The sequence below is a fragment of the Falco rusticolus genome, chromosome 6 (genome assembly GCF_015220075.1).
Source record: "Falco rusticolus isolate bFalRus1 chromosome 6, bFalRus1.pri, whole genome shotgun sequence".
NCBI classification, from domain to species: Eukaryota; Metazoa; Chordata; class Aves; order Falconiformes; family Falconidae; genus Falco; species Falco rusticolus.
The window spans coordinates 83,300,703-83,444,881 of NC_051192.1; the positions used below are offsets into that span (position 1 = coordinate 83,300,703).

Sequence of the window (144,179 nt, forward strand, 5' to 3'; positions counted from 1 at the left end):
TGCAGAGAGGTTGCTGCTCACCTTGAGTTAGCAGCTGGGAACAAACTGGCATAAACACAATCAGAAGACGTTATAGCTCCGTTTGACAATAAAAGCTGAGAAGGAACATTCCTCCCCCAGACGTTCAAACTGCTCCATATGTTCTTTGTGGTAAGCTAAGTGGCTCCAAACCTCCACCTATACACCAGTCAGGGAGTAGCTGAGCAGGGAAAGAGTCATAACGTGCTACAGCTTCCAGCTGCTACCCTACACCCTGACATTTCTGGAGTAGGTGTGCATTTTGTGAAATAATACCCTTAGGCGCTCTGCAGAGAATAAGGTTGTTTTCCAGACCATCAGTCTCTGTACACACCATAAAATCGCTGTAATCCTCATTGTTCTAAATTACTGCCTCAGACTTAGTAAAAACACTTTGGATACATCAAATAAACATGAAGATCTTAAACATACCTGCTGAAAGACTGAAGATGCAAGATACAGGAAGCAGAAAAGCAACAAAGGGAAGTAAGGAAGGACCTTTGAAAATTACAGGGTATTTTGTCTCTAAAAGACAATTTTGAAAACAAAACAAGAGAGAAGTGTTTCATGCTATATGAGATGACAAGAAATTGTAAAAGAAAAGGCATCACAAAGAGAGAAGACAGTAAAAAATACAGTAGGAAGAAAAAGAAGGGAATATGGCAATAACCCAGATCATAAGCAACTGTGAGGTTTCAATTCCAGAGGTAATGATCATGGTCAGGCCAAACCAGAAACAGATGCAAAGTGTATTCAGGCCATGTACATCCACAGGGATCAAAACTAGACTAGCTTTCTTTCCAACACTTTCTAACAGAAGTACACGGAGTCTTACCTCTGCACTTGGCTTGTACAGTTACCCACATCTTAACCACTAGGCTGTCTGGACCTTACCTTTGCTGATTCAGAGGGCACAGCTATGACTTACGCCTGCACCTTTTATCAGCGGTCAGGCACTAACCGCAGTGGTGACTTTTGAGGTGTGTGCATATGTGCGGCGGGGAGGAATCATGAGGGAAAGCGTAAGCAACAAGCTCTTGTTCTGGGCTGGTTTGTCTGAACCAGTTCTATTCCAGTTTCCAGATCAAGCACGCACTGTTTGTGGTCTGCGAGTATCTAACTTGTTAAAGGCCTTCTGGCTTTTGTTTGTATTTCCATTTGCTAAATTGCCATAAAAAGCAGTTATGTTACGGCAGGGATTTTCACCTTTGGCATTTCTGAAATTTCTATCTAGCCTTAAGGCTTCTTGTTTTTCACCCGATTTCCTTGTGTCAGCAAGTGCTGTGGCTTCAAGAAACATGCTGTGTAGTCATGATTAGCAGAAGAAAAGTCCTCCTGTGAACTGGGAGACCAAGGAGCAAGCGTGATCCACTTGCTGGTTTGGAAAATGTCCTTGCTTAATCGTTATGCTTTCAAGGCAGCCTTGCTTGAGAGAAAGGGGCCCCTTAAAAGAAAATTCTGATTTGTCAGTCCTACTGGTGTGTGTCAGTAGTGCTGGCACAGAGAGACTCGGACCCTTCACAGGATTCCTGCTCCAGCCCCAGCCTCAGAATCTTCTTTACCTCTAAATGCACAGCTAAGACTCAGTGGTAGAGGCTCCTGATTCTCTGAATCTGCTAAAATCTACTCACAAGTATAGGAGGCACAAAAGATACGATGAGGCACCATGGGAAACCACATCTTGTAATGGCTCCTCACAAATATCTTTCTCAGATAAATCAGGATATAAATAAATCTTTCCGGAGTTGGAAATAGGTAGAACTATCACAATAAAGGAAAAACAACCCCAGATCTACAAAGTGCAGACAAGGAGATGCTCTTAGTGGGAAGATGCAAGTTCAAAGGTACTGGAGGTAAATGGAGTGAGAGGGCAAGAGGTCTGAAGATACAAAAGGAGGTTTCCTCAAGGTGGAGAGGATGCTTTTACAGTAGCTTTTGCTTCTTATTCAAAACTGGTTTTTTTTGTGCAGATTGTTTAGCTATTCCCGTTACTCAAAACTTGCCTTGTCCATAGACAAACAAAACGTTCCATTGTACTGTAAGAGGTCTAACCATCCTCTCTTTACTGCAACATGAGTATCCCCCCATCCACTTTGAGATGAAGCACAAGCTGATGACATAACACAAGGCTAATACTAATTGTATATATTGTAAAAGCTGAGCCTATAGCAATAAATTCAGGTGCTGCATACTGCCCCTCTCTTGCAATGGTGTCTAGCTCAAGCAATCTCAAATCAAAACATTGCACTTCAATGCCTACACAGCTTTGCTCCTGCTTTGCTCAAGAAATGTCACTTAGGCTTCATTTTTGCACCTCCTTGATGACATCGAAGAGGAAGAAACAAAGAAAAAAGAAAATCAGCCAGGCTACAGTTACTTTGACTGAGCTAACCACAACTACTAACAAGTACAAAAAGCTTTGGGAAACCATTACCACAAGAAATGTAGTTCAACTAAAAATATCGCAATACAGTTTGATTGGGACTCAATCACCGTGTTTGAAACAAAGGGCGTTTTTTATTGTTTGTTTTCATGCAAAGGTCACTAGAAAGTCAACTTTTATGTTCTGTAAGTACAGACTTTGAAAGATCTTGCAATTTCTTACCAAAACAGTCTCATGCCCTCTGTTTTACTTCAGGGAGATTAAATTAACCGGAGACCCACAGTTGCTATGCCAAATTAAGAGGTTTGACACTCCAGAGCAACTCTTCATAGAATGGCTTCATTTCTGTTTCTGAAGATGATTTAACACAAAAGAAGGTGCTAAGAAGGAGTCCACTAATTAATGTTCAGCAGCCGAGGTGGCTGGGGACACCATATGAAGAAGATCAGGGCTAAAGAGATCATGCAGTTACTATAAACTGTGTAAAATAGAGCAGATGCAATTTACGTTAACCGGCTTTACTTTTTCATACACACTTGCACATTCATACTGCTCTTGTACATACTCCCCACTAAAAGCTAGGCACTTACGTGCTATATTTATCCTTCTCATTATCAAGACAAAAGCACGTGGCTCTCTATTACCAGAATTTCCAAATCACAGTCTTCCTTTTTTTTTTTAAGAACATAATGGGTTTTAAAAATGGATGTTTTAAAAAAGTTTACACAGGCATAGTAGTGTTAGTGTGTTATTTTCATTGAGACAGCATCAAGGTCTAGCTGCTTTGAACTGCACTTCAAGCACATGGATGCATATTAGAAGCCGCTTGCTGAAATAAACTGAAATAATTAAAATAATTTCTGATTATGCTTAAAGAAAAGTCATTTCAGAGCAATAAAAACTGATACTCAAATCTTGTTATTCAGCCATGGCACCTGAGATTGATGTTCTGATGTCTATTAGTTCTTTAATTGTTTTCCCTTCAAGCATTGATTTGTTGAGATTTGATAGCTCTCTGGGGTTGTTATCAATTACTCGAAAATAATTTGTCCTGAAAAATTTGTCAGTGCTCTTAATAAGTGGCAAGTCTGAGTGCTTAGCTGCATGACTCATGAATATCAACTGTTAATAAGAACTCCTTCACTAAAAATACTCAAAGTTCATTGCAGTAATAACAGCTTTTAATGCAGAAGCCTTTCTCATAATAACTGTCTTTACACAAAGGTCTCTGTTTCATACAGATGTCAGCAGTGGCAGAAGGTGCTTCCTTTTTAGGAGGATGCTGGTCATGATTTCAGGCGAACTATTAAGTAAGACAGTATCTGCATGAGAAATGGAAGAAATGGCTTGGATTTGTATCTCGTTCACCTCATCCAGAGTTGGGATTAGTTATACCTGCCGTCATCCAGCCTATTCTTAAAGACTTCAGTGATTAAGACTGCCTAGGGACATCATGCCAAGGCTTCACCATATTTGCTATTATACAGATTTTTTGAGTGTTTAAGCTGAGTCTTTCATGGTTCAAGTTTATTTCTTCCTTATGCACCGTAGACATCAACAAGCGGTGATATTCCACCACCCCCACCCCACCCACCCCCGCCCCGTGCAGTATATTCCTATTGCTTTGGAAGATCCATTACTATTCTTTTCTTGAGGCTAAACAACTCAATTTTCCCAGTCATTCCTCAGGGATGACATTTTCTACACCTGCATTGATTCTTAGCGGGAAATGTGTGCACCTCTGCCAGAAACCTGCAGAGGAAGCAAGTCCAGCCAACATCCATAGGTATCATTTTACTGCAGGGACATAACTGGAGGTGCTCCAAAAGCCCACTATGACCTCTGAATGCAACGGGCACCTTGTGTGTAAACAACTAATACATGACTCCATATATTTAAGTAAAATCATACATATAGAGTTAAAAATGAAAGCCGTGTGTCAGTATGAGAGATCACCCAAGAAAACTGACGATGGAAAAAGTAGGGATAATGAGATGAACATAAGCTGTCAGTATGCAACTACGTTGAAGGCTTACCGGGATTTTTGTGCGCATCAACAAGTCAGATGAGAAAAGCAGGGAAACTATATACCTCAGCATTTGGTTCTACTACGACTTCAGTGGAGTGCTGTATCAGATCGTGCCACCCAAGTATTCACATTTTCAAGGAGGACTTTCAGAAGGAAAAAAAATATCTGGGAAAGTTTCAAACAAGAGCTGTTAAAGCCGTTAAATAACTAAAAGATGAGAAGCATCAAAGGAATCCAGCATATTTAATTCAGAAAGTTATTCCGTTATATCCTTTGGGTTTATAAATACACTGAGGTCCTGCACACAAAGCAGTACCAAGAGAAGTTATTGGAAGCTGAAGCTAAGGAATTAAGATTCAAAGTCAATTCAACCCACTAGTGCAGGAAACATGACTGCTCAAAGTATTTCACTGGACCTATAGATCTGTCAGTTGACTTTCAGATGGTAGAATCTGTGCATTAAATGTCAAGGAGCTGCACTTATATCAAGACCTGATTAGGTTAATGTAACAATTTCCAAACTTGCTGAGTTTTGAAATCCTCAGTTCACTGGGCTGTTGTCAGCCTGAAATTTTAATATACAGCATTTTTCTTTGTTCGCAGCAACAGAGGAAGTTAAGAATATGACGTTTGATATTGGAAAAGCCATTGACATTTTCAAATTCAGAGGCTCAATCACAGTCTTTTTCATCACAAGAAAAGTAGGATTTTTCTCATATGCAAAAAATACTGAATAGGTGCAGAACAGTTTGAAAAAAACGGGGCTGTAAGGAAACAAAAGCATTATAGGATTTGACTCCAGCCTCCATCTGTAGCACAAACTAAACTCAAACACAAGCCTTGCTGGCAACCAGTTAAGCTCCATTAGTGCTCCTTTCATCCACCTGCTGCAGTCCTCTGTGCTTCTCTATTTCTTCTGCTGCCATGCCACCCAAAGTAACATTCCTGACCTCCTCTGAAGCATCACATAATATGTGAGAAAGCCTCTTCCAATACCACAGCCTTGTAGTAAAGCCCACAGGGAGACAACTCCGCAGAGACCTTCCCCTGAACTGCCGGTTTCAGCACATGGCACAGCCAGACACCATTCCTGAGATAACAACGTGCTGTTGTGCTTCCCACAGCAAGCTCTACACATGCTCCTCCAGCAACCGCTCACAAAAACATGCATCCCCTTTCTCCAAAATCACATCAGTTTGTACAAGTCACAGTGCAGGAACCACGCTTGGTACTGGTGATTTTCTGCTAGAAGTAGCTTAAAGACTTCTATTTTCCTGGGCTGGCAGAGGTCCTGCACTGATTTATCTTATCTTACTCAGCTCTCATTGATTTCTCTTAATTTGATTTCACAGATACTTAATTAAGCCACTTAAAACACTAGCACTAACTGCTGAAAGCTTATGTATGAGATAGTACATTAAAATGTCTCAGATAAGGGGGGTCCCAGGTGGGTATGAAGTGACTTTGACTGTCCAATGCACCGCCTAACAATCGGCAACATCCGGTGGGAACAGAAAACTGTTTCCAAGGATGTATCTGACATCATTCAAAGATGAAACTGATGTGCAGTTTTACAGGCCCCTGCAGAATGCGCAGAATAGAGAGTCAACTTCAATCCCGTTTCTAAATTGTATTAAAAAAAAAACCTTAATATAAGCTACAAAAGACAACTGCTTGCATCCAGAGCTAATAAAAAAGCTAGAAAAGAACCGAAGGGTGATCCTGGCCTCATGGTGAAGCAAAGGTAAAAATAGGTCTAGATACAACATTGTGGAAACAGGCATGAAATTGGGTATTATTAATATTGCAAAAGCATGTATAAGTAAAATATAACCAATGAGAATATGTTAGTAGATCAGATTCTTGTTTCCAAGCAGATAAACTTTAAAGGAAAGATCTTTAATAATCAACATTTCCCTAGATAATGAGAGACACTATGAAATTACAGTAAGAAGAGAGAAAAAGGGTGGGAGAGAGGAAGCCAAGTGCGGTGGGGCAAGGAGCAGCAATTATAAAATGCTGCTACACAATGCCAGAGCATTTAAATAAAACAGAAGATTGCAGGGGGTGAGGGAGGGAAACCCTGAGAATTCTCCAAAAACAGTTTAAATCCACAAAAAAATGGCATGTGTGAAAGACATTTCTAGTGTTACCAAGAAGTTGAAGGAACCACACAACATTTTGCCAAGCTACAAAAAAACCCCAGCAGACTCGTGTAATTACCCAGCTTCCAGAGATGAACAGATGGCACTAGTAACAGAAATGGAAAAGGCAATAGCTGAAATGAAAGCACAGAAAGTTGATGCAAACTCTACCAAACAGTAGAGACTCACACAAACCTGATAAACAAGCTCATACGCAAATAAAAGTCACAAATCAAACAGGGGCCGAGACAATACACTGAGGAGGAAGGGAAAAGCAAGCACCATGGAAAATAAACCAGCATTCAGTCAACAGCAAATGTACAAGATGCAAAAAGAATATAAGAAAACCAGTAGTGTTATGTAGAAAACTTAATGGAAAAACCTTATACATAGAATCATTGCGCCAAGGATTTCAGAAAAAAATTATTTGTGGTGTCTCACATTAGACATTAATGAAACACACACACAAATAAAGGTTTGTTAGCGCCAATTAAAAAAAAAAATAAACAGCAGAAAATGAACAGGAAATCAGAAGTCAAAGAGATAGAATAAACACTTTTTTTTCCATACTAAAGTCCGTACTAAATAGTGCAAATTAAAACTGTACAATAAGATGAGACCGAGATCCTTATTATAAACAAGTTAGACATGTGAAAAGGTATAAAGATGGAAATTTTACATACAGAGAAGTCACAGCTTCCAACTAAAAAAACAAACGTGCACATATTAACTTGCATTAAAGACATACAACAAGTAAATGTAAAACTGAATAAAATCTAAATGGTTATGAGTCAGTCACAAGTTCATAAGTGACACATTTTTTTATCACTGACCCTGAATAAGTAAAAATGCTACTGCAGACATCCACCCTTAGCATTATCAGTGCAAATTTTCTCAAAGACCTCCAAGCACGTTCGCCACCTGAGACAACAAATGGAGTAAGCTTCTGCAGGACACTGCCTCAGCACACTGTAACTTGAATGTTGACAGGAGCTGGAAGCCAGCTACCACTTCCCAAAAAATAAAGTGGTGGATGAAAAGGCAATCAGCATACAGCATGAGATCAGCCAGGCAGAGCAGAAATACCACTCCAGCAAAAGGCAGTGAGCTGCTGGATTGCACCTTAGCTTCATTATCAAGAAATGGTCAAGAAATACTTGGAAAGAACATCTTAAAACAAATGTCTGCTTGACAAAAGCTTAGCCAGAATATTTAAGGGTAGGTAAAAACTAGTAGCAAAGGATAACAGCCAGTGAAAGGCTTGCTTTGTTTTTTTTCCCCACTTAGTTGATTAGTGGGGTGGGAGTTTGGGGGTGCATTTTTTTGTTTTGTTTTTTTACAAAAAATATCGCAATCAAAACAGGCACTTCACTAAAGTGACTGAGAGGTAGCTAACTAACTGCTGAGGCAGAGTGGCCTTGCTATATGAAAACTCATCAACTGAACAAGAACATTGAACTCACAATCAAATGGAAAGCGCCAGCCATGCCGGGTAGTTGAGAAATTTAAGGCAGGCACTAGCAGGAAACAGGAAAATAAAGCAGAGTTATCCAAACACTCATTCATTAATCTGCGAGGTTGGCCCATGAAGACAAGAATCACAGAGACTAGCTGCACCAGCTTGTAAGTGTTACTTAAAAGGTAGAGTGGAACACTGAGAGCAAAAGTGCTGTCAAAAGTCAGGAGCCACCATCAGAGAGGAGGCTATTTCTGAAAAGCCAGAATTGCCAAAATCAGCCAAGGACACTGGAGTAATTAGTCATGATACTTGCAGAAGTCTAAGTGGAAAAGAGATAATTACAGATCGTAATACTAGCAGCAGATCATGGAAAAAACATGGGATTTTGCTGCAAAATTACATGGATCTACATCTCCCGTCATATGAAATGATATTGAAATTTGAGATTTTAGAGTACGGCTGGTCCCAGAGAAATCTTTACAGAAAGAAAAGAAAGGAAAAAACCCAATAAATAAACAAACAAACAAACCAAACAACAGCATTCCAGCAGAACAATATCACAAGCTGGGTGTTGTTTTGCAGTGAGTTTGCAGTAATGTGTGCATATCACATTACCACCATATCACTGTCACGTAAGGAGCAAAGCCAAATTCTCTATTAAAATCCCAATAATGCAGTTTTAAAATTGAAATAAAAAGTGCACTTCTGGGTTGAGAAACTCCCTCAATAACATTAATGCCAAAGTATTTCAACAGGTGATATCAAGGCAAACATATATTACCTATGGAGCTCACTGGCTCCAGCATGTCTATGGGGAGAAACAACAGTAGGGCTGATCATTCAAAAGAAAAACGATTGCAAAGTGCCCAAGATGTTCAGGCCTGCTAGAAATACAAAGGCTTTGTCAGCATCAATCTTTCTCACCGGGAGAAATTGCTACGTACGTGGAAGAGTTTGTTTCTCATTTCCCTTCAGTGTAGAAGGGCTGAGCACTTCAGCCGAACACCATTAGTTCCGAGAGCGTTGGGTTTCACTCTGGTTAGAAATAAATTTGTATTGACAAGTATATAAAGAAGTCAGTTAATCTACCCTAATGATACTTGGTTCTGAAATTTACGGTCTCAAACGAATGCAGCAGAGGGACAGACAAGTGACGCAGCCTCCCTGCTCGGGGTGCTGTGATCTTACATAATGGAACTGGAAACAACTTTCAGGACTTTTTACTTGGTGGGGACAGTGCATGTACAAGAAGAAACAGGGCCAGGACACTACACTCTTGTGTCTCACTCCCGTCTCACACAGAACAAGGGAACTGAAGGAGTCTATGGGGTAACATATTTGCCTGAAATGCTTTTAGCCACGGGGGACTAAGTCAATTTTGTCTGGAATTTACCCTGCTCCTTTGGAAGCATTTTCTATCGTGGATGTGAGTGTGTGAGTGAAGGTACATGAGAAGGGAATCAGCTCCTGATTTCAGTCTGCTCTCCACCCTTTTCTTTCATGTTTAGCTGTCTATATCTCCACACCATTGTCTAGGAGTTACTGTAACATCCACATCAAGGGACCAAGAGCATAAAATAATTTAATGAGAAAATAATCCTAATTTTTTTCCCCCTTTCTATTTAAGCAAGCTTTTTGGCACTATATAGTTTATACTTAGTATCTAAATATCATCAGACAAACTTAACCCAGTCCTTGGTAATACCGTTATTGCCGCAAGGCAATGTTTCAGTCTATCTTGCATAACACATTAAAATATATGCAACTTAGGTTTTTTCTCCCTCTCAGCCTGATCCAAATTCTGTTAAACTGATAGAAGAGTGTCAGGAATGTGTCAAAGGCTAAAGCTCGACATACTGCACCTACACCACGGCGCAGCTGGACTGTGTCACACCTGCATCACCACAGGAGAGTACCTGAAGAAGCAGCCATAGTTTCTGGAAGTATTCAAGGCACAGATACTTTTGGAAAAATAGGACTGGGAAACTGGTATCTGATTTGAATCTGGGAAGCTGCAAGACAAATACCCTATGTGTATATCTCAACAGGACCTAGGACCCTATGGATTCATTTTCCACCTCTGCCTCACACTTGAACGTCACAAAATTTAACTTTTAGCTTCTCTCCCCATGAACTGCACAACAAGGCTAAAACGAATTTAACATCCAGTAACTGAAAGTATTCATCACTATGCTGTCAGCAGTAGAATCCAAAAAAGATGTTATTAAAAATGTTAGAAATATTTAGGCAAGAGTAAGAGTCAAAAAGCCAGGTCCTGAGTCTCTTGGATGTCAGCATATTGCTTCGGAGTCCAAAGCAGCATTACAAACATCCAACCCTGAGCTTAGCAATGCAACTTTTAATAAGTTAATTATTAATATTAAATTCCTATTCATAAAATCTTCCTTCTTCCAGAACGAACATTGCTTAGTTAGTTCTCAATAAATAAAGTATCATCAGCTTTTATTCCACGATAAATCTTTCAATTGCAACGTGTTTGCACTCTCCTGCGCTACCCACTGCATCTCCTCCAGCTGCTATGAACTATTAGTAATGTTTCTAGAATGAGAACATGTAACTGTTCCTGTTTCGTCCCAAATGCCAGAACTGACAAAAATGAAACAGAGCGCGACATGGCCAACAATTTTTACCTGACCCCATCGTCCTTGCTGAAAACAAGTGTACAATAATAATGCAAGGCATAACTCAATCCTACTCCTACTTGAGTTAACCTAGTTTTTCCTTTGACTGAAGTAGGAGGAGACTCTTCGTATGCCAATACACAATTCCTAACCAGAGAAGATGTCTCAACATACCTCTCATCTGTCACCTGAAATTTCTGGGAAGGGGGGGCGGAGCACAGAACAGAACTGCACAGGCACAGAAACACCCAAGCATTCTGCAAACTGTTCAAGTGTTAGTAACGATGTATCTATGGGAACTTGTAACACGTTGTAAAAAGTATCCGCATGTTGTAAACACATTTGCACCAGGTCAGTAGTTACCTCTGTTTTGCAGCGGACTTAAAATCTTTGTTGCAATATGCCACCACTACTGCACATCACTTGAGACAGATGAAAAGAGAAAAAACACTAGGGTTTTTTTTATAAATATAAAGCTGCGGTAGGGATGGACTCCACTATACTGAAGTCAGGAGCTGCCCGTTGATACACCAGTATGCTTCTCTGTTGATTCTTTTGCCTTAGTCCTGTAAGAAACAGAAAGCACCTCCTGCACTTAAGACTGAAAGCATCATAGCTTCCAGAATAAAACTACTGCAATATTCACAAGTTGACAGAGACAGTTTGAAACACCCAGCACTGCAGCTGCTGTGCCAAGGCTATCAGCACTACGGCCACCAGGAGAAAGGCCAGTTTTTTGCTGCTATGTTTTCATAAAGCCTTTTCAATACTTAGTGTAAATCTTACTCCATGTAGCTCCTTTTTTGGGGTTTTTTTTTGACTCTCATCCCCTTAATAAGTTAAATTTTTATCATCAACGCAGGGGAACTGCTTATGCTCTAAGTTACAAAGAGGCATAAAAGCACAATCCAGGAGAAAATGAACTCTGTTTCAGAACCACGTGAACTTGGACATTACTGAAATTAAAGTGGTAATTTCAGGCTCTGAACAGTGTACACAAATGCACAGCTTGATGACTGCTATGCAAGGAAGACTTATACGAGAACATAAGGAAACTTTCTGTTTATACCAAGTACACTCTTCAATAAAAAACAAAATATCTCATACACATGTTGTCATTGCCACTTACGGTGAAAGCCTTACAATTTCTGCAGTTGCTGCATTGCTAACATATACAATAGTACTTCACAAAATAAGTTTGAACTGCACAGTATTACATAGATCTTCACATCTCCTTGTCCACCAAAGGTTTATCAATACTAAGCCTTGGTTATTGCTGCTCCTGCTGAAGCTGCAAAGGACTGAGTAAGACCTGGGTTTACTGCCTCTAGGTTGAAAGAAAAGGTTGGAAATCCTAAGATGAGAATGAATATACGGCAGCATAAACAATTGCAGCTTGCAAATCACAATGAGTTTTCAGAATTCCAGCCAAAATCTCTTTTATTGATGCCACCAGCCAGAAGACATTGCACCCTGGAAGTGCAGTTTCCACCTCTGTCTGCTTATATTGCTGCCCAGCCCTGATGGGATGCTCTGAGAGCTCACACACATGAAATAATATCGCGTGTTTTGAAAATTAACCATATACCTCTTTTCCCTCTGCAAACAATCAAGCTCATGCTTTTTTATTTCTATTGTACTGTTTTGCTACTTCCCTGTCTCTCTGCCACGATTCACCCCCACCTCCCCCCAGCTTAACTACAGGGAATAATTTTGATTTTATTGCTTCAAATAACAGGAATTTCAAGTCAGAACTTTGCCAGATTTACTAAAGGACATTTGAGAGACTCAAAAGATACTTACTACCTGTTCTTGCAGGTTAGCTAAAAGACTTTGCCTGTTAAATATCTGTAAGGAAATATCTGTGCTGAGGTTAATACAAGCTGTGATTAAAATCTTCACCTTCTCTTTGCTTTTTTTCTTGTCTTGATAGTACTAGGGTAATACAATATATTTAACATAGAACTTGCAAGGCAAAAAAAAAAAAAGAAAAAAAAAAGATGATGCATAGAAATACATAAAAGATTACTGGAAACTACTTCTATGCCATCAACAAGAAACCACAGAGGATGCAAGTTCAATTTTCTTCTCTTTGCAGCTCACCTTTAGACACGTTACAGTCAGCCCATCACTTCTCCAAGAAGGTGGCACATGCTACTCAGCGCAGCTACTGCCTTCCATTAGCGTGCCTTCCCCCAGGGAATTCATCACCACCAGTTCAGCTAGTTCCCTATTTAGAGTGAAATCATCACACTAAAACTTGTAGGTAACAATCATCATAGACTTGCCAATAGCAGATCAAATGCATTTTACAAGAACATTAGTTTACAAGACTAACAACCGCTTATGAACATGAAACAGAACAAAAAGAGAAACATCACCTGACCAGCTTGTGAACAGCCTGCAGCACCTCCAGAACCAGAACAAACAGACGCTACCAAACAACTGGTAGCTCAGAGGAGCGTGTTCTGGAAGCAGAGGTGCTCGCTTCAGAAAGAGGGTCAGAGAAAGAAAGGAGAAAGTCCTGGTTAAAAGGAATTTCTATGTTGCTGATTCCAGAAAAGCTACAGGCTCTACACGGGGCTGGAACGGGCAAGTGGAAGAAAAGGCTTCCAGATTCTCTGGAGCTGGGTTAATTAGCATTGATAACATACAGCTGTGGGCTGGCTTCAGGGGCGGTGGGTTGGCCGAGGTAGATAAGGTGCAGCTGTGGCTGGTTCTGTGAAGTGGTTGAGAGTCAATGAAGAGAGAGCAGCCGAGGAAGAAGCAAGAGAAGAGAGAGTGGGCCCTGGATGGGATGAGGTGAAGGCGGCAGAGGGACTGGCATGAAGAGTGTGTTGGCATGAGATGGTAAAGGACCTTGTTGCAGCTTGATAGTTTGGAGAGTGCTGCGACAGCTTTCCTTCAGGTTACGACCATAAATTTACTGCTTACCCTTAGACTAACCAACTTATTACTTGTGTGTTGATAGCCGGTACCTGGAAGCCGGGTAAGAGTTCAGTTATTGCACCTCACAAGTACAGTGAGGCTTAATTGTTAACATTTACAAAGCACAGAGATGAAAAGGTTTGCTACCGCTCAGTACATACAGATAGAGAGAAACGATAACACGGTAACATTTGCTGAAGTGGTGCAATATAATTCAATTCTACAACCTCAAACAAATCAAATGAAGAGTTGCACGTGCATGCACACACATTCTTCTTCAGCTGTAATGCTGTATTTGTGCAATACAGATACGTGATCCTGAAAACCCTGCTGTGTTCATAGCCTTACAGCTCAGCTCCATCTTCACAGCATGCACGGATGTGGGCAGTGTGTCTTGTAAACCTCTTAAAATACACACAGTGGGGAAAAAAAGACTAAGATTCTGCATATTGTTCCCTTCTATTGCAATAAATGCAGCATAGAAAAGGCAGGATAAACAAAAAATAGCTGTCCATGTGCATAAGGAAAATCAGAAGACCATTTAGACTTAATACGTTCTTTATATTTTTTTTTTTGCTAATGTATCACCTGTTGTTCCAGGCATCGTGACACCAGATGGCACGAGCACAATCCCCACAATGAAGTGCTCTGCTGCCATCTGTGACATTGAGCAGAAGTGGTAAGGTTCCCCCTTCAGAACAAGGCTTTAACATTAGACAAAAAACAGCCCTAGAAGCTCAGCCTCCCTGCAAGGCAGGCACAGCTGATGAATCATGATGACTGGACAGAGCTGAGCAGGAGCAAGCAGCTTGTATTCCCCATGCAGCTCTCATGACCTCTTCCCCTCTTCACAGGGATAATAGCCAAACTCATGCAGCAGATACAGCTGCTGCGCTTAAAGCAAAGGGCACCTGGCATCCTCCCACCTCGCGCTGCACAGCCCGCGAGACAGGCAGCTATTTCCTTGTCGTCAGGGGTCGCTGGATGACAAATGCATGTGACATATTCCTGTAGAATTACAGGACAGTGAAATGACTGGATGAAGACGACTAATCTCCTACTTCAATGGCACTTCAATCTGAAGAGACTGAGATCTATAAATGGTTTACCACCATGAGAAATTAGTTGAGAATCCAGCCTCAGCTGTTGCATTCTCTATATCTTCCCGGAATAAATTTCTAAGGTGGGGGGGGGGGGGGGGGGGGGGGGAAGCAAAAAATCTTAAAGTATTGAGAATAAGAAAAAAAAAAAAAGCTTTTGGGTCAATTTTCCCTGCTTACTTTCTTATTTGAGAATATTTCATGAAAATTATGATTTATTTATTAGGACAGGAAGGAAAGGTGACTCTCAGCTTTCCCCCAGCTGTACATTACGGAGAGCAAATGCAGTGGGCCTGTTTAAGCCTGCTCTTACATAAAATTGCTTTTTGTTTGTTTGCTTGCTTGCTTATCTGTTTTTCATGCATGTGATACCCTTTATGCAAATGAAATAAGAAAAAAACAAAGGAAAACAAACCATACCTAGGCTTTTAACAGTTTTATTCCCTTTGTTATCTGAAAAGTTCATGCAAGATTTGAAAGAATTGACCCCTAACATTAAAACTATGTATTTTAAAGCAACTCTATAGATCAATAAAGAACTCATTTAAACTGAAATCAAGGAGGAGAGCGCGATTATCTGTTCTGAACCCTCACTCCACTCAGACCACATCATCTTCCTGGATCATGTCTCCTCTCAGAAACCTTAGCCACAGTTGAACAAGAACACTGTTGTCCCACTCCGTGAGATTACTAATCCTATAGAGGGGCCTGGTTTTGACTGGTTATTTCCAGTCAAAAGTATCCTCCAAGAAGAGCCACTCAAAGACAACGTACTTGCACAGAACTTAGTCTTTTGACAAACTCAAGGTGTTCTTGTGAAAACACGAACAAACAAGCTCTCCTCCTACTTCATCAAAGTTGAGACATGCAGATTCAGGCACCTTCATGTGCTCTGAACTGAGCTGGAGAAGACCCAGCCAAGGCAGGCACCAGAGCCTGGGGAGAACTCCACTGTTCGGTCCTCAGAAGCCCACACCAGGATCTTCACATTCCCTTCACTCAATTGCCTAACTCTTAACCGTCTAGAACAGCTCTGGCACGTAACACCTGCCCCGAGGACCAATCTCAGGCTGCAGGCTCTGGCTGACATCTACACACATCGCATCAGAACAGAAAACCGTTAGAATATCAGTCATTACAGGAATGCCCTGGTTTCAGCTGGGAAAGAGTTCATTTTCTTCTTAGTAGCTGGTGCAGCGCTGTGTTGTGGATTTGGTGTGACTGCAATGCTGACAGCACACGGATGGGTTTGGCTGTTGCAGGGTCATGTTTATACTAGGTCAAGGGCTTTTCAACTTCTCAGGCCCTGCCAGAGGGAGGGCTGGAGGGGCACGGGAATCTGGGAGGGAACACAGCCAGGACAGGTGACCTGAACTGGCCAGAGGGATGTCCCATACCACAGAACGTCATGCTCAGTATGCAAACTGGGGTGGGTTGGCTGGGGCCAGCCGATTGCTGCTGGAGGACTGGCTGGGCATCGGTCCGTGGGTGGTGAGCAGTTGTATTGTGCATCACTTGGGTGTTTTTCCCTCCTTCTCTTTGGATTTTATTCCTCTCCTGTTCTCACTCCTTTTCATTAGAATTTTTATTATTATTGTTTTTATTTCAACTATTAAGTTGCTCTTATCTCAACCCTTGAGTTTTACCTTGTTCCCTATTCTCCTCCCCATCCCTCAGGGTGGTAGGTGAGTGTCAGGGGGAACGAGTGAGCAGCTGTGTGGTACTTAGTTGCCGGCTGGGGTTAAACCAAACATGCTTTAAGCAACACCTTGATAAACTTGGGTACATTCTTCAAGACTGATGTCCAGAGCAGAGTTGAAACTTGTATATATTAGTATTAGTTCTTCTTAATCCTTACCTGAAGCCCTTGCAAAAGTCTGCTCTCATTTTATTCAAGTGATGAGAAGGGAAAAGGGGGGGGAAAAGACAGGACACGCTAAAGAAAAAGCATCCTATAGTGCTTTTGGGGGAAAAAAAAAAAAAAGTGTTGTTTTTTTTTTTGTAAGAGCAGAATCTTTGCTGGAAGAACAGATAACTCACCTGAGAAGTAGCTTCATCTCCAGGAGACTCTTGTTTCTTCACAGTGAACTCCCTTCCTCCAGGCAAGGCCTTCAAGGCTCCTAGTATTGCAGCACTAGTGCAATGTCAGCCCATGCAGGCATCTCAAACCTGCTACAGAAATGATATTTTTTTGGTGCCATGATATACACCATAGTGCAAAAAACAATTGCTTAAAAAGCAAGAATTTCCTAAGTAGAGTTTATATCAGACACCACTCTTCCATCCAAGAAAAACCTCACACAAGCTGTTAAAGGGACTCTTCAAACTCAGAGAATTCCTTTGCTGCACCATTACCAAAGATGTCTTCATTTTAAACATACATTGTATGCATGTGAATTTGTTTGCCTTCCACAATAATAAGTTTTTTCTCAAGGTTAGACACCTAAAATGATGCTACAAAAATAGTCCTTTCCCCCTCAGCATTTCAGAGGTTTGCCACAGCTAGAACCTCGACAAGAGGGACTCGCCTTTTGGATGCCTCAACATCTCACTTGACCAGGGTCAAGCACATCTGATGTTAGAGAGGGAAGAATCTCCCTTCAGTTTAATTAACAGGCTATTTAGTGAAGTTTTACAGACTTTCCCTAGAGTACAATGGGTGGAATCCATTCTGAGATCATTTGATACCTTCACTAACCAGTTTCCTGCTACTGCAAAGGTCTTCAAAAAGACCTTGCCATTCTCTGATGACATTATGTAAGTCAAAGATTAAGAGTTAAATATACTTTACTCCAATATACATCTTTTACATTTATGTTCAGAATAAGACCTAACGAGCCAGTGTTCTCTTCTGACTTAAGCAGTCATTACATTAGAGCAAGCAATTCCCCAGGCAAAGGAATGAGTTCAGGGGTTGCAGAACGTGACTTCTGTAGAACAATCAATGAAATTCTGAAGCTGAGCACACTCAAAAGAGCTCAGAGTACCTTCCTGTAGTATTTCCCTACAGTAAGCATATTTTTTTAAAAAAAAGGGAGGGGGGGCACAGATGGACGCCAAAATAATTTGAAGTCCAAAAGCATTTTAAAAAGTTCAGCTCTGTAATTTGACTGTAGCAGAATTTTTCAGTAGAGACTTTCTGAATATTTTAATTTTAGAATATGTAACCACGATGTCCTGTTGCCACCTATGGTTTACTAATTCTGAGGGGCTGTGGTGGGGGGCGGGGCAGCGGCAGAATTCAGTTAAGATGCATGTGATAGGAAGGTGTCATCCAGACTTATACCACAATTTAAATGAGTAACGTAGTAATTTTTTGCCAATGCTCTTCTAAGAAAAGTTGCACAATCAGCCCTTATATAGATACTGCATTCAATGACACTCTACAGTCCAACTATCCACTAAACCCAGCCTCTCTTCTTAAGGAACAAAACCAGTTATAGGTTCCATAACTGAAGTGTCCTACTCTACCTGCATTTTCATTCAAATATACAATGCAGAAAAGTTTTACATTCCTCAAATGTCTCGACACAGTGACTATAAAAGGAAGTATTGAAGACATTGCAGTATTATTAAAATGTCAACATATTTTTTGTATCCATTATAATGTGAAAAATTTGCAAGTTTTCCTTATCCCTCCATTTTTAAAAAAGTGACTAGAGATACTAAATGATCTAGAAAAGATAAAATGCTTACTGTTGTTCAAGAAATGTGTTTTAAAGGTTGGTTGGTTTGTCTTTGAGATATATCAAGTATTTCACTAGAAACCTTTTGTTAACAGTATTTCTTAAGCCAACTGGCTATAATACATCCCCCGAAATTATATACCGATATGCTAAACACTGCTTTTACTGCAAACTCTGACGTGTTGATGTATGTTCATTAGGACCTGGGAGATCCACCTTGTTTGGGGGCAAGTTCAAGGAGTTAACAAACCCAGAAATTACAGGGCATTGTTAGAGCTAATCAAGCGAAGATGGAATTTGTGTTTAGCAGTGCAAGAAAGGCTACACACTCAGGCACCCGAGCTAGAAAAAGGCAGATTTTCCATGTTGACACAAAGCTGACATGTACACCAGGTGGCTGAATTTCTGGATGATTGTGTTGGGTCTGGCTGAGCCCCACAGCCGCCCTCACAGTGCGGTGCTTGTGCTGGTGGCTGAAAGGTGGGCATGACACGCCGGTGGTTTGGCCACTGCTGAGCCGCGCTGGCGCGGCACCGGGGCCGTCCCTCCAGCGTGCCCCCTGCTCTCACCTGGGGGCTGGGGCCGGCGTCTTGGGCAGGGACAGAGCTGGGACAGCTGACCCAAAGCGACCAAAGGGATGTTCCACACCACAGGACGTCTGCTCAGATATAAAAGCTCAGGGAAAGGAGGATGAAGGGCAGGCACGCGTGATTTATTCTGTTTGTCTTCCAGAGCGGCCACTACGCGCGCTGAAGCCCTGCTTCCCGGGAAGTGGCCGGACATCGCCTGCCGAGGGGCAGCACAGAATAACAGTCGGTGTTTTCCTTCGCCTCCGCCTGTGCGTGACTTCTGCTAGGGCTCCGTTAAACTGCCTTTCTATTGACCCACAAGGGGGTTTCCCATCTTATTTTCTCCCTCTCCGTTCTGCTGAGGGGGGCAGTGACAGAGCACATCGGTGGGCACCGGGCATCCAGCCACGGTCAACCCACCACATGGTGCCTCAGGGGAAGTGTACTTAAGAAAGGGAAGAAAATATTTAAAAAAATAAAATAAAATAAATGCATGCCCAAGGCCAGAGCAGTAGGAAGTGCTCCATAGTGGAGCTGGTGACACCCCCAGGGAACTGCAGACTGGGAACAATGCTGGAGGAAGGAACAGAGAAAGAAAAGAGCGAGGAGCAGCAGAAAGGAACCGCTGACCTCAACATCCTGCACCACCCGTCACCCCTCCAAAAGCACTGAGCATAACCAGCAGCGATACAGAGGGGAATGAGCGAGCGGCTGTCAGGGTGCTTGGCTGCAGCTGGGGCCGACCCACCAGAAGACGTTATTTACTTTAAAATGCATGATCATTTTTGAAAGCAGTAACTATTTACCACAGATATCAAAGGAAATGTTATGACACATTTTAGCCTTAACTTGAAGCTATCCTAACAACAGCTGCAACAATGTTCTCAGTTTCAGAAGAGTGTTACACTGATCAGTCCTCACCTTTGTTTGTGAATATAACTAGTGATGATGCATAAACAAACTGCGACAATAAACGCAGAACTTAAAAGCAGTCAATCTCCTCAGCATGACGGAAACACGAATCCTCTTATAATGGTAGGAGAATGACATTTTAAACAGCATCTTCTAATCAATTTTTGGAGAAAAAAATAAAAACGCAAATTAGCAACTTTACAGTAATTTTACATTTGAGAACAAACTGCGTTCACACCTGGAAAGGCCCACTGCTTTTATAGCTTTTTCCCACAGCACATCAGCTTTCTTTTAAATCAGAACTATAGTTTCAGCAGGCCCCAAGGCCCTGCGGTGCATCAAGTAAAGCACTTAATGCATGTATTCTCATCAGTATAGTGAACGAATCACCAGTAGAATTGAATATAGAATTAAAAGCTACATCTTCCTTTGTCTGCGTAGCTTCAAAATGCCTACAGTTCTTGTTTCATATGCCGAAGAAATACCTTTAGATTACTCTATAGTTACCTAAAGCATTGATTATATACAGACAGCACATAAAAGTATACTAACTTGTGTAAATCAAGATTTTATGGTTTATTGCATTTGTTTACAGTTTTTGTGGGCGATTTTTTGGTGTAGCTTGACCTGAAACCATTAGGTATATCTACATAGGTTTTTTCAAGATTCTTTTATCACACAGTGATTAACTCTCTACATTCGTTTTCTGTAGCACTCTCAATTCGTTTTCCAGAGTTCGTGAGTACTGACACTACTGAAAAAGTACAGGTTCAAACACACCTATACAAACAACCAAACTAGACAGAATATTGCAGATAAGGCTACTTTTTTTTTTTTTTCCTTTTTTTTTTATATATATATATATAAATTTGTTTAAAACAGGCACAGAGAACTTTGGAACACACAATACTGAAAGCCACCTATGATAATCTTTGAAGGTTAGGTGTTTGCAAATTCCAAGTCAAGCATTCGTCCCTATAGCTTTAACAACAAATACACAGAACTTTTATTTCCCCAGCACTTCAAGTGAATTGTACTTTAAACACAGTGCTTGTAAAACTGTATCATATTTACCAGAATAAGACTACAGATGAGCTAATTAAGTGCCACCATGTTCTATTCAACTGTGTGCTTTACTTCACAACAGAGCTGACTGTTCGAAGGCCAGTCTCACAACACTGAAAAAACATGCACAACTGAACTGAGAGCAGGCAATGGCAGGGCACTTAGCAGCATGGAGCATGGCAGTAAAACGTACCGGCCGCAACAACTGAACCAGTACTTGCACACGTAACTTAGGGCAAACTGCATTACCAAACTGTACTTTTACAGGAAGTTCAAGCAGAAACTTTTTCCAATGTTACCGATTGCCAGAAAGCTCTGAATAACATACCATCTCCCCTAACTTTAAAGTTACGTAATTCTGCACAATCAATCCCACATTAAATCACAAAATAAGCACTCGCTTTTCAGCCACCTGTGAATTTAACAAAAAACATTAGCAAATGCATTTCCAACCTACACCTTCATGTAACATTACTAATAATATGTCTTGTTAAAGAAATTCTCTCAAAACATACATAGTATATATATATTGCAGGTAAAGGACACAGTGAACACATGATTTCCATTCTCTCTAACGAATACCTAGTGATTATGTGCAGAATTTTAATGATAAAAATTACATGATTCCTGTTCTTCCAGTCCCTTTTCACTCGTAACAAGAATCAGAACTTCAGAAGTGCACATACAACGCGGACTGTGAGGAGTATGAATTAGTGCTTGTTCCACATAGGTGCTGCTATAGGTCCCTGCGGAGCCCTTTCAACAGTCACAAATTCATCAGGGTTGTCGAAAGCTTCATAGTGGATTAGTAAATCTTGAATAGCACACTCCTCGATCTGGAAGGGAAAAAAAAAAAAGACATGTATGTCATTGTCACACCTACATTTACATCTGTAGCACAGTCATGACCTGGCTTTACTGGTCCTGAATGCATGTCTGCTACAGAACTCTTAATCAGGAAGAAGCAGTAGATGAGGCCGCCTTCAGACAAGTTGAAGAAACCTCACGTTTGCAGGTCCTGCTCCTCACGGAAAACTTGAGCCACCCTGATTTGGGCCAGAAAGGCAACGTGGCAGGGCACAAGCACTCCAGGAGGTTTGCACTGGTGAAAACTTCTTACAAGGATGACCAAGGAGCTGATGAATGGAGACACTCTGCTGGATCTCATACTTACAAACAAAGAAGGACTGGTCAGGGATGAGAAGGTCAAGGGCAACCTTAGCTGCTATGACCATCAGATGGTGGAGATCAGGATCCCAAGAGATGGGAACAAGACAAACAGCAGAGTAACAGCCTGGGACTTCAGAGGAGAAGACTCTCATCTGTCCAGGGATCTGCTTAGAAAAAATTCATGGGATACGTCCCTGGAAAGAAGAGAGATCCAGGAGAGCCGATTTTAAGGATCACCTCCTCTGAGCTCAAGAAGAGTCCATGCCAATGAGCAGGAAGCCAAGCAAGAGTGGCAGGAGGCTTGCATGGACAAAAAAAAAGAGCTCCTGACAAAACTCAGACAAAAAGGAAGCACAGAAGAGGGGGAAGCAGAGAAAGGTGAGCCAGAAGGAAAACGGAGACACTGTCTGAGCACACAAGAACAGAATTAGGGAAGTCAAAGCCCACCTGGAGTTGAATCTGGCAAGGGACATGAAGGGCAACAAGAAAGGCTTCTACAGCAGCAAACAGGCAACAGGGGCCCACTGCTGAATGACAAAGGACATGGAAAAGGCTGGGGAACTAACAGCTGCCTTCATCTTGGTCTTTAGTGGTAAGATCAGTCTTCAGCAATCCCAGGCCCTTGGGATCAGAGCTGGCCAATATGACTGCAAGCCCACTCTCAAAAAATCTTTGAAAGGCTGTGGCCATAAGGGTCGGTTCCTGGGGACTGAAAGGAAGCAAACATCATTCCTATCTTCAAGAAAGGCAAGGAGGATCAGGATGGCTACTTATCAGTCACCCTCATCTTGATCTATAGGAAAGTGGTAGAGCTTAAGTGCAAACTAAAGAGCTTAACTGGGCAAGCTTAAGTACAGACAACATAAACGGACAGTGAGATGGACTGAAAACTGGCTGAACTGCTGATCTCAAAGGGTTGAGATCAGTGGCACAAAGTCCAGATAGAGGCCAGTCGCTAGCTCCAATACTGAGACTAGTGCCAGTACCATTTATCATCTTCATTAATTACCTGCCTGATGGGACATAGCACACCCTCAGCAAGGTTGCAGACAATACAAAATTGGAAGGAGTGGCTGATACGCTAGATGGCTGTGCTGTCACTGAGAGGGACCCAGATATGCTAGAGAAATGGGCTATGAGGAACCTCATGAAGTTCAACAAAGGGAAATGTGAAATCCAGCTCCTGGGAAGAATAACCCCAAGCACCAGTGCACGCTGGAGGCTGACATGCTAGAAAGCAGCTTAGCATAAAAGGATCCGGGGTCCTGGTGGACAAGTCGACTATTAGACACCAATGTGCTCCTGTGCAAAGAAGAGTGACAGGCCTCCTGCGCTCTGTGAAGGACAGCACTGCCAGCAGATGGTGATAAGTGATCCTTTCCCTCTGCTCAGCATGGGTGAGACACATTGGAAGAGCTGGGTCCACTTCTGGACTCCCCAGTACAAAAGAGACATGGACATACTAAAGACAGTCCAGCGAAGGGGAAAAAATTATTTAAGAGCTTACAGCATCTGACATGGGAGGAGACGCTGAGCACGCTGCAATTGTGTAGCATGCAGAAGAGAAGGCTTAGGGAGACCTCATCAAAATGTGTAAGTATCTGATGGGAGAGAATAAAGATGACTGAATCACGCTCCTCCCAGTGGTGCCCAGTGACAGAAGAAGAGACAATGGGCACAGACCAAAACACAGAATTGCATTTAAATATAAAAATCTTTTTTACTGTGAGAACGGTTAGACACTGGAACAGGTTTCCCAGAGGCCATGAAGTCTCCGTCTTCAGATATTCAAAAGCTGCCGGGACATGGCTTTGAACAACCTGCTCTAACTGACCTTCCTCTGAGCAGAGGGGTGGGTTAGACAATTTCCAGAGGTTCCTTCCAACCTCAACCGTTCTCTGATGCTGTGAATGCACTAATCACGAACCGAGTAGTCAATCTGAGTTTAATATAGGCCTACCTTATCAAGCAATGTGAAGTTATTACTAGATGATATTTAATATCATTATGTAGATGATACTAAGTGTACCAATAAGTAATTAATCCTAAAAACTGATCTCTGAAACAGCCATTGGAAACTCCTTTTATTACTTCACAGCTGCAGTAATAGTACTTTACCTGGATCAAAGCCAAAGGTTTTTCTCTGCTCCTAATAAGAGCAGCTTCTTGCTGGAGCTCTTCCTCTACAATAGCTGAAAACATGACAGGTGCTATCACAGGAGAGCTATTTGGTGATGCTGCTGACCAAGGACTGCAAAAAAAAAAAAAAAAACAAACCAAAAACAAAACCAAAATGACATCATGAGGCAACATCAAAACAAGGTCAGCCCAACATACAGAAAAGAAGCTCCAGAATCTATGCCACTGTCAAACTTACTTATGACTCTCCAGCTGTGGAGAATCCAGAACATGGTCTTCCAGACCTGGGCTACTTCTAGTGGTGCACCTGGAAAAAGGTAGGAAAGTGAAAGTCACTGACAGAGCATTCTCCTACTGTGAAGTACATATTTACAATAGGCAATTACAAATGTGTAGGGTTTTTCCAGAAGAAAGGCATTAGGATGTAATGCTGAATTTACCTTTAAGTGTGATATTGTGACTACAGGAGACACTGAAGCTCATTTCTGACTACTAGAACTTAATGGATTTTCAGCTTGGGCATCAGTTCTGGCATTTCCTAACATCTGAGCATTTGAGCTTTGAATAAATGTTTTTCTACATGTAAAATAGTCAACCAAATTACAGACTAACAGCACTGACTATAAATGTTTGCAATTAATGTAAAAATAGGGCTTCAAGATAAAGAAAAACCCCACAAACTGTCCTGTATTCAAATTAAGCTTTTCACGTAAAAGAACCAGTGCTACAACAGCACTAATAAATTATTTTCTCAAGTGTAAGCCTAGAAATTATGGATTTTCAGTACATATCCTGCAATCAGCTCCCACATTCATAAGAACAGCATAAAACTAGAATTAAGATAATTGAAAAAAAAATAAAAATCCATATGAAATATCAATAGAGTTCCCAACAGGAAGATAATTTTATTCCATTGCAAAATGTTAACCTCTCAACAAAAAGAAGTTAGACTTGGTATACTGTATGCCTTAAGAGACAAGTATATTTGTCAGGAAAATCCTACATCAGTAGGAAGAGAGAGACATATTCTTGTTATTTAATACTTATCTTTGGCAACTTTTTGATTTCCAGAACTCTAAAAAAGTGTTACAGCATACTATGAAATGTTAGCAGACTTTCTTGAATTATCCTATGGTATTGTAAAGAACCTCTAAGGGTGTTGGTATTTCAATAAATCAGTCTCAATTTTCTTTAAGGCTTTAGTAATCCTCTGTAAGTGGCCAAAACCTCAGAGAAAAGAGGAGAAATCTATAGAAAGCTAAAAGAATTCCAGTAACTGCTAAGTTCTCTGCTTGGAATATTTTCTCCAGAACACAATTCCAAGGACAACAAACTATGATCCCTACTGCTAAGCAATGAGGGCAAAATCTTAATAATTCTGAAATTCAGCATCCATCATCAAAAATGTGGTTAAATGAACCATGCCCAGCTTATTGTCACAAAATTAATTTTGCCCACCAAACAGCCAACTACTCTAAGAACAGCATGAACACAAATTTAACTGCTCAGGGAAAAAATAAATAAATATATACATCTGTCTATATCTATATATCTGCAGCAACAGCTGCCAGAGCATAACACTGGTCTTCAAAAGAGGCTTTCTACCGTGTCAGTCCCTTGAATCAAACCCAGCAGATACGCCAGGTCATATTGCTTCTGTGTTTCCATCAGGAAAGCACAGTTCATGTCAGTCAAGGTGATCCTTCCCCTTCAGTGACCACATCATTGGTCATTGCTTCAGTAATGGCAACGATATCAGACACTGACAGGATAAGGAGAGGAAGCCAAAAAGGTGTGGTAGCCTCCAAACCAGATGTTTCTGGATAACTACTATTCCAAAGCTTTGAAAGAACTGACATCTGAAACAACAGCTCCATGACAAGAGTGGTTAAATCTGCTGCACCATTCTCCACACTGAGTATCTATAGCTGCAGTTCCTTTATTTTGACCTCATTAATATGCAATGCTTTTTCCACAGGTGCTGAAGAATAGTTAAAAATTGAAAAAAGGTAGAAAATAAGTATCTTGGGTTTTTTTTCTATATTTGGTAAAAGAAAACCAATGGCAGGTTAGAGAATCCTATCTTATTTAAGATAAGTATCAGGTCATGACAGATAAGTATGATAAACAAATATGGGAATTCTGTAAGACACTGAGTCAAGGGCCACAGAAATTATTTTTTTTTTTTTTTTAAACCAAGTTTCTCATTTGTCTCCTACCTAGCTAATTCCTTATTCACTTTACAGCTGGGTTATACATTACTTTAGAGAATAAATTAACTAAAAGAAATATAACTAAGTTAATGTTGGTGAACACAGTAAGTAGCAAAGCTCAAACCAGCAGACAATATTAAGAGACACTATTAACTGAGCAAAGGATAAAAATGAACAGTATGACTGTGGAACAAAGCAATGAGAAAGGAAATTCAAAAGTACAAAACAAAAGACTCTGTGAAGTGAAGACCGTAGCAGCTATAAGCTGAGATTTTCAGCTTGAAGAGAAGGAGAATCCAGGGTGTACCCATCATGATAACAAATCAGAAGTATATGGTTGGGGGAAAAAACAGTTGTTTCCATTTGAAACAAATACTTTTGCCAACATATACTATGCTGGACAAAGCTTATTTGGACGAGCTTTCATTTTGGGTCTCATAGGTTCAAGGAAGAATACTCTAAAGTATCACAGATGCAGAGAAGAATAACTGATACTGAGTCTTCCAGAGATCATCTTCTGAGAAGATTAAAAAATTATCTCTAACCCTGCAAAGGAAAGAACAAGGCAGAGTAACAGATCTTCATATAGACAGTACCTGTACCAATATACAAGGACAGCCTCCCCCAAACACAAAGCAGATCATTTCAATGTGCCTTAAGGCAAGCAAGCATGGCAGAAGGGTGGCAGGAATGAAGAGCCAACCCTACAAGGACTTCAGATTAAAAAAGGACACATATAAACAGTGGAAGCAGGGACAGTCTACACTAGAGGAAAACAGAAATATTACTTCTGTGCTGTAAGAGCCAATGCTGAACTGGAGCTGAAACAACTGAGGGATGTGCACGACAAAAGGAAGGGCTTCTGTATTAGCAAGAAGAAAAAGCAACCAACCACAGAGGTTTCCTGATGACTAGAAAAAGCTGAATGTTACACCCGTTTTCAAGGAGGATATGGGGAACTACAGACTGACCAGTCTCACCTCAATCCTGGGGAAGGTCGTGGAACAAATTTTTCTGCAAGCAGTTCTGAGCACATGTGGGACAAGAACAGCCAGCACGGATGTATGACACAAGGAAAATTGTGCTAACCAACCTGATTGCCTTCTGTGATAGGATGACAGGCTCTGCAGACAACCAGACAGCAGTGGATGTCCTGCTCTGTGGCTTCAGCAAGGCCTCTGACATGTTCTGTTATCCTATCCTTATACTTAGTCTGAAAAATACAGACTGAGAAATGGACTACAAGATGGGTGGAAAACAGGCTGGCCTGAAGGGCTTCAGGGGTTGTGGGTTAGCGATACAAAGTCCAACTGGAAACCAAGTACTAGTGGTGGTCTGTTGGGGTCTGCAGCGGGTCTGCAGACAAGTTCGTTGACTTCAAAGACTTAGCCGTGTACCTTTAAGACAGCCACACACTGTCAGGTATGTAAACAGGATGTAAAGAACCAGAACTTCGAACCACAGCATACGGGCACCTACAGCAACAGCAAATAGCAATCAAGAAGAAGAACACAAAAACCTATCAGGGTCTGACAAAGGTACTGTCTAAGATACAAAAGTAATTTATATAAACAATAAAGGCCATTTTGCCATTTTGTCCAAACCCAGCCACGCAGACACAGTGTTTTTTCAGTCCGCCTCAACCTGTGTCACCACAGTGGTCCTCAGGGACAGATACTGAGACTAATCCTTTGGTAGAACAAAGCACACTCAGCAAGGCCACAGATGGATGGGGAGAAGGTGGGAAGGGTGCAGCAGTCCACATTCTAGATGCCAGGCTGCCATTCAGAAGGCCCTCAAGAGGCAGGAGAAACGGGCAACTGAGAACTCAAGAATTTCAAAGGCAAGTGCAAAGTCCTGTATTGGGATGAGGACAGCCCCACAGAGCAGTACAGGCCAGGGGCTGCCTGGCTAGAAAGCAGCTCTGCAGAGAAGAAGCTGCAGAGCCCCGGCTGGCAGCAAAGCGAAGGTGAATTGGCACATGCCTGTGCAGGAAAAATCGCCAACTGCATACTGGGCTGTACTAGCAAGAGTAATAGCCAGGCAGTCAAAGGAAGTGGTTCTTCCCCTCTGTGCTGTATTTGTTGGTCTACGTACAGAGTATCATATCCAGTTTTGGACTCCTCAATACAAGAAGGATGCTGTCAGGCTGGAATAAATCCAGTGGAGGGCCATCAAGACTAGGGGCTGAAGCACATGACAGAAGAACTGTGTTAATTCTAAAGGAAGGAGGCAAAGTGCTGATCCCACTACTGTCTTCAGCTACCTAACTACAGGGCAGAGAAAAGAAGCAGGATCTTCTTAGAGAAGGATCTTCTTAGAGATGCAGTGATAGAATGAGATGCAATATACTCAAGCTGCAAAATAGGAAATCCCAGTTAGATATAAGAAAAAAAAAATCAAACACTATGGGGATGATCATACGTTAGAACATGTTGCCCAGAACGTCTGGGGTTATCTTCATACTTGGAAGAAGTCACAACTCAACTGGACCAGGCCCTGGGCAACATGATCTAGTTTGACTTACATTGAGCAGGAGGCTGAACTAGAGAATCTAAATTATTTAATGACTTCAGCAGCAGGGGACTACTTTTTAGCTGGTCTAGATAAAACAAATTCCATTTTTTACTGCACTTAAAGACAGTAATGTAATAAAAAACAAAGAGCCAGAGAAAAGGAAAGAAGAACAATAAGAGATGAAAGCAGTTTTTTGCTTGCTGGTTTGTTTAATTAAAAGCATGTTTGCACAGCTTACTAAATGCCTTTATTCTGCTGTCATCTCTCAAATGTATCAACTGTATCTCTTTTTCCACCTGCTTTAATAATGCTCACCTTCCTGTCCATTTGACAGTAATCAATACCTACCCAGCCCATTTAACAACTATGCTCTTCCTACTCACAATCCAAAGAACTCACAGCACTACTATAAATGAACCCAAGTAGATACTCAACAAACCTATTTCAGTACAGATACAGAAATCTTTCCAGAGTAAGACTTCTAAACAAACCAACCAACCAAAAAACCCAAACAACCACACAAAAAAACCCAGCACAACAGAAATTTCCAAAACCTGGAATTTATAGTTCCAGTGTCACAGCACACTCTAGTGATCAATTAAAAGGTAAGTTTAAATACCTATGTCGTCTCCTAGAATTTTAATGTGGCTTTAAAAGGCATTTTAAAATATCTGAAAAAAAATCAGATGTTTTGAAGCTGTTTACACATACATACATCTCTGTTTCTTGCTAGCAAGACACTCAGTCCAGATATTAAATCAACTGCAGATATTTCAACATGCTAGATTAATTCCTCAGCTGGCATCAAAATAGCTCGGAAAAATGGAACAGATGGGAAACATGAAGCTAGCATATACAGAAAAATGGAGAAAAGCCTCCAAATATATAGAACTTGGAAACCTGAAAGTCTTGAAAATTAAGGACTGATGCAGAGTGGCTCTGCATGGAAACAAACCAGCCAAGTATCATCAGTACTGAACCAACCTGATTAATTCAGTTGGCTGAACTTGCCGTGACTCCTGCACAGCCACCAAAATGTCCCAGAACTTGGCTCCCCAGTGTTTCCTGAGGATTTGTTCACTGGAAGCCAGTTCAGGTCCAGTGCCTCCCTGATCTAATGAATGCTCTCAGAAAAGGAACACAAAGCCTGGTCTCCTGCAGAACCTCTTGGGTTTTGCTGTACCATTTGAGTCATGTACTACTTATTAGCTCAGTATTAGCCATGCCAGAACGAGGCCATTCCCACGCGAAGCCACAAAGACTTGTTTCCACTAAGACTCTTCACCGCTCCCTGGAGTAACGCAGTGAAGACAACCCAGGCTGCCACAACAAAGTTAAGTCATGTCAGCCCTATGTTTTTAGCTTGGACTATGAGCTACACATGCACAGCTGCACAGCGTAACTCCCAAGGCTCAGCTCTCCCTGGAAACAACGCAGCCACATCCACACAGCCCAGCTTTTGGGCTGATCTGCCTCTGGACTGAATCCAGTTCACATGTCCACATTCATGACATGGTTCATCTACACAAAATTTCTGGGTTGGATAAACTGGAGGTGACAGTATATGGAAAAGTGTTTATGCAACCACCAAAAAGCTCGCATCCAGAGACTTAAGAAAATTGTCAATTTAATTACTGCACTAGTTTATCCAAAGAAAAAGGACAAAGCTGGAACAGTAGCTATGCAAGCATCTTCAGTATCCCAACAATGAGTCTGACACCAACAGATGAAGATTACTTATACTCTACACACACACAATTTCCTTTGCTTAAAAAGGAAGAGTTAAGGGTATGGAAAATAATCTTCATAGAAATAGCCTTTGAATGCTGCAGGCAAAAAAATTAGATCCTACTGGACAGGAACTATACAGTCAAAGAATAAAACTACCTCAAACCAGAAACTCAACTCCTAATTTCAGATGGATGAACTACTCACCTAGGCTCTTTATACCTAATAGAGAGAAATCAGCATTTTCAGACACAGTTCCAAACAACCTGAAATAGCTCTGGAAAAGCCATCTTTTCCAACTGATTATAGTCATTCTAGTCATCTAGGCTCCCAGCAGCTTAGCATATCATTTTCAGACAACTAACATATTAGGCCTGGATTCAGCTCAAATAATTCACTTTGAGAGCCTGCAGACTAACCAGACTGCACAGAGCAACGCAAAAGGAAAAGGAATGACTTTATAAAGATCACAGAGCAGGTATGACAAAAATAGCATCCAATGCAAATTCCCTTATCACACGTCCTTGCATCTCCCATGTGACAAAAAGCTTTATTATCTTGCTAGCAACAACATTAATGATACCTGGTTTTCTGCAGCTTTGCGCTTTGTGTCCTACATCTCCAATTACCACAATAATTTCAGCTTTATCCCTCTGTTCCCGAAGAAAACCCACCTGTCACTCTCCAAATCCCTCCTACATTTTTTATACATACATACATATATAAATGTACACACACACATATATTTTGTTTGAAGCCTGAAGTGCTTGTGTCCATATATATGTGTAGATGTGGCACTTAAGGACATGGTGGTGGACTTGGCAGTGTTAGGTTTACAGTTGGACTCAGTGATCTTAAAGGCCTTTTCCAACCTAAATGATTCTATGACCCTATACACACACACACACACACTCTCCTGTGTCCATACACACAGACACACTTTGAACCTCAAACGAAGTATTAGCAGTGGCATTAAATTACTTTAATCTCAAGCTTTCTATTCATAAAATCCTATTAACAGAATCATTAAAAGAATGGTTACAGGATTTTTCTTTAAAAAAAAAAATATGACAATTTCATCCTTTCTTATTTCAGCAGAATTTAAATAGGTTATTGTGATTCTTGTGTAACAGTTGATCAATTAGGAAAAGACCGCTCTCTTACCTTATGGTGTTTTGGACTGATGAATCCTCAGTTCCTTTATAGCCAGCTCTTTTGATACCAGTACCAGGTGAATTATTTGCACTCATACATTTTTCTTCTTCCATTACAAGGTCACGGAATGACTTTGGCAAAGCAGAATGTAAGGAAGATGACCTTTAAAAACAAAACCAAAAAACCTCAAAACAACGTATTTTATACTTGCACTTTCCCATATTGTTCCAATATTCAGATAGCAAAGAGGGCTTTTTCAGTTGCTAAAAATAAAAATACAATATTATTTTGCTTTTGTATCTTACCATTCTGCCCGCTAGACCCCACTCACTAAAATAAGTCACTTTGGGTCAAATAGTTAATCATCAGAAAATAAATACTTATAAGAACAAAGCAGACCAGCAGTACAGAAATTTTGTAAGAAGGGAAAAAAAACCCAGCAAACCCCAAACCCCATACTTCCATCTATTCCACCCCAACCCACCCTCTTAAAAAGCAATTTTACTCTCACAGGCATCTTGTCTTAGACAAGCTGTCCCTTTTCTAACAGTAGTATTCCTTGAAAAGACAAGAGTCTAGGCAAGTGTTTGACCAGAACTTCCCCAAACCTATTATACTGAGTAGGCAAATGGCTCCCTTAGATCTGCTGTCACAGAAGCTTCTGCTACTAACAATTTAGGTAGCCTACGTATTTTCATTAAAATTCTGTACTGCAATCAAATCCACCTGCAACACAGCTCCAAAAAACACACCAACAAAACAACCAAACCCAAAAACCCCAAACAAAACCTCCCAAAACCACCCAAAATAACCCCCCAAACCCCCCCAACCCTCTATCACTCTCAGCTTGTAAACCTATCCGAAACAGTTACCAGTGCCTTAAAATGGTTCCACTTAAACTGGCACAAATTTTCCTAACAGTAACAACTCTAAATTTCAGCTTATCCCACCTGACATTGCCATTTCTATCTAGTCTACAGCACTAGAAAAACTCATCTATACATCTTTTTTAAGAAAGTAGAATATGACTAAGTTTCTCTAAGCTGTAACTACAACACATCAAAGCATGAAACTCCAAAACAGCTGATGTTTCAGTATAAGCTGAAATCCGGAGAAACTGACAACCTAGACATTAAAATACACAATTGTTAATTCTCAAGAGAGACTTCAAACTTCTTTGTGTCTCCACTCCTGAAAAGCCACAGGCTCTCCTGAGTTGAAAAAAAAGAAAACAGAAATAAATACACAACATCCCCCTGCCTCAATCAAAGCACATTTGGAGAACTAACAAAGTCAACACCTAGCTTCTTGCATGACATACTCTCTAAGTATTACTAATGTGATTTTTTTTTCCACCCCCCTTCTGATTTCCATTTTCTTCAAAGGAGGAAACAGGTTCAGTCCCCCAAAAAGTACAAACCATCTTTTGGTGGAAAAGGTAGGACATCATGTATGACAGTCTCTGTCTTTTAGTCAGCCAAAAAAGACCTGCAAGGTCCCACTCCCTTTTGGCAAGCGTGCTCACTACACATCCAAGATGAGTATCTTATTTCATTGTAACACAGGTTCTATGGCTTCGACTATACTGCACTCGTGGAAAGCTCAATCTATTGCCAAACACACTCTGATGGTCCAGTGTGAATTTCCAGAATGTAACTTAGCAAATATAATATTAGAGCAGATGAGTAACACCATCTACCTTACATACAAAAATACTTTGAACAACTAACAGGGACAATCAAATAATTGACGGCTTGCCTAAAGCAGCTTAAAGTTTATTCAACAAGTGCTCTCTTCCAGCAGCTAGGCACAATTTTAAATATTCATATAACTCCCACTGGTTCTTTGCTTGAACTTGAGCTACCGGCATTTTCCACATCAGCAGCCTGCAGAACGCTGCAAAGGAATGTACAGAATCATGCATAGTGACCACACGAGTGTTAGATTGGATTCCATCCTCCTGAAGCATACCCTGGACTTTCCACTTAAGATGGTTTGTGTCACACAGTAAAGCCCAGCTACTTTCAAAAAACTGTTTAATCAGAACCTTAAAAGAACAATATATTTTCTGGAGACGGTTATCTAAACGTATTCAAAAATCAGCCCATACTACTTTTTAGATACAAGGAACAGTTCACAGGCAGTTAGTAGTTTAAAATTAAGTAACATCCAACAAGTAAAGAATTATTTATCAGGAAGAAGATGAATAGCATGAATTAGTCAAACTATTCCGATGTCAGATCAAGGAAGTTATGCCCCATATTTTTACAGGCCTTTTATCATCACCTCTCCTAATGTCTTATTTCCTGCAGTAAAAAGTAAATCACGTAACTAGAGGCTCATGTGCTTCAGTCAACTTGTGCAGATTCTTATGAAAAGTCATTTATCTTACGCTCAAAAATAAAGACTTCAGGAACCAACAAAAACCTCTTCTGAAGAAGCCCAGATAACTAGATAAGCTACACAGTGTGCTCCAAAGCCTACTTCAGGCTTTGCTGTATCTAAGAGTTGTGTATAAAGGGGAGAAGGTAAAGAAAGACCAGGCTGGAGAGACAGGGACCCTGTACAAACATTCTCCTGCAGAGGAGTTCTCATAACTCCTTCCCTTGATAAGCAAAGTCTGTCAGAGACAAGTATAGAAAACTGCGGCTTGAAAATGGCTAGTTAAAAAATAAATTAAAAAAAAAAGGGAAAATAACTGATGATATTTAACATGACTGGTTGAAAACACCCATGAAATGCCTACACCAGTGATCACTAACATCAGTCCAAGCCACAGCATAGCAGGTATGGGGAAGTTCCTTTGAAGACTCCAGAGAAGACACTTGAGACCACTGATCCCAGAAAGGCCCCAGACTTCCCCATGAAATGAGAAGAGAAGCAAGTACTCCTAGATACTGCCCTAAACCTTTTGTCACAGAACACCTCTCAGGAGGCGACCACACTTGCATCTAAAAAGCAAGTATGGACTGATTTTTGAATACGTTTAGATAACCGTCTCCAGAAAATACATTGTGCTTTTAAGGTTCTGATTAAACAGTGTTTTGAAAGTAGCTGGGCTTTACTGTGTGACACAAACCATCTTAAGTGGAAAGTCCAGGGTATGCTTCAGAAAGATGGAATCCAATCTAACACTCATGTGGTCACTATGCCTTTTCCTCAGCCAGCTAGTGATGGGATTTTTTTTTCTCTCCATACACCCATTAAATAACTAACCAATAAATAACTAATAAATAAATAACAGGCTACATATCCGTTTTGAACTTACAGGGGCATAGCAGAAAGGCAAAGATTCCAGCAGATGCTTACTACTCTTATTTCTGAAAGGAGCAATCGATTCATACAAAGGATCAAAGGAAAGAGCGCCAAAAGACAGTAGAGGGAGATGGCTCTGTGGAAAATAAACCTACCCTTTGAAAGGCAGACTCCTATTTTATTTTGAAATCTTTCCAATACAAAAGGAAACCTGCTACAGTAGCATTTAGAAGCTAAACTGTCTTTAAAAAGCTTCATTTAAAATAGAGCGACTGTGAAGGGTACGCAGCAAGCTTTGTCCCCACTGATGCACAAACAGGTAGGCTCTAGAGAGAAGAGACTGACTCACAGATCTTCTAGGGTAGCAGTACAGAAGGAGCTGCAACAGAAGTCTGGAAATCTTGAAAAGGGAAAAGGGGGAAACTGCCCAACATTTACGTCAAGTTAAGAGCACACACATAGGTATTTATTCTGCAGAAATTAAAAACATTTACATAGCTTGCAACTTTTGCAGTTATGCCTTTACGTTTTCATCCAAAACCAACTGTAAATGTAAAAAACAAAGCATGATTTGGGCTACCATCTCATTACAGTTGTTGTAAACCTTGTTCACTGAACATGATAGACCATTCTTCTAGTCAATACAGTGATACTTAACTGGAAATTTAAACTGTAATCAGCAGTCATGCACCCTTCTACCATAAGAATTTGTAGCAGCTTCATCACTCCCTCCAGCTCCTAAACAACTTTGTTATCTGTAATTTTGGTCAATTTTGCTCTACTCTGAAGTCATTCTAGCCCCTTCCCCCAAGAAGGGCTACGCATTTTTCTTTATGTTTTTGACAGAGAAAAAGTAGGATTCATAATGGTTTTAAACAACCTTTTCCTGCCTAAATTTCAGAGCTTGTGCTAAACCTTCTTTTTCTATGCTTCACTTTGATACCATCTGCAAATACCACATCACACACAGGGAAGAACCAGATGGGATGCAGTCTTCTGACTCACTACAGTAAAATTTCAAAGAACTGTTAAACTGCAACCACTGCATTTCCCTGCCCACCTTGAATTTCTAGATTACTACCAAATGTAGATACACATAGTTCAATGCTAGTCTCTTTAATGAAAAGAACCAAGGCCACTTTTATTTAAGCAACTGTTTCTAAGAGTGCATTCAATGTAAAAGCCCTCCAAAGAAAAAAAAAAGTGATAACTGATTTATAACATACCATGCACTCCCTAGTTTTGCAACTTTTGTAGGTGGTGGTGGTGTAGTTACTAGTGCAGCAGAGTCCGTGCTGGTAGCTCCTGATCCGTTATCTTTTGCTGCCAGGGCAATCATTTTCCTTTGCTTCTGAGAAAGCTTGATTCCATGAGACACCATTCTGCTGTGAATTGATATTGCAAAGAGAGAAGATATAAGACCAGTGTCCTTTGAGATGACTCACCTTTAATCTTGCAAATTAAACTGAGAAATAATTCTTTCCTAGAGCAAAATACTTTGTCTAGAGTGCCAAAAGGGGAATACAGGTGTGGGGGAGGGGTTGGATGGCTGGAGAGCAGAAGGAGGATCAATGAATATCAAGAGTGACAGAAAGAAAATCTCATAAAACTATTCTTCACATAGATGCCTACAAATTAAAACATGCAGAGTAGGAATCAAGTACCTAAAACAGATGGACTATCACCAGACAAAGACTGTTTCCTAATTTTGTGATTTCGTAGAGACTGTCAGAACCTTAGCTCCCTTAAACCAAAAATATTCGTGCACAGAAATGTATGCGATGGCATACAGACATTTTTTCCATTCGTAATAATCTGTTTTCTAAATTATTTGGATTCTTCAGTCTTGGCTGCTTTGTTCACAGCTTCTGAACCTACCTAGCCAGCAATCCTTTATTAGGCTCCAGGACTACTCTCCTAGCTCTGCCTTACAAGAATGCCACACTTCAAAGGTCACAAAAGTAATCTCCAGTTCTCTTCCATATGTTGCCAGTTAAGAACACTAGGTCTAATCCACTGCCTCATGAAAAAAGCACATTTATGTCCCTGTGTGTTTGGGATGCTTCTCTGAGTAAGAACACCCTTGCTTCTGCCTGAGGAAGAATTGTCAATATCAACACATGGGTGCTAGGGGAGGTCAAAGAATGCAAGACAAGAAACAAACTTTAGGATCAACTACAGTATTGCTCCACAAGTAATTTCCAAAATGCTAGGGACAAGAATTAATTCTTGGTCATTGGAAATAGGAAAGCTCAGCAGAGGAGGCCACTGATTTTAGGTGCTAGTTTACTAGCTCTTCCCCTCACATTTCAACAGCTAAACACGGTTTTGCAGTAGTTGATCAAACAAGACTACAATAAAATAAAGGGACAAATTTTGTACGCTCACAGAAAAACACCATAATGAACTGAAGTAAACAAAGCCATTCAAAAAGAAACAGGACAACTTTTCTCCTGCTTTTTTTAAACTCCAAACTGCCTGAACCACTAAGTAAAATTCATAATAGCCTGGTCTATCACACTTTTCTTTTATAGATTTTGGTTTTTTACCAACCCTGAATTTGCCTTTGGCATGGTTCCACATTTCTGCATACTTTCTTCAATTTCCATGATAGTCCTTAGATCCATAGCAGGAGGGCTGGCAGGGCAAAATGAAAAACAAAACGTTACCTTACAAGGCATTGATTTTTACTTACATCCCACAGTTCCAGCCTTCAATGAAATCCTCTAAATCATACATAAGATTGGTAACCGGATGTATAATTTATGTCTGTTTCCTCAATTATGGCAAACCTCAAATAGAATGTTTCTGACAAAACTTTTATAAATATATACATATTTAAGAGCACACTATAAAAATACTTTCAAGACTCATTATACTATGAAACAAAAAGATGTGAACTATGATTACTTTAAAAAAATTAGATACCTAAATCCAGAATACTTATTTAGTAGTCAACTGCTCATGCTAAGTATTAGAGAGGCACTGCTTACAGCTCTTTCATGAAGGTTGAATTAGATCTTTCTTTGAAGAACAGGATTAAATCATATAAATAAATAAAAATATAAAAAAATAAAAATTACTTCACAGGGCAAACAGAACACCCTTTGCAAAGTTAGTTGCTGGTGTTTATACACAGCTCTTTTTCAAACTTCAGCAATCAGTTTCTTTTTCATAAACTACCCAATTTTAAACTTCCACAGAGATGAACATGAATTAAATCCAGACATTTTGAAGTTTTACATAAAATTATGAATTAAAACCTGTCCATCTAAAGGCATTTGTAAACTAAGCTGTGTTACAACTAGATTCAAGGCTTTAAAATAAAATATAAGCTGCATTCCCTCTGTCTCTTCCTACATAAATCCTACTGCCATAGACCAAGTAGTGAATTAACCACTGGAAGGTCACAACAAACCCTGTTGCCACTGACTCTCCACAGTAATTCAACCAAATAGGCTAGAGTATTAATCCTTTAAACCTTTTACACAACAGTGCCGCCTGCTTTTTCTTGATATCATACCAGCAACACTAGAAAAAGTGAAGAAATAGTACAAGGGAATCCCATAAAGGCACAGTGACATTACAATAAAGTCCTATGGTTTTATTTATTCCCCTTCCATGCAATCCTCTAACAAAACATTGAGGAAGAACTCAAAGATAGCAGATGAACTTGGAGCTTCTTCCAACAAGTCTAAAGGCCAGAGAGACAGCTGTGGGATGTTACCCTCTGCATAGACTAGGCTTGCACAAATACATAGTGAGACAGAACACAGATTCTTAATGGACCCTGCTGACCAAACAATACACTTCAAAGCTGCAACTTTTAATTTCTACAGCTGCATCACCTGTATTAACAAAGCCCGTCAGCCACAAACCAACAGAGCCTGGGAAAACTGTTGGAAATTATCACTATACAATTCCCTAAATCCTTAAACTCTTCTTTATTCAACTTCTATTGACAATTGTCAGACACAGGACACCAGGCAAGACAGAACTTCAGTCTATTGCAGTACTGCTCCTTTTCCATATGCAGATACTGCTACAGATAAAAATTTACAATTTTTATTACTGTATCACTTCAACTTGAGGTGTTGATTTTCACAGACTGTTTAAGTCTAAAGGCATGCCTTAAAAACGTCAAAGTACAACAGTGCTTCTAATGGCTTTAAACATGTTCTGATTCTACGAAAAACTGCCAAGTATTTTTACAAGCAAGCCTTCTTAAAAAGGATATGAGAAGTCTATACCAGTAGCATTTAAAAAAAAAAATATCTAGCAATTGCTTTTCTCAAAGAATAATTAAAAAAGGTACCAGGTTAATAAAACTGCCAAAATCTTTAATTCATGTGTCAAGTAATATATCACTTTGAAGAGTAAATAGCTTTTTAGTCAGAATAGAATGTTACTAGCATTCACTACCAAGTGTAAAACAGTGATTGTAAGTTATGCACCACAACTACTACGCCACCTGAAACTAGTTGCTACCCAATTGGGAGAGCTTGCAGAGTTGTTTTTGGCACTGGGAATGGACTGTGGAATAGACTGTGTCAATGCTGATGATCCCTGGTATGACTTCATCTCCTTGTTAGGTTGAGAGGGTTTCATACCCTGACTGCGTGCTTTGTCCTTCATCTATAAAAAAAAAAAAAAAAAAAAAAAAAGAAAAATGTTGAATATTGCCACATTTTTTTCATTTGGCGGGGGCGGGTGGGGTGGAAAGAGTAATGCTGCAAACAGTTTGAATGACATGTGTAAGTGAAAAATTGTAAAGGATACCTCAAAAATACCAATAACATAGCAAATCCCTGATCAGTCTGCTATTTGTAAATATTTTTTTTCTTTTCACTTTACCCTGAGTTAAGTCCAAATTTGCATCTTGATAAGGGAAAATTTACTCACAGATGTTCACATCTGAAGTTTTAAAACTTACCATGGGCACAATTCTTCAAACTTACTTCTCTTTGGCAGTTATGGCCCAGTTATGCTGGACCATGTTCCTGTCCAACTACAATAGCTGAAGAACAGCAGGATTTCCCTGGAGATTTTTTGTATCCACTTTTAGGTTTTTTGGCTTCTGAGCTTCAGATTTGCTTTGAATTTTAAATGAATAAAGCCTTTACATAATTGCCCTTTCAGCTTGATATTTCCTGAACGCTACAGTAAGTATATAAAAATTCTTATTAGGGTACCACGTGAACAAATTACCCTTAGAAGATTTAATAAGGGATACTAATTTTTATTTGCTTTATGAGACAAATAGTAACTACTTAAAGTTGTTTACTCCATTTTCAGCACAACAGCTTCTCAGAAATACCGCAAAATACAAACTCTGCTTTTGATGGACTAGATAAATGCAAACAAGTAAATTGTTAGGAACAAAGAAATACAACCTCAGTCCTCTCTGGATGAAATCTTGTGAAGTCAGGGGACTGCAAGTCTCTGGGGCTACCCACTCCTGCATAACTACCTTCAGAATCAGATGTTAAAAGTTCTGGAAGTGATTCTGCAGAGTTAGTTTTATCCAGTTTTACTGAGCCTAAGAAATAAGAAAAGAGAACAGAACTATTAAATCATGAGAGCTGGACTAAACAATGCTTAAAAAACCACCAGAAGTTATACGCTACATATGATGAATACAAAATAACTGGAAGTTACTAATCCAGTGTAACTAGACTGCAATATATAGAACTATAAGCAAATTTGAGACTATCTTAACCACTTTTTTTCAGAATAAGATTACCGCCGGTTTTCCTTCTCTGTCTCATAATATATAGTTTTAGGAAGTAACATGGACACTTTTCTGTGGAAAATGAAGGCTCCTACCATCTTTCCAATAAACAGCAACTAATTTATTTTTTATATTCCAGAAAAAAAAACAAAAAACACATCAGTAGAAATCTTCCACTTATTACAAACACATGGGAAATTGTCCATTAGTTTTACTTTATAAAAAATACATGCTTTTACAGAATCTGAACTTTCGTCACAAGCTTAATATGACAAACATCCTTTCAAAAAACCCTTAAGATTACTTAATTCACTATTCAAATTCAACTATGGCGTTGACTAAAAAAGAAATAGTATGTGCAAGACTTCCTTATTGAAGTATAGAAATCACACTGCATTGCATATTAAATGTTCTGGGTTTATACCTGAAAGGTATAATATAATGTAATACCTGAAAGGAACCTCTTTCCCACTGACCTGTAGAGGCTGGACTCCGAATAATATCTGATAGATTATATCCTCCAGAGCTGTCAGACCGTTTTCGTGGCTTCTTTTTTGCCTTACTTTTTGCTCTTTTGAAAAGGGCTTCCCTATTAAAAGCAAACAACCCCCCCCCCCCAAGATGGATTAAAACCAAAGAAATTGAGCCTCAGAACTATCAGCGTCAATGTCAAGTTTTTCAGTCAGCAGCAGCAGTTATACTTCAAACAGCAGTATCTGCTCCCACCAGTTGTCACTAGCTGCTTGTTCCTGCTCTGTTTATGCACTGGCACAACTATTTAGTAAATGATTTGGGGGGAGGGAGGTGAATCCAGGAGGAAGAAAAAAAAACAACTGTTTCCAGTCTAGCTCTAGTCTCTGGTCTAGTATACTGCACAAAAGACTTCTGCTGAGACAGTGGAAGAAACAGTAGCTGCACAGGCTGGCACTGCCACCTAGGTCACATTAAACCTGCTACACATCACAGCAACTGACATAAAGCAAACTACAGTCAAGGCTCCACTTTATTCTCTTTTGATTTCTCTTGAATTACTGAAGTTCAATAAACTCCACAGTTGGTCTCATTTTTCCCCCAACACAAATACTGCCACCAAGATAATACTACTTATACAATAAAGCAGGTACACAGTCCTGTTAGCAAAATGTCACATGTTCCTATACATGATATTAGGAAGAGTGGAATCAAATAACAGGCATCTTTCATTTTAAGAGAACTCCTAGAAATTCAGAATTATATGAATCACAGCTACAATAACACTATTTCAAAAAGCTTCTTTGAGAAGCTTTTTCGGGAATAACTATACACATACTTATTTATTCCTGCATCAGTAGTGTAACCTTACAATGCTTGGGGCTTTTGTAACCCTTGGACTGCCCTACTCCCTAAATGCCATCATCTACCCTTTTAGAACACTGGAAGGTTTTAAGTCTAATACAAAATAGCCTCTCATTTCCCCTGATCTGCTAGTCTTCATCTTTACTAGTTCATTTAGCATAACTTTTCTTTACACAAGTGGTCTGAACAGTATACAATACTACAGGTGAGGTCTCATCTGCACAGTGACATCATATTTCACTATTTGGAAGCATGTTACCAAACCATCCCACCAAATTAACTTTTCGTAGTTGTATGTCATAGTCAATTTCTCCAGTTTTAAAACTGTACCAAAAAAAGCAGTTCTAATTTTATTATTTATTAAGTTAGTCTGACAAGACTTTACAGATTCTATTGTTCTCACCTCTAAGTCTTCTGAACAAATGTTCAAAGACAGAATACCAGAAGTCCACAAAACCACCAAGGCTGAACTACTTGATCTACAGTTGTTTGGATCACACCTCTTAAACAGAGGTTACTTGTTTTGTTACTCTACAGCCAGACAGGAGTCACTCCAAACTGACAGACTAAAAACTCATGCTACAAGACTTTGCATTTCACATGACAGTTCTGTTAAGATTAAGAAATGTAGACTATCACAATTTTCTGGACACATCTATAGGACATTAAAGTGTGTTTGTTTCTCTTTTGCTTTCTCCTAATTCAATCTCATACATACATAGATACCCACATCACACACACAACTCACTGTGAACGTTTGGTTTGCTACCTTTACTCATATGCTACTTATAAATTGAAAAAGAGTGCTCTGCTGCAGTTCTATAACATTTTAAAATACTTAAAGAAACTGAGAACTGTCTCAAATCTCCATTTCTCCTCTTTCTTCATGTTTCAGTTCTGAAACCAAAAGGAGTCAGGCACCATCCAAAGGGGAATACATACCATATGCAGCTCACCTAGTTAAAAATGTTGATGAAAAATAAGATACTTACTGTGAATTTTGTTCTGTATTCATTTCTTCCCTTAAAAAGATAAAGTTCTCTCCATCTTCAGGCTCTAAAGAACTTATGTCAGGTCCATCTGGATATGGAGTAATTACCCTCCTGACCATAGCTGGAATCTGTATTCATAAAAGCCGATACACTATGTTTCTCTTAAATTCACTGCCAGCAAATATACGTACAATCTTTTGCAAAAGGACCAAAACCAACTGTCACTTAAAACTTTTACAGACCGATTAATTATTTAACCAGCCTATAAACTTAAATTATATCTTTAAGCAAAACAGAAGGAGAATTATTTTAAGGCACAGACTCAGAATGAATATACCTCAACTGGCTATAACTACTGAGAAAAAATTGCTTCAAGGTTTTGCAAACATTCATCTTTTATTACTGTACAGTTAAAAGAATACTGGATTACAATGTGCCTTGGTTTTGCTCTTTGCATTAAAGTTCAGCTTCAACATTATTTTTCTTTTAAGATGTTTTTAAGATCTATATGATCACCCTGAACTTTTAACTGGAGAAGTCTAATTTGCTTACTCTCCTTTCTTCCAAGTAACAGATGCTCTTTTCCATAGGTTTTGCTTATGTTTTTTCACGCAACAATTGTTAATTGCAGGACATAAATACATCTAATGTATATAATTAAAGGACACAATACTGTTGCAGCAGTGGCTAGTGAATAATGAAATATGAGCTTCATGAGAGTGACAACAGCAGCAGCTAACCTTGGCTTTGAGCCAGATGTTCCAGATCCAGCCTGCCATCTACAGACCCTGCAGGTATGTATTTATTACTCATCTCTTCTTATTTTAAACCTAAGCATCTTACACTTAAGTTGTACAACTTACCATTTTCCTGTAATAAACAGAAAGATCCTTTACAACTTCATCACTTAAGACATCCAGAGTCCTAAAAAAAATAAATACAAATTTATCTTACCAGCTTAAAAAAACCACACCCAAAACCCCACCCACGTTAATGAAAAATACAAATCTACAATGTAGATTAGTATCACCTACAGGCATTATTATCTATTCATGGTGGTCACAGAGTCAGAAGGAAGAAAATGAACACAAAATATAAACTCATCAATGCCCTTATTGTAAGTCAGGATTAAACCTACAACTGTTCTAGATAGCCTACCTTCACCTAAGGCCACAGGCAGTATAGACCTATATAGTTAAGTTACCATGAATTTGTCATTACTTTACCTATTTCTGGATACTTTCAAGTCTTCCTGACATGTATCTAAAACTCCCAAGTCCATGCAAATTCTTCTATAAAACTCAGCCACAACATCCCTTGACATTTATGCCAAAATATACCATAGCAACAAACTACTCAACAGAACCATATTGCTGTGTGAGCAGCTCTCCTTGCACAAAGCTGTCATTATTCAGTTCTATCTGACTCAGGTGTCTCAGATTAAAAGTCTTGGTACCCAGTAGTGACATTTTCAGGTTTTCACTGAAATACAGATATAGTCTTAACTGTAGTAAGAATGTTGTATGTCCTTTCCAGGCTTAAGATGAAACAAATCTGAATCCAAAATAATACTTAAGACAATGTTATCAGATTTTTACTCTTCTCTCCAAAATCAAAGGGTAAAATGTTTATACTTTATAAAGATGTGAAGAGGAAAATTGCTAATATGAATGAATTCCTGTATCTGTGATACAAGCACAGTAGCTGCCTCACACAGCAATGAAGTGCTGGCATTCTGAACTGGTTCAGATCTCTAAGAACTTCTACAGGTAAAAGGAAGCGTGACAAAAAGGCTAGGAATGGACAGAGTGGACCAATAATAGAGATGGGGGTGTTTTGTTCATTTGGGTTTGGGGTTTTTTTGGTTGTTTTTTTTTTAAGGCTTTGCTAGGAAAGTTCAACCAGCGTTGATAAGGCTTGCTCTGAGAAAATGGTATGTACTCTGGAAGCAACCTGAAGCCCTGTCCAGAAACATCAAGAGAAGAATTCAGCTTCTCAGAACTCTAGCTGTATCATTGTGGAAAGCAAGGGTAATTAATTTGTTCAGCCCTCTCTGCAGACAGTTAAAGCAAAAAGACTACCGGACTGCAGGCCCATTGTCTTTGGAAAATGTACCAGCTATAAGAAACCTACTTAAAATAAATTCAATTTTCATAGTAACTATCATGTTAAAAAAAAACACAAAAAAACAAAAAAACAAAAACCAGCAACCAAAACCCAACAACACCAAAAAAACCCACACAGCAGTTTTATACATCTTCAAAAACAATTTAAAAAATCTGGACAGGATTAGGCCTAACATCAAAGCCTACTGAATTCAAGAGAGTTTTTTCCCCTTAATTCAGGCTCTTCATGCCAGATGGTAACATAGGGTTTTATACTATAGAACTGGTACAGTATTTACAGATATTTAACTAGTTTGTTTCTCCCTGTTCAGCAAAAATGAGCCTCCTTTTAAACTAGCAGAATTCAGCTGTATTTTAACATTTAACTGCTTCTATTAGTTCTTTGAACCCTTCTGTCTTTTGAGGATGTTTGAATTTAACAGCTAGTACATAAAAACATTTGCATTCCTCCTTACCTTGCTTCAAGCAAAGCTGCCATATTGAGTCCTATGAACTGCAAGCAGGATAGTTTTAACTGTTCAGCATTATACATTGCTGAGAACTCCAACAGCTCAGCAGCATTCTTTAAAGTAACTGCAAAGAAGAAACACAACAAACTAAACTGGATAATGTGCTGCAATATCATGCAGCAGTTTTTAAGACTTAATGCACAGTGTGATCTATTTATTAAAACTTAACATATACTTCCTCATTCCTAAAAAAAAATGCTAATGCTCAAATGGCCATAAATGCTCAAATGGCCATAAACCGCAGCAAGGTCCACATAACTTTGTAGCAGCTTGAATGCAACGGGTGCTCCACAGAAACAGAAAGGCCCTACCTACAAACATACTGGTTTCAAAACAAAGAGGGAAAGGAAAAATACCAGATTTCATACACAGCATAAACAATTCTTAAAAGTTCCAAATGTTCCTTTAGCAGGGAGAAAGAAAAAAAAAAAAAGGAGCTGAAGGGGGCATGGGGGGAAGAGATAAAAATGGAAGTCACTAAGAAATGCCAAGCAAATATTGTATGCTGACTTCTTGTACCAAGTGACAACACTTAGTGTTTCCTAGAAAAGGCAGATCTTCATGACCATATAGAAACAGCACTGTCTCAAACAAACAACAGAAGAACCAGTAAAACTAAATACAAGGACAGAAATAAAAACACAGAATTAATTTTATCATGTTTGAAAGATAAGAAGTTTGAATTCAATGAAATAAAGGTTTTATAAAAATTTGCTTTATTTGTTGTAGTGGTTTGGGGTTGGTGTTGGCGGGGGTTGCATTTTTCTACTTTTTTTTTTCCTTTATTGAAGAACATGAGATGAAGAAAATGATGCATAAAGAACAGAAGATTATACTAACCTAGAACCTCACCCAGACTAAAGAAGCAACTGTTAACAGCTATGCAATGAGCAGCAAAAGGTAATCAGAGCAAAAGAATATAAGTAAATAATTCTGTGCTGAAACAGGCAAGAACATAGTATCTAAAAAAAAATTTTTATTCTCTAACCCTTCATAATACAAGTGGAAGAACTCACGTTTTTCTGCAATGGCTACTTCACAGATTTCTTTGAGTCTGGACATAAGAAGCTGGTCTGCTACCACAAGAACATTACATACGAATTCCACATTTTGAGAATCTGGAAAACAAAGCATCACGTAAACACTGTGGGCAAGTCAAAAGCAACTACAACACATACAGCTTCAATGGGATTTTACCAAAGGACTAATGTAATGGCTTTGCAAATTTTCATAGGTTTTTTACAGCACAAGGAATAGCTTAGTGAAGCACAAAAAGTCATTTTTTTGAAGCAAGAAAAGGAGGAAAAAGGAAAACTACAGTTTGACAAACTAAAGAAGAGCTACAAAAGGGCCTGGTGTACAGCTATCACATCAAAATCTAAAGCACGACTCACACAAACACGGATTTTCTACATAAAACTTCAACAAAAATATATTAAGTATTGAATTTCTATCTTAAAAACACAAAAATAGCAGGAGCTACAATAGAGTTGAAAATATATTAATGGCACCTTTTATGGCAAGAGCTTCATCTGTATACAGGTAATCTACAATTATCTGTAGTATGTCAGAATGGATTGGCATTTCCAGAGCTGAACAACAGGAAGCCTAAAAGACAAAAGGATTAAAAAAAAAAAAACAAACCAAAAAAAACCAAAACCAAACCCAAACCACAAACAGAAAGAGTAAAAGAAGCTGACTATTTGGAATAATATATCAAATTAAGACAGCAATTGCATTTAGCAAATAACTCAGACTGAGGGTCACATTTGCAAAGTTAAACAATATTTAAGTATTTGCATAAAATCTGTTCAAGTTCTTCCATTAAGAACTGATTGTAGCAGTGCAATTAAAACCTGCCCAAACTTCTGAGCAAATATCCATGAAACAGTTCAATGTTTCATCGGTTTGAACATCTTCTCTAACAATCCTTGATTATATCATATTACTATATTAAATTACTGTATTATACTACATTACCCGTAACTGTCTAAAAATAGAACTACAGGAATCCCGCATGCAACTACTGAACTGCTTTCCTTTCAAGGTAGAAGATCTAGTGAAATCAGAAGTTCCCATGCAGGAATAAAACAAAGGGAGGCATTACTGTCAATCCCTCAGAAAACAAGGTCCTCAGCAAATCATACAATTGAAGAATCATCTTAACCATTACGGCAAAGCTTTTGTATGAGCAAAGATTAGCCATTAAACCATGTAACTGTCACCCCATTCAAGTCTGTGCAACTTTACTACTTAAAAACTTTGGTTTATATCATGTGGTACTAGAGTAGTTTTATACTTTTTTGTTTTGTTTTGTTTTAGAACAAGCTATTGGTACTGACCTATTTCCCACCTGAAGTTTAGAAACTTCTTACAGACATTAAGATTTTTATATAGCATCCAGAGCACTTGATTCACAAAATATGTACTTATGAATTTAGTATGATTTATATTTACTTACAAAATAACGTAACTTACGACCTACACACAAATGATACAGAAATAAACAATACAAATGGACGTTCAGCACTTAAAATAATTAAAAATAATTCAATCACTTGTCTCACAGTGTTCTGGACATGTTTCCTCAGGAATGACTGAGGAAAAGGCAGCACAGTAACTTTGAGGACAGGTGAAGTTCTGTTACGCAGCAGAAGAGAACTGCCAGTACTTTGGCAGGTTCTTAGATTTACATACTGCCAAAAAGCTATGAAAGTTGGGAAAACCATTGCACACTGCTTCAGCTTTCAGTCACTGAAAAACGCTTCTCCATTTACGCCTTTCCTCTCTTTCAACAAGTATTATCAATAGTATTGATATACTTAAACAGGCATTTAGTGAAATTATGTTATCCAGGAATAACCAGGGCACTGACACACAGCTAGCAAATAGGAACCAAAACAAATAAAAAAGCTACACCTTTTGAAGCAGCAGCTGGTGACTAAGTGGAGTACTCCTTTATATACTCTATTTCATTAACAGTGAAAGTCAGCTAAAGATTCTACACATTGACTCTTGATTCTGCTGTATCTTTCACTTACTGCTTATGAAAAGCTATTCTGTACTGCATACTATTTAACTTGTACAATATTTCACAGAAAACAAAAATCAAGCAAAGCCGTATACTTTAAGAACAGTCTAGCAACTTTTATAAATCCATGAACTAGCTCCAAATAAACCCCTAAAAAGAAAGTAATACTTTAATTTCCTTCGATATACATTATTACATCTATTACCCTCATTTAATATACAATCTCAATAGTACAAATACAGTGTAACCACAAATGTGGTTTGGTTATTCATTTTTTTCCCTGCAAACAGGATCCAAGAATCCAGCCTTTCCTTTTCCTCAGTATTTAGGATATGTTATTCTAGGAAAAATTTAAAAACTGTCCCTTACTTGATGCAACAAAACATACCACCACACATGTTTACTGACAAACTTACCTCAATCCATGAGCTGCTTAACATGCTGTGAAAATAATCTGTAAAGAAAGGCATTTCAGTTCAAGATGCAATAAAATTTCAGTTAAAGAATATAATATGACTTCTATTTCATATATATATATATATATATAAATATATATATAAATACACAGACATACCAAGTCTTGCGCAAAGTACACACTTATGACACGGGAATTCCTTTCCATCTAAAGATTTCAGGGTCACATCGCAGAGATAGGAACTGTAAGATATTTAATAGGATCAGAACTGTGACTATTCAGAAGAACTACAAATCATAAACTCTACAAATAAATGCTTACTACAACAAATAAATCTTAATTCAACAAATCAGGACTTATCCTTTAAAATAAAACACACCTGAACTTCAATAATATCACGTAAGATGAACCTAAAAGTACAGGTATGATAGTGTCAAGACAGAATTTTTTTGTCCAAAGTTAAGCTCTCAAAATGGCATCTGAAGTTATTTCCTGCAAAACATGGTCAATTACTGTTTCGAAACTGCTATGACCAAATAAATTAATGATGGCTAATTTCAGTCAGTCTTAAATGATCTGAGTTTAGTTATTACTTTTACATTAGTAGCTACTTTAAGCTTTGACAATGCATTTTAAGAGTGAAGCAATCCAAATTCTGTAAAAAAGCTACTTTTATGCAATGTAGCTTTTACTATGTTAAGTAGACAATTCAAGCCTTTGGGTATAAATAACCCAATCATACCAACAGAATGAAAAAACAAACATCACTGATAAAAGCATCAGGATTTTTTTTCTATTGAAAGATATTCCAGAAATTGTCTTAAATAGAAAGAGTATTATACATTTGCTTATTTCCAATCCATGTGGTCTTACTGTCACAGCAAGCATATTTGCAAAAGTCTAACTACTTTTTATTAGACTACCCACATTTATCCTGGCATTAGTATTCTGACAGTTAATCCACAGAACACGTTATTGTACAGCAAAAAGAAGCAAAAATATACCATACATAATCTATCCCAGATTACCAATTCACAAATCAGTTCTACAAGCATCTACAGAGATCTTTCAAACGTGATTTGCTGTGAGACAAGTCCACACCAGAAGTTAAAATGCAGCTGATCAATCTTACCCTACACTTAACAGATAGATAACATAAGAAGATGGGGGGGGGGGGGGGGGGGGGGGAGGGTGCATTTCATTTAAAGAGTTTACCATTTCTTCTGATTTAACTTTGGTTTGTTCCCATTCTTCTTGTTGACAACATTAATTTTTCCATTTTCTAACCTGACTCCATCCAACCTGCAAATCATTAACATTAGTAATAAGTAATACAATTAGTTTACAGTTCAAACCACTAAGAAGAACCATGTCACAAAGTAACTGCACTTCAGTGGGCTCATATTGTGACTATGAAAAAGGATCAAAATCATCCATTCCAGAAAACTAGAAAGGGCCAGTTGTTACTTTAAAGTCTTCACCGCAGATGCAAAATGTAACTGACAGTCTTTCCACATCTTAGCTACCTTATTTATTATTTTAGGTGAAAGCTATACTGCTATAGTTAAAGCCAAAGTTGAACACCACTGGGTCAAAAATCTAGGAGTTATATATACTGCTACTCATCAGCTACCTGAGCAAAGACAGTGGCTTCAGAGAGGCATGTTTCAGCACAGGCTTCTTTACCACCGTAATTCATCGAGGTTTGTGAACGGGATAGTAAAGACACAGAAGTGCTGCTAGTGGATTACAAAACAATACACTTTCAAAGGGAAAGCGCTTTAACATGAAAATTTTACTTGGGGACTCAGTTTTAGCAGCAGCTTCACATCTGATTCACTGATTAATTTTACTGTTTGTGAAAAATACAGTGAAGAAAACTGCCCTGAAAAAGCTCATTCCTTCCTTTGAAAGGAAAAAACAAATGCAGAAAAAAAAATCCAAACAACTGAGTAATACAGTTCTACAGAAACATTTGATCTCAATTCCATTAGTTTCATCACATAACATTAAAAATGCATCAGTTAAACAGAACTTTGCTTTGTGTTGTTTTACACTAAATATTTCCACTGTCTATGGAAAAACTGGTAGACTAAGAACCAAAGTGTAGACGTTCATCAATCCAAAACTCAGTTAGATCAGCTGTCTCTAACAAAACAAGTATTAATATTTTATGATAGTCATCTGGAAAGTCAGATGATCTGCATCAGATGTCAAGTTTCAGAGTTCACACCTTAAAAGATACTGTCATGGTTTAACCCGGCAGATAGCTAAACACCACACAGCTGATAGCTAAACACCACTGGGATGCGGGGGGGGGGGGCAACTGGGGAAAAAAGTAAAATTCATGGATTGAGACAACAACAGTTTAATAGGACTGAAAAGGAAGCGAAAATAATAATGATAAAAGAATTAGAATATACAAAACAAGTGATGCACAATGCAAATGCTCACCACCCATGGACCAATGCCCGGCAGTGGCCCCCCCGTCAGCTCTTCCCCTACTTTATGTACTGAGCATGATGTCCTATGGTATGGAATATCCCTTTGGCCAGCTGGGGTCAGCTGTCCTCACTATGCTCCCTCCCAGCTTCTCGTGTCCCTCAGCCAACTCAGAATAAATCCTTGACTTAGTGTAAACACTACTTAGGCAACAACTAAAACATCAGTGTGTTATCAACATTATTCTCATCCTAAATCCAAAATATAGCACTATTACTCAGCTACTAAGAAGAAAATTAACTGTACCCCAGCTGAAACCAGGAAAAACTTACAGGACAGATGTTTTAAACACAAATGTCCAAGAGGTTCTATGACATAGCGAGAGCCAAAAGCACATTTCCATCACATAGAAGCCTATGGAAAAATCACGCTTTAAGTAGATCATCATGCTGCAAAAGTCTGCTTCTGACATTATTCAAAAAGGTCATACATACTTTCTCTTAGCAAAGAGCATCCAAACAAACTGACGTTACTTTAAAGAGATGACATGATATTCACTGTAAACTTTTATACTTAGAAACAATAAAGCAAGCAAAAAAAGACAAACTTATCAACCCCAACTACCTTTCTACTTTAGTTGTCATTAAAGTTAGATCAGCTTACACAAAACCACTCTGAAGAGCTTGCCAGAATACAAAGGCATTTCCTTGCACCTACCTTCCACTTAAATTGCTGAGTCCAAACTTCTTTGCAGCACTTTGTAACATTTTTATGAGGTTAGCTTCTTCACCCACAACTTTGCCTTTTTTAGATTTGCTCTTCTGTTTTTCATTTAGAACTTGCACTTGATTATTTCTATAAATCTCAAATGCAGACTTTCCATTAATATTTTCATCAAAACTCATTTTGCTCAGGTTAGAAATTAAAGTATCTTCATATTCTTCTGATTTTCCTTCATGCAGGATTTTTGGTTTATAACCATGAGTCAGAAGATCACAAGTGTCAGTGTATATAAACTGCAGAAGGTAAGCAAACAGATCTGGATGAACTTTCTCTATTACATAAAGATCACATCCAACAGCATCTTCATCTTTCCGGTAGACATCTGGAGTGTCTAGCTGGTTGTCACTGGCAACAAACAGCTTCTTGAAGAAGTCAGAGCGTACAGCCAAGATGTATTTGTGCACAGGGTAAGTTCTTGTGCCAATCTGAAAAGTTGCATCATGGATGCTGTCCATTTCGTCTGTTTCATCTAACAGTTTGCCAAAATCCTCTCCAAAACTCGATACTGACACACTTGGAATTTCATAGAGACTAGAACAAAATGAAATCCGTCAAACAAAACCCAACCACTGCTTACAAGCTCCATAAAATTTTACATAGTATGTTTAATGAAGATTGTGAGGTTGTTTACATTTGGTCGGTTTGGGTTTTTTTTCTTACATTGCTGAACTACTCAACATCTCTTGTCCTATTCTTTATAAGTAGAACTAATAACATAGCATTTAGGCAATTAAACAATATATGTAAGATCCTTCTAGCTTCAGAATATCAAATACAGTACTATGTCTTCATAATGCAGCCAGTAAATCTGTATTACCACAACTATCTTACCTTCATCTCATTTTTCCAACATGAAAACAGAGAAATGTTTGCTGTATTTCTTATTACAATCCAAAGTAATGAGGAAAAAAAGGTAATATTTACTTATTTATCAGATACAGTGGAAACTATTATGAAAGCGCAAGGAATATGGTTCAGTATTCTATTTATTCATTTTACTTTAAACATTTTTTCCAAACAAATGAAAGATCCACTTTTCACTTTTATTCAAAAGCTGATTATTGGTGATTACTGAAGGGATTAATTTCTACAGAATGTAGAGCTCAGAGTGTGCTAAAAAAATACATCATCAATGCTTGCTTTAAATACTTTAGATAAAACATCAACACTACTTATACTAATTATGCAAATATATAAGTAGAGGTCTTTGGGTAACTTCAAGGGAGTTGTTTACTAACAAGTACTATTCTCTAGCAGTATGGATAACAGCATTTACTGTGACTTTTCCATGACCCAAAAAATGGTTCTGAAAAGCAGAATGACTGAACGGCAATCCCACATAAAAAAGAGAAAAATTATAGTTGTTGATATTTTAAATATACCTTGTTTTAGGATCTGACTGTAAAACAGCAAAATTGCAGCCATTAGGATCAGTGGCAATGCTAACAGCTCGGTGGACGAAAGTAAGCTTCTGAAGTCGAATTCTTTCATACACACTGTTTGTATCATGTTCACAAGACACATCACATGAAGAATTCTGAAGGCTTGATACAAGTTCTGCTAAAATAAAGAAAAATTTGAAAAAACCCACTGAAGGGTCCAGCTAATTAAAATGCAACTGACAGAACGGCACGATACATGACTGCTCTAAGTCCATTGATGGAGTCAATGAATAAGGCTAAATTATGCTGAAGATTTCAGTTCGCTTAACTGAAATGCAGGAAGACATTTGAAGATTAAGACTTTACATTATATATAGAAAAGTTTTTATCCAGAACTTCTTGTGGAAGTGTTTTGTCGCTTCTTAGTATGTACATACCATTCACCACATTCATTAGAACCTTTCAAAAAGCCAGAAGCTCTCATTCATTACAGATCAGTGATGAACATCAACTAGACATTCAACTAGCCAACAGATCTGGATTCTGAAGTTTCCTTAAGATACTAAAACTACAAAAAGAACAGCAACAAGCATAAAGAAGAGAGTGGCTGTAGACACATACCAGGACCAGAACAGAGCAAAAAGGCAATGTGTTTGGTGCCTCTGTAACGAGGGAACTACTGTGTGATGTGTAGAATGAAAGAAAGCAGCAACAGAGCAAAACCAGTATACAACTCCAGACTGAGCAACTGAGGATAAAGATTTTTGCTGTGAAAGAATGCAAAAATGGACTGACACAAATAAAGATGGAATCTTGGTATCAAAGGAAGAACTGCAACATAAAGCTATAAAGTTCAAATACATCCCAGATTGGACGTAAATCCATTTCTATCCATAGAGTTTTAAAGACCCCTACATGATCAGAGATGACAGTTTCAATTAAAATCTTGTCCTAGACGAGTTATCTACCTTGCAGAAAAACAGTCCAGCAGGACTCACTCTCAAGCAACACAAGCCAAGTTAATAAGGTGGAAATGGCTCTGGATCCTGTATTATGCCCAGATATGGGTCTGGGAAACACAGTAAGGTTTCACACTTAGCAGTGCAAGCAAATACACGCTCCTTCTTTTGTTCAATGCCAGTCTCTTAGGACTGGTCATCTAATATGTGACAAGATCATTACACTGGACCCTTGTACTACTATTACTCTTCAGAAGTACTTTTCTTCCTGGAAATCTTCACATGAGGGATAACTGAAGGTTGTAAGGTAAATCTTAGTATTACTGAAGAAAGAGAACAGTAGTGGTCAATGCTACCAACCATCAGCCACAGAGGACAGACAGAACGAACCCACCACTTAATATTGTGAAGCTGTAAAGATTCAATTAAACTTTGATATTGAAGTACTTAAAAACGGTTAAGAAAGCACAGCTAACCTTTCTTTTCTGAGATTTTCCTCCCTTCTTCCAGCCACTTCCCTGTAAAGGCTTCACCATCCTGTGTGACAAACATTATTTCGTTCTCATTTAAAGCAACATCAGACATGAAGACTTGCCGGCCATACACCCAACGACACTGTTTCATGGAGTTGTTAGATGACTTCCAGCAAAACACCTGCAATATTTTTTCAGAGAAAAGGTCAATTTTCATATCATATAAACCCAGTTATATATTACAAACTACTTTTTTGAAACACAAGAACGTGTCATCTCAAAGTTGCATACAGAAGGAAAAAAGACTTCTTCAAAATTATACCTTAAAGTGTTATGAACATCTATTACAAAGAACCCACAAGTAAAACAGGGAAAACCTATTATGATATCAAGACCATTTGCTCGTGAAGGGCACTTGAAAAGCTTCTCTGAATATTCAAACTACTTCACAGCAGTCACCTACCGATCAGTTTTTACTGACACAACAAGGACAGCAAAAGTTGTCATCAAGTCAAGAAACAAGTTTAATCTAATTCTTCATTTACAGATCTGTCAAACTGATTTGCTTATAAATCAGGCAAAATTCAAAGTCAGCACACCAAAAATTTAAACCACTTCAGGTTAATTGTTTGACAACAACTCAGGTTTCTCTGTACTAGCCATGGTTTTAGAATGGAGATAATGACCAAATACAAACTTCAAAACATTCAACAGAAACATGATGAACTGCACGCACACCATGATCGCAACAAGGTATACTGTAGGTGTCGAAAGAAGCGAGCATGAAGAAACAATCCCACACAAGATAAAGCCCAGATGTGGCATTAGCCAGGCTTTCATCTTCTCCCATTGAAGAACCTGCACAGGTCTGTTAACACCTACATAAGGAGAGGACAAAAGAATTTGACTAACCCATTTCCTTTGCCCTCTCTTGAGACCTACAGAATCCTAGAATGCTTGAGGTTGGAAGGAATCTCTGGAGGTCATCTAGTCCAACCCCCTGCCCAAGCAGGGCCACCCAGAGCCAGCTGCCCAGGACCATGTCCAGATGACTTCTGAATATCTCCAGGGATGGAGATTCCACAGCCTCCACGAGCAACCTGTGCCAGTTCTACCCACCCTCACAGCGAAAAAGCGCTTCCTGACATTCAGACAGTCTTCTTTCTTTCAGTTTGTGCCCACTGTTTCTGGTTCTGTTACTGGGCACTGCTGAAAACAGCCTGGCTCCATCTTTTTTACATCTTCCCTTCAAGTATTCCCTTACATTGGCAAGGTCCCCCTCGAGCCTCTTCTTTTCTAGGCTAAACAGTACTCTCTTAAAGAGAGTACAATCAAGACAGACCAGGAAGTGCAGATTCAGGAAACAGAAGTATTAACATTCCATCCCTCTCCTTAGTCAATAATTTATAATGCCAAAAAGTACTAAAGATCCCAGCATTTGTCAGTATTCAGCATGGAAAGATATGAAAGGTAGGTTGACATAGTTGCACTGAAGCAGGAAGACAAAGTAGTTTCTTTGACACTAAAGCAGCGTCCCAAAGATGCTGAAGGGGCACTACCAATACTACAGATGCTGGAAGCGAAACCTCACATGAACAACTACCAAACTGAAAGTTTATAATATGTGAGACAACTAATGACCTAATAAACAGATAAGATCATCCCAAAACACATAATTCAGCCAAATGCAAGGAAACACGCACACTGCTCCCTATTTTGATATACAAGCTCAGTTTTTACCATTCTTTAAGACAGCATTTCAGTAACAAAACCTTTTTGTAAACACCACTAGATGGCACTGCAGGCTTAGATCGCCCAGTGAGCAGCTTAGAAAAGGCTGGAATTTTCAAGGGTCCTATAAACCGTTACTGTATGAAAGAATGAGGAAAGAAAACAATAAATCCACCACAGTATTCTATTTCTAAGACGACACACTGTCTACACTTAACTATAAATACTAAACAATTCACCAGGTTTAGCTGCAACTTACCAACATCCCACCTATAAAACAGCTGCTTTTCAGCAAAGGCTCTAAAACTTTAAGTCCAGAAACTACTTGGAGGCTACTTCTGGAGGATGTAAAGGTGACAGGGTAGGTGGGGTGAGAGGAGAGATGGGGGGACGGGTGGAAAGAAAAAAAAACACCCACAAAAAACACAGACCATGAACACTATATAACCACTTCTCTCTGCAAAAACAGTGGAGTTTACACCTTTACTGAAAAGCTAGTAGAAGTTCACAGATTCAGAAATAAACTACTGTACATTACTTCAGTATCTCCCCACAGTCCTTAAAAAAAATAAATCACTAGCAGTTCTACAGAAATTAACTGAATATTTTCTGTCCATGATTTTTGTCTTGTCTCAGGTTTGAAGTTTGTTTGATTAGTCAGTATGCAGCTTGCTATATAATTATGATTTCTAGGCACAACTTACTCTTCCAGCTTCATCCAGCGCTAGAATGCAAATCTTCTGACCCCCGTTTTCTTTAAGATGCTCAGTATCTACCTTATATTCCAAATATCCCCCATTAACAAGAATTTTTTTAAGGTTTAGCTGTCTGAAAGAACACAAAAGATTAAATTAGTATTTCTTCATTATGTACTTACGTTGCTTCTATAACAGTTACCTTTTCCATTTAGAGCACCAGTTAGAAAATATAGTTGAGGTAGTGACACTGAAAAAATATTTTCATTTCTGCTAATAATGACCGCAAATAAAATACTATTAGTAGACTGTAATTTTTGTTTTGCTTTTAAGTAAGTTACATCATATTCATAGGTTCTTCACAAAATTTCCTAAGTAGAAACCAATATATGATTTAGCTTTGATCTTTAGCATTAGAAAAATTATAGTTGCATAAATTTCATTTAGCTGTTTGTATTAAAAGACCTATTCTATCCCAGTAGGCCATTTCTCAGGTTTTTGGTGCATTTTGGTTTTTACCTGATCAAAACCATGCATATTACCTCGTTTCAATTTCTTAGTATAAGAGAGCAGTACGTAGTATTAGGTTTCTCCAAGTGCCAGCACCTTCACTTACAACCATGTAGAAAACAAGGTATAGTCACCTCTTATAATCTGTTATTGAAAACTATGTAAGAGAGTATGGGATCAAATAATTGCCTAAATCTATGAGCCATGGGCCCAGTTTCTTTTAACAGGTTTTTCATCCAGGTTTTAGCATATGGACCAGATGATGTCACAAGGTCCCCCCTGCAACCTAAATTACCCTTTGTAATATACTACGTGCACAAATTAATTACAAAATTCAGACCCCCAATTACTGATGCAAAATTATAAGAACATAACTAAATAGAATAGCAGATCTTCAGCACCCTTACCAAGATACCTTTATACAAATTCAGGCTAACAGAGGAACAAACAATACCAGTTCCAGTGTTTTTAAACCTACGGAACAAAATATTTCCTCTTGGTATGCTTTTCTTAAAAATACCTTTGGTAAACAGTGAGTGGCACCTTAGCTTCATCTAATAACAAAAACAAATAAAAAAGATGGCTGCAGTTCATATGAAAGAACTGCAAATTAAGAAAACTCAGGGGAGCACTCTATTATCTCTACTTTATGCACAACAATCTTTAAAATACCTTGCAAGTATAAGACTACAGTGAAATCTTCACATATTTTTCATGACAAATTAGAAAAGTAACACATACTTTGAAGCCATCTTTTTGCACTGATAGTCTGCAAGTAAATAAATATCTCCTCTTTCAGTAACACATACTGTAGCGCCATCACTTGCAGAGACCAAGGACACAGAGATATCTTTATGGTGTAAAGCAGAAACTTGGCAAGGTGTAGTTACACGTTTTTCTCCATTAGGATCCAGCAGAAAACCTAGAAAACATAACATACCCAAAAAACATTATTTGCCATTCTACACACTGTGCATTTAAAGGACACTTTGCTACACTGCTTTGAAGAACCTTTAAATTCTAAGAGTTTTTTTAGGTGGGTAGATAATTCATCTTTAAAATAATTAGACAGGTAAGAGACTCCACACATTCTTGTTCGTTCACCACAAACACCAGAAAACATTCAAGATTTGATGCATAAGAAATGAAGTAAGGCATATTCTTCAAGGAAAGCTATTTAATGCAGTTAGATTCTGCAATGGTACTGCCTTTGATTTCAAAGAAAGAACATCTATTTGATCATACTACAGCTCAAGACACTAGAAACATCATCACACTGGCATAAACTATAGATTATTTCAGCCATTCGAGGACACCAAACAAGCTTGTCATAGAAGTTACTACAACCACACATAAGCATGAAGACAGGCAATTACAAGAAACAGCAGACAAGGTTGGAGCTGTAAGGTAAGGTTACTAAAAACATTAAAAAAAAATAAATCAGGCCATTGCTGCTCCACTGCATCAAGAAACCTAACACAAAGTATCTCATACAGAACATAACCCTGCTCTGTGTGCACTTATTTCTGTGCCACAGAGTACAAATATCCAGGAAAAAGCAGCACAGCTACCCCTAAAGCTGAAAATGACCAAGTCACGTGACAGTGTACTGCTATGCCCAAACATCTTAAAGAGGCAAGGTTTATCACCACAGGGCTATCACAGTGCTCAGCTGACACAACTATACTGCTTAGAACCCAATTACTGTCTCATATGGTACTGCACTGGGCCATGTGCACACCAGAACAATCTCAACAACACACGAAACCACAAAAAAACAGTATGTATGACTGATGCATTGGAAAAAAAAAAAATACTCATTAGTAAGATACTTCTCTGACAAAGACAAGTTTTTTCACATACCTTTGCAATCTTAAATAGGAACACAAAAAAGTGCCTGAACCTGATGCCAGAACTGATGCAGATTAACTGTAAGTACCAGAGCTAGCTAACAGTTTTGTTTGCACACAGATACAGAACTGCAGAAATGCAAATCCAAACCAATATTGCAATACCTGTTTATTAAAAAAGACAAAAGCAATTAAAATATCCCATTCATACAACAAATCAAAAGTTCACTAGTTGGTAATATATTTTTGTTAGGTTCTTTCTTGACTTCAGAATAATACTGAATTAAGATTCTGTAAATGGCATTGTTGAAGAAAATTCTAGATATGGGCAAGCATTTCAGTTTAAAAAGTTGGTATGGAAAAAGTTATCAGTAGCATGTTTACAGTGCATGGTGAAAAAAGGACATAGGCAGGAGAGCTGAATGCTAGTTTATAATTTATTAAGGGCAGTAGTACCAGCCAGGCCCCTGGAAGGAGACAAGTCTGCCTTGGGGTAATTTGCATCGCAAACAGCACATTCAGTTTCATGAGAGCCTTCACCGGCAGGACCACACAAGACACATGGAAGGCAAACTAATTACAAAAGAGTTCAAATAACAGAGCTAAGTCTGACTAGCTCCTATCATCTCAAAATGTGAAAGTGACTGGCAGGAATGAAAAATATTCTTCAGAAGAAGAGTGAATGATGTCATCAGACTGGTTTAAAAAAAAGGGGGGGGAGGCGGGGAGAGCAAGAAGAGAGCTTTAACAAGGCTTCTGTTGCAGAACCACATAACAGCTTCAGCACAAATAACATCTCTTAATGGCTCAGTTTTGCTTTCAGAACGCTTCTACCTTACCTAGTTGGCCGCCGTTCAGCCCCATGGTATACACTGCTTCCTTAGTCCATAGCACTGTATGGAATCTGCCTGCAGCCACTCCAACCACCATTCTACCTTTCAGGTTTTTTGCCTGAACCTAAGCACAAATCCAAAGTACATCTTAATATTAAGCAGCAACAGGTGAATTTCTCATGTACAAACTTCTGACAACATTTCATTCTGAAAGTCATCAAGAATTGGTATCAATCCACATACAGTCTTAAATCAGGATTATTTTAGAAGTTTGTCAAGTGGGGTGCCATTGCACTAGCAAAGCATGTATGATAACGCAAAGATAACACAAAAATATTGCACAAAAAGTAGTCAAATTTTTGCATTATCTAATCAGAACAAGAATCAGATTTCCTCAGGCTGTCTTAAGATGTTGAAACAAGACTGTACAGGACACGTATAAGACAGCCAAAGACTCAGGTCCTGCAAAAGTGTCAAGTGAAAAGTTGCAGCTTTTAAGTCCTAATGCCCTAAACACACTACAGAACACTAATTCCACACTTCAAATTTAACTTGATTTTCCAAATCAAAATGATCAAGATCAAAGCAAATACTGTGGATACACAGCTATCATTACACTATTGAAAAGCACCCCATTGTAACCCAACACACTATCCTGTTGCATTTTGGCAAATTATTCTTTCCTACTTCTGTAACACTGAAGTGCAACGTTGTTCTACTCCAGATGAAGCTTTCTTTAAATAATAAGTGATTTAACTCTTACTTACTTAAGAAAAAAAAAAAAAAAAAAAAGAAAACATTAAGAGTTTGAGCATAGAAATACAGCCAAGATGCTAATGTCCATACGCTCTCTGCCCTGTCACTATTCCTCCCAAGGCATTATGACTCCAGAATGAATAGTGCTTCTAAGCAATGGACACAACCATCAAACCCCGAGATATACCATCCAGTGATTTAAAAGAGCAAAGAGCCTGAATCTCAAGTAATACCTATCTATTACTTTTATGTTATTTCACCTGCACAACAATATGGGGAAGAAAAGAGTTTTGGCAATTGTACCTTATATCATACTTGGCACTACACACTGTAGTACTGTTCAGGTTACAAAGTAAGATGTTTATCAGGACACAGTTAAGTATTTCAGATTAAGATGTATGATAACACAGAATCAAGATTTTATCTGAACTCACATTTGACTTAATTGTCCTGAAAAGGTTTACAAGTTATTTCCACAATCTTCACATTTTACTTTCTGTTGAAAAAATCCAACATATGAACAACTAAGCTTTGACTGATGTTATTTTTACCTGTCTAGGAACACTGCAGTTAGGAGGAGGAGGAAGAATACCCAGTTGATGGAAAGTATTTAAACCAAACGTATAAACATATCCGTCTTCTGTTAAAACAACAGTATGATCCTTAGCTGCAGCTATCTGGGAGCACTGATGGCCAGCTAAGCCTTCCACAAGTCTTGGAACCTGAACAAAAAAAAAAAAAACAGCATTGATATAAAAATATACTAGTTTGGTATTAGCCAGTGGCCATATATGAAAAACATTAAACCCAACAGAAAATCATGACCAAATATTGAACTACAGACAAAAATGCATTTGAACATACAATACACTCATTAACATAATTACCACAGCCAATGCAATAAGATGAGCTGTTTTCATTTTAAATGCATCCTCTCCTACCAGGGAGATGATTTTTAAACTACCTGTTCCAAAATTAGGTTGAAAACTATAACTTCTGGACAGCTGGACAAATATTAAATATTACCTCTTTTGTTTTTCTTTTTAAATTACCATGAGCAATAAAGATTTCTCCCTCCAAAACACAGGATAATCCTAAGAAAATTCCAGAGAAGGAAGCAGTAACATCCCTGGGTAACATCCCAAATTCAAAACAGCAATTTGCAAAAAAATCTCATTTCATAGAATTGCATTTTTTTAAAAAAGTGTTCAGAATTGAGCTCCAGTCTTCACTGAACATCCAGCGACACAATATCAAGTTCTACCAGATAACTGCTATTAGAAATTTTTAAAACTTATCGTGCTGCAAACTAAATGCACACTACCAGGTAATGCACACAGGATAAGGTACTAAAGACTAAGAATTGTATTGTCATCATATCTTAGTCTCCTCAAATTTTGTTTTTGCATATTGCAATATGTACTATTCAAACAAAAATGATAGGTGAGTTTTCAGTTAATAGCTGTGCAAGTCTAGGAAGGAGCAATCCTGCCATCACTTTTCATGCCACTACAGCTCCACAGTACTGCTTTTTCCTTTGTGCCAGTCTTGACACTCATCAGATAGCATCACAAACCTATTTAAGAAGCCAGCTCAGCCCAAAACTATTTGCTTCTACTTATATGGCATCAGCTAGCCTTTAAAACAACTCTTCCATAACATAGAAGTTTAACCACAGTACCTAGCTATCTTAAATTAAAATATATTTAAAAGCACATTTCTATTCTCTGTCACCTCACTAGTAGTACTGGAGAGGGGTTTTTTTTTTTCTGTTATTTGATGGGGAGCAAGGGCATTTGTTTAAAATCAACAGCAAACTCGTTTTCAAAGTACACTCACACAAACTCTAAATCACTTTTTAGACCTGATGTTTCAAATAAAAAAAACATCATGCTAGATTACACAAGATAGCATAAGATAGCACACCAGGCATGTTTGTTCATCACCATGACCCAAGCGTCCTCCTTGTCCATGTCCACATGTATAAACTTGACCTTTGTGGGAAAGGAACACAGAGTGGAATTTGCAGAGTACCACCTGAAATAAAAAGGGGTGGGGAGGAAGCAATATAGGACAAATTAATTTTCTTGAATAATCCAAGAATACCTGCCAGAACTACTGTGTGAAGAATTTCAGCTTTAAGAAAGATCTGCTTGTGAAAATACAAGTAAGATACTACTATTAATGCACAGGACCACCAAATCAAGTCATAAAACACAAAATATGTGATTTACATTTATTATGTACTGCCTAAACCTACCTGAAGAGACCTACTGTTTGTATTTATTAAAATCATTTCAAGCATGCCCCTACAGGCTAACAGAAGCTCAAAAGACTGAGTTTTAAGGACAACAATATTGCCTCAAAAGAGCTGAAGGAAACATGTTAAGACCGCAGCACAGACTGCCTGCCTTGAATGCTTGTTCAAGCTGTTCTTTTAACTTCCATGCATTCTTAAACTGAAGTCTCAAGGAGTTATTAAGGACAAAAATACTGCTACAGAAAGTGTGTTTAACAGCACGTGCTGTTTTCAACACAAGAAGAATTTTAATTCAACTTGTATCAAACAGATTCATTGTCCCACTTCACTACTGGAGTTGCACAAAAAGTCTGAAAATCGGAACAGATAAGGAGTACCATGTTTCTGGATTTATTTAATGATATATGAGCCATATATCCAAAGTAAATCATAGAAATAAAAAAAATAACTCTCCCTACCAAAATAGAGAACGATAATTTCATTGAGGGTGGTTGGGGGTGGGAGAGGAAAGCAGCAAGAATGTAATACAGCAGGCCTACTCTAGTACTCCATAGGTGCTCTAAGCTGCTTCCCAGATCAATAGAAGCTGCTTGCTGATAAATAACTAGGAAGAAAGAGAAAGAGATTGGAGGGGGTAGGGGAGGGACACATGACAAAATACCAAATACAAACACAACAAAAAAACCACAGACCCGACTTTTTTTTTCCCATGCAAAATTTCAAAACTTGGTAACATCTTCAGTATTTGTTCCCTCTCACACACCATTTCAAGTTCACTCAGAAAGGTGCCTATGTAAGAATACCTGTTTGATATACACGCCATTCCGAGGAAAAAGGTCCACCAATTCAGGATGATGTTTGCCCTGTTGACCACCATGACCCAAAGTAAAATTTATATTGTTTCCCCAGGTGTAGACTTCTGTGGGATCTGCAATGAAAAAAATTTTCTCTGCAGCTTGTAAATATACTGGTCTTGTGCATACTGACTTTGAAAAAGCAACTCCTGCTGTTTCTATCAAAAATTTGAATATGAAAGTTGTTTTTAACTAAACCTGAACTTTAAAAATATTTATTCTTGTAAGAAGTAAGGTGCTGTGACAATTTTTAACACTAACATGCTCAGGACTTGTATAACCAACGTTACTTAAACTGACTGGAAACAAGCTAAAAAGAAAAAAATTCACTGTACAACAAGACTGAACTTGGAAACATGGAGAAAAGAGGAAAGAAGGGGGTGTAGAGAAGTATAGAACAGTACATAAATAAAGAAACACTACTGGGAAAACTACTCCCCTGTCAAAGAAAATCTTGTACGCTACAAGTTATTCTTACACACAATCTCTCCAAATAGGAAATGAGTATTTAGAGTGAGTGTAACTAGCTTGCATCAAGCTACCTTGTCTAAAAAATATTCTGAAGACACAAGAACATATTCCCCTTCTTTTAACAAGACACAAAACTGACGTAAACTATCAAATTCAGAGACACTGAAGGCTCTCTAATAACTTCAATTAAAAGAGGGATGAGATCTCCACAACCTCTTTGGGTTACCTATTATATCACTTGGCTTTTTTTTTTTTTTTTTTTTTTTAACCTGTCATTTGTTATTCCTTCATTTTTGCTACACACATGCATCCTGTGCCTACTGCCAAGATTCTGCCCCTGCGGTCTCAGGATATTCGTGACCCCATATTTTCAGGTGTATCTCATTACACAGTCCTAATTAGAAACAGAGAATTTTGTCTACACTCATATGTACATTAATACATTGCTGAAACACACCTCCTTATAAAACAATTTAAGCAATTTGATTTCTTACCAGTTTTCTTGAACACCACATGGATTGGCCTATCTTTCATCACTAGATCCAGGGCTGATAAGCCTTCTTTATCCTGGACATACAGACTAACGCCATGCTGAAAGAGGAGAGGAGGGGAAGAGAAGAGCAGAAGTTAATTTTCAGTCCACAGCTTAAAGTGAGCCAGTTAAATGTTTGAGAAGCTACATGAATCTTTAATTGAAGTTTAATATTGATGAAGTATAATCTTCAGATTCACGTAAACTGTAAGCAAACCTGAAAAAAACAGTGCAATTCTGTTCAGCCAAGTATATATCATGTTAACCTATTAACTGGAATTTTATTGTATGAATACTCAGTGAGTAATAAGATGTAATCAGTGAAACACAAAGGAAACACACTTGAAAATAAAGCATGGCCATCTAGGAAGGGCAATGATTTACCAAAATGCATTCACCAGCTTTGAAGAACACATTTTCTTATATTGGCATATAGAGTCAGTTTTGACAAGCTAGAGAAGTGAGAACATCAAAAATACCCTGCAATGGCTTTGAAAACAAGCAAGGAACAGTGGTTCACAGTTGCTGAGAAAAGGCAAGAGGACATGAACAACACAACAGCTGCATGGAAGCTTCAGAAACATAAAGCGTGAACAGGTCATTCCTTTAGAACTCAGAGCGGGGTAAATATTCTCTGTATACACTGTCTTCTCAATGCAAAATACTGCTGCTACACCACCATTGGTTTTAAGGAAATCAAGTTTCATCAATCACATCCCAGAAGGGAAGAACTGCAGGTGTCCCCCCGCAGAACTGAGTGGATAATACTGCTGTACCTATGTACCACAGCTCATGGCTAATACAAAAGAAAACCTTACAGAATTTCACCCTTAAGAAGTAAACACATGAAATAAAAAAAAATCAACAGAGTGGGATTCATTCAAACATGACAGGACAAGTAGCTACATATGCAGTAGGGATTTTAACCCATAACTTCCTTTGGAAAAACACTTGCAATATGTACTATTGCAAGTTGCAGAACAACATACATTCTCCAAATTATAAAGGCTACCATACTAGCAACACTGCCCGTATTAATTCACTATATGACAGAAAGACCAACCTATTCTTATGATTTAACAAGTAGCTGGATATTCTTCTCTTTGGCAGCTACAGAAGCCATTTACAAGCAGAACACAGGCTGCAGTGCTATTCACGTGATCTGAATTTGTAAAAACAAACCCCAACTGCTGAGTGGCAAAACTTGTACTTAGATACAGTTTGAGAGTAAGTCATGACTGCCCCCAGCCCACAAAAGAAGTCTGCCATCCGCACCAGTTGTGTACCCCAGCTCTTGATTCTGGGCCCAGTACTGTTTGGCATCTTCACTAATGGCCTGGATGACAGGACAGAGTACACCCTCAGCAAGGCTGATGATGATATAAGACCAGGAGGAGTGGCTGACAAGCCAGAGAGTTATGCTGCCCTTCAGAGGGACCTTACCAGGCTGGAGCAATTGGCTCAGAGGAACTTTATGAAGTTCAATAAAGGGAAATGCAAGTCCTGGCCAGGGGAGGAGCAACCCACTATACAGCTGGAGGCCAAGTGACTGGAAAGCAGCCTGGCAGAAAAGGATCCAGGGCTCCTGGTGGACAACGAGTCCACCACAAGCTAGCAGTGTGTCCTCACAGCTAAGAATGGTAAAAGCATCCAGGGCTGCAAGTAAGTGTTGCCAACAGGTATTATTCAGCACTGGCAAGCCACAGCTGGAGTGTTGTGTTCAGGTCTGGACTCCCCAGTACAAGACAGACATACAGGAGCACATCCACCAGAACACCAAGAAACTAATGACTGAGGCATCTGACATACAAGAAGCTGAAAGCACTGGAATGCTCCGCCTAGAGAAGGTTGGGGGGGGGGGGGGGGGGGAGGGGAGGGGCTGTGTCTTATTAGTATGTATAAGTAACTGACTGGAGGTGAGGTGTAGATAGCAGTGATATTGACACAAGGGAACAAAAGAAACAAAGTAACAAGGGCACAAACTGAAACGTAAGAAATTCTGTTTAAACCTAAACACCATTTTTACTGCACTGGCATTAAAATATTGGAACAGAGATGTTTGAACCTCCATTCAAAATCCAACTGGACATAGTCCTGGGCAACCTGCTCTAGCTAACCTTGCTTGAGCAAGTGGGTTGGTCTAGCCAACCTTCAAAGATTTCTTTCTAGCTCAGCTATTTCATAAACTTATTCTGTAATCCCTTCCTGTTGTTGCTGTAATACCTTAAGGGCATATCCTTTTTATAATGCATACTGCACGGAGACTTCAGTTAAGGAACTGGGAAGCAGAGCACTCTCCATGAGCTGTTTCATTCCACTTCTTAGAAGAGTATCAGCAGAGCTAGCTATCAGAAAAATCTCACTCATTCATGCAGCTGATAGAAAAGTAGAATACATCTGGGGAGACCTGTACAGGTCTCTTCTAAGCAAGTACCAAAGATACAGATATACACACATGCACTAGAGGACTGATTACTTTTTCATACATCACATACAAAACTTCCAGTTTTGTAAAGAACAGAATTATATAAATTCTCACACCAGCAATGACTTTTGTCAACTTTCATGGAAACTTCCTCACTGTGTAAGGGTACAGAACATGAAATACATATTTAACAGTTATCAGACCTTCAAGAACTAAAAAATACTGGATCTACAACCATTTTGCTTAAAATCTTGTTGAAAGCAGAGTTTTCTGTTTACAAACCGCTAGTCATTGCAATTTAAAAAGGCTGAACTCAAAATGGAAAGTTGTCTGCCTTAAAAGGTATGCTTTTAAGTAACCCTGAACCACAAATATTTCATTTTCTTACATGGTTAAGGGACCCTGAACAGATCTCAGCCACATGTAGCTTTCCCTTTGCTATACTTGGGACAGGAAGAACAGAAGGAAAGACAATCAAAACTAAACACAACTTCTGAAGTGGTAGGGAATAAACAGCAATTGCAAGAAAGGAATAAGGGGTATTGAGCAAAAGCCCTGGTTAAAATATGAATGAAATAGGGATTTGCTTAGTAAAACGCTCCGCATCTTGAAGTGCTATCTCTCAAATGCAAGATTCACTTCTCATTATAACTCTACTCAAGCTTTCATTATTTTATGTTCTCTAAAAGCGCTACTTGGTACAGGGTTTTTTTTTCTTTATTGAAGAGTCTATTTTTAGAGTATATTTAGTCTGATCACTCTCCACTTTTAAGATCCTGACCCTGGATATCATCCACACAAACCAGTCTTCAAGGAAGTCCAGTTACTCAGGGATCCTTACTCAGTGCTGATTTCTGCATGGGCAAAGGCAGTTATCTTGTATGAACACAGAGACAACGTTTCAGTAAATCAATGTACTGTGATCTAAACACAGTATTAAGACAATCCTCAAGAGGCTTTCAGTCAAGTTTAAACCCCGCTTTTACACAACCGATAAAACCCTAAAACTTGTAGATACCAAGGAAAACTAAAGTTGCAAATCACTCACCTTCAGTAATGACAAAACACAATCAATGTATCCATAAAATATACTTCTGTGCAAAGCTGTCCATCCAGACTCTTTATCTTTTGCCAAGAGATCTACTCCTTTGGTCTCAGCCAACCAGTCTAGCACGCCTTTTTTGCCACAAGATGAAGCAAGATGTATAACATTTCTACCAAAGGCATCCTTTATAGTTGCAGCATTGTAGCAGTAAGAAGAGAGAAAGGCCTTGATCTGGCCTTCGCTTCCTCTGGTTACTACAGAAATAACATCCAAAGCATGCTGTAGAGATCGACACTTTGAAGTACAATCTGGCATGAGAGAATTCATCTTCACTTCTAAAGCTGCTCCTTTCCTTAAGGGGAACAACCCTTAAGTGTATCAAGGCACTCCAATTTAGTATACAACACAGTGCCTTAAAAAATTTGTAATTCCGAAGATGTAAATCCAGTTTTATTGAGCTGCCATCAGAAATCTTTGTACTGTTACGTTTGGCACTTGATCCAAATAAATACTTATAAATATATATTTTTAGAAGTCTTATTTCACCATCTTATATAACAAATGTTCTTGTCCATAGAAAATTCCAAAAGTGAACTAACTCACGTGTGCAGAGGGGGATTCCCCCTCCACACTACCTTATTCTTCTAAAACTCCATAATTGCAAGGGAGACCTGAAAGAGAACAAACCAGAACACATTAGTAAACAAAAATTATTTTCCTAAGCAACTGTACCTATTTAAATGCATATCAAACTAGCACTTGTAAGTTCAAGAGCAATGTGGCAAGGGTTAACTTGCATGTCCCATGCCATTTGAGCTTATACTCAGGCATTCAGTCAGTTCAAAAAAACATTAGTCCCTTTGCCACCCCAGCCTCCAAAGGCACCTCCTCCCTTTCTCTGATATAAATCTTTGAGGCTACATTGTGAACTGGATCCAAAAAAGTAATCTGAAGGAAAAGAAAGTTTGTTTTCCCAGACTTAGGGTCCTTAGGACCCTGAGAGTTTACCATCTGATTATATCACTACTTTGTGATCACAAACCAAGAACTGAACTAAAAGGAGGGGGACACCAAAACAGAAACACCCACCAACAAATCCCCATAGCTGTTGAGTACATCTAGGCTATCAGCAGCTTTGCCAGTCACACAGAAGGACGGAGGGACCACCACAGTTTCCTTTAGCCACTGCAAAAAAGCATTATGCCCCTCTTTCTTCCCCCTGGCCTGAATGTCTACCCATCTGCCTACTGAGTCTCTTCAGCAGAACCAACAGGAAGGCTCCTCTCCACCGCTCCCTGAGCCGCTGACAAAGGTGAGAGGAAAGATGGCAACAGAGTAAAGACAAGCAACTTGTACAAGAGACATGTATTCAGGATTTTGGTGCTCATGTAGGGCTAAGAGCCAAAGCTCTTGAAACAGGCAAGAAGACATGAAGGTCTAAGGTGGAAGGGGTTAGGGAGGAAGAAGAAGGAAAAGGAGGCAAAGATACAAATTCTTCATAAAAATATATTGGCTGGGGCATACAGCATTTCTGCTTATCTGTGCCTACTTCAGCATATCCATCTTTCTCTGGCATCCACTTTCTCAAAAGTAAAAAAGGCCTGACAGAAGCACTCATCTAACCTATTAAAAACGTGAAGCTATACTTAAAAGGATTACAGTACATGAAGTACAGACAGCAGTCTAAAAATCATACATAAACCCATCTAAAACAGAAAAAGTGAACTATATACATCACTGATACACTGCCTAATTTAATGTGAACTGCTATTCAGTCCCCAAAACACACGCTTCAATCTTTCAAGTGTAAATTGCAAACTGAGTGAAGTAGTATTCAATCATGTTATACTCTTTGAAGTTTTTGCTTGCTATGCAAACTGTAGTTTAAAGTTGTTCTACCCATGAGTAAAATATGCCAAAAGAAGCTGGGCAATGTCATCATGAAAACTGAAATGTTAAGAAATCCTTGGGAGAGAAAAAAAGAGCAAACAAAAAAACCAACAAAACAAAAAAAAACTCACCCTGCTATCTTTCCAGCTCAGCAGTCATTATAGATGTGCACACCCCACTCCTTGGCCCACACCCCCTTCAAAAACACCTGTTAGTTAGCTTCCACTGGTTTTCAGGCACTGAATGTATAACCATATTTTGTTAATGTCTCTTATCTGCAAAGACTTGTCAGGAAAATACAATTTTGTTTGGAAAAGAAAACAGAAATACCAGTCCTCCTATTTCAAGAATTATCCTCAAGATTGCCACCAAGCTGAAAGCAATCAGTTTACAACAAGCATTAGTAATGCAATCGAAACTTCCAAGGAAAAAAAAAATAACCCAAGAGTATTCATTTAAACATGTTATGACAAAGTCCTCAACAATTATTTTCCCACCTCATTCAGAAAAGTTTAAATACTTGGAATGGGAATCTAGAGATCAGAATTTGTTTAGTATGTACCTTCAAAACAATTTCAAATAGATGGTAATTGAAGGAGGGGTGGGGAAGTAGTTTTTATTCAGTGCAATTTAGCCCCTCATCCCTGACCAGGAGTAACATTCATAACTATTTCAGAGACCAAAATTGACCACAACTGTTTAGCTTAACATTTGTCACAGCAAGCTTCAGTTCACTTCACAGGGCATTTTACAACCAACATACAAACTTCTGCAGTAACTCAAGAAATTTTACATATACCTGTGTGGACTCTTCTCCCTTCACCTTCTCTAAAGCCTCACACTATAAAGAAAAGCGAATCGCTGCTGCAAGCTTGAAAAACATTCTAGTTTCATAGAACACAGCCTGACTTGCTGCTCCACAGAATCAAAGTGTGTCAGGTGACTGCTATCAGCAGACTCACACTGCCTGTGCATCAAACACCTTTCTAAATAGTAACAATTAAAAAAAAGTAAAATTCAGAGACTACAGGAAAAACATCAGAAGTGCTATTATTCTCAAACCAATTTGTCACATTTCATCAATATATCACTAGGCAATAAAATTATGATGTTGAAGAAGTGTAAATTTTACATATGCCTTGTAAAGCACATCTTAAATATAATTCACTGTTAAGACATCACTATTAGTGCTACAAATAAAGAAAAGTAAAATTAAAAAGAACATAAAGAAAAATTACTCAGGGGACTCAAAAAATTAACTACTCTGTTAGGTAACCTGATATGAAATGGAACCACCACCCAAGGAAGGAGTCCTGCCATGCCCCATGCCACTCCTTCCCTTGGGCAGGTACACACCTATTTAAGACAATGAATTGTATGAGAAAATGATTCAGATGAAAGTTAAATCCTGGTTCCAAAGATAGTTGTGTCATTACAGGAACAGAGAGGCCAAAGAAAAACAACTTTAAAGCACCTGAGCTCTAGCTTCACCAAACACGAAAATACTGTGAACAAACCACTCATTAAAAAGTATCTGCTACCAGATAGAAACACAACCCTGTTTACCTCACAATAGCTCCACTATGGTGACATTTACTGAAGCTATGTGAAAACTGACTCTGCTGAATTATTTCTTTAGAAGTCATTCTAACCCAGCCCTCCTTTACTATAAACATTACAACACTAGATACTGTATTAGTACATTGATACATGCACCCTGAGTTTCGAGGCTGTAGATCAAATTTTCACCCCTCCACAGTAAAGACTGTCACACCAATGACACAAACTATCATGTTATTGCAACATCTGAGAAGGGTTAATAATCAGATATGACTATTTTTAAATACAAAGGAGGTTCATAAGTGAAACCTTAAAACTTTAAAATTGTGAACTGACACTCAAGTCTGTGTGAAAACCTTAGTGCTGTCCAAATGCTTACTTCTAGTATATGGGGTCCCAGCTGAATGAACAGCACCTGAAGTAAGCACAGAATAGGAACAGCACCAGCATTTACTAAACTTTGGATGAAAATGTCTAAAATACAGTGCCCTTTCGATTATGTGTCTGCTTTTATTTGCAGATATTTCTGTAGGCTTCTCTGCGCTAATCATATTCATGTTATAATACTAGTGTCCTCCTAATGATCTAATTATTAAAAGACATAAATAGCTAAAAGAGATTATATCTTTTAAACATTTTTATTATACGACAGGTATCATGTGAAATCCAAATTATTTTTAAAAACTGGTTCCTAATTAGCATTTTCATTATAGAAAACAAATCACAAAAAAAAAAAATATGGAGGAATTGGAGCATTATTAAGATTATCCCGAAGATGTTTTACTTCAGCAGCAAGCAGGTTGCTGCATTTTTCCTTAGAGGTATGAGCTACTTATTAAACATGTTCACACCCAGGAAAATCTGAAAGATTACAACCAAATTGGAAGCAATTCCTAAGTAGCAAGAAAGTGTTTGTGGTATCTCACCACCTGGAAGTGAGTGGGTAGAGCCCTCCCACTCAGCTCTTCCCCTTAGAGAAGGCAAAGCACCACTGCACTGCAGCTGTCAGACACCCTCCAAGGAGTGCATCAGACGCGTCACCTGACCTTACAGAGCCAGAACTCCTACAGCCAGAACAGCAGCTCTCTAACTACTGTGGTTGTCTGAAATACCTGTTTCTTTCAAGAAGTCACTACAAATAGGCAATGATTTGGCACTTTTTTGCCAAAATGTCTAAAAATCAAAACTATCACACCTCTCTTTAGTATCAAATTAACTAAGATTCTATGTATCTGTACGACCAAGCTAACAAATAACCAAATAACTAAGGATGATGATTGTAGATTTCATTTCCTGCAAACAGCAGAGGGAAGACATGAAATCCTGAGATTCTGTTCAATCATTGCGAAAAATTAAAATAAAAAGAGTTGGCAGAAGTTTCACACTGTGAAGTTCCAGAAATCTCTCTGCGTATCAAAGCTGCTTACAAGGCACTTCTGGTGAGTTAGTGTTCTTCAAGTCCAAGGGTTCTGCTTACCTATTTTTGTTATCCGAGAGGCTTCCCAGAATAGATAAAAAATATGTCATCGGTTGTGTTCTGGTAATACAAATCTCACAAAAATTAACCCAGAAGAAATAAATGATGATACCAAAGCAGCTTTAGCCCCCCCTACTACATAATTGTTTCTTAGTCACTATCTTTCAGAAAATAAACGCTGTGAAAGCAGAGCGTATTCAGCACAAATTTTTGTGATGTCTAGAACAGAGACATTTAGCACAGAGGCATTGCAAGCTACTGGATGAAGGAAAATATAGGCTGGTTGTTTCTACATCTGTAGGATCATGTTCTCCACCAACATATTCCCAATTTTCTTTTTTTCTAGCACATATTTCCATACAGGTTTTGCATTCTTGATGCAAAGGTACAAGGGTGCTATCAAAAAAGAAACAGCAACCAACCCTTATCACATGGCTGGCAGTTTCAATGTCTATCTATGGTATCCAATCTGGGAGGCACACATTTGACACCAGAACTCGTATCTGTGGTCTTTCAGATTCTTCCTGATGAAAGCCTATACTCAGTATTAGATCTAGCAAAATCTGCCTAACCTGGATGGGGATACCAGCAACCATGGCAGTGGCTAATAGCTGCTGGTGTGGGTTTTTTGGTCTTAATAAAGACAACAGTCTCACATGCAAGTGAAAGAGAAAACAGAAGAGATTCAGCTAGTTAGAATGCAGTGCCATCTGAAGACAGATTGCTGGTTTTGCATCTTCCATACACACTTCATTAAATGTCAAACTAGCGACTTGAACTTGAAATCCAGCTTTAGGCTGCTCTACTAAGAATATATTTCTCAAGACCTTATTTGATCTTCAAATTGGCATAACCTCATTCCAGTCACTGTTTTTTCTGTTGGCTTTTTTTTTAATTATTATTATTAAGAAAAATAAGATACTTTTCTAAATATCAGTTGCATCTACAATGCACTTGCTGAAAAACTACCTAGTATTTGGCTGCCCTAAAATGGAACTAAATAATGGTTTCTATTTTCCGTATAACAGAAGCCTAGAGTTTTACTTGTCAATCTTAATATTCCTCCTTAAAAAAAAAAGTAAACAATATGGCTTTTCAGAAGGTGCAAAATTCATGTGCTCTGAAATTAAGTTGATAAATGAAAAGAAATATAACTGGCACTATCACACGCTTCGGGAAGGTTAAGTCCATCCTTGTAAGGGTATTGCAAGTTGTTACAGATTTCCAGGGTGGAGTGGAAGGGGGGTTGCTTTTTAAACAAGCATTCTGACATTTAATAATATTCTCCAAGTTAGTCCATTCACACTTGATTCATAACACCACAAAAGACCTGTAACCATAACAGCGTGGAAATCCTGAAAATACTTGTAACTAAAACAAACTTCGCCATGCAGACTACTTGATAAGTAAGCTAATATAAAAAAAAAAAAAAAATCACAATCTAAAGCTTACAGACTTAAGGCCAAGGGAATTTGCGACCACAGTACTGACTTTCCAGGATTTTCGGCCAACTGTAGTCTTACCTAATGGCAACTTTCACTAATACACATTAAAGTAGTGGTTTAGAATCTGACAAAAGTGTCTATAGCACTAGCATTAAGCAACATACCCTCAAGGAAACACAGATGAATTTCCAGATAAATAACAGCAAACACACCTTTCAGCTATAAGCAGCACATTATCCAAGGTTTCAAAGAACAGCTACACTACTAATTTCTACTCAGATTACACATCCACAGAGGATTTAACCTGGTCAGAAACTCCCTGCTCATTTGTTGAAGTCTGGGCATAAATCTAAGCTTTTCAACCCCTTGAATCTGAATACACAATATATTTTAGGAGTGGGGAAAGTGACAGAATATACAAGGAAAAAAGGTTAAATCTAAGTTATGCAGCGCCTTAAGAGTAGTTTGGCAGTCAGAAATTCTCACATACAGTCTTTTTAAAAAAGCACCTTCTTCTCAACTACATTACAAGGGCATTGCAATACAAGGCACAGAAAGCAAGGGTTCTGCTCTTCTCAATACACAAAACATCAAGTAGGCTGCTGCCTCTAGCTCAAACATCAAGTTTTAAGAGAAGTAGATAAATAGAAGAAACTTTGGAAAGAACAACTAGGATTCAGGAAGTTTATAAGACAACCCATGAGTACAGGCTGAGCACATTCAATCTATTTTCTTTTTCAGCTGCAGTTTCTACAGACCACCCAGAGCCTTTGAATGACAGCTTTTACATAAAGAAGACAAATCAATACTGTAGTCCATTTTAGCCCTGACAGTGAGATAAGTAGTTATTTGTTCAGATTTCTTAAGGGATTAAGATTATATGTCAGGAAGGACTTTCAAATGATAAACTGAATGCTAATGAGGCTCTCAAAATGGGCCAGGCGAAGTTTTAAATAAGTGACCTGCCTAAAATTAAAGCTATGGAGGAAAACCAACTTGCTTCAAAAAACACCATGTTCCGCCATACCTGCTACATCCCCTGGGCCACTGGAGATCCAAGCTACTTCATTTACTGAAGTAAACAAAGAGGTCAGAGCCTCTGTGCCACCACTTGGCAGGTACACCCTGGTACAGGTGACCATTAGAGATTCTCTCCAGACTTTCCACAACTTCCGCCTTCACAGCAACAACAGCGTAATCCTTATCAGGATGAGACATTCAGTGATCCAATAACATTTGCTCCTAACAGGACTAACAAGTACTTGCAATTAAAGGCAGACACGTCTGTCAAAAAACCACCAAAGTACCATTGATAGCTAAATCTAGCACATGTCAGAGCACATCTGTTAGTCAGGAATCACAGTACATAAACAGTAAACTCTGAAATACTGTGCTTGGCTTATCTTGAAACAGTCAAAACTACTTATATTTAATAACTCAACACTGTCCAAAAAGTTAAAGCATGAAGTGTTATAGACAAATACAGTGTGTGCAGTTATAGGCATTTCCACAAAACACTGGAACCTTCTCTAGATTTTTTCTTGAAATAGATAACCTGAAGGTAAGTCAAGAGCAATGAACCACGAATGTGTGCTTGTGTTTCACACTTAAAACTATATCCAATAAATAACATCAAGTCTTAGGAAAAGCTGACTTTTCAGAATGAACTCAGAACATTTGGTACAGTATTATTAAAGAGTACCCACATCAGGTGTTGGGCAATTATTATTTTTTTGGTAAACCACAAAATGTTGTCAGTTTCCACAAAGAGACAACTACAATGACCATGACAGCAAAAAGCCAGATTTCAGACATCAGGTAGTTGGCCCCTAAAAAGACCACACGAAAAATCCTTTTAACTAAACTATGAGATTTCAGCTCTCTAGTGCCTACGTTGCTGCTTAAAGCCAGCAAGACTGTGAGCTGCTCCCAAAACCTGCAGACAAGTATCATCAAGAAGGCCAGGGACACAACAAGCTTCCCGGGAATCTCCAGCTAAGGAAACCTGGCAGAGGCTGCTGCCAGTGTCAAGAGTGGGAAGATCTTAAGTGTTTCAAAGAGCCAGCCACAGGCTAGGGGCAGAGGTGGCCGCTTTGACTCCCACTACACCAAGTCCACGTAGCCGGGAAGCGACAAGCGACAGAAGAGACTTATCAAAACAGGCGGCGCAGACACTTTTCTTCCGCCTCGAAGCCGGTCCCCTCCCATCCTACGTGGCCGGCTGTCCTTTACCGTCCCTGGCTCTCCTGCCTGGGGCTCTCCTCATTCCTACGGCCCCCCTCCACCGCCGTCCCGTCCCGTCCGGCAGGGCCAGCCATGACGCTGCCCCTCCCCCAGGCCCGGCTCCCCCTTCGGACACATCAGCAGGTCGCGGCCCGCCCCTCACCAGTCGCTAGATGAATGGGCTCGGGCGGACAGGGCGGGACGCGCTCTGGGCAGCGCGGGGGCTCATCCTCAGTGACACCGGGCAAGGGCCAGACTGCTGCGGCTACCGCGACACCTCCAGCGGCAACGCGGACAGCCCGTGTCACCACCTCACAGCGGGGCGCAGAGACAGCAGGCACCGCACCCCGGAAGAAGCAAGCAGCTGATTGGTCGCGGTGCCGCCGCACCTCGCGTGCCGATTGGCTGCCACAGCGGCCTGGGCTCCGCCCCCACGGCGGAGCCCGGATCGACTGACAGGCCGGGTCAGGTAGCGAAAGGGGCTCGAGAGGGCGGGACGGGCCTGGGGGCGGAGCCTGCGGGGGCGGGCCGGCCCGCGGGGTGCCAGGGTTAAACCAAAATGGCCGCCGCAGGTGCGAGGTGGTGGCGGCGCGCGTAGAGGAGGGAGTGAGGAAGGGAGCTGGAAATAACGGGGGGAGTGCAGGTGAAGGTCGGAAAGCTGTGGTGCGTCAGTGCCTTTTTGTGTCAGTCTTCACGCGAGAAGCAGCGTAGCCGGCTGTAAGGAAAGTGGGCGGGTTTCTGGCAAGGGAACACCTCTCCTGGACTCGAAAGCAGATACTTAAATAGCCTGCAGGTCTCTGGAAAACAGTGAAGCGAGAGAAAATATCGAGGAGGCTGTGTCGAGGCAGATTGTCTTAAGCCAGTGTAATTTCTCTGACAGAGCAAGTGGCCTAATTTATGACATACATCTTGATTTTTGTGAGGCTTTTGGCAACAGCTCAGTAGTCTCATAAGCAAACTTGGTATGTACATAAGGATTTGAAGAACTGCTCTTGTAGTTACCTACAGTTCACTTCATTTGTGTTTCAAGTAAACTCTTATAAGGGCTCAACTCGGGCTATGTTTTTAATTTATACCTTGAATGATGTGACGGGTGGTACAGATTAGAGATTAATCTCAAACAGGATTAGGGTGTAGCATTTTAGGGTGGGAAGCTAGGAACCAAGACAAACAGTACCTAACATAAAATACAGAGTAAAAAAATCAAACATAACTTTTCTCCAAAATACAGAAAATACATTAATGATATGTTAATATTAATGCTGATGGCCAGAGTTTCTATGTGTTTCTTTAAAGCCACAGTTTCATCCCATGTAGTGCAAGCATTAAAAGACATTTAAAAAAACTAGCTATTTTTTAAGCCACACAACATTTGCTGTTGAAACACATTACATGTGTTCTTCAGCAGCAGTTCTATTTGGGGAAGATTGAGTAGAAGTTGTATGTAGGTGAATCTCAAGTATTTTCTCCATTTCCAAATGCTTGGTTTGCCAGCAGTCATTCACCATTGTAACTAACCCTGCATGCTATGTGAAGTTTATTTATGCATTCTTTTCCTAGTGATAGCTTCTTTCTGCTTCAGTCATAAGCATCTCAGAGGTGGCCTTGTTCCAAGTATGCTGCCAGCTGGACTAAGAACAGTAATGATCATCTGGGGAGATAAGGAGGTCCAAATACAACCGAAGTCAGTCATGAACAATGCTTTGTTGTGCAATATGAAATACGAATTCAAGTGAATAGCTGGGACTGGCATCCTTTGAAGAGGTAAACAGCACACTGGAAGGATCAGGAGGCTTAAAGTAGAAAAAGGCCCAAGGCAACGTGAATAGATTCTGTGTGAGGAAAAATAATTTCTAAGAAGCTGGACTGCCCCTCAGGTCTTTCAGACAAAATACTACTGTCAAGAATAGAAAACTATAGCAGAGGACACAGAAATGTTAGAAGATAATACTGAGTCAAGAATAGGACTTGATGGAGTTCAAGTCAGCCAAAACCTTGACAGAATAACCAAAAGCTTTTAGCAATGGGTTTCTATGCAAAAGTTTGACCTCCTTTGCAGGACTCAATATTTTAATGGAAAAAATGAGATATTAACTACTTTACCTTTTGTTTATTGTTCAGGCTTTTCTGATTGTCCCCAGCTCATAGGTTAGTAATAGAAATTCCTGCTACTTTGTGCTGCCTCTGCAAAAGCAGCGAACTAATGAATACCATTCACAGAATCAGGATTATATAGTTTGATTTGCAGAGATATGTTGGTGTGATAAGGTAATGTAAAACAAAACCACCTCAAGCAGGTTAACTTGAGCCTCTGTTTAAATTACTGTTTTTTTCTTGGGTTTTTTTTTTTACCAGTGGAAAATGGCAATGTTATTGCAGAAAATTATACCATTTTAAGCCTTTCAGAAGGCATTACAGGCAGTGGAGATGAAAAGCCAGTAACAAGTCAGGGAAGAGTTTTTTAATGAGATAATCCAACAGTCGGATTTGTGAGTTCTTGAAGCAAGTAGTATGTGCCTGACAGTTAGGAACTGTTCTTTTTTTTTTCTCAGTTGGTGATGAAAACATCTGAATTATCACAAATAAACATGTAATTGTCTTGTAGGAAAAGAATGTGTCTGACCGCCATTGTTAATTTTTACAGCAGCTCTAGACTTCAAGTCAAAAATTCCTCAAAAAAATGAAAAGAACGGCACTTAAAAAGGAAAACCCATATACTTAGCCACCTTCACAATTTGAGGAGGAACATCAATTTTTGAGAGGCTTAATTAGCCTACAGACTATATTTTTTCTCTTCATATGCATCTCAGTTCATTGACTGTTGAAGGGTTATAGATTGACTGTGCTCCAAATGTGTATACTCATTTAAGGTTAGGGGAGATAAATCTGGGCTGTGAGGAGGACATTACCCCATCAGGCAGCTTAGGCAGCTTTCTGGCGACCTATGGATCCTAGCCATCCATCCAGAGTAGTCTGCAGAAATACTGAGTTAAAGTTCCATGCCATATCTGTTGCACCATACTTAGGCTAATGGAGGAATTAGAGGAGAATATGTAAGTGACAGGAAGGAAAAAATGTACTTAGCACTTTATGCTATCACTGTAATGATCTCATAACAGATTTCTGAAATTGATTCTGGATGTTGAAAATAGATGGTAATTACCTTTATCAGGCAGTAATGAAAAAGTTCAGTCTATGTATCAAAAGTGAAAATAATAATTTTTTTTCTTTCCAGCTATACTAAATGTCAAGTGACAGATTTCCCCCTTCACATTTCTATTTCTATGCTTTAGCTGGCCTAATTATTACCAGTGTCCTCTGGAGCCTTGAGTAGTAATTCTTATTGGCAGCAGTAATACTCTCTGCTGAAGAAACAATTAATCAGCTCCAGGCTTACCTTCTGCTGATACTAAATAAGTTCCTCATGATCCCTCTCTTTCATGAACTTGAAAAAAAGATTATAAAATACTGGGAAAATTGTATCACAGAACTAATAGAGGAAGATTCAGTGTAACACCTCTTAGCAGGGAGAGCTTGCAAAAAACCCAGACTACTATTTATTTATCAGATAGCTACACACTCAAAAGAAGCATTTTTATACCAGTAGAGTATCTCCAAATTTATTAAAAATATGTGCATCTTGCTTTAAGAAAGCCTATCCTCTTACTCAAAGAGACAGAGTGACTAAATTCCATATACCAAGACCATTTGAGGCAAGTGTGGAGAAGTCCAAGTATCAGACAACATGGAAAGGAGGATGGTGAAGTATGGGGATGCCCTGAAGTCTGCTCAATCAACTTCAGAGTTCCCCTGTGAAGATGAAGTACAAAATGAAGATGCTGTGAGCTCCCAGGAGCTTTGATTCAAGAAACCATGGCTTCAGCAAAGCAGGTTCTTCATCTCACAAGATTGGGAACACTTCCATGTAGCCATGTCATGTCAAATACTGACATCCATTCTTTAACTCATAATATTTCCAACTTGTCTAATTAGACCTTGGGAGCATTTCAGATGCCCAAAGTATAGTTTATGTTATTATAGTAGTCCAGATACACAAAAAGGATAGTTTGTCATCAGTGATATGTGTATGATGAGAACGCATTGTCCCACATTTGTACAGAATTGCCATATTTTAAAAAAAGTTTTGCAAAAAAACTATGGTAAAGGGCACAATGTACATTAAAAAAAAATTGTAACTGCATACCCTACATAGTAAAAGACAGTCATCTGTGGAAACTAGTAAAGGGACAGTTACTTTCAGTGACTGGAATATGATCTTCAATACAATCAGAAACTGCAGTACATGTGAAGTGGATGTTGTCTGTTTGCTGAAGAGTATGATTGTAAACAAAGTGTTTTCTTATTCTGTGGGAAGTTTATTGTATTAGTGCAGCAAGAAAATTCAATTTGTGGTCTGTCTTTCCTGCACACCTTTGACCCTGATCTTCCTGAACAGAAGGAGCAAGGCTGCAGACTACCACAGAGCATCAGCCTCTTATGGAGGGGAGAGGATGGATGGAAAGACATGAGAGTCAAGGATATTCTCTTGGACTTCCTAAGGACTCGGACTCCATAGCCATGGCAAATAACACTGTTGCTCCTGTGGCAGTCCAACAGACTGGAGAGGAAAGATCATAGTGGTTAGGAGATGTGGAGGACGACCTGTTTATAGCTTCTGAACTTCTGGGAACAGAGAGAAACTGCCTTTCTTGCCTCCTTCTGATGATAAAAAAGAGGTTGTTACTTTTAAAACTTTTTGTAAAGACTAGGTAAACATTCTGTTTACAGTGCAGCTGATTTTTTTCTGGCCATTTCATGCCCGGATGCTGCTGTTTGGGCTATGTCGGTGCTATCCCTGAACAAGGCATCTGACACCCCCTCTGGCACCGAGTGCCACATATACTGGCTTCAGGGTTGCTGCTGCCAGTACAGTCTTGCTGCGCTCAAGTCTGCATGGCAGAGGGTGACCGCATGCTGCTGCGTGCCATGCAAAGTGCTGTGGTTCAGGATGCACTTCACAGCGCTGTGCTCAGTGTGATGCAGCCTGTCTCTCCTAATCTACCAGTGTGCTCTCTGCAGGAGTTCATGGCCTAGCTGAAGTGACACCTGGAGAGCTGGGTTGTCTTGCTCCAGCTGTGTGACCCAGGGATGCCAGGAGCAGCTGGAGTCACCGCTCCTGTCTGTCTCTGCAGTGACCCACCACTGTTGTGGGAGGTGTCAGTTCCCAAAATGGGATAGCCCTGCATTAAACAGTAGGTTGGTAAAGATAGCATGCATTCCCTTTGCATCACCTCCAGACAGGTCTCCTCTGGCCTTACCTTACTTCTTTCTAGGTCTTTTCTGGGTCTTAAAAATCTCTTGTGTTTGTTTAGTCTTCCAAACACTGATTTCAGAGTGTTTGGGAGATAAAAAAAAAATCAAGAGAATAAAATCTCCACAGCAAGTAGACACACCTTTGCATTTACCTTGCAGTGCCATCTACAGTCGAAAAACTCTTCTAACATTGGATGACGACACAGTATCCTTTGGTTAGCAGCTGGCAGGCTTAGCAGAACAATTCTGCAATAAAAACTATACCACTGCAGTTTTCTTCATCTGTGGAGCTTGTCAAGCGCAGGACTCAAGGCAGTTCTCTTGAGCTAGTCTCAGCTGTGCCAGTGACTCACTGAATATTGCATCAAGCAGTGGGGAGAACATTCTTCCTTCCTCACTCCCAGCATGGTTTGTCTCCATGCAGAATCAGAATAAGCTCCTCTGCTAGGTCTGCTGAAAACAGGAACTTAACTTACTTGCTTTAAATCGTCCCTTGTGTGAAGCTGTTTCTGACCATTGACTCCCCTGCAAAATAGGGGGGAAACAGGGCGATCTAAAGTGGGTTGAACCCTATGAATGAAAGGCTGTGTAAGAAATGGTAAATATTTCAGTACTTAACATTTGAGATTCAATTTTGGTTTAGTCTATGATGAAATTACAAATGAAGAAGCAATTGAAACTATAAAAGGCATGAGTAGAGTCTATTTTTCTACAACTGTTAAAATAAATATATGCCAAATTGTAGCGGGGGGGGGGAACCCTTACAAACTAAAAAGGTTCACTTTTTCTCTTAAATAATTCCCACCTACTCAATTATCACTTAGGTCCACTTTAAAAAGACCATGTATATGTGCATTGTATTCCAGACAGGATATATCAGGAAATTTGTAGAATATTTTTTAAAAAGAAAAGCTTTAGGGATTTTTGATTAATAGCTTTCAACGTTATTTCTAGCAAATTTAATACAGCTGTCTAGTTTCTGCTAAGGATTCTAATAACAAAAGCCAAGCAGCAGCATATTCCTATGAACTGCCATTCTAATGGGCATAAATATTATTTTTCTGTGACCTATCACCGTAGAACCATGGTCACAGCCTTTAAGGGTACTGAAGATTTACCAGTATTTTTCCGTTACAAAAAATTACATCTTCATCTGCTATTCAAAGTTTATTGAAAATAAAATTGGATGTAATGGTTGTTTAGCAGTCATGATGGAAATGATCCTTTGTATGATTTGTTTTGGTTTCACAAAGAGGATGCATAATATTTGATGGATTTCATACACTCTGCTGATTTATAAGTTTTGATAAAGTAATCCCAAGTTTGATGTCATTGTTTCTGATTAATTATGTAATTTGGTTTACTTCCAGGTATGAAGACTGAAGTGGAGTTCTGTCTCTCTACCACCACTGGTTGCTGCAGCGTGAACACCGGTTGTCAGACTGCGAGTACAAAGGCATGTTTTAATAGTACTGTAAGCCTGAAGATCATAAATGCCTGTGAGACAGCACGGATTGAGCAACAGTAGTACAAAAAGCACTCAGCTCTATTCTGCTTTCTTTCCCAACTAGACAGTAAATTCAGTGACCTGGTTCTAGGGCCTGAGACTAAGACCTCCAAAAAAGGAGGCCCAAGGAATACCACTGTATAATATCTCACTGCACTCATAATTGTATCTCATTTTCACAGTTGTTTGCCCTCAAGAATCAAGTCAGCTCCTATACTTACATTCATTCTAAACTCTTCAGTGCTGCTGAACAACCATGTGTGCTGTCTATAGGTATTCTCTGTCCTCTCCTGAACGAGATGATACATCTCATGCTGAGACATGATGAATCAAGAATGATGATCCACATCTTCGTGATAGGCTGGTTTTTTGCAATGTAGTGAATGCACCAGAGCATTGTAGCACAAACATAAGCAAAATGAAGCATATGGAAAAGAGAAAAAGCATAACAAAAGTTGTGATTTTTTTCCCCATCTTTTTTAAAACATCCTGGTGGTTGAATAGTTCCTATTAGCTCTGCTGAGACAATATCCTTCTCCACTCACTATACCAGTTCCCCACAAAGCACAAATTCAGTCCTTGTGCTCATGTAGTTTGACTTTGTCAGGCTGGCTTGAACAGCACCGCTTTCTTGGAAGATACCAATCTCTCTTTATGGTTTCATTACACGGGCAATATTTTTAGGTGTGCAAAGGGCAAATAGTGACTGAACTAAAAGTGTGGACAGCTTCCCCCGGAGCAACGTGGATGGCCTCGTCATCTCCTGTGCAAACTGCTGGAAGTACTCTCTCATCTATTCTGGATGGAAAAGGTTTTCAAGTCGCCTGCAGGGAGGCCTCCCAAAAAAGTACAATCAGTCTTTAATCAGTGTAAAAGAAGGTGTCTGGCTAGCTGTCCAACTCAGCTCGGGTAGCTGCTGCTTGCTGCTCTCTCAAGGGCCTCGTATGTATTTTGTCGCTAGATGACACTGTCGAGACACATTTGTTCTTCCAGCCTGCTTTCCAAAGGCGTTCAGGAAAACCAAATTAAAAACACTGGCAAGATATATTTGTTAATAGCATTTTGGAAAGCCTTATTCTAAAAACATAAGGAGAAAATACAATTGAAGAAGCTAACATTTCTAGTGAATATGGTGTAGTTTCCTGAAGTAGAACCGGGGAAAAATCTTTTCAGGCTATTGCAAGTAAATTAGTTCATTTTGTATTTAGCTGTTTTAAATAGTTATGGTAGCAATTAGAGATAGAGTGGATTTCTTTCACCTAATCACAAGCCTATTGAATTATTATGGAATCAAAATTAGGGAGAGAAGCTGGCGTGTGAGATTTCTATTTAATTTGGCCATGAAAAAATATTGGTTCTTCCCTAGTTTTACTAAAGTCCTCTTATCTGGAAGTATATTCTTTCCTCACTCCTTTATGAAACCTCTACTCCTCCTCACATTAAAGACAGCTAGTAACTAACAGCCAGGAGAAAAAGAAAGGAACCCATAAGCTGGACAATTCTTCCCCCTTTTTTCCCAATAGGGAAGAAAATAAGAAGTCTCCCATTACCCTGAAAGTATTGTGTGGAGTAGGAGGACTCTATCCAGCTATTTGATTGGGACTAGAGCAAATTTACAATCCTGTTTCTAGACCTTGATAGCTGAAATCATCCCTTAGCCCTGTGCAGTTCTCCTTCTGACGCAGAATGTGTCCACACACTCCCACATTTGTTTGGTCCCGTGGTTATCTGAGCAGCTATCCTTGTGCTAAATATTGCTCAGCTCCTGCCAAGGTACCTGCAGGCAGCAGGACCATTTCCAGGCTTGGGCAGGCTAGCAGAACAGGGAGACTGACCTGAAGTGCCAACTGAGAAACAGTGACACTCTGCTGCAATTCCAATGCCATTTTGAGCAAACATGAAACTGTTTTAATTTGACATCATTTGGAAGGGAAATGAAAGGACTTGTGCTCAGAATCTTGAAGTGGCAATTCAATGATTGTTGAGTACATTGAGAAATGAAGTAAAACCTGTGGTACTTGAAATTCAAAAAGATGTTAAAAATGCAGACAGATTCATTCATTCTTCATTTTTAAGTCTTTTTTTTTTTTTTTTTTTTTTTTTTTTTACTATGCATACATCTTCCCTAGCTGTTGCTGCTTGAGAGTTTGGTCAGCAGTAAATTGCTTCTAGAACATGTGGCTGCTACTTCTTGAAAAACAGTCTTATCAGCTTGGTGCTTTTAAAAATCTTTTTTAAACAGAATAAACTTGAGGGCAGATTACAGACAGGATTGGATTAAGTTTTTACCAAGCCAGTATTTGCTCAGGTCAGTGAAGATATTGTAGACCTACATCACTAAATCTACACTACATCCTGAAGTGATGTGGATTCTAAAAATACTCCTCTTTTTAACCCAGATCAGACCAGATCTTGTTTTCAGCAGAGCCTCACAAACCTGCTTGAACACAACTGAGCAAACTGAAGCACAGACATGGGAATGAATGTCTAGGGCAGAGGATAGGATGGAGAGGCAGGAATTCCATGGACCAGCTTTGCCAACAAAGAAGACATTGTGGACTACACCGTAGCTTGTTACACAGCTCACAGCACCCTTCCAACACCTTTCTTATCAGCAGTAACACTGGAATACTAGCATAATACTGCCCAGACCACAAATGGATGTTTTAGCAGAGGTATGTAACATTTTCCATATGGTAAGTGGTAAAATACTTCAAAATCACTATGACAGCCAGGGTGTTCCAAGTCAGCTCACCGTACTAATTCCATTTCAGCTGCTTCACATAATGACAGTGTAAATGTAATAGGGACCACCAAGAGTACAGGCTCCTTGTCCTGAAAAATAGTACAGAAAGAGATTAGGTAAGAAAACTTCACAGCTGAAATTGTGGGGTTTTTTCTTAAAAAAGGAAAGACCAGAGGCGACTGTCAGCTGTAAGTAGTGGGTATCATTTCACCCACCAATGGTGTGGTTAAGAAAGCCCCAGGGGCTTGCCCTGCTCACTGGCTGGAGCAGTGGGATCCCTGGCTGTGAGACCCTGCCCACCCCAGGGGAGCCCATGCCACTCTGGCCCCCAGCCCTACCCTGTGCCCTGACATTTGTTTTGTCTTGAGGGAAGTGTTGGTCTCCACTAATGGTCGTTTCTCTCTGAACATTCCCATTTGTTTACCAGGTACTCTTCCTTGCTCCCTCAGCTCTATTTTTATAGAAAATAGTAGGAAGAAAGAAGTAAAGATAATTTTTCATGCCAAGGTTTATTAAGCAAATTTGGTTCAACTCCCCCCCCAAAAAAAAGGAAAGGAAAAAAGTAAGTCAAGACCCTGTTTTCCCCCATACTTCAGTAGTGTCTTTAATGAGCTGACCCATGAGAAATTATTTTTGTCTACCTTTTAGTTGCCTTAGTAAAGAATTTGCAGCAATGGCTCACCTCAGCGTTGTCTTATGTCTGGGCTCAGCTATACAGCAGCACAACAAAACCTTTATTATGTTCTTTACCAGTGCAGGCACATTTTATACCAAGTGGCATTATGCTATCCTTCCACCAAAGCACATAAAAACAAGGCTGGGGCGAAAGATACTTGGAGGTGGTACTCTGAATTTAGAGACCCCTGTAGGAATGTTTAAGTGACTGGTGTTGCACAGCTGTCAAAGGGATGAGACATAATATGCAATTGTTATAATTAACAGGTCCAAATAGACGGGGTTTAATGATACTATGTAGTCAATGTGATGATTCACTGGTTACTCTGTAGGACATTGCTGTTACAAGCCCTCCTCGGGGTTTTTTCTTTTTGCAGCCTGCTTTTACTTGACTTAAAGCTTTGTGCTCAGCCTTTTTCAGCCTGAGCAGATTACAGCCAGCTTTTTCTCAACTCCTTCCAACAAAGAGCTCTGTATTACCAGTACAGGCAATGTCCTTGCACAACCGCATTTTCCCTCTCCTCACCTATAGCCAAATGCCAAAGCTGTCATAGCTTTGTGCAAAGGACAGGCTGGAGCAGAAGAAAATAACAGAAAACTTATTTTATAAAGGCAGCTTCTGAAAAGTAAAGAAGCATAATCTGTCTGCTCCAGTCCCTTAAAGAGTAACTCCCTAGTAAATCTCTGATCTGGGACTCAGCTGCTCCTCACATAAAAATGGCATATGCTGCTGAACCTTCAGATGCCTCAGCACCTACAGATATTTTAAACTCATAAGCACTCACAAAAAGTCATGTCCAGATGGTGCAAGACCTAAACATAGTTTCTCTCTCTCCCTGGGATTTGATTATCTCCTAAGTTGCTCTTTATATTGCTTGTATTGCTTGTACCTTCTAATTTATATCTATGTAAAGCATTGCCATTTTGGTAAGGTGACACTGTACACACACCTGTAAGTGGCTGCATGAGATATAAAGTAGGAGAAGATTAGGTCTGTGGTTCCAATCTGTCCTGCAGAAGGAAAAAACAATCTAGAGAGAAAAGGAGAATAAGAATTACCAGCTGCCTAGGACAGCAGAAGATAAACAAAACTATTATTCTCCCCTCAGTCAAGGAAGCGGAAAAAAAAAAAAATCTGCAGTGAACTCACATACTTCATCTAGGATTGCTTTTCTCAGATCCCAAAATGTAGGTATGTAAGGAAAGTCCATTAAAAAGTTTTCAGGAGTTTTTCATGAAAGCATATGAACCAGTGTCATCCTGTTGCCTTCAACAGAGTGCTTGGTCACTCTAACGAACAGCAGTCATTCATTCTATAGCATGCTTGCATGGCACTTATCAGTATTTATGGACAGCAAGCACAGCAATACCTATAACAATATAGCTGAAACATTAGTCACCTGCCTCATGCACCTGAAAAACTGGTAGGGAATCAATTTCTTCTTTCAACGCAAGAGAGAATATTCCCAGTGCGTCTCTCATGCTGCGAGGGGAGTACTGCAAAGATTAGTGCTTCTGAATAAGGAAGCCAGGCTATCAACAGCTGCCTGTGCCACTTGCACAAGGAGAGAGGAAAGCATTCCTTTGCTGTCCTTTGCCTCCTGGGGTACATGACAGCTTCGCCATAAGACTACAGCTTCTGGGAAAAGTTCAGGTCTGTGACTCTGTAACATGTCTAATTGATCTTTTTTACCAACATCTATACTAAAATAACATAGCAGTAGGTATTTATAGTGTTTGTGCATAGTTCAAATATATATATACACAGCTTGTAACATGATTGTATACCGATGCTGCTCAGTCTTTCTACATGCAGCTAAGCAAATGGGGCTGACTCAAAGTGCTACATCTATGAGCCCTTCACAAGCCCTTATACCTCAGAATACTTTTTTGTTTCCCGTTAGATCTATCCCCCATGCACAATTAAATCAGCATTTTAATTCTCTAAAGTAAGACAAACACATAACTCCTGATACTCCTTATGAAGGATTTATATCAAAATGAAAGCAGAAAAATTTGCACAAGGTTATAACTGTCAGCCTGTTCAAAATGTAAGTTTTGAAGCCATCCTGTGAGAAATGCTGATAATAACAAAAACTGATTCAGATGGGTTCACAAATCTGTTGATTACTCTAAAACATTAATACTTAATGCATTTGTTACACTGACTAGAGGCTGCTTTTTACAGTGAGTTGAAGAAACGCATTGAATATCTCCACAATTCTCTACACATCCCCACAGAAGCTTTTTAACAGCTGAAGAGCTACTTTGTCTGTATGGGGAGTATCAAAGCACCATGAAAGTTGTGGACACATTTAGGATGCCAAAGGAACAAAACAGAGCAACATCAGTAATAAAATGGTGTGACCTAAGCAATGCGATCTCGTGAATAGCTTTAATCAGGCTCCCAGAAAAGTCCAGAAATGGCAGAGAGAAACAAGTAAGGGACAGGAATGGGTTAAAAGAGGTCAGCACTAACTCTGCTTGAATGGAAATCAGTGCCTTCCAGAGGAACAAAGCAAGATAGAAGTTTTTTTTTTATTTTTTTTAAAAAGTAATTGTCATCCTTTCTTATTCATTATGTGTTTTCCTTAAATAAAATTTTCTAGTGGGGTGAGAAATAAGCACTGCATTATCCCAGGGATCTAGATTTGTTACCGTTTCACTGAATAACAAGCAAGTAGAAATATTGTAGTTGATATGAATGGTAGTACAGGGCTGATCTTTCTGCCTGTGTATGGACGGGACCCAGTTTGGAGTGCAGCTCACTCCATGGGACTCAGCTAGGAATGGAACTGTAACATATGGAGGTGTTTGTAGCATCAGCATTGAAATTTAGTCAAGCAGCAGCTTCTGCAATTTTAAATCCATTCTGATCCAGCAGAGTTATTCCCTTTCTATAATTAAGTCTATCGTAACTGTAATAGGAGTCATATCTGAGCTTGGAGAAATGCTACTTTAGCAAAAAAGAAAATGACAAAAACTGCCTCATCAAAAATCAAAAATATTCAAAGAAGTTAACTTTTTAAAAGGAAACAGTAAACAAGTCATTTACGCTGTCAAAATAATCTTTTTCCTTATTTTCACATTATTGTGTTTATACAAAGACCATCTTGTAAGCAAAATAATATAATCTATAATTTGCATTTAACATTGCAGCTGAAATAATTTCCACCCATTGCAATGAAAGCAGGTTTTTCACTTCTGCTCCACATAATACATGTTGGAGATTCTCAGGCTGCCAGGTATTTTATATGGCATACTTATAGCAAAAAAGAAAAAAATTATACTCCATTCCTATAAAAATAGTAGGTCTCAGCATATTAATGCAGTCAAAGCAATCTGGTATGCCAAAGAAATGAAAACAACTACAGGAGGTCAATAAGCAACAAACAGTATAGGAAACAAAAGAAGCCAGCGTAAGTGATTATTTTTGAATAAAATGAAAAGTTCTAATTGACTTAAAACTTACAGAGTGTGGTCACCTTATTGATTGCCAAAGACAGTGTGTGGAATAGTCCGACATAACATAGATAGGAAAACCCAACATTTCCATTTTACACATCACAACCAGTTTCAGGTAGGCAAATGTCATTGCCAGTGAGGAAATGGTTAGTACAAAAAAGGAACCTGTGTAACAGCTGAGCTTACAGCCTGAAATACCCACATGCAAAGGCTTTCTGCTATGGATCTCCTCTCTTCCACATAAGATGGAGGAATATACATGGTCCCATGCTCATTTACACAGAGGTGGTATTGATCCATGAGAAATAAGTTTTGTACTAATCCAAACACACAGATGAGCCTGATTGTATACATATAAGCAGGTTAGTTTTCCAAAATGAGTAATGTTTTACTACTGCAGGTAAACAAACCTCTGGGATACAGAAAGTCAATTGTAGGATTAACAAACAAAATACTCCTCTCAAAATTCACGTAATATCTCTATTTCAAAAAAGTTTCAGCCTTTAGCAAACAGAATTTAAACAAAGAAAAGACAGTTGGTTTAAATCTACTCCAAGCTTTGAGGTAAGGTTATTTTTAAAATTAATTTAATGAAAAACTTGTTCTCTTCCCCATCCAACTAAAGACCTCTGCTATACACAATTACATGCCTAGACGTATTTAGCTCTCTTTTATTCTGAAGCTCAACATTTGACCTTTTCACATGCTCGGTATTGCTTTCTACAAATAATCTTTTATTTTTAGATTAAATAATTACAGCACTTTTTTTTTTTTTATCCAAGATGAAGCTGCCATTAAAAAGTAATTACAGGATACATTCTCCCCATTCATGTTTCAGTATTAAAAGCACTGCCTGAACAATGAGTAAATCTTTAAGACTGGCAAGGTAAGACATGAGATTTAATAACTGTAACCCAAGTTATATCTTTTTTTTTTTTTCCTTATAGAGAGAATAGTAAAATTTAGGCAACAACAAGAAATGCTAATTCCATTTTTTCCCTATTCCCAAGAGAAAAATTCTGACACTATACATAGAATTGTCATTTTTAAGTAGTGCTATTCTACTTCTCAGGAGTCTGTGAACAAGTTTAACTTGTAGAGGCATCAACCGTGAGTATTGAGGATGAGAATATCTCTGTAACTGAGAAACACAAGTCCTAAAAAGTGCCCTGACTTGAGAATTTAGTTACTTACTATTAATAAATTAAATGCCTGGAATCACGACAAGGTTAGCATTTGCTAAAGTAGGGGGTTTTTTTCTGAATGAAGGAATTCATCTTCACACAGAAACAGAATCTGAATTCACATGCTGATGGATTATTCATTAGCCTATTATCAATTAATTTGAAGGAAACAAGCAAAGGCCTTAACTGCAGAAGAATTAAGAGTTAACATGCTTTTGGGAAAGCAGAAAAAGATTGGAGATAACAAAATGATTGTTCTGGCTTTTGTGTTCCATATCTCTACCAGTGTAAATGGCAACTATAAAACCTGGGAATTACTTCATCCTATCTGAATTGGAAAGCTATTTAATTCTGAGCGTGCAACATAAGTAATTGTGTAATCAGATGAAAACATTTCTACAGAGCTTCTGTTCCCATTAAAAATACCTGCAGAGTGTCACATTACCTGTGTCTTTCATGACTTTGCAGCATTGTCTCTTGTGCACATCTTAGTTAAAATGCCAGTCCTAGCCTTTCTTGAGAGTTTTTCAACATATGTTTTCCTTCTCTGCTTACACAGGCTCGTTTTCTACACCAGTCAACACTATTTAAAATAATCACGCGCCATCCAGGGCAAATATGTAAGTAAGTAATGTTGCATCGGTGGGTACCATACAGACAGGGTTTATTTGATTTTTTCAAAGAGATTTAGGAGACTCCTAATGAAGTGCTGAGAATCGAGGCAAAGCACAAGTTTCAGTGATCCATCTGACTTTGGGGTACTGTTACTGCCTACCAGGTTACTAAAATCTTTGGCTCATGAAACTGTGGCCAATAGTCCTGGCAGTCATCCTGTGCTCCTGGAAGATGGTAACCTGCCATCACTGCAAAGGAGTGTGATTTGAAGAGCATCCTTGAAAACAACAAACCTTTTGTTCAGCCTGAAAGATAAAAGTAACTAAAGGCACCTCTATGCAGGCATAAAAGACGAGTCAAGCTGTGATCTGAGAAATGTTCACAGGACACACAACACATACACAAGCTAAGGAGTCAGTTATGGCCATACAGGTCTCTGTGTGTGAAGGAGCAGAAGAAAAAAAGAGTTGAATGTCCTGGTGGGAAGCTGAGAAGCACTCAGAGCTTTCAGGGGATGCAAGTGACGAATGCCACATTATGGTTGTCAAATTGCCCAAGGAGATGCGTGCTTCTCAGACAGTCTGTGAAACCTCAGTTAGTCAACGGGGCTGACGAAGGGTTGCAATCTGTATATGATCACCATCACAAATTCACTTAAAACAGACAAGACTTGTCCAGAAAGGTCCATGTTTTTTCTCATTGCTGTAATGAAGAGATTTTTGGCTCTGTCGATCAAGAGTTACGTCAATGACACAAAGTAATTCATGGATTCCAGAAGACCCAAGTTTGATTCTCTGTCTTCTTCTGAAAGCCTTTATTAACTTCAGACAGGGGAAAGGAATTTTTTGAATGATGCTAAGTATTTGCAAAATCATAGAGGTGTATGCATGAAGAAGAGTTTTGAGAAAACATGTCCCCTGAGAATGATGGATTCACTCAGGAAATATCAGCGTATGATTGTATCTTCAGTACTTTCAAAAGCACACATCTTATATGCATGCTTAAAAATCAGCTAAAAATTAGCCTGTCATTTATTTTCCAAACCCATTTTCTCCATCACCTTTCAATCATGTTTGCCCTCAAAAAGTAAGGGGCAGGAGAAGGGACAGAGCATCTGAGAATGTCCATTAATGTTAATGTATGCATTATTGTTCCAACTGCCAATATCTTGTGTACGGTTTACATACCAACTAACAGCCATGCTTTTTGGTAGGTTTGCTAAAATATGAGTACAGTTGCCAAAAACATCAAAAAGACTTAGGAACTGGGAAACTCAGACTTCTTAATATTAGTCACTTCTGAAGACAAAACTTAGAAGAGCCTTTATCTTTACTGCAGATTCCACTGTAAGGCTAGAGATACCTGAATTATCTCGGAGCAGGTTAATGGAGGTACTTGTAGCTCTAGCCAGAGTAGCAAAGAACAAGCATCTGGCAGTGTATTATATGGTTAGCTTTCCATTGGGTGGCTCCACTGGGTATGAGGTATGCTAACTTATTATTTCCTGAAGGAAGAGCAGAAGAATACAGGCTTTTGAAACAGTTCTAGCCAGCGCTAGAGCTCCTAGCAGCATTAAATGAAATCTTGTCCAAGGCCAGTCTTTTTTTCTCGTGTATTTTTCCAGCTATTGAATTTGTCTTTGTTCTGTTGTGACTGAACTCTGACTTGGCAACATGAGATTGGCAAAGTGAAGATATTTTTCAAACTGATACTAGATGCTGGACAAAGTGCCAGCTGACTGGAGATTCAACTGTCATGGCATATATAAAAGTGTGTTTTATGTAAAAGCAGTAGATTATCACCTTTTTAATACTTTTTGAGTTTCAATTGAAAACACAGTGAACAAATTAATGCATCCTGGCCTTTATTTTTCTATCATCTCGGCTGGTTCTGTTTCCTCACTTGCAGCAGTTCTGTAAAGGTACATGAGTTTGCAGTTTGTCTAAGCATGCTGGAAAGAACAAGATGACTAGAAGGAATAAATGAAGTACTGGAAGTGCCAAAAAGTGAGCAAGCTACTTTTCTGTCACTGCAGAATAGCAAACTTTTTTAAAAAACATTTTACCTGCAGCATCAAAAATACCAAGGTATGACACAATTCCTGTTCATTGGAATAGGAATATATAAATGTAACAAGCCATGCCCCTGTATTTTTGAAAATACTAAAACCTGGCTTTTTCACATTAAAATTAACTATTAAATACTGAAACTCTTTTCCATCCAAGAAAGCACTCACAGCTTAGTATCATTTAGCCCAGCTTAAAAGCACTCAAGACCTCCACGCCCAGTGTAATCAGTCCCCAGTTATGGTAATAACTACCATCAGCAAATTTATATTAGAAGCAATAAAACATGCCCAGCACTGAAAACTTCAGTGGTTTGTGGTTTTTTTCTCCAGTATGACCTAAAGATGATTTAACCATCTTAACAACTGCTTTCTGGCCGTTTTCCATGGCACTACATTAATTTTAAAATGTCATGTTTATTTACTTGGTATCACCATCCTGAACTTGAGAATATTTTAACCTAGTTGTAAAAGAAACAACTTTTGCCAGCCTAGATCTAATTTCATGTCATAAATCTCTTCAAGCAGGAAAGCCTCAGCAAGAACACCTTTGTTACATTGTCTTGCATCACCTCCTTTGGAGGCTTGGTCAGGCTGGCAGTTGTGACACTGCCACCTTCTCCCCACCCTGCTGTGTTTCAAGTGATGCATCTTTTTGTATGTTTGTTTCAGCATCACAGAACAAAAGATTTTAATTCTGTCTTTCAAAACAGCGTGTAACTTGTAGAATCAGATTTCTTCCATTTAGGGGAACCCCTATATTTCTGTGTTCATATTGGCTTGAGGTTATCAGCAACTGGAAGCTGATTTTTTTAATTATTTCTTTTACCTTGTTTTCTTCCTTTTACCTTTTTGGGGGTATGAATAGTAGGGAAAAGGACATGGGGACCAAGAGCCTTAATCTGTGCTGTAGGCTGTGACTGTTCTGTCCCAAATGTGAGCCAGAGCAGTCTCAGTTAGTTTCTGCTCGCCTCAATCCGCACAAAATAAATTGCAGTTATACATGGTTCACCCTGAAACTAGTATGACCCATCAAAGTGTTCCACGTCCATACTGCATTACCCTGAAGGTCATCTGCACTTGAAGAAGGGGAAGAGCTTCAGAAAGCCATTTTACCCCCTTCAAGGCATTTTTACTCCGTGAATATGGCACAAGGAGGCCCTAATGAAACAAAGAAACAACCCAACCACTTTGTCTGCGGGACTTTGCAGGATGTATATTGTGCAAGGGCGCTTTTAAGAGTTTATTCAACAACATCAGGCATACACTATGGTTCTGAAGTGCATTGCAAATAAATGAAATCTAAAATTAATTTGTTTAGAATTAGGGCATCTGTTTAATTTTAAAAGTTGGAAGTTTTGAATTCCTCAATAAATATTTTTAGTAAATATTTGTTAATAAGTATATGCAGATGATCAAAGAATTTCATAAGTACAAATGGCAAAAAAAAATAAAAAAATCCTCCAGAAGAATGTTCAAATAACTTTTCTTGTCATCTGTTAGTTATATTGTAGAGAAAGATAGATCAAAAATAGATTTTAAAAAATCTGTTTCTCCTTATGTTCAAAACCTACAAATTTAAACATTTATTCTCATGTTTCTCCCTCTGTTTGGCCATGGAATGTAACTGGATTAATTAGGTCCACTGCTTCACTTCCATTTTTTCCATTCTTTTGGCCTCACACAAGGGAAATCTTTCAGAGCTAGCAAATGAAAAGATGTTGTAAACTTTTGACAGGTTTACTTTGCTTTTAAAACATTCAAAATATTCAGGATGCATAATTTTGTTTTAAAATTTCAAGTTAAAAGAGAAGCATATTTCAACAAAGGGAGAATCTTTTGATGGGAAAATCTTCCAAGTGAAAAAATTCAGCTAACTGCTGAAGTTTTTTCTAGCTCTGACTTGGGAAGCCCCTCAGCCACAAATAACTGGAGGTTGGGAAAAAATATTAGAGGGCTCATGTTTATATGGAATTTAATGTCTTTCTTCAGCAACCTGTGTTGACCATCACAAGAGACAAAATGCTGGACTAGGCAGACTTTTTTTCCAATGCCATAGGAAGACTTTGGCTTCCTTTTCTGGCACTGAAGTTCTTCCAGTTTTTATGCACGAATAATAAACCTAATGGGATAGACCTCAAACCATTTACGACATAAACTGTTTAACCTGATAATTGTAACAGACTTGATAATGTAAAATGCATGTAACACCCATATTTCAGTAAGCCAGCAACATTAACTTTCAATGGCTAGCTGGTAATGGCATCGTACTTCCTTATTGCATTAAATCCTTAAAACTAACATTTTTAAGCATGTGAACTTGGACAGAGAAAGCTGGGGTATTTTGATGCTGACTTCAATTTTATTAGAAAGAATGTCTGAACAGACTCTTCTACGTAGAATTGCAGAGGACTTTGTGATTCTTGGCCACAACATCACAGAAACAGAGAAAGGAAAACTTAAGGATGTGCATTCCTTAAAACCACTCCATTAGCTCCCTTTGCCTTTCCATCTGTCACCACAGTGGAGTGGACTTAACAGATAGATAGTGCGCTTCCAAGGGATACAAAGATTGGACCTGAGTGAGAGGTTCTTAAACTGAAGCAATAGTGAAAAATTGCACAAAACCCATAAAAAGTTCACAACCATGAACTGAGGGAACAAGATTTGCCCTTCAATCATATAGATTTATATACGTCTACTTGCCATTGTGGTCTTTGAGACTTTTCAAACATGGCAGAAATAAATATAAGTATGCATTAGGATCATATCTTCACTAGTTTATTCAACTGATCACAGCACAGGGAACCTACTATGGATACTGAAGTACTTTACCTAGGTATGGTAAACTATCACTAATACAGCGGAGACAGTTCTATAGTGTATGCGAGCTTATTTTTTATACCAAGCATGCATTTTTCTTTTCTGCATTTTATTCCATCATCTCTACCCACCTTGAATTACTATAACTAGCTCCCCTCTTCATGCAGTTTTACAGCCTGCTTTGAAACAGAGGTATCTTCTGTAGCCTTTTTCTTGGGCAAGCCCTTGCAGAAACTTTTTAAATTTGATTTTGTCTTTCCACATAAGTCAGTGTACATCTAGCCTCCAAATCACTTTTACTGCTCTTTCTTTGTTTCCTCTTTCTTTCTCATCATTTTTTTTCTCCTCATAAGATCCCAGAATGGAATGTGGTATTTCAGGTGTAGTCACCAGTGCTACGGGGGAAGGAGAGTATCATCTTCCTCCTTTGCTGACAGAATGTGTGACTCCCACAGAAAAAATTACTGTCTCCCTTGTTCCTCCCACCATCTTCCAATTTCTAAGCACACATTCCTTTTCAAAACACCTTGGATGTAGTAGTCCAGAAAGATGAGAAGACTTGAGATAAAGCAGGAGAAGGCTGGGAAGGCAAAGCAGAAGAGGAAGAGTTCGGTAGAGGAGGACTGTATAAACCTACATGTGTCACTGTGGTCAAAAGCGGGTAGCAATGATCTTGGATGAAGAGAAGGAGAGAACCAATTCACCAGGCTTTTTAATCTCGTGTATTCAATCACACTTGTAACTAAGCGGAGGCAAATCCTAACCAGGCAGCGAGGTTGCATTTTACGTCTGCTTTGTCAGATTGTAAACAACAGCGCAATGTGTAAGACAGTGGAGAATCAAACCCCATATGTTCTTAAATCTGCTGAGCCTTTTTTATGCTTTTTTTTTTTTTGAATGGGGAATTCATCAAAATCAACTCTTCCCTGCAAATACTTTCCATTTCAATGGATGAACATGTCTTCAATAAAAAGGCTTTACACAGAAATCCTCCCAACTTGCAGTCTTCTGCAGTTGGAGCTCTCATAGCCCTGCATGCCGAAGCCAGCCACTCTTACCCTCCAGGGAAGCAGGGCACACCAGGAAACACCCTTGGCACCCTGAGCCACTGCGAAACCTCGGCAGAGCGAAACCTGCAGAGTGAGGAACGAGTGGGACTGTCATCTGAAGTGTGAGGAACACATTGGCCCAGATTCCCTGCAGATCTAAGTTTCTGCTTTTCAGAGCCAGGAGGGAAAGCAATGTGTTTCATCTCTTCCTTCCTTCCCCCACTGCAGCTAGGTGACTGCCCTAACCTATGTCGTCTTTTAAAAGACCTCTAGAAACCATGAGCCAATGTGAGCTGGAACCCAGCACCTCGTTCCAACCAGGTGCCTTCCTCACACCCTGTAACTAAGACAAAATTGCAAGATGGACCAAAAAACAGAGTTTTTCAGTGTCTGGATTTCACTGTCCACTGAGAATGACTCTCTGCAGCAAGGCAGGTCACCATGGCTCAGAACAATGCTAATCCAACAGATAATCCACTCTGCCAACTTTCCAGTGTTGCCATCAGACTTCCAGATTGCTGGTCCTTGAAAGGACATCCCAAGTGGACGAGAACAATATACAGGCTTGCCAGCTGAAGCCTGCTCATATAAACTACCCTGCAGTGAGAATCAGAGGAATAAGAAGTAATTAGAAGGCAGGTCCTTTTGGTCCTTCAAAAAGAATTAAAATCAGAAGACTTATGTTGTAGAAGGAAGGTGCTTTAAGTAGAATTTACATGGAACTTAGCCTAGGTCATAGAACTAAGCTTTACATTCTTAAAGTAATGAAAAAAAAAACCCAAACCAAACACATTTTAAAGTCCATATAGAAATCTATGAAAGGTAGCTTGAAAGTAAAGGATATGCATGTGGATAACTGGCTAGCTGAAAAGGGTCACATAGACATAGTCCAGCTGGCTGGACAAAAATGTGCATCGCTCTCAGCTTATCTGAAGTAAAGCAAAATACACTGTCTTTGGCTGTCCTTGTTACACAGTAACAGGAAGATTTTGGTGGGAAAAGAATGTTGCAGGTGGGAACAGAAAACTACAGAAGAGAAACAAGGGGCGGGCTTGGTATTTAGGCAACTAACCAATAATGAGTTTAACTTTTGTAATATGTATGAGCTAATTATAACAAGGCATAAAAGGTGACTGTAAGGGACAATAAACGAAGTCTGCTGATCACTCATATTGAGCGACTGTGTCTTCCCTCCGTCGCAACATATGCATTGCTCCTGAGCAAGGGAAGAATAAAAGCAGGATTGAAAGTTTAGCCTGACCTGTTTAAGCATGTTAAATTCTGTTCTATTGTAATGAACTTGTAAGTGGTTATTCAACTTGGCTCCAGTTCTCTACAAGTCATAGCACACAGAGCTGGAGTACGGACAGAGGGATGCACACACCGCAGCAGCACCTGGTCCTCTTGCCAAGTCTTTTTTCCTAGTGTAATCTTTACCCTAGCTGTGGTAGCCAGCTTTGCTGGAGGAAGTCACCATCATTTCATTCTCATTTGAGTAAAAGGTCTTAACAATAAACCACTGCTGGGAAACACAGGGAGTGGGTAAAAAGTCTGCCTTCACAGTTTCACCAGTTCTCAGTGTTGCTCATATTCAGGTGGGGGCACTGTGACTCCTATCGTTCCTTCAATCTCCACCAAAGGCATGCAGGAGTCCCCAGAATTTACAAGAGTGCATTATTACAGATAGCCACTTAACATATTTTTAAAGATCCCCAGAAAAGTTTACTTTTAGCTAAAATCTTTTTCTCTTAGTACTAGGAAACTTTAATGTTTCCACAGTATTAAAAAACAGCATTCTTTGTATTAGACTGACTTTTAATATTTCAGTATAAAAATGGATAGCATACAAGAAAATGCAAACATGGCTTATCTTGTGTAGCCATTAATGACTGCATGATTTCCACGCAGATGCATAGATAATCATAGGATTTATGCTGCATTCATCGTATAGACCATGAAAACCAGAACAGACCAGCAGATCATTTGGACAGGATGTTTTTGTGTCTGGAACAAAATGCTAGGTTACAAAAAAATAAATTAATTTAAGATTGTCGTTTATATTGCTTCAGGTTTTTTTTCAAAAACTATTACAGAAGTTTAAGCGCACCTAAAAAGAAAGCTGGAAAGTGAATGTTTATGGGTGCGAACATGTGAGTGATGAGTAAAACATTCAAACAAAAAAACAAGGCAGCGTTTAGTTGCCGAAGTATTTTTATGGCACCATTTTAAGAATTCTGATAGCGTTTGTTCAAATGAAGCTGAGTCCCGAGGGAAACAGAAGGTGTCCTTTGGAAGACCTGCTGGATCTCTCCATGTGAGGAAGCAGATGGAACTTGCAGCTTGTTCTTCCACTTTTGTGGGAAGATATTTTTGGTAAAAGAAAAGAATTCTGGTTTCTGTGCTATTGCTCACTTGGTGTATAATCTTTAGCACAACATAAATACCCTTCCAAGGACACTTCCTATGAAGTGCTGAGTATTTTCATGCAATATTGAGACAACGTAGAAACATTTCACTGCCAGTAAAGAAAAAAAATGAAAAAAATATGATAGCTGGAGTCGTACTCCACAGTTACAACTCCTTGGACATCAGCTGGAGTCAGGCCACTCAGAGTCTCATAAAAGGCACCCAGCATTGTTTAGTATGTGGCCAAGTGGCTTTGTGAAGATTATTTAGGATGGGACCCATCTCAATTAACTTAATTAACAGCCTTAAATTTTGATGTCTAAAACAATCTTCCGGGTTTTCCTAAGGACAGTGGAATGACATGAGCATCTACAAATGCCACTTTATTCCTTTCTAATGTGAGAGCCTTAAAAGGGGTATAGTGACTCCAGAAATGTCAAGCAGTATAATTATCATAGGTTGTCCCCATGACTGTCCGCATTCCTTCAGGCTGGTGTCACATTTTCACTTTTGGGAGCTGAAATACTGGGGTACTGATTTGAAAAAGCAACCGCTTATCGCCACTGTCACATGAAGCAAGATTTCGTCTTCTGGAGGAGAATGGTCAGAGGTTTCCTTCATGATTCCAGATGACCAGCATGTCACCCAGCCTCAGCCCAGAGCAGCAGAACCACTGAGAGACTGCACCATTGCCTCAGCACTCCCACCCTTAACATGAACTTCTCAGTCAACCCATAGGGATGTCAGCCACAGGAAGAGTTTCCTTACGGTAAATTCTCTTCCAGTTTGAGTCCTAGCCAAACCAATATATTATCAAATACTATACGTTAACTCTGAAGTTTTGCGTAAACTTTATGCAAAAAACTGTGAGATGAGATTCTATGGGCTGTGCAACACCAATTCACAAATTAATCAATTGTAAAAGCCAAAATGGACCTGAAAATACTTCAGGTATTTTTTCATCATTTTCCTAGTACAGATTACAAACATGTCCAGGAAATCCACTCAGTGTAAGTGTATTCCAGAAAGTGCCATTTCCTTTTTGGAGTACGCCTCTGAGGAAAGTTGTTTTATTTAAACAAGAAGAGAGCAGATTAACAAGTGTTTTTCTTCCTCTTGCAAGCTTAAGCAAGCTTAGCAGGTGCAATTTACTACCGGAATAATAGGATACAATAGGGAAATATTTATTTATTATTTGCATTACTGCAGCACATTCAAGCACCTGTCAGGGCACACTCCACAAACACGGAACAGAACTGTGTCCCCTGCCCAAAGAGCTAACCTGCTGTGCAGGACGAGGGGCTCAGTCCCACCTACACAGTCACGGAGAACCCAGAGCTACTAGAACCACCTTGGTCAGCACAATGAACGGATCAGTGCAATTGCTCTCAATTGTATTATTCCATTAGGAATGACATTGTATCTGAACGTTTTATAAAAAATTGTTATGGCTATGCTCAATAAGTGTCTTTTCTATGATTTACCTCTGATTTTTTGTTAATATTTTCAGTTATCCACTTTTAAAAGCTGACTCCTTTCAGAAACTACCTCTTGCTGATCACTGATTTTCACTATTATCCAGCAGACCAATTTGGTTGGGTTTTTTAGTGTTGGTTTTGGTGGTTTTTTTTTTTACTTTGTCGAAGAATTTTAACAGATAGGAGAATATGTTTTTCTCTAACAAAATGCAGGTTATCTTTACCTATTTTCTAAGCGTTATACTAAGGCAGGCATGTGGATCTAACACAAACACCTTTCAGCAAACTAAAAGCTTCTGCAGTGTAACGCCACTGTTTTTCTAACTCAGCATCAAGGCACTTGTTTCTCAAACTTCTGGAACTGCTTCTGAGTCCAAGATCTCACTTGTATCGCTGTTACCTCAGCCATTCCCTATTTCCTTTTCTCCATAATCTTCATCTAAAGAGCATGCTGGTTTTATCCGGCTGGGCAGCCCCTGCTTGCCACCTAAACCCAGACTTTTCTCCACCGTAATACCACTGTTGAGCCAGAGAGGGAAGAGCAATCCTATGGAAATCATGGCTTTAGCTCACTGTTCCCGATTCCGGAGCTAATTTTCTCAGTGCTTCATACTGGACTCATCTGTTCATTTCCCCTATGGCTTTTAACAGCTCTAAGATTTCTGCTGACTTTACCAGAAAAAGGAACCTAAGTTGATCAGGAAAGCAGAAGGATTGTAATTCTGGCATGCGGGGAAGAAGGAAATCTTGTGTAAGTAGTTATCAGAAGGGCAAGGCAAGTGCAGTCAGACCCAGACCTGGACCGCTCAGATCCTCATTGCTGAAACCGGCAGTGTGACTACACCGGTAGCTTCTGTGTTAGATGTTATTTAACCATCTCGATCACTTCACAGGGACCAGTGGCCCAATGCAGACCCCGTGACAGCTCCCACCATTCACCCCTTCCTCAAATACCCTCCCTCCGTGGAGTAACCCGAGCGAGTTAGCACCTACAGAACTGCATTTGTATCACCTGGCTTCTTCAGCCATGCCAGGGCAGTTCTGGGACAGCCACAGCGGCTGTCACCAGTGAGTATTTTACATACAGATAGATACGTAGCGGTTTTCCTCACCATAGTAAAGTTTAAATCTCAGGCTCGAGCTGTCAATTTGAGACTTTTTTTTTTTTTTTATGATTATTGTTTCACGACCTCTGAAGAGCCCGGCGGGTTTGGCTTTACTAGCGTCAGTTTCGGAGCCGGTGCGGTGTGTTTTGTTGCTGGCGCGGCTGCCCCCTCCCCGACACGCTGTCCCTGGGCAGGCGGCCGGGGGTAGCGGCCGGCCTCGCCCCCACCTCCACCCCGGACCCGCTGCCCCGCCGCCCCCTCCCCGCCCCCGGGCTGAGGGAGCGCTTCGGGCGGGGGCAGCCCCTCGCCGCCAGCGGTCCCCGCGCTGGAGCCCCCTCGGGGTTCCCCAGTCCCGCCGGCGCGAACGCGCCGATCGGGGAAACGGCGGAAAACGACACGCAGCAGCGAGGCTCCGGCACGACGACGCCGGCCCCCGCCGCCGCGTCGGGGCGAGCACAGGTACGGCGCTGCACGGCGGGCAGCGGGGCAGGGGGCTCCGGCAGCGCTCGCCGCCGCCGGCCGGCTCTCCCCTCGCGGGGCGGCCGGGAGCCGCTCCGGGCCGAGCGACCGGCACCGCCCCATCCGCCCCCTCCGCCGCGCTGAGGGCAGCTCCACATGGAGCGGCTCCGCTCGGCGGCAAGGTGAGCCTCTGGCAGCACCACCCGGGCCGGGGGGCGAGGGGAGCGGCGGGGCGAGCGGACCCTCCCGGCGGGCTCCCGAGCGCGGCCGGCCGGCAGCGGCGGCGCAGCAGGGGCGCGGGGGCGACGGGCGGGAGCCGGGCGGGACGCGGGCGGCGGCGGGGCCGCCCCTCGGGGCCGGCGCGGGCGGCGGCTCCCCCCGGCCGGGGCGGCGGTTGGTTTCTTCTGTCAGCGGAGGCAGGGCCAGGCGCGGCGAGGGTGGGCGCGGAGTTGGCGGCGGGGCTGGGGGCAGTCGTCGTCGTCGGCTCGCTCCGCCGGAGTTTGCTCCGGGCGCGGGGCGGGAGGTGAGGGAGCCGGGGACCGGCTCTGGGGACGGGGTTGGGCTGCGCTCCGCTCCGCGCCGCCGTGGGTTTGGCGGGCGGGAGTTTGCACCGCTCGTAGCGTGGAGCGGAGCGCGCCGGGGCGGGGGCGGCAGGCGGGGAGCTGCGGGACGCGGTGGGGGGGCGGCGGGTCGGACCCTTCCCTCCCCTCCCCTGCGTGCTCCGCCAGCGGAGCCGCCGGCCGGCTGGGGAGGCGGTGGCGTGAGTGGGGGAAAACTTGTTCCTCGGCGGGTTCCCCCGCTCCGCCTCGGGGCTGGGGCTGCCCGGGCCAGCCACGTGTGGGGGGCGGGGGGCGAGGCGGGGGCTCGGGGGCCGGCGGGTGGGTGCGGGGAGCGGAGCCGCCCGCGCTGCCCTCTCGCTTTCCTCCCCTGCCGCAGGTCTCGCTGCGGGAAGCGGAGCAGAGCCGGCCGCGCAGGGGAAGCGCCTGCCCCGGGAGAAGGGGCTGCCCGGAGCGGGCAGCGCCCCGGCGGGAGCCACCCGCTGCCGCTCCTCGCCGCGCCGCCTGGAGCCGAAGGCGCCCGGAGGGGAAAGTTGCGTGCGGGGCCGGGCCGGGCGCGATGCCGGGGCGCGGCGCGCTCTGCCTGGGGCTGCTGCTGCACGTCCTGCTGGGCTGCGGCCGGGCGCAGCAGCCCGAGGGCTGCCCGGACCCCTGCCAGTGCTTGGAGGCGGCCAAGACGGTGAAGTGCGTGAACAGGAACCTGACGGCGGTGCCGCCCGACCTGCCGTCCTACGTCCGCAACCTCTTCATCACCGGCAACCGCCTGGCCCGGCTGCCGGCCGGCGCCTTCCCCGCCCAGCGCCTGCCCGACCTCAGCGCCCTCAACCTCAGCGGCAACCACCTGCGGGCGGTGGAGGCCGGCGCCCTGGCGGCCCTGCCGGCCCTGCGGCAGCTGGACCTCAGCGGCAACCCCCTGGTGTCCCTCAGCCCGCAGGCCTTCGGGGAGGGTGGCAGCCCGCTGGAGGAGCTGGCCCTCCGCGGCGCCCTGCGCGACCAGGGCGTCCTCTTCAGCCTGGCCGCCATGCTGCAGTCCGGGGCGCTGCGCAACCTCAGCCGGCTGGAGCTGGCTGACAACGGGCTGCTGCTGCTGCCCGCCGGCATGTTCACGGCCCTGCCTGCCCTGCGGCAGCTGGACCTCAGCAACAACTCCCTGGTGGGCCTGCGAAACGTCTCCTTCCAGGGGCTGGGCCAGCTGCAGAGCCTCAACCTCAGCAACAACTCCCTGGGTGTGCTGAGGAACGGCACCCTGGCCCAGTTCCGCAGCCTGCCCGCCCTCCGGCACATTGGCCTGGGCCGCAACGCCTGGGTCTGCGACTGCGCCATCGAGGACCTGGTGGCCTGGCTCAAGGAGAGCGACCAGGTGGAGGGCAAGGAATCCCTGACCTGCGCCGTCCCTGACAAGATGCTGGGCAAGGCCCTGCTGAAGATAAACAGCTCGGACCTGAACTGCTCTGTGCCCGTAGACCTGCCTTCCCAGCTACAGACTTCGTATGTCTTCCTGGGGATAGTCCTGGCTCTCATTGGGGCCATTTTCCTCCTGGTTTTGTACTTGAACCGAAAAGGGATCAAAAAGTGGATGCACAACATCAGAGACGCCTGTAGGGATCACATGGAGGGCTACCACTACAGATACGAGATCAATGCAGACCCCAGGTTAACAAACCTCAGCTCCAACTCTGATGTCTGATGAAGTGTCGTGAATGCAGGGCAGCGCACAGTAGCTTATGCATGAAAAGTAGACTTACGCTTTACCCTTGTGCTTGCTTCCCTCTCCCCGGAGAAATCCCAGACATGCTTGTAACTTGAGGGGGATATGCCTCCTTGTGATGTCAAGTTCATTTTTATTTCGAGACACTGGGCAGCTGCGCATGGCGTTGGGCTGTATGTAGGAAACAAGCTGCTACTTCTTTTCCTCCTTACCTGTCTGTACTTGTGGGAAATTTTTTTCAAGATCTCAAAAGGGAAAAAGGATTCTCTCTGATGCTCCAAAGTCACCAGAGTTTATAAAAAAAAAATTACCAATGCAGACACCATTCAACAAAAGCTGCCTCAACTTTTTGGGAAAAAATGTTCCTCTGTGCCAGTTTTGATCTTGTATATCCGAATTGTGATGACAATGATTCCATTTCATAGACTACCTTGCAATTTTAAAAAACAAAGAAACTCCATTTAACAGCTCCTCGTGTTACAAAGAAGGAAATCGAATAGTGAGCATGCACAAATGATTTGTAGTTTTACATGTTAGGAAACTTACAATCTCAGTAAGTCTCTTACTATTTTGTAAAGTTACTTTTTGATTGCAGTTTATGTGAAAAGAGAGGGTTTTTATACAAACTGCATCTGAACTCCAGCTGAACTGTTAAATTCAATAAACAGTCTTGCAAGAACTGTTGTGTTAAGTTTGCTGTTCGATAAGAAATGTATGGACATCTAAGAATGTGAATAGCTTTATTGTCTCTGAAGTAGTGGCCCTGCAGTAGTAATCTGAATAAAATTTTATACAGACGTGTATAAAATTTTAGCTTAGGGGCATAAATGTTTGTGACAATTTTTGTGAAATATGCTAGGGCAGTTATACCGATCAACAACGAGAGCAGTTTCACTTGGCACAAACCCCCCCAGTCTACTGCTAGATGCTACGGTCCACCTTTGCTGGGAAGGTACAAACTGACAAAATTTTCATAAGGTCTTCTCTACCAAATGAAAAAAAAAAAATCATGGAGTTTGTAAGCTAAAGAAAATTTTACCTGAATTGAATTGTTTACTATAAAAAAAACCCAACATACTTTCATGTCCTGAACTAAATTAAATGCAGCTCAGCCGTGTAGTCGGCAAGCTTCACGCTTGTAAGTCAGTGCAGTACTTAAGTGCTTACTGTTTCAGTTTAAGCTCTCGGTCCTTGGGAAGTTCTGTAATGATCTACATCGAGTAAGTTGAACTTTATCTTAAAGATTTTAACAGGTCCATTTCAGTGTTGTATGCTACTCATGCTTATTACTTGCTTGGGAATGGATTTTCTTGTAAATAGATAAAGCATGCAAAGGCAAACTTAAAATGTATCATTTAATATGCAACTCTGATGACATATGAAAAGGTTAGCAAGAACCTTCCAATGGCCACCAATAATTAATGCACGTTTTCTAATCCATTTATAGATTCTTAATGAAAAAGAATACACCAACTGTAAAAGTGTGATGTGAATTGTTATCTATCAGTCTATCTGTGGAGCTTTTTCTATGGTCACTGTTACTTGAAGCTCTTGAGCATCTCTAAAATTTTATGAATTACTGGCTCATTCCCTTTGCTTTCAAAAATGACAGTTTTCTCATAGGTACACGCCTTTGGTAAGAGCTCATAAATATAAAATAGTCCTTGAAATATCAAAAGAAACATAATCTATTTTGGGCATCGGTATTATTCAAATGCATTTTTCTTTCCTTGCAACTTCAGAAAAAACAAGCAGCACAAATTGGTTCAGACTTATGTTCTATTGCTTTAAATCGGCTTTATTTAATAGCAGTGCTTTTTTTTTAATGTAGTTTTGTACATTTGCCTTCAAAAGTAAAAAAAAAAATGAAGTACAACTGATGTTTTAATAAATCAGTGTGTTTTACAATTAATGTAAGTTAAGTGATAGCCTATTTCTCCTGCTGTAATTTAAATGTATGAGCAATATCGGTTAATAGTATATGAATTAAGTTTATGGATTCTTAAAAGCAAACTGCTGGTCTGAATATTAGCTGCCCTTATTTTAAGAATAGTGTAAAAACCCCAGCGTGAATAACTATTACTGTGCAACTATGCAAACTATTCATACTTAGTATACAAAAAATTGTTCATGTAAGAAGCTAGAATTTTCAGTAGCTATGCAGTGTGCTTTGTTGTATTGGTCATTTCAGAGATTATCAATTAACACTTAATTTGTACAGTGCCAGGAGGATTAGAGCGTCATCCTTGCTTAAGATGCTCCTGTAACACAATAGATAAAATATGTACAAACCAACCCATTTCTTGGGCAATTTCTTTGATTTTGTTAACAGATACTTTAAAGTAACTACAGTAAAAGCAATTATCTGTGACATGCTAATGTAACGGTCATGCATTTGTAGAGCTGTGTAAGGATAGGCAACGCCTTTAATAGCAGTCTCTCGCCAGTGGACTGAGTGTTTGTATAGTGAGCAAGTCTGACTGTTGTACTACACCTATTATTCTAAAGATTATTAGTATTATTAGTATTATTCTTGTATCATAGAAAGTCAATGTAATAGAATTTTATTAGAGACCTGGTGATGGCTACTTTAAAATAATTTTTGCCATTTGCTTACATGTGTATTTTTTAGGATGTAACAGTTAGCATGTGTCAGTATTGTGTTCGGTAACATTCTCCTACAGTGTTTGACCAACAGTGGATGCTTTGGTGTTTTGTACAATGCATTATTTGATCTTAAATCCCCTTCCATAAACAGTTCTTGAAACTTGTTCTGCTTTCTTTTTACAAAATAGTTAACAGTGGTTACAGTTAACAGAAGACATTTTAAAAGTAGCTCCCAAAATGCTTCAGAACTTGGTTAAAAACTGTACATTTAAAATAGCATTAGTTTATGGTTCTTCTGAAGCACATTTTATAATCTTAGCTCTGCTTTGACACCTGAAATTCAAATTGATTACTATTTCCAGAGCAGTTTAATTAGCAAGGCTGTTTTATTCATTCATTCTTCAATAAAACACATGCAGTACTCAGTGCCCCTAAAATGTGTTTTGTATACGTAGGCTCCCACTGCTGTTTCATAGGAAACATTCAGACTGAAGTAGTGGGCAAATCTTCAGGGAAGGCTGCGCAGCTCAGAAGCAGAAAGGAAACTTTGTCGAAGGTTCAACTGCTTTTCTTAAAACTACTTCTGGTTCTAATAAGCTTAAAATTTTCTTAAAAGAATAACACAAGGGATTGACAGCATTTTAATGTATTTTCCTAAAGTACTTTGGATAAGCAGTGTTGCCAGATAAGAAACGGATAATTCCCCAAATCTTTCTTTATTCAACATAGCTTTATATTAGATCATCCAACTTTTTGTTTTGTTTTGTTTTTCAGCAAGCCATAATATTACCAATAATTTTGACATCCAAAAAGTGATTTGAAGTTTTGCACAACTGCTTTAGATCTTTTCATTTAGGGTAATTTGCCTTCTAAGCACTGGTGACAATCCCCAGTGACATGCCAAGTAGTGAAGCAGTCTGTTCAGTCCCGTATTTGGCTGTTGACTGAGATGTCACTGAAGGCAGGCATGGCAAAATATTCAAAATATGACTGTGCTAGGATCCCAACTCTCATTATTCTACCAGCATTTTCCCTGTGGTATACTCCGCTCTTTATGCATCTGCATAATGTCTTTTTTTTGCCTCATTTTCTCAAGAAATCCATTAAAAGGAGTATCCTGAATCTGTACAGGTAGAGAAATCAGTCTCACTGCATCTATGTATTTTGTGGTTTAGTGTCTTCATTTGCCTTTAAGCCTTAACATGAAAGAGCCATTGTCAAAGTGGACAGAATGAAAATTTGATATGCACTTTTTCTTTCTTTTTAGCAACTGAATGTTCAAGAAGAACCATTCGTTCTCACCATATGATGAAGGAAAATAGCAATTGGTAAGAAAAACATTTTAGTTTCAAGCTTCCAGATGACATTTATATTCCATGAGAGAAGGTGGAAGGGAGAAGCTTATAAAGGAAAACGGGATATCTTTGTTACAGGTCAGCACTGGAAATCAAAACACTACGGATAGGAACAATTGCTGATTGATTCTGTCTGTTATGTTCTGGTCATTTTTTACAGATACAGCTCTAATTTCTTCTTGTTGCTATAAATAGAAACATTTTGCTAACAAGTGGCATTACATCCTATAATATTTGTAATGCAGGTTTTGTGGGATATAATAGAAGACTGAATTTAATTCATCACCTGCTGATTTAATGACGACTAGATCAGGCCCATAACTTAATGCTCCTTTTTTTTTTAACAAATGCGCTGCTTACTAATTGCAAAGACCTTGGCTTGAAATCAAACAAGGCAAGCCCACCAAGAAAGAGAGAAAGCAGTCCGTTTGGGGAATGTAACATTTATTAGCTATTTCATACATGCTTAGAAAAGAGACATAAACCATGTAGGAGCTGAGGGCCCTTTGCTGATACTGAAGTGTGCTGTTAGCTTCCTGAGTTGATACAGCAGTAGCAAAAATTGTGGTGCTTTGTACCAGTACAGTAAACTAACAGCACTCCTTAGGCGGGGGGTGGGGGGGTGGGGAACCCTGCCACCAAGCTTTTAGAAGTAAGAATACAGGTTTGCAGTATAAGTATGTCCTTAAAAAGGGCTTTTGCTTTCTCAAGTGTGTTACAATTTACATGTTGCCACATCCTTGGAAAACCTTGCTATGCCAGAAGTCATCTGTCGCGTAGGCAAAGCCTGAAATCAGGCCTTGAATGTTACCCTAAATAGAAAAAGGGAACTATTATGAAAATTAAAATGGTACTTTAGACTGTATTCATGTTACAGTTAACAATTTAATACTTGCAGTTGTTTATATATTTCAAAGTATTCGCTAGATAGCTTTTCCTTTCTGATGATAGACTAAGAGAATAACAGATTTGTGTCTTCTAGTAATTATGCATGACAGAATCTGAATAAATTAGCAATGTTGTTTGAGTACATACAGTGATGAAGATGTTAGAAATCTTGTGTTCTAGAATGTTTCACTATTCTAGAAATCTTGGATGTGCAAGAAACTGCTGTAACTTTTTCAGATTGAAGTTTTGTTTCTTAATTAGAAATTATTCTTGAAGAAAAACACAATAAAATATTTACCAGATTGCTTATAAGTGTTGTATGTTTGCCCTGCTGGTTTTATTGCTGTAAATCCTTGCAAATATTGATGTCTTTGCCAAAGGTATAGTTGCATTCTTTTTAGCTCAAAATTGGTGATTGTGCTGTGAATTTGCATGATAGACTAGTGAAAAAACAACTTCCATCTAGATAGCCTGATTAATTTTGTTAGAAAGAAATTTGTTCAGTGAATATAAGGGATTGGTTCTTGTTATTTTGGACATAATTTGATAGCTTTTTGGTTTTTAATGTATGTGGTATTGATTTTCAAGTTAGGTGCTGATTCTAAATTTAACAGTAATGGATTTTCAGGTTTTTAATTACTAGATCAAACTGCATGTTTTAAAGTCTTCAGATACATATTTACATACTCAAATATAAAGCCAATGCTATTACTGATGGAAATACTAAGGAAAACTGCTGAAACAGAGAATGAAGGGCAGAATCTGGAGTAAAAAGTATTCTGATTGTTACGGTTTTTTTAAATGCAAATATTTAGATTGTGACCACGTGGAAATTCAAAGAGAAGGATGTGGTTTCGTCTTCTCATAGATAGCTAGTGCAGACGTCCGAAATTTTAATAGGTAGGAGTGATTTCTGGGGGCTGTCCCAGGAGCATAGCTGATAACTTAGTCTTGTGTCTAAGTTGTTTGCTATTACTGTTTTTTTCACATTCTTAGGACTTCTAACACGGAAGGATGTTTGCCTTTACACATAACAGATTGATCTGTCCTAGATTTTATCTTAGGACAGTTCTTAGTATCTGTCCACAGTCTACTTCAGGTATGCCATTTGTTCTAGTAGAAATTTATCTGTGGCATAGCGCAGGGTAGCTTTACATGAAATCATGGGCATTTTTGCAATAAAGGACTCACTTGTCAAATAGATATTATAAAATGTCAAATAGATGTTTCAATAGAATCCAGTGCATACTTCATGCTGGCAATGTAAAAGCATCGAGTAATGGCGGTGAAATATCAAAATAAATACCATTTATTGCAAGAACACTGTAAGTAGTCATGAACTGACACCACTTTGGGGCATTTGAGTAATTTAAGCTTGTTTAGAAGAAGGAAAAAGAAGTAGTTACTACATTGACAGTTTTCTTCTTCAGGTAGGTGTCTTCATTCATTATCCTTAACAGCTTATGAACAGTTATCAAATCCTGCAGATAGTTATAGATTTCAATTATTTTAAGTCAATGGCTTTTTCCCAGTGCTTTTATGTTTCACTGTTTTCAGGGGTGGGGCTTTTGTTAACTTGGAGGGAACCAAGAGCTCTTAAACATCCGAAAACATGAAATTTTCTTTTGTACGTATATATATACACACACATTTTACACAAGTATGTGTGTATTTATATATATAATGTAAAACCAGGAGACTGAAGAGGAGTAGAGTCCAAGGCACACCAGCCTTTCCAGTACATTCTGTTGCCTAGCTTAGGGGCCTGTTTTTGCCCACACACTGGAAAGGGGACCTAAGTGCCTAAATGGAGTAGATATGTCTCTGAGAAGCACTTAAGACTTGCTTCGTGTTGCTGCACACCTAGTGTCGCCATTAGCAGCAAGTTAACCCAAACTGGTGCTGAGTGGCCAAGATTTTCCGAAGTGGCCACAATTTGGGGTTCTGCTTTCAAAGTAGCTTAAAGGGGCTTCATTTTCAAAAGCTGTGGAACACCTTTTGGAAAATTACACTTTCAAGGTGAATTGAACTAAATGTGGGAAAACCAATTTTCAGTGTGAAAAGGCATTTATTTGTTGTATACTTGAGAGACAATATAAATGCTTGTAAGAGCTTTTGAAATTCCCCAGCCTTTGCTCTCTCTGTCATTTCTCAGTTTCATTGAGATTTCTGTAACACTGTAACACTGTCTATGAAAAATATCCTTCCTGCTCTCCAGCTCACTTATTTAATCATCCCCGATCCAGGTGCCTCTTTTCCATCACCTTTGTATTGTGACCAAGCTTGATTACTTCACGCTAGCAAGCAAAGGCAGAAATCCTGTTAACCAAGTCATGCATAGAAACAAATCTTGAATGTTTATCAGTAAGCAGATTAGTTATTAAGGTTATACCTGTTGTTAGACTTTCATTCAGGTTGTCCCTTTCTGTTTAGTTTTTCAGCATACCAGAAAGTTTCTGTGGTAGCCCAGAAGAACTCTCTTGATTCCAATTTCCAGTAATGAAATGGGAGCTCTTACTTGGAGACGATAGTCTAGAAAAAAACTTGAAGAAACTGCTCGAACTTTTCTGACAGGACAGTAAAATGTCACTGAAAATAGCTCTGTGAAAATATTCTTCATTTGTCAGAAATGCTACATATGCAGAAAGAACTGCAATGCTGAATTTGTGATACTGATACATATATATGCTGTTTAACGAGACCGGGAGATTTCCATTACAATGGCTTATGGTACCTCTGCTCCGATTCCTCCTCCCTGCAGCCCTGCATTCACCCCAATATGCTTGAAGAGACTCACTTCAGTTTAGGATATGCATTCAGCAGATTGTTTAGATTATTATTCATAGGTGAAGACCCTTATTTTGGGGCGCATAAAGAAATAACGTTCTTGTACTTGTGATTTTGAACACAGAAACAAACTAGCTGGCATATGCTTCGTTTCATAACTTACCTGTAAATAAATAAAAACAAGCTCTGAATTTGAACTTGCAAGGAACAGATGTCTTTCAGAAAGCTTGAGTGTAAATTCAGCAGGATTTCCAATTTATTCCAGGAAATGATGACAAATTTATTGCAAGCAGAGAAATGACTTGTTCCTCATCGTAGTTATGCAGGCTACGCCTTTTCCACGCAGCAGTACAAGGTATTTTATCTCCTAGGTTTCCAGGGAGACAGTCACAATCCAGTAGGGGTTACTGTTGTTCCTAATAAAGCTCTCTAGATTCTGTCATCCTAGCAATTTTTCTGGTCAAAATCACAGAGATAGCAGATAGGATTTGATAAATGACACTGAGTAACGTTAATTGATGTGACCTATTTCAAACACAGATGATGCTGTGGTACACCAGCTTAAAGCAGATGGTACTGGTGCCTTTACCATCTAGGATCATTTCAGCTGGCAGGAGAAGACTCAAAACTGAGTACTAATCACTGCAGAGAGCTATACAAACTGTCCTTATCATTTAGCAGTGGATATAGAATATAGGATATCCAAAAGGTTTTGGGTATAGGTGTATAGCACCACCTCTACCACAGCAATACTAGGTTTTTTGTATGAGTTGTGTAAGTTGTTCACAGAAAATTGTGTCTGCTTTGTGGTTTAGAAGGAAAATTGAAGCAAACAACTGGTTAATTAATGTAGTGAAGTTAATAGGCAAAAATCTTGTCTCTCAAAACAATAGTTCCTGATCTCATTGCCGAGAATTCAAGAAATTTCGATCACAGAAATATATTGGCCTCACAGATTTCTTCATTATTACACATTTTACACTGAAAATACAGAAATTTGCAGAGGCAATGTTCAGTACAAGACCAGTGGATAGTATAGAAACGTTACTGAGGACCCTCCCAATCTTACTTTCCATTATTCTGCCATGCAAAGGGGAGAAATAGAAAAGAGATCTTTGACAGAACAAACGGTTTAAGAAAGAACGGTGGTACAGCCAAAAATCTCCTGTAATGACAGTTCTTTTTGCACTCACCAAAGAATGATGTGGCAATGCTAGTGATGCTGAAGTAGAGGAGGGCGTGCTTTCTTTCGGAAGTTTCAGGTTATTTAGGTTTATTCACGGGTTTGCATTGTTGAAGCCACAGCTAATTCACACATCAACATTTGATCTAGCTCACCAGAAAATACCAATGCCAGAATGTGCTATACATTTTCTTCCCATAATTTTTGTGCCTTCCAGTAATGCATGAGGCACTTGTTCTCTCCTTCCCTCCCAAGGGAAGAGTGTACACTGGCTGAGAAGCTGCCTTGCCTTCTGTTTCTGAGAGAAGTCATACGCAAAGTAAAGCACCTTGTACTTAAAGCAGGTTGATTAGCTTTGTGATATTCCCTAATTCCTGGACAAGTACGTTCCTTTGGAAACCCTGCTGCTTGGAGAAGGTTTTGTCTCCTGTGCAGAAAGCTTTCTGTCTGCTTGAGAAGAAAAGTGTTAGGTACATTCTTCTCCTCTTCAATGCTAAATGTTCATCTTCTCAAAGGAATATAATAGTCTTAAAATTGTCTTTTTTATCAGGAAGTAGAACATAGCCTGTGCATACATTTGGTAGCATGATGAAACCTGTAGGAAAACTGTTTAGAAACAGTGAAAAAATAAGGAGTAAAGATCCTACCAGTTAAATAAGTTTTTTAAATGCATCACAGTGAATAAACTCCCTCCGTAAGCATCCTGCTTAAGCACACACCACTGCAGACGTGTCCACTGCTCCTAGTAACAGGAGCAACACTCCAACAGAACCCCCACTGTGACGATATAGTCAGCTTTCAGGGCAGTGTTTCAGCAAAATGAGGTTTGCACTTGTGTATTGGGTTTGTTCTGTGAGTTTGCTACAGTATTGATTTTTGGGAGAGGCTGGACTATACACAGAGCTCTCTGATGTGAGTGCCCTAATAGCCTGTGAGGTCCTCTCTCCTCTTCCTCTCCCTCTCCTCTTCCAACTTGCCAAATCCTTATCTCAGGGTGCAGAAGACAAGAACTGTCTAACCTGAAACTGCCAATCAGCTACGTCTCCCCCTCATTTCATTGCAGGTACAGTTGTATTGCACACAGAGGGTTTATTCCTGGCTGTAATTTCTGTTTATCGGGCAGACAGTACTGCCGTAGCCTGCATTATCCCGACTGGGCGATGTCCCAGTGTCCAGCTAAAAGGATTTGAATTTCATCCCCTTACCTTCCTGGACACACATGTCTTCACGTCAGCGTTGGTATTAATGTGTTTTCTGCACTGGCCAAAATTTACCATGTGGTGATCTGAGCTTTGCAGATCAAGTGCATGAGGAATATGAGGTAAACGGGAGATGCACATGCGACTTAGTCATCTTGTGAATTGCTCTCACTACCTTTAAAAGACGAGGGGAAACATCCCCATACCCCTTTGTTGCCCATATCTTCACCTCATAATGACACAAATAAATAAAATTAATTTTACGCATTTTCAATTTGTATATCTACATGCATATATGTACACACACTTTTATGTAATAAGTTTTAAAAATTTACAAATCTTACAGGTTTTATATATGTATGAAAAAACATGCTCCCTATATACAGGTGGGGCTGGACATGCAGTTCGTGCTGGAAACTAATATTTCAGGTTTGTCTCATGTACTTTCGCAAATAACGCTAATTAAAAGCTATTTATATTTTGGTTACTTTTTTTACATAAAAGAAATAGTCTGATGTTTTAGAACTAATTATTGCAGTAAGTTTTGCAATAAACACTTTTGATAACAGGAATGATAGCACAGGTTAGCATGGCAATTTTTAGCATCTATTAAGTCCTGTGAGTAGCTTTAGAAGTCATAATTTGTAAAACAGTCAGGCAGAAGCTTATCCTGGGTGAGTAGTTTAGCACAAAATACTCCCTTGCCTTCACTTTGTTTTTATTGCTTCTTCGGCATGAGGATGCTGCCAAAGTTTTGACACTTTTTTTTTTTTCCGTCTTAAATTCTGTGTAGCTCTGTCTCTGATGGTATGCCTTCAGAGAAAAAGAGCAAGGGACGGGGATATGCCTGAATTTTCTTGTCAAAACACGGACAGGATCATTACCAAGAGACAACACAATTTGGCAGTGCGAGAGCGGGTGTTGGTGCTTTGTGACAGTGTCGGTGTGGCTAGTGCGTTGTTCAGGTGTCACATCCTGAAAGAAAGAGCCTCCTTCACATGCAGCTGGGGAGCGAGGGCACCTCCGTGAAAGGTGACTTAAGACCCTGTGTGGCTTTTGTCCTGCATTGCCTGTTTGCTGGGCCGTAAAGGAGAGGGGCCTCTAACGGAGAGAGGCCTCTGCGTTAGGCCAGCGCCTGGCAGCCCTCAGGAGCCGTGGGAGCGGAGGGGGCTGTCGGCCTTTCTGCTTCTGGGGCCGTGGCACTGCCTGCGGGCTGGCAGATGAACTATTTTGGATATCGGAGGGTGTCTCCACGCTGCCAGTGACCGTTTCGTGGCCAGTTATCCTGGCTTTGTGGCTGTTTCGTACAAAGTGGCATAACCCAGCCTGCCAGAGGGGAAGACTACAGCCCCAGCCTTACCCCAGAACGCCTGCCCCACAGTGTGACCTGGGGCGCTCCGACAAGGGGAGCGGGAGCTTCAGAGGTATTTCCTTGGACTCTGGGGATAAATCATTCTTGGCAGAGATAATTCAGATTTGCTCAGGGAGGCAGAGCTCTAGAGGTGACAGGGACAATGCCCTGTGGTGCCATTTTCACTAGGCACTAACAGGAGCATTCTTTAACCCATCAGTTGCCAGTTTCCTAGTAGCACAAAGCAGTAACACATGTGTCTCTGGAAAAGAGGAAAAAGGCACCATACTTACCCTGATTTCAGTTGCAGTTTTGTTTTTCCTAGTGGATACTACAAAGCGGAACTTGTGACTACTGCAAAAATGAGGAGCTTGTGGAGGTCAGATGATAACTTTGTGACTCAAAAATAAAGTATTGTAAAGTAGGAATAGGTAGACGATCTAGTTACGTTAGAAACAATGTTTTTAGAAGCATGCTGTCAGCTTTTATTGTGAACTTTTTGGAGTAGGGAGTGACTTTGTTCTGTCTTTCCACTTGCCTGGCACATTGGGTTCCTGGTCTCTGTCAGGAGCTTCCAAATGCTACTGCACAGTAAATAATGGTGGTCCTGTGCAGACTGATGCGCTGCGCTTTCTTTATTAGCTCCCCAATAACACCGCTTTAGCAGCACCAATGCTTTTGGAATAGTGTTACAAACCCCCGCAAATGCCTGAGCCTTCTCCTTCAATACTTAGCATGGAGAAAATAGCACCTTTTAGACACAAAGTACTCAACATTGTAATATGGGTCTGCCAAGAAAGAGATTTTTAAAATAGATAAATTGAGACAGGCCTAAGAATTCTTCTTCAGACAGCTGAATAAAGACTCCAATTTAATGCAGAGGTACCTGGTTTGGCTTTAAATGCATTGCTTTGTGTACAAGAAGTCTAGCTGTGGTGATACAGAATTGTTTACAAGAGAATTTACTCTGCCAGAGAGATTGCCTCTTTCAAAAGCAACAACAGCAACAACACCTAAAAGATACCTTCTTTTCTGCCATAACAGTTCTTCAAGAAAATATTAAAAACCTAATACAGGACAGAACTCTGCACAAAAATATTTTTTTTTTAAAAATCCTATTTAGTGACCAAGAGAGAGGTTGTGAAAAGACTGTGGTGAAAGAGAACGAGAGCATCCCAGATGCTTTAGATTGTACCAGAAGCAGGTTTTCTGCTGGAATCCATGCCCCTTTGAACATTGTCAGCCCCTGCCCAAGGCTTCTTGTCAAAATTCCAGCCCAGCTGTGCCATTTTCCCTGGGGACAGTCAGGATTTGCCCCATCCCTCAGCCATCACAGCACCTGTGCTCATAGGAACTCCCTGTGGAGGAAGTCAGCAGCAAAGCAGATCAGGAGCTTTCTTTTAATAAATAAATTGATAAAAAAATCTGTGCAAGAGACTTTGCAGAAACCTCTGAGGTATGCTCTGGCCCAGTAAGACTTAAGGGCTGTGGCTAGTTTGCTTTGAAGTATTTGTATCAAAGTAACGTAAACACTGTGCTGCTGCTCTTTCATTTATTTTCTTTCACATGCTTCCAAATGTGCTAATTTTATGCAAAGATGTCTATTAGCTGTAACAAATATTTATCCTCTACAGGAGCGGAGCTCTTTTGAGTACACAACAGCACTTATAAGCAGGCATTTGAGCGAGGCAGGTGCGCAGCTGCTCCGTTCCTCCCTTTTTTCCCCAGCTGGCCACCTTATGTTACCCTTCTCAAAAAGGCTGAACTTCCCAAGGTCTGGTTCTGTATATGGAACTGTAATAGGCTTCAGTGGGAGCAGCACATGAAGTGTCTGAAGATAGCTGGGAGCCCGGAAAGGTACATCCAATACCTAAAGCAGGTGATTTCTCTGAGCAAACTATTCATATTTCTGGCCAGCAAAATAAGATTGTGCTGAACTTTGGAGCAACACAAGCACAAAGCAATGTGTAATTTTTACAAGTAGAAGAGCCTTAACACACAGCGGCAGGAGGTAGAGGATGGGTTTCCTAAGACTTTTCTATTGTGCCTTGTAAATTTTGAATCTACTCCAAAGGAAAACAATGAGATGTTTTCTTTGACAATGCACCTCGATTTTCTTGAAATAGCTCAGGTACACTCTGCTTATGATCCTGTCGCGTCGATTCTACTTTTTAATTTGTGAAGGGGGAGGAAGGCTTGGAGAGAGCAAGTGATTCACTTGCATGACTTTCTGTTCTGTGAAAGCAGATCATAATTTGTCTCATAATTCTTCTGACTCATCACTAGAAAAGATATTTAATACAATGAGCTGCTAAACCCAATTGTTAATACTTTCTTAGTAAAATGAGATTTTACTAAGTATGCTCGTCTAATGATGTGATTTATGTCAGATTTTTAGACTTTCATATCATCCAAAGGCCCCTCAAAGTCCTAAGGCTCATCTTGCACTACAGCTAAACATCCTTAAAAATTCCACCACCAAGGTGAATATGATTTGCTTATCAAATTATGACACAAATTTGCTTTCCATATACGTTTCAAATTTATATGTCAGATATATGTAATTATACACACACATACCCCTTTAGGAAAGAGTCAAATAATTCCAGCATATTGCGACTTAGAGGACAACTAACACAATTTGGGGGTTATTGTACCTTTTGGCTCAGAAGTAGGCTAACTGAAATTCAAGCGACTACGACCCTCTGCTTGCCAAGTTGTTCTCTTGGAAAATGCCCCCCTGTGACTTGAGTCTTGCCCCAGTTTTGCTCTTATAGACACTTTTTTTGCTGACTTTTGAAGGAAGAGACTGAACGCTTAAGTGGGAAGTCTGTACCATGGATCTAGTAGAGCAAAGCCAAAGGGAAGCAGGACTAGAGAATGCTCACAGTTTTTTAAGGTCATGAGGACATCAGCTTCTTTAATGCCTGAAGCCAAATGACTGCCTGGTCCATATGCAGATCTGCCAGTTAAAACCATGAAGTGAAGTAGTGGTTGGACTGTCATGGTGCTTAATCACAGACTGATTCTGTGTGCCCTCTGTGGTTTGGAAAAGCATGTCTTGTCCCTTCTGGAGAGTGTCTATAGGTAAGAATGTCTCTTCTTCTTCCTCATGCAGAGGAGGAAGCGTGTGGGTCAGTCCAATAGCTCCAGTGAGGTGCCAGATCATACATGCAGCAGTATATGGATTTTGGTAATGGGAAGTCTTCACTGAGGACTGTCCCAGTGTTCCTGTAGCCCATATGTGTACTTTATTGCTCTGCACTCTCTGAGCAACCTCTCAGGGTGTTCCCAGAGCAGAAGTCTAGAACAAATAGCAATTCCAGTTCCAAAATACTTTACAAAAACCTTCCTTAAGTGCTTGAATAGGTGGTGGACAGGAGCCATGAGTTCACTCTCCTCTGGGCATACCTTCCTATGGCAAAAATGGATTTTATGAGTAATGGCACAGATGCTGTTAAGAAGCCAATGATCACCCAGGTAATCAGCATGGTTTTTAATGTAGTTGTTTAGTAACAGCTCAAATTGTCCCTGTTAATGAAGATGATCACACCAGTTCCGAGCTGTCTGTTTCATCCAGTGAAAAGATGTTTTTACAAAACTACATGAAACAGCACTTCATGCTGTAGAATAGAGTTCATGTTTCATTAGAGCGTATTCTCATTGAGTTTTTCACTGGTAGCATTTGCAAAGCAGTTATTAAATGAAACTATAAAAACTGTATTTTTATTTATATAAATATGAAACTGTTACTACTCATCTATATGTATTTTTTAGTACAAGGTTTGTTCATTAAACCAAACCTTATTACGAAAAGATATTGTGAAACGTAATAAATCTCTCCATCCCTTTTCATCAAGAGTTGCCTATGGTCTGGTGACCTGAGCCTGTTTACACAAGTCAGAGCTCAATGTTTAATGCAGTAATACAACCACAATATGTAGTTCCACAACTCCTTTTAAACTCCTGCATAATCAGCTTCCATGAATTAGTTAATGAATTAGCTTTCATTAATACCTCACCTCTACAGTTACAGAGGTCACTTTCAAATGTAGACAGAGGAGTTTCCGAGCAGTAATTCTAAGAGATAGGAACTGTCCTCATTAATAGCTGTAGATTTTAACTCTGAAGCTTAACAAAGACTATTAAAATTTGAACAGTAATATCAAATTACTTTTTACCTGTCACTTTCAGAGCAGTGAAAGTTCTCCCTACTGTGATCACAACTGGTATCCAGGATACATTTAAAGCCATTCAGTTCTTTATTGACTGCCACGGGTTGCAAATTTAATGGCCAAACTCTGTGCCAGCCCCCTACAAGGTAATTGGGTTTTTTTTGATAATAAAAATATCAACGCAGAGCCTAACGCAGCAAAAGAGAGAGGGAATGGGACCTGTAGTCTGTGCTCCTACAGTTGTCTCACATGAGGCGGAGAGCTGCCTATTGGAATCACATGGAGCCAGGCAAGGGCAGCCCTGAGTTTTCCAGAGAGAACTGTTAGGCTGACACAAGAGATGAATCCTTTGCTACGCGCGCCTCCACTTGCATGGCGGGCATCGCTCATAAAATCAGTACTCTCACTCAGAGTTCTTTTTTTTCTCAGGAAAGAGCTGTGGTGTCAGTCCCACTGTAGCCAGAGGTAGATCGATAAAATAATAATTAAAAAAAAAAAAAGTTAAAAAAAAAAGAAATTTCTCTTAATATCTGACTAATGTATAATGTGCTTGGCTGTTTTGGTGTAGAACTCCTAGGATTTTTGTATCTGTGAAGAGAGATGGTGAAAGACAAACCTTCAAGGAGAAGAGGTTCACTAGTTCATGAAATTGTTTCTTTTTAAAACACAATAACCATAGAAAAAACCCCTTAGGATGGAAATGGGAGTTCTCTGTAAAGGCTCTTCATGCTGATCAGCGGCAACAAGATGTAAAAAAAATAGCAGTGACAAAAAGATCACTTCATTTGCAAATATAATAGTCTCTAAGAGAGGTGTTCGTACAGCCAAAGACATTACTCTCCTTGCCACATATTACTGTGTGGTTAGTGTAAGGGACGTTATGATCATGCAGACAGTAAATGAGGAAGCAGGTAACTAACCTACAGCACTTTGAGAGTTGCGTATTGAAGACTTGGTCTCCTGGGGAAACAGCATAATACCCTGAGATGCGATATAAAACATTTATAACCTCCCTTTTAAAAGGCTTCCAGAGGGGAAGTTTCAGCTTTTCCATTTTGTTGCAGAATGCTTCACTGGAAGAAATATACTGAGAAGAAAGGGGCAAGCAGAGAAAGTTAGCAGTAATTATCATGCTTTAGGGCTTTTTGTTAGCAACTTTCTTGGTTATTTCTACAAACTAAAATATTTCAAAGCAATGAAATATGTAGAAACAGTCATTCCCGTTTAAAACAGGAACAGAAGACATATTGTTAAAAATATTTTTTAAACTTCATCATATGCAGCTGTCTCTGAGTTTCAAACTGAGTAGTGCAATCATCAGACAGACAAAGCCTTGTGTTTCAAGTGTAGAGCTGTGACACATATGCAAGAGTTAGAACATCTGATATATCTTTGTAGCTGTGAAAAGATCTGTTTTCATTTCTTTGCCAGTAAAATCTGTACTTAAACAGTTCAATAACATATACAATGCATTAATTTTCTCCCTTGGTACAGAAATCTGTGACACATGATGGGTTGTCCACTTTATTTAATTTTGCAAGGACAAGTTAATCAAATCTAGTAACATAGTGTAAAAGTAAAAAAAAAAGCCTAATAGAAAATTATGTTATTTTCATTTAGTTCCACATTTTAATCCAGCAACCTGAGGAGAGAATTTCATATCCTATCCAAATTTATGCTGAGTTTTACCATCTGAAGATACGTATTTAAAAGGAATAGTTTTAAAAGAGAAATCACATTTTAATTACATTTAATCCACCCACAAAGATGCTGCATTTTATCGATCTGATTAGCCAATGGCCATTCCTCTTGTGTACTGACAAATGCAAATTTTTGAGTATCGATGGGCAATTTCAGTTATGTAAGTCAAATACGTAGACACATACACTGAACAGAGCAGAAACCAAAAAAAAACCTTCCTCTGCCTCTTGTGCTCATTCTTTCTAAGAACAAGTTATCATTACCCTGAGCTATGTTTGCCCATCCTACCTCTGCAGGGAAGAGAAGGGTCACAATAAGGAGTCGTTCTAACTTCCACTTGTCTCAGTTTCATACCAGAAATCATTTTTAATGAGTACATTCACTCGTTTCAGGGCAATCCCCACCATATCGCATCTCTCTGAGCTAGAACACCTGGGAGTCTTCAGTAAGGTTGCGTGCATTGCAAGCAGACCAAAAATAGGCCCGCAAAAGATCCCATGATAAATTGCTAGCCGGTGTGAGTCACCTTTGAAACATGAACTGGTGTGCTTTGTTATTCTGTTTGCAGCGTCTGTTTGAGGAAGTCCAGTAAACTTGGCTATAAACATTTTTGACTGGTTTGAATGTATACAAAACAAGTGAGCTCCTGATGCTGATGGAAACAAAGAGCATGTAGGACTCCAAAGTACAAAAACCCACAAAGCCTTCTTCAGTGTGGCCTGTCACTCTCCCCTTACACATTTCTAGCAAGGCAGCAGCATTGGCCAGTGCACTGCACAGTGGACTGCTTCAGCTTAAAAGAGCAACATAGAAGGTATGTCTTATATTCATAAACACAAACTATGATACTAGTTGCTGCTGGGAATTTAAGTCAGAAAAATCTCAGCAAAAAGGTAGAAAGATTTCATTCTGCTCTCCCTATGATGTAGGCTGAAGACTCACGGTTCCCCATCCACCCTTTAATTCTGGGTCCTTTTATACCCAGAAATCTACCTTTAATTTTCTGCCACAGGTTTGCAGATCCCAGCACAGTGTTGGTTCAGATGACATGATAATGGGAAAACCCAGTCCCAGTCCAGAGGAACCCTACTGCCAGTGTTGCAGTGGAGACTGACTGCTGCTGGTGCAACGGCAGAAGATTTCCCATACGGTCTAATCATGCTCTTTTGGTACCACATGGAGCCAATTAGCCCTGTAGCACGGATTTCCTTTCACACCCTCCAGTGCTCTTCTATACTCATTGCAGAAGTAAGGCAAGCTGGCTGCTGGAGCGTTAAGGACCATATATTGTGTTTCTAAGGAAGAATGACAAAAAAGTATGGATTTTGTCTTTCCTGTGAAGTAATGTATGTTTTAGAACCGTCTCTTACAACCAGGCCAAAGCAGTGGTCTTCAAAACCAGGGTAAACGTCCCTTCCTGGTGACATTGCTCATATCCCAGCAGTGACAGAAATGTCCAAGGAAAGATTTGCTGTGGTGGCAGAGCAAGGTGTGGTACAAGAAACCTTAATATCAGGCAGTGTTTGTGCTCTACCTCAGACTAAATAAATCTAGCAGAGATGCAAACAAGCATGATTTTATCCTGCTCATGCTTCTAACTGAAGAAATGGAGTGTGGAGACCTTATGTCTCTTCTCCAGAGTCTCTGAACTTGGATGTGGTACTGCAGTCCTTTTCAATAAAAAGTGGCATGACAGTAGAGGAACTTCAGAGCAGCTTAGGGTAGCCCTGCCCTTCACTTAGTGCACTATTTTTTTGTTGGGTGATGAGCTCCTTTCCACTGGTTATTTTGATTGTATTTCAATATTAATCTGTTTTATATAAGGTGAAGTACTATAGTCCTCAAAGGAACCAAGAAAAGTAGTAAAGCTAGTCTTGTTTGATACTGGGGAGAGAGAAATCACAAACTCAGATTCATAATTATTGCTACCTCAGGATGGCTCACTGTCTCCTCAGTCTGAGGATCACAGTCTAGCTACCCTTTTCTTTGATTTTATGGGCCTATTGATTCAAAGACTACCTGCTTCAAATTAGGTACCGAAGCAAAGATAAAGCAGCCATAGGGTAAAAGTTACAATATAACTAATACAAGTCTGAAAAAGCGAGAGTGAAAAAAAACCCACCAAACTTTGTTGGGAGTTCTACGCTATGGATTTAAGAACTTGATCTTTCTAAACTTGAAGGTATTACTGCATCTGTGATAATCTTCTACAATCTTTAAGTCATTTGTGCACTTAATTTTAGGGTGGAGGCATTGCAGGTGGTAGACCTGAGGGAATTCTTCAGGTTGCTCTGGGAATTTGAGAGAGAATATCTGAAATCCTCTGGGAGCCTAATGCTCTGTAATAAATATAATTGCTGAATTATTCATCAGAAGAGCATATACTCTCACAAATGGTAAGCAACAGCCAAGGAAGTGACCAGAAGACTGTTTTCTAGGAAGCCTGGAGAGTGATGCTCAGAATTTCATTGCATAAACTGTCTGACGTAAGTATGGCTGCTGTGATTCAGTAGCCTTAGGACAACACACTCAGCTCTCAGAGCTTTCCTGCACTCTCCCCCATGCTCAGAGATGGGTGACGTAGCAAATACCACCCTGTCTCATTTTTTAGCCAAGGAGTAGGATTTGGAACAGGCAGCCTGCTCCACAATGACAGGAGGCATTGCACTGAGACAAGGCACAGCTAATGGACCATGCTTCCCAGCAGGTTCCTCCATCCCTACTGCAGATAGCTGGTGTGTGAGCCATCAGCCCAGCAAGGTGAGCTCCTGCCAGCTGGCTGACCCATGGCGTCTTGCCAGAGCACCTGCAGGAAGGCAGCAAGAGCCAGGGACCGGTGCTTCACCCGGAGCTGTTGATGGGTAGGACATTACCCAAAGGGAAGCAACAGCTTCCAGCCTTGAATCTGGTTCCTCACTTCTTTTTACCCTCCTTCGAGCACTCTGGCTCTAACTGAGAAATGCTACCTTGAGAGCTGGGTGCCTGGCTGCTCTGTTAAAGAGAATGTCAAGTCCTGACTGTGAATGCCTCTTTCTGCAGGTATTGAAAATGCCTAAAATCAATATGTGGTCCTGAAAATCATTTTAACGTTTTACCTGTGCTTCAAAGATGGGAATAGGAATTCCGGGGCTTGTACTGATATGCAAGACAAGGGAAGAAATGTGGGATAACGATACCCAGATCAGTCTCCAGAAGGTAGGACAGTAGTTACTTTTACTTGCCTTGAGACTGTGAAGAGGGATAAGGTCTTGCTGTTTCTAACACCTAAAGAAACAGAGAGGAGAGACCAGAGCAGACATGTCAAAGAGACTGCAATATCCATATGATACTGCTGGAGATGTGCATAACTGATCTCTTACAGCAAGTAAGTGGTGGGGAACAGGTGACCAGAGGCACCATACCTTATATTATTCTCTTTCTGGAAGATGATTGCCTATAAAACCAGAAGAAATGTATGACAGGAAGTAACAGTGAAGAGCTGTTTAGTTGTCTGACTAATTATTTTAATAATGCACATCCCTAGGTGAATTAATTCTGAGAATCTAGCACAACTGCCTATAAATTGCCCATTAGCAGTCAAAAAATGAAGAGGTAATTTCTACTCCTTTTCTATTGGTCTTTTTTGCAGTGATTTTTCCTGCCTTCCTATGCAGGCAGTGCCCTGAGAAGGGAGGTGGAAGGTAGTATTTTTTTAGCTACTTGTGGCATCTTTGTTACCTACTAGCTATTCCAGACTTCCCATCCTATCAACAGGGATGGACACCTTCAGAGGGCAGCTCTGAGCATCTGAGCTATTTCTCTCTGTGGCTACATCTCCTCTGCTAAAGGCAGAGAGCAGTGTTTGCTCTCAGGCCAGGCCAGGGTATGGGGCGGCCAGCGCCATAACTGCTTGGGACTGGCTCTTGCTGGAGCAGACTGACCATACCCTGCTGCAAACCCATTTCACCGAGTTTCCGCCGGGTGCCCCTCTAGCACCGAGACCTAACAGCTGCTTTTCAATGGAGAGCACCTGCAATATTGCACACCAAGTCCTGTGGCCACTGGTGCAAGCACAAGCAGTAGGTGCAAGGCCTGGCTATCTATGTTTGGTGCAGGGAAGTAGGCAGACAGAATGACCAGCAATTGCTCTTTGTATATAATGCAGTAACAGGAGAAGAGCTGAGGAGGAAGCAGGTGCTGCCCATGTCTCAGACCCCTATTTTAGAACAGCACCACAGGGCTCAGCTTTGTTAAATACAGCCTTACTGCAAACGTGGTATCTCTTCATCATGTAAGTGTGAAATAGTGCTTCTGCTACTGGCTAAAGTACAGCCGCCTCTTGAAAACATCCAGCTCATGTTTGTGTGTGCATATATATATGTGTGTGTGTATATATATATGTGTGTATATATGTATATATATATTTATATGTATATATATATAAAACAAAAAATTCACACACATCTCTATACCTCTGTGTCTATAGATATACATCTCTAATGTGGAATTACATTTTCTTTGTTTCTGTCCTGTCTGGTTATCCTTTGGTCCCACACTACAATGATTTCCACATAATAACTGGAAGGTCTCTGCTGCAGTGCACAGGAATGGTGCAGGTGTAATATGGTGCCAGTGGTACCCATTAACACAGCCCAGGTGTGGAAAGGGGATCAACCAGTGTTCCCAGTGCTTGCTGGGATGATGTTACAAGGCTGTCATGAATGCATGGAGTTAAACTTGGTGTGATTTACACCCAAATGCTCTGGCCTGGAGTGTAGGCTGTGGGATGAAATGGTCTGTTGATGGGTTTTCTTTTAGAGAGAACTTACTGTTTTGCTTAAAAATGAGCTCAATTCTTTTTTTAAAAGACACAAACACAAACACAAACACACACATTCAATCACTCTTTTAAAAAAAAACACCAAAACCAAACAACCCAAACCTGGTTTATAGGTACTGTAGCTACAAGGGTCCAGGAATGAACCGAGGAACTAAGTGATTTAACAGCTCAGCATTCCTCACATGCCTCTCCATCTTTAGCCCCCTTTGAAGCACAGACACGGTCCCACAGAGTGACTGATTGAGCATGGCAGGTTTTGGGAACAGAAACCCCAGCTACAGCATCTTCTGACTCTGAATGCCACGGTTTGTTTCAGTGCTTAACAAATGACACACATGACATACACTAAAAATGATCAATGATCTCAGGAAGCCTGAAAGGCAAGCTTTGCATCCTTCAATGTGGAGAAGCAGCACAGGTTCGATTCGCTTCTCGAAATGGAGGAAAGGGCAATTTCTCCACTTATTGGGACTCCTGCTGTCCCTTGTAGGACAATTCCTCCTGAGTAGGCATCTAATACATAATACTCTAAGCTGCACTAAGAAGCAGTGCTTCTGGTACTAAAATTATAAAGTGTGCCGTCCCAGAGCAGCAGATACCCTTACCAGGTCCCAGAACATGCTGGATCTGAGTCTCCATTTGTAGTAGAAAGTGAGAAGCTCTCAAGAACTTCACAGAGACTTGGGAAGGGATGCAAGTTCCCCCGGGGCCGTGAAGGAATAGACATGGCACAACCTGATGCCATGGCTGATGGAGAGCTGGCTGCCCTCCCTAGGCAACTCTCATCATACCGGGTGCTCACCCCTGCCGCACAGAGCTAAGTGCACAGCACCTCACCCAGGCCCCAGCCTTGGCCCACGGCCGCAGAGGTGGGCGTTCGCCGAATGAGTGCCGGGGCTGAGCGCTGTGCCTGCAGCTGCCTGCCAGCAAGGAAGGTTTCTGGTGCGTGATTCCTCAGTGAAGCTACACTTCTCTCCACCTCTGAGTCAGGCACATGAGCTCCAAACAGGGGAGATGCCCCCCTTCCCTGTTTTCTGATCAGGTAGGTTCTCTGCACGGTGTGTAAGCTGTTTTCCAACACAACTTTGAAGCCCTTCACTGCCACACTGATCATAACCTAAGGCTTCCTCCTGCAGCCAAGCAAGAAGGTAGGTAGTTCTGCTTCCAGACAAGGGTTGTTGGCTCCTTCTCTGTATTCCTAATTTAGAGAAAGGTAGAGCCTTTGTCTGCCTCAAACCATTTTCTGCTTTCGCATAGCCAATAGAAAAGCAATTTTTTCCCTTCTCCAATGTTTCTGTGTGTTTGTGACAGCTTGAGTCCCAGGTTACACTCTGAAACACACAGCAGGAAGAAAAAACATTGTCTTGAAGAAATTGCTTACTTGGCACCAGAAAGTCAACATTTTAACACTAAACTATGCAGCACCTACTTATGGTTTGCAAATTTAATTCACCAAATGATTCACCAAAGCATGTGTATGGTCCTTTTTTTTGAGGGGGGGAACAAAAAATATGTGGATTTCATTGCAAATTCAAATACAAGAATTAAAAAACCAACAAAAAGTAACATTCTAACTCAGATTACAATCCACATACAAAATATACATAGTTTCAATTAAGCTTTTTTTTCCTTTGACCAAAAAAAGATGGTGATCCCTCTGTTATTTTGTTTATTTTTTAATGTATCAGAAGTAAAAGCTATCTTCAAAGAAATGAAATAATATCCATCAATAATTTACTTTCAACAGCTATAATATTTAGAGGTAATCATCTACTGGGCCATTTATTAGCCCTGACAGAGTGAATACAGTGTCAGATATCATTGAAAGGCCTGGAGGATTAAGGCACCAACCCTGCAAACTCTAACATGGTTGCCAGTCAAACTAGTCTCCAGGATTTAGTTAAACCAGGTCATAACCCTTTGCTTGAAGTAAATGCGTTTAAGTCTGTTCATGCTTTGGATCATTGTCTCTCTGGCTGCAGGGAAAGTATGAGAATTAGCTGAGCACTGAAGGGAGAGTTTTATATAGAAGCAATATTCTAGGTTTTTTCTTGATACCTCATATAACACAACTGATAGTCTGTATGATTTGTCTATAAAACTGTAATTATATACTCTGTAAAGAATTGTAAGAACTAGAAGTGAAAAAAAAAAGAATAGTAGACCAATGGGCTTTTCAGTGAGGTTAGGAATTTCAGCAAGCAGATACCTTTCAGCTATTCTTTTAAATACTTTATTGATGTGCAGGAAAGAAAAAACTTCCACTTCAGATATTTGAATCGTATTTACTTATGCAAAAAACCCAACAACTTTTCTTCTTTGTATTCTGATTTAAAGAGCATCATAAAATCAGACCATGCTTCTATAGCATCAGAATGCATTTTATTAATTTAAAAACTATGATATCCATGACTTTCTGTGCATCCAAGGAAGAAAAATATCCAACTCACCAACATTGTTCTTCCCTAATTTAACACCTCATCATATTGGGCTAACCGATAATATATTACAATTAGAAGCAATGCTGCTAAAGGAGAAAAAAAAATGAAAAGACTGAGTATTAAATCTGATCCACATGTCCAAGTCAATGTTGCTGCCTCATGTCGCAAATACTATTTCATTGGCGTTATCCGCCCCTTTCTCTGACCGGCCGTATCGAACCACACACTAGCTGGCAAGTCTACATTAGTCACATTTAAACATCCTTTGTCCTGGAGCAGCAAACAGGAGGACAATTGGGTTGGGCTGTGTTTGGAGAAGAGCCCCGTTACTGACCAACTTTGGTCAATGACTCCTTCAAGCTGCTCTGTGCTGTGGTGCCCACCTGCTTCCCGAGGGGAGCAAACAGCCCAGCAGCAGCAGCAGCAGCACCATCCCTGACCCAACATGCCGACCTGCCCATACCCAACACCTGAACAGAAAAAAACCAAGCTGGAGGAGGAGGAGGAAGGCTGTCACACATCTCCTGCCCAGCTGGTGTTTCATGAGCTGCCCCGCTGCACCCTGTGGAGTTGTCTCGCTGCTGCCTCTGCTACAGAATGGCTTTATCTTCCCTTTGCAGCCACTGGCTCCCCACTCCCTCCCTGCAGGACAAGAAGTTTGGGCATCTCCTGCCAGCAGAATGACAGCCGCATCAATGCTATATACTGCTGGAGGAGAGCCACAGAAAATTCTGTAATGAAAAATGAAACTTTTCAGAGCAAAAAGGGAAAAAACAGTCATGTTCTTTGCTGCAGCAATGCATGCAGCGTAAACCATGGCCACAGTGATGCACTGTGCAGGTAAAGTAAGCCTGAATGCCTCTAGCTCAGGTGCAAAGCAGTCTGGGCTTCTCTTGCTTAGGCTACGTTTAACTTAAATTCATCCATTTCATGATTAAAATGTGCATATATAGTCCTAGAAAATCCCTTCTACCCTGGAAGAAAGATCTCAATAAGTTTTCCTTCTTGCTGATTTTCACACTTTTCTAAAGTAAAAAATTTGATTTCCCTTTTTCCTCTGGATCTAATTTACATTTATCTTAGAGCTACAATCTATTTTAGAGCTTAGAGAAAAGAGATTAAGGGAACATTTGTTGTTATTCTTTATATTTTTTTTTTTGGTGGAAATTCAATAATGTCAGGTTATGACAGAAAGACCAGTATTATGAGCTAATAAAACACAGCCAGTTATTACATGACAGTTGCTGAAGGCAATTAATGTGCAGGGTACCTTCTCATCATATTTTAAATAAATGAGCCTATTAATTGAATATAAAGAAACTTTTGCACACTGTAACTAATTCAAGTTTTATTATGTTGCCATTAAGACCAGAAGTCCCTTAAAATTCAGTGCAAAAGAATGCTGAAAATTAATACTTCCTAAGTTTTACTATGAAAATTGAAGTAGCATTTAGTACTACCCCAAACCAGCAGATCTATGTATTGCAGCACTTCAGAGACCCTGTTTCCAGGCACTGTCTCCCAGGTGGATTCTCAGCTGTCTAATAATGCAGCTGAGACTTGCAGCCTTTTCCTCAGCGGAGGAACTAATTTGGGTATTTTATGGGGAAAAAGGAGCCAGGGAGAAGTTGTTTGTAGGCATGTAATACCTTTGAGATCTCTACTCTTTTGGTCAAATATAGCTGAAATTAGCTGACATATGAACTGTGAAGCAAGACCTGAAAAGCAGACCATGTAAGCCCAACTTCCTTCGGAAAGTAAATTATAAAGACAGAATGGACCAATTCAGCTTTTTTTGCCTCCCCTAACCACTTAGAAAAGCAAACTCACACTAACCACCAAAACCAGAAGAAGCAGCTAGGATGGATGGTGGAGGGTGGCAGGAAAAAAATATGTATGCAAATAATGTAAAATTTACAAAGCATTAGCCCTTACTGTCTGTCGCTTTTTAAGCCCAGAAGTTTATGCCAAATAGCATTATTTTCAATGACAGAATCAGAGATTTCAGGACAGAAAAGGAATTCATTCAATGAAGGCAAAGTTTGAAAGGCCAAGATGCTGCTACTGTGCTTCTATATCAGAAGGAAAAATGACAATAGAAAAACAATGAGTCAAATTTATGTTTCGTGTGGCTCTCAGGTAATTCCACCAACCCCAACAGAATTATATCCATCAGCCAAGTGCAAAGTACAGAGAGATTTGTTGTCTCTGCCCCTGGATTCCCATACTAGGAGCCCATTTAGCCACCAACTTGAGACCATGACTAATTGCACTCAACATTAGTCATATTTTCAAGTCTTTTGCTGAGACTGGACCTCCATGTGTTTCAATTTTTGGTGAGGTGGCCATTGTGCTGGTAGTAGATAGAGAATTATGATGTAGGCTTAACAGCTGTTTTCAAATGTTTCCAAATTTGTAACCTGGTTCACATGTCAAGCCGTTATCAGATTGCTGTGCGAAGCAGAATCAGTACAGCATGCTTTAAATATCCAGACTGAGACAGCTACAGAAAGTGATCAGCAAATGGCATGAAGCAGATGTACAGTAGCTATAGAAACCACAGCTTACACAAAACAAATAAGCATGGACCATTACCTACAATTTGGTTCACGTTCCTTCAACTGCGTCATAACATCTGTTGTAAGGAACCTTGTAGGATGCTTTGAGAAAATACATTGAACACAAATACTGCTGAACAAAGAATAAAGCCATTTCAGACTTAATGGTGCTACAAGGGTATTTAAATGTACTAATAAAGAAACTAATGAGGGATACTGTTGGTGCCAAAGCAAAACACTACAGAAAATTAGCTACAGCAACCTGCCTGTGGAGCAATACACATTACATCATACTGGCACAGGCTATAGCAAGACAGTGTCGTAGTTGCTTTAAGCATCAATTAAAAAAACCCCGAAATGTTAAGGAGTTGGCACTATTTTTATTACTTGATGGCATACAACTATCACCCTTGAAGATTTTGATTTCCCCCCAGAAAATCTGTATCTCACTTCAAAAGTAAATTTGAAAGGACTGGATTTCAGCCAACAGCAACGACCAAAACCTTCTTTGCCTCTTTCTGGGTCTCCAAGGGTCAACCAAGAAAATATCTGTTCAATTTCAAGCAAGAAAAATAGCAAAAAAACATAAGGGGATGTAAAAGCAGACATCAGAAGTAATGAGGTATTATGTCTCTATCCTAAGGAACAAATCAAATTCTCACAGCTCATCCCTTCAGCTTCTCTTTGCCTTAATTGTAGATCCAGTGGGGCGATGCCCTGGAGAGCGCTCTGATGTCAGGAAGGTGCTTTCAGACTCTAAGTCAAGATGCTGAGTTTGAAAGGTAGGTAAGTGCATGAGAAAGCAAAGAGCAAAGTGATTTGGGAGCCAATACCATAGGTGGTTGTAAGGCCTTGCCCACAGACAGGGGCCACAGCCTTTCCCAAGAATGAGTGAGAGGTGGGAATAGCTCCTGGTCAGCAGCAACTCTGAGCCCCTAGTCTGAAGAATGCACTAATTCCTTTCTGGGAAATTGTGTTGCACCTGTATTTTGTAAAGGGTTTTGGATGACTTTGTGCCATTAACTGCAGTCAACCTGCTGTTAGCATCTCTACTCAGTTTGAAGAGGATCCTTTATAGGGGATTGAAAAGGAAAGCTAGGAGGGATGAGCAGCCATACACACTCCAAATCCTGGAGTCTTCATGCATTATCCAGCAAAACAAGACATGAATATTGAGGGATTAATTAGTTTCACAGAATCATAGAATCACATAGGTTGGAAAAGACCTTTAAGATCATCAAGTCTAACCATTAACCCAGCACTGCCGAGTCCACCACCAAATCATGGCCCTAAAGGCCACATCCACATGTCTTTTAAATACCTTCAGGATGGTGACTCAACCATGTCCCTGGGCAGCCTGTTTCAATGCTTGACAATTCCTTTGGGGAAGAAATTTTTCCTGATATCCGATAGAAAATTCCCCTGGTTCAACTGGAGGCCATTTCCTCTTGTCCTATTGCTTGTTACTTGGGAGAAGAGACCAACCCCCACCTCGCTACAGTCTCCTTTCAGGTACTTGCAGAGATCAATGAGATGTCCCCCAGTCTCCTTTTCTCCAGGCTAAACACCCCCAGTTCCCTCAGCTGCGGCTCATCAGACTTGTGCTCCAGCCCCTTCCCCAGCTCCGCTGCCCTGCTCTGGACACGCTCCAGCACCTCAGTGTCTGTCTGGCAGTGAGGGGCCCAAACCTGAACCCAGGGTTTGAGGGGCGGCCTCACCAGTGCCCAGTACAGGGGGACAGTCACTGCCCTGGTCCCGCTGGCCACACTGTTGCTGATACAAGCCAGGATGCTGTTGGCCTTCCTGGCCACCTGGGCACACCGCTGGCTCATGTTCAGCCGGCTGTTGACCAGCACCCCCAGGTCCTTTCCCACCAGGCAGCTTTCCAGCCGCTCTTCCCCAAGCCTGTAGCACTGCCTGGGGTTGTGGTGACCCAGGTGCAGGACCTGGGCCCTTCTCCCTTTTGAGGCTCATACAGTTGGCCTCAGCTCATTGATCCAGCCTGTCCAGGTTCCCCTGTGGAGCCTTTCTGCCTTCAAGCAGATCAACACTCCCCCACGACTTTCCGTCATCTGCAAACTGATTTGCTAACTTCCAGTCAACTGGTTCCTCCCTGGTTTGCCAGGACTGCTGATGAGTGATTGAAAGTGGCTTGGTAGGAAGTTCTACCAGATCCCTCAATATCCTTGGGTGGATCCCACCTGGCCCCATAGACTTGTGTGTGTCTGAGTGGAGCAGCAGTTCTCTGTCCATTTCCCCTTGGGTTGTGGGGGCTTCATTCTGCTCCCCATCCCTATATTCCACCTCACGGGGCTGAGTACCCTGAGAACAACTGGTATTAATATAAAAGATGGAGGCAAAGAAGGCATGAAGTACCTCAGCCTTTTCCTCACTCTTTGGCACTATGTTTCCCCCTGCATTCACCAAAGGATGAAGATCCTCCTTAGCCCTCCTTTTGTTGCTAATATATTTATAGAAACTGTTTTGATTGTCTTTTATGGCAGTAGCCAGATTAAGTTCTAGCTGGGCTTTGGCCCTTGTAATTTTCTACCCGCATGACTCACAGCATCCTTGTAGTCCTCATGAGTTGCCTGACCCTTCTTCCAATGGTCCTAAACTATTTTTTTCCCCTGACTTCCAGCCAAAGCTCTCTCTTCAGCCAGGATGGTCTTCTTCCCCACCCCTCTTCTCTCAGCACATGGGGACTGCCTGCTCCTGCACCTTTAAGAATTCCTTTCCTGAAGAATGTCCAGCATTCCTGGACTTCTTTGCCTTTTGGGGCTGCCTCCCAAGGGACTTTGTCCATCATGCTCCTACACAGACCAAAGTCTACCCTCTGGAAGTCCAAGGTAGCAGTTCTGATGACCCCCCTTCTCACTTCTCCGGGAATCATAAACTCTAGCATTTTGTGATTGCTATGCCCAAGAAAGACTCAAACCATCACATCACTCACTAATTCTTCTCTGTTTACAAGCAGCAGGTGCAGCCAGGCACCTTCCCTAGCTGGCTCCCTCACCAGCTCTGTCAGGAAGTTATCTTCCACACACTCCAGGAACCTCCTAGGCTGTTTCCTCTCAGCTGTGTTGTATCTCCAGCAGACATCTGGTAAGTGGAAGTCCCCCAGAAGAACAAGGGTAGCAATTCTGAGAATTCTCCCAGTTCTTTATAGAATATTTCACCTCCTTCTCCATCCTGGTTGTGTGGTCTATATCAGACTCCCACCATGATATCTGCCTTGTTGGCCTTCCCCCTGATTCTCACCCATAAACACTCAACCCTATTGTCACCACCACGAAGCTCTAGACAACCAAAACGCTCCCTACCACACAGGGCTTGCCCACCACCTCTCCTCCCTTGCCCATCCCTTCTGAAGAGTTTACAGCCCTCCATGGCAGCACTCCAGCTGTGAGAGTCATCCCACCATGTTTCCATGACGGCAGCTATGTCATAGTTTTCCTGCTGCCCAATGGCTTCCAGCTCCTCCTGTTTGTTGCCCGTGCTGCGTGCACTGGTGTAGATGCACTCAGCTGGGTTATTGAACCCTCCACCTTCCTGGGGGGAGAAGCCTTAATTCCTATGTGACCATTCTCAGGTACTTGTGTAGTTTCTATCATGTCAATAACCCTTGTGTCTTTGTTGCCACATGGATCTCCATCCCCTACCTCCACTGACATGGTAGACCAAATGACCTTGTTAGCACACTGTCCCTCAAACTCTGGCATGCTGCCCCCAGGCTTATCTCTAGTAGGCCTGGTTTTAGTCCTTTCCACCCTCAAATCTAATTTAAAGCTCTTTCAACAAGTCCTGCTAACTCCTCTGCAATGAACCTCTTCCTCCTTTGAGACAGGTGTATTCCATCTATCACCAGCAGGCCTGGTGTCATTTAAACCAACCCATGATCAAAAAACCCCAAATTCTGCCAGCGACACCAGGCTCAGCACCAGGTACTGATCTAGCGCCTCTTCCTGTTTCTTCCCTCATCATTCCCTGCCGCTGGAAGGACAGAGGAGAACACACACTGCTTGTGCTCCCGGTCCCTTAACAGTCGAACCAAGGCCCTGCGGTCTCTCTTGATCGCCCTCGGACTCTTTGCCGCCCACCTGGAAGATCAATAACCGATAAAATCCGCAGGCCGTGCCAGGGCGGGAAGGTTTCTTTTCACACCTTTAACCCAGGCCCCGGCGAGGCAGCAGACTTCCCTCAGAAGTGGGTCCGGTCTGTAGATGGGGACACTGGGGCCATCTGTTCCCTGCAGCAGGGAGGCTCCTATGTCATGGCCGGTCTTTTTTCTTTATGGAAGCAGCTCTGACGCAGGGCGTAGGCCCGCTTAACCTGGGCGACACCGCCATGCCAGATGAACCATCGTCCTCGTCATTGTTGGGTCCCACTGCCGAGCCTCACGCCTGTTACGCCAGGGCACCTGGGAAGGGGACGGTGGGTGGTCACAGGGGACGCGCTTGCTGCGCCAGGCAGGACCTTGTCACCGTGGCCCCTGTCCCTAAGTCACTGTGTTCAGCCAGGCGGAGAGAGGGAAGGCAATGCTCCGTACCACACGTCCCGCCTGCCTGTCTGCCTGTCCCAGGGCGGGTAGGCTGCGATGCCAGTAGCCTGTCTCTCCCTCGCTCTCCCTGATACTCCTCCACCTACCCACCCGCTCCCCGAGCTCTGTCACTACACGGAGGAGCTCGTCTCCCCGGGCACACTCCCACAGCTGTGCCCACTGCTGCGGCTGGTGCTGGTGTAAGAGCAGGGCACAGCCAGCAGCTGGGCACCCGGCTGGCAGCATGCTCCCACCAGAGCTGTGGGCAGCTGTGTCAGCTGTGGTGGGTGCAGAGCTTACAGAGGCTGGGGCTTTCTGCTGGGTGGGTACCACTGCTCCCTGGCTGAGCCAGCCAGGCTTCAGCGCCCTTCTGCGTGAACCACCAGGCAAACTGCCACACTGCAGCCTCGCTGCTACACCATGCTCTCTTTGCCTGCCCTGCTCATGGTGCTCCTGGTCGCTCACACTCCATTGCATCAAGTGATATACATAGAAAAGAGGCAGTTCTTGTCCTTGAGATGTTGGAGTTTTAATAGACAAGAGGGAAGGACTGCAGAAAGAAAGGGCTGCTGAGCATGTTTTACAAATAAAAAGCTGATGTATAAGGAGATCAAGACTTCAAAAGTCTACAGGTACAGTTGAATGAGTATTCCTGATTTTTCTAACTCCAGAAGTATGCCCTCAGTTGGTCAATAACGTATATACAAAACTAAGAAGAATTCACGTTTTCCAGGATTTGAGATTAGATCTTTCCAATGGCTGCAACAAAGTTTGGGTTTTCCCAGATCATTTCACAAATATATCGGAAACAGAGGTAGGAGTGACCACTCAGTATAATGCTCTGCTGGTATGCAAGATGTGAAGAAAAGAAATTCTCTCCTTCAAGGAGCATGCTGCCTCTTTTTCCTAGAATCATCACATGTAATAGTTGTTACCAACCTATCTTTTTTTTCACTGGGGCATTCTGCAATAACCGGCTCAAATACGGCATCTAAAGATTTGATTGGTATGTGAAAAGCAGGCGTATGTCAGGTTAGAAGCATGGCATGTGGGGCATTTTGTTTTCTCTAAGGATTATTGCAAGATATTCCTCAAATAAGTCACTCAATGCATTTAATGATATTTTTCCCATACATTATTCATTTTTTCATTACTTTCACATCTTATAGAAGGAACATTTTCCCCAAAAGTTTAAATAAAATATTGCGATTTAGTTCTTTTCATTATTCATTGAGCTCTATGTTGCACTTTCCTTTTCATAAACACAGTTCATCAAAAGCAAGAGTTTTAGAAGAAGAAGGGCAGTGACATAACAGACACAGAATGGAGCCAAAGAAAAAAATCCCACAGATTATTGTGTTTTACCAACTGGAAGGTAGGACTCAGAAGGGGAATGACATAAGTTCCTCCATGAACAAATATCAAGTGTGAGGGGAAGGGAACAACTGAGAACACTCCCAGGGCTGCCACTAGAGAGATGAAAATAGCCTTTTTCCATGAGAGGGAGTTACATGTGCCTGTCCAACAGAGCAGGACACACTGAGCTATGCAGGCTTGCTAATCCTTTTAAAATTATTTGGTATTGGTTTTGTACTGGCTTGTATTAATTTCTGGTGAGTAGTTGGAAAAGGTCATGTGTGCATTGTGAAGAACCAGGAAGCATCTGAGCACAGCCTGTCGGCAGAATTTAACGAGGTGATCAGTCTGTGCATGTACTTGTAACATGCCACAGCAATGATAATGAAAAGCATATGTATTATCCTTTTTAATTCTTCTTCCCTTGGTAGGCATAGGAGTGAAAAATGGGATAGGTAAACTAATAGGAGGAAGAGGAAGGAAAGCTAATAGTTCATCCCACGTTTCCTATTCTGTAACAAGGTGTCATTTTCAAGATATCTTGTCTCTGCTTATCTGAATGCATACACTGCATCACTGACCTGCTGGGAATTTAACAAGCAAAATCCAAGTTTAAACTGCGGCTCGAAGCCCAATTTCCGTATTTTCCCAAGGGTGGGCTGTCAGCTCTCACACTGTGTAATACTTTTCACAAGTGTTGCATTAGGCCTAATGTATCTTCCATGCCTGAAATCTGTCTAATTGGTTTGACTAGAAAGTTCCACATGAAAATCTATAGTGAACAAGTTAAATAAAAATTATGTTAGAACCAGAAAATTGCTTAAACTATGCCTTACATAATTTATTATGGAACATTAAAAATGTGCCAGGAGACAAAATGGTGATCATTGGCTAGCCAGTGCTCTATAGGAGCCTCCAGAGCAGGAATTACAGGGCTGCTGTCTAAGCCCCCTGCTCAAGCAGGGTCACCTAGAGCAAATTTGCACAAGGCCATGTCCAGTCAGGTTTTGAGTGCCTCCAAGGACGGAGACTCCACAACCTATCTAGGCTACCTGTTCCAGTGTTTGACCATCCTCACAGTAAAAAAAGTTTTTTCTTACATTTAAATAAAATTTTCTGGATTTTGGTTTGTGCCCATTGTCTGTCCTGTCACTGGGCACCACTGAAAAAAGCCTGGCTGCATCGTTTTTAATGCCTTCCATAAGGTATTTAAACACATTGTTAAGATTCCCCCGAACCTTTTCTTCTCCAGGCTGAACAGGCCCAGCTCTCTCAGCCTCTCTTTTCATGTCAGATGCTCCAGAGTCCTTCACCATCTTCATGGCCTTTCTCTAAACTCTCTCCAGTAAGTCCATGTCTTGTGCTGGGGAGCCCAGAACTGGACCCAGCTCTCCAGATGTATGTCATTATTGGAAATGCTTCTCCTAGTGTAATCCAGGAGGCTATTGGCCATCCTTGTTGTGAGGACACATTGCTGACTCATGGTCAACTGATTGTCCACCAGGACACCCAGGTCTTTTTACGCCAGGATGCCTTCAAGCCAGTTCTCCCCAGCTTGTATTCATACGCCGGGTTGCTCCTCCCCAGGGGCATGACTTTGCATTTGTCCTTGTTGAACTTCATAAGGTTCTTCTCAGCCCATTTTTCCACCCTGTAACGGACCCTCTGAAAGGCAGCACAGCTCTAAACTAAGGTAGTTTCTCAAGGCTTCAAGCCTGTAACTCCTACTTATCTTTTGAGTGAGAGCTAACAGCCTGAGTACTCTGGTGGATCTGGTGTCAACTTCTGCAGTACTTTCACAAACAGGTTGATAGGGAAAACCATCCCAGTCATTTGAATATGCTCCTGGGATGTGGGAGAGCCAGGCCCAAGAACCTGCTCTGCTTCACTCATAAGAAATGGCTTTAAGCTTTGGTGTAGCCTCCTGCTGGAGCTGTTTTGTTTCATGTAGCCTATTATCACGTAGCCTAAGGTCTGCTTTATCCCAAACAAATAAGTCAGTTACTCAGTTTTCACTAACTCTTCTACAGCTGTATCAATATTCTTTTAACTTCCATTTTTCTCAGAGGAGCCGTTAGCATGGCAGTTTATACCCTTTAGACTCAGTCTGACTCTGCAGAAGATTCTTGGCCAAGGCTGGGGATCATTCCAGCACATATGTATTTGCGTCTACCTAGAAATGAGAGATAACTACGGAGTGTATATTCACTCGGGGGTAGAGCCTCTCAAAGTTCTTCTATACCTACTCTATTCCTTATCTTAACCCAAAACTCACCCACCAGAAACAGATGTAATCAAAATAGCTTTCTAAAAATAATACAAAGAGGATTGGATAAGCACTAAAAAAGCCCAAATTATTCAGTGTGCGCAACACAGAAAGGATCTATCTAATTAAAAAAAAAAATAATCTGCTTTTCTCTTCAGAGGGTGACATTTTCTCAGAAAATCATCTAGCATGCCAGCTGGGTTAGAAACACTACCCATTATCACTAGTATTAAATACTTTTGTCCTCCTACCTGACATTGAGTCTGGCAGAGGAAAAAAAATGGTTAATGAGCAGAGAGAGAGAAATTCTAGTTAAAAATATTGCCTGTAAAAAAATCAAATAAAAAGGGGGAACAAATTTTCATTTCCCTGACAATAGTTCTTCAGAAAATACAACCATGTAAAAGTATAGAAGTGAATATGAAATAGTTGAAATAAATTAGTTGGTCCTATGTGGTTTGTTATGGTAGTGAGTCCTGTGTAGGAAACTGGAAAGTTGGCATATTTATACACAGTGGTAATTATTTCTTACCAGTTCAAATCCAAGTTACATTTGAATCCATTATCTGGATTTTCTATGCTCTACTTTATAACTTTTTCCTTCAAGAATCTCAGGGAACACGGGGCTTAATTGATACTGCTTTAGAAGTGGACTTCATAGTGATATTCACTATCTGTACTTTTAACATCCTTAAGAATCATTTTGCAGAGAAATCTGCAAAAGTTGGTCTACTAAAAAAGATTTCCATGATGTAAAGTTGCTCTTCGTGTAGCCTACTGCAGTTTCATGTCCTTGACTTCGCTGCCATTGCTTGCATTCTGAACCCTTTAGGTATTACTGGAACAGTAGTACCTCAGTGCATTTGTAATATGTTTACAAAGGGAATAAGACTCCTGTTGCCTCCACTTCTGTTTTTTAAACTAGAAGTTAGCAGCACTGCACATTTAAGGCCTGATCTTATCAATTGTTCCATGCTGTTACCTTCATAGGTCCTGCTGATGACAATAACGTAGACACAGATACTCAAGAAAGATGCATGAAAAGGAAGAATAGATATTACGTAGCTCTACACTTAGCTTAGACTTTTCAGCCTTTTGGAAGAAAATTTGTTAACATTTTTCAGACTATAAATGATAGAAGAATGAAGCTTCTGAAATCCATTTGTATATTTCCAGGAAATTTTGTGATATCTAATGATGTATGAGATATCCTATTACTCAAAGAAAAAGAATATTTAAAATGTACTTGTCTGTGGAAAGAAGCAGAATTACTTTCTGGAGTTACAGACACTCTGTATCATCCTGAACTCATCCAGAGTTCACTCCCTTCTGCTTCTCACTACCTTGCATATTTCTCATGGAAGATTTATGGTTTAAACACATTTACAGGCCAGGCAAGTTAGGCCAGTATGTTCTGTAACACATACCTTACGTGTTTTCAGTCTGGCTTCCCAGGAGAATGCAGCTTACGTGATCTTTCTGCCTCTGTCCATCCATCTATTGTGTGCCAACCATAAGCCCATCTGACAGAAAGGTAAGATATCAATGACAAATAATTTCCTACAAATTTCATGACCATCTGTGGCTGGGCAGATGAGAGAGATCTAAATCAGTGCCCTGTGCTGAGGGAAAGGCTGCAGAGGGAATCTAACAGCAATTGCCAGCAACCTGGTTAGAATAAATTTGTCATGTGCGTTGGCTGGCTGAGGGGTCAGCCCATGTGCAACTCCAGCCCATGGACAGGCCCTTCCTAGCCACAGAGAAAGGGACACAACCGAGGCACAGGCATACCATGAGCGCAGAACAATGGGCCGTTCGGGGTCCCCTCTGTCACTGAAGAAGGAAAATGGAGATAACACGGGGGATGCCAGGCAATGACCCGAGGGGACAGCTGAAGGGTTATCATGGCAGGGGGTGGGGAAGGTGCCAGAATATTGTTGTGAAGAAGTG

At 40.3% G+C, this 144,179-nt stretch overlaps 2 protein-coding genes and 1 long non-coding RNA gene across 6 annotated transcripts; 2 read left to right on the top strand and 1 right to left on the bottom strand.

Annotated features, from left to right (window-relative positions):
• Positions 1 to 20,422: 20,422 nt before the first annotated feature.
• Positions 20,423 to 78,202, bottom strand: IBTK (inhibitor of Bruton tyrosine kinase). 3 transcript variants are annotated; one of them, XM_037391474.1, is made up of 29 exons: positions 78,011 to 78,202; positions 69,256 to 69,923; positions 65,745 to 65,841; positions 64,729 to 64,853; positions 63,592 to 63,702; positions 62,217 to 62,387; positions 60,916 to 61,033; positions 58,968 to 59,148; positions 57,726 to 57,849; positions 55,294 to 55,471; positions 53,859 to 54,033; positions 52,411 to 53,007; positions 50,467 to 50,553; positions 49,411 to 49,493; positions 49,253 to 49,290; positions 47,317 to 47,413; positions 46,822 to 46,923; positions 45,752 to 45,869; positions 44,034 to 44,094; positions 43,171 to 43,298; positions 41,320 to 41,432; positions 40,506 to 40,651; positions 39,584 to 39,747; positions 37,666 to 37,749; positions 36,339 to 36,497; positions 31,867 to 32,019; positions 24,483 to 24,551; positions 24,224 to 24,356; positions 20,423 to 21,771 (listed from the first exon to the last, which is right to left on the bottom strand). In XM_037391474.1, exons 2-29 carry the CDS (start codon positions 69,577 to 69,579, stop codon positions 21,646 to 21,648), a joined length of 4,062 nt encoding a protein of 1,353 aa, XP_037247371.1. In that variant the 5' UTR covers positions 69,580 to 69,923; positions 78,011 to 78,202; the 3' UTR covers positions 20,423 to 21,645. The 3 variants fall into 3 exon arrangements, with proteins under 3 accessions (XP_037247371.1, XP_037247372.1, XP_037247369.1); XM_037391475.1 differs by having other exon boundaries at positions 36,339 to 36,494; positions 53,859 to 54,036; XM_037391472.1 differs by having other exon boundaries at positions 53,859 to 54,036.
• Positions 78,203 to 79,417: 1,215 nt separating this feature from the next.
• LOC119149521 lies at positions 79,418 to 85,782 on the top strand. Its single transcript, XR_005104733.1, has 2 exons — positions 79,418 to 79,611; positions 84,531 to 85,782. It is a non-coding gene; the product is annotated as an uncharacterized LOC119149521 (long non-coding RNA).
• Positions 85,783 to 105,183: 19,401 nt separating this feature from the next.
• Positions 105,184 to 111,569, top strand: TPBG (trophoblast glycoprotein). Of its 2 annotated transcripts, XR_005105120.1 has the most exons (3): positions 105,184 to 105,261; positions 105,675 to 107,556; positions 110,878 to 111,569. XR_005105120.1 is itself a non-coding variant. In XM_037393156.1 (2 exons), exon 2 carries the CDS (start codon positions 105,855 to 105,857, stop codon positions 106,980 to 106,982), a length of 1,128 nt encoding a protein of 375 aa, XP_037249053.1. In that variant the 5' UTR covers positions 105,184 to 105,261; positions 105,675 to 105,854; the 3' UTR covers positions 106,983 to 109,770. The 2 variants fall into 2 exon arrangements, 1 of the variants encoding a protein (XP_037249053.1); XM_037393156.1 differs by lacking the exon at positions 110,878 to 111,569 and having other exon boundaries at positions 105,675 to 109,770.
• Positions 111,570 to 144,179: the final 32,610 nt, after the last annotated feature.

Excerpts from the sequence above, each read along its gene's own strand:
- IBTK (XM_037391472.1), bottom strand. The coding sequence starts at position 69,579 with ATGAATTCTCTCATGCCAGATTGTACTTCAAAGTGTCGATCTCTACAG. Across the intron at positions 53,008-53,858 it reads CAGTCAGATCCTAAAACAAG|TCTCTATGAAATTCCAAGTG; the intron begins GTATATTTAAAA and ends ATTTTGTTCTAG. Across the intron at positions 49,291-49,410 it reads TGTACTTTGCGCAAGACTTG|ATTATTTTCACAGCATGTTA; the intron begins GTATGTCTGTGT and ends CTTTCTTTACAG.
- TPBG (XM_037393156.1), top strand. The coding sequence starts at position 105,855 with ATGCCGGGGCGCGGCGCGCTCTGCCTGGGGCTGCTGCTGCACGTCCTG.